This window comes from Rattus norvegicus, chromosome 5, assembly GCF_021556685.1.
Source record: "Rattus norvegicus strain SHRSP/BbbUtx chromosome 5, alternate assembly SHRSP_T2T, whole genome shotgun sequence".
Taxonomy (NCBI): Eukaryota; Metazoa; Chordata; class Mammalia; order Rodentia; family Muridae; genus Rattus; species Rattus norvegicus.
The window spans coordinates 34,671,554-34,815,732 of record NC_141538.1 but is presented as its reverse complement, the minus strand read 5'-3'; the positions used below and the strand labels follow the sequence as shown (position 1 = coordinate 34,815,732).

The 144,179-nt window shown below is 41.5% G+C and overlaps 2 protein-coding genes and 2 pseudogenes across 11 annotated transcripts; 2 read left to right on the top strand and 2 right to left on the bottom strand.

The window, feature by feature from the left end:
• Positions 1-63,714: 63,714 nt before the first annotated feature.
• On the top strand, positions 63,715-83,055 carry Osgin2 (oxidative stress induced growth inhibitor family member 2). 8 transcript variants are annotated; one of them, XM_087548806.1, is made up of 7 exons: positions 64,203-64,367; positions 71,613-71,767; positions 74,108-74,244; positions 75,058-75,249; positions 78,386-78,477; positions 80,724-80,756; positions 81,271-83,055. In XM_087548806.1, exons 1-6 carry the CDS (start codon positions 64,324-64,326, stop codon positions 80,740-80,742), a joined length of 639 nt encoding a protein of 212 aa, XP_087404932.1. In that variant the 5' UTR covers positions 64,203-64,323; the 3' UTR covers positions 80,743-80,756; positions 81,271-83,055.
• On the top strand, positions 68,277-69,831 carry LOC148005690 (tubulin alpha-1A chain-like; annotated as a pseudogene).
• A 6,237-nt stretch (positions 83,056-89,292) lies between the features above and the next one.
• On the bottom strand, positions 89,293-124,108 carry Nbn (nibrin). Of its 3 annotated transcripts, none has more exons than XM_087551447.1 (16): positions 123,839-123,936; positions 119,531-119,664; positions 117,933-118,081; positions 117,442-117,601; positions 116,284-116,387; positions 112,878-112,995; positions 111,510-111,703; positions 110,676-110,773; positions 107,456-107,585; positions 103,643-103,915; positions 98,783-99,224; positions 98,159-98,227; positions 95,245-95,397; positions 92,473-92,586; positions 90,848-90,897; positions 89,293-89,658 (listed from the first exon to the last, which is right to left on the bottom strand). In XM_087551447.1, the coding sequence occupies exons 3-16, from the start codon at positions 118,004-118,006 to the stop codon at positions 89,631-89,633; spliced, it is 2,007 nt and encodes a 668-aa protein (XP_087407573.1). In that variant the 5' UTR covers positions 118,007-118,081; positions 119,531-119,664; positions 123,839-123,936; the 3' UTR covers positions 89,293-89,630.
• Positions 124,109-135,272: 11,164 nt separating this feature from the next.
• Positions 135,273-135,720, bottom strand: Mrpl30-ps6 (mitochondrial ribosomal protein L30, pseudogene 6; annotated as a pseudogene).
• Between the last annotated feature and the right edge of the window lie 8,459 nt (positions 135,721-144,179).

The following is a 144,179-nucleotide window of genomic DNA, read 5'->3' as shown; positions in this document are numbered from 1 at the left end:
GAAAGAACCCAGATGCCCTTCAACAGAGGAATGGATACAGAAAATATGGTACATCTACACAATGGAATATTACTCAGCTATCAAAAACAACGGCTTTATGAAATTCGTAGGCAAATGGTTGGAACTGGAAAATATCATCCTGAGTGAGCTAACCCAAACACAGAAAGACATACATGGTATGCGCTCACTGATAAGTGGCTATTAGCCCAAATGCTTGAATTACCCTAGATGCCTAGAACAAATGAAACTCGAGACGGATGATCAAAATGTGAATGCTTCACTCCTTCTCTAAAAGGGGAACAAGAGTACCCTTGGCAGGGAAGAGAGAGGCAAAGATTAAAACAGAGACTGAAGGAACTCCCATTCAGAGCCTGCCCCACATGTGGCCCATACATACACAGCCACCCAATTAGACAAGATGGATGAAGCAAAGAAGTGCAGACCGACAGGAGCCGGATGTAGATCTCTCCTGAGAGACACAGCCAGAATACAGCAAATACAGAGGCGAATGCCAGCAGCAAACCACTAAACTGAGAATAGGACCCCCGTTGAAGGAATCAGAGAAAGAACTGGAAGATCTTGAAGGGGCTCGAGACCCCATATGTACAACAATGCCAAGCAACCAGAGCTTCCAGGGACTAAGCCACTACCTAAAGACTATACATGGAGTGACCCTAGACTCTGACCTCATAGGTAGCAATGAATATCCTAGTAAGAGCACCAGTGGAAGGGGAAGCCCTGGGTCCTGCTAAGACTGAACCCCCAGTGAACTAGACTGTTGGGGGGAGGGCGGCAATGGGGGGATGGTTGGGAGGGGAACACCCATAAGGAGGGGAGCAGGGAGGGGGATGTTTACCCGGAAACCAAAGAATTATTATTACGTATTAAATAAATTAAAAAAAATTAAAAAAAAAGAAAGAAAGAAAGAAAGAAAAAAAAAGGAAAGAAAAAAGACATCAAAAAAAAAGAAATACTCAAGTTAATAAAAAAAAAAGATGGGTGTTGAACACTACGAGAGATTTCTAAGATTATTTAAGTTTGAAGCCCGGATTAGCTCAGTTATAGGACACTTGCCTAGCTTGTGCTGGGCTCTGGGTTTAGTCCCTAGAATGAAGGGAAGATGTTAAACACTTAAAATAATCCATGGCCTTTTAAAAAGGGGAAGCCATGATCACTGCAAGTCAGCATGAATCCCTGAAGCACAAGTGAGGCCTCAGTTACTTCACTTCCTTCCGTGAGCAGGCTTTGGGCTGGTAGACCCGGCAAGGCCAGCCACATGGCATGCTCGATGTGAGCAAGCCAGTTAATAAATTATTTCATAACATTGTATGATGACAGTTATATCCTACCAGTGACCGACTGGCAGAAAAATAAGCTAAGAGAAACGTATGCCACGTGTACAAATTTTGTGTTTGTCTTTTCCCTATAAACTGTAAGCTTCTTAAAGAATAACCTCTTCTTATTGCCAAAAGCAGCAGAAACTAAGCAATAGATTCTCAACATTTACTAAATGGTAATTAAGCAATGACAATTAACATAAAGCCTGTCTTTAAGAGCATCAGGGAGGGGCTGGAGAGATAGCTCAATGATTAAGAACATTTGCTTTTCTTTCAAAAGACCTGGGCACAGCCATCCATAGGCATAAACAGGTACACATGCATGCAGGTAAGACACTGATACATATAAACATAAAATAAGTAAATCAATAAGGTTTTTTTCAGATTTATTTTATAGATGAGTGCTCTATGTGTACATATACCTGAATGCCAGAAGAGAGCATCAGATTCCATTATAGATGGTTGTGAACCACCATGTGGTTGCTGGGAATTCAACTCAGGACCTCTTGAAAGAACAGCCAATGAGGTGAGCCACCTGAACTGCTGAGCCATCTCTCCAGCCCCTAAAATTATTATTTTTTAATTAAAAATAAAAGGATCTATAAGAAAAAGCTTAATTCACTTAAGAATGATATGGGAGTTTTTCTTGGTTACTAAGTACTGCCAAACTGTGAAAGGATGGTTAGAGACTACAGTGATGGGCAAATGCGGAAAAGCGTAGATTTATGACACACATCATGCTTCCTCTGGCTGGGAGAGTCATTGCCTCGCCTGCACTTAGCTGGATCCCTATATGATTTTCAGAGTTCAAAGAAGTTATAGAAGGGGGAAGGGTTTCTTAGCCAGTCCCTTCTCTAAGGGCCTACCTTGGCTCATATCAGTAGATGTCACACTGCCTTGTAGTTGTCTAAGCTCTTACACTGGCAGATCCCAGCAGGTATCACACTGCTTCAAGGCTGCCTGGTGACTTCCCATCTTTAAAGTCACTCTTGCACATCAGGGTTTCCACAGAACCCACTGCAGTCGCAGCATGCTGAAAACATTCAGTAAAATGTTACTCAAGGAAGTCACTGGTGATCCACAAGAGGTGAAGGAGAGAAAGACTTGTGACTTGAAACTCCGGGAGATTTGTTGTCCAGTTGTGTCATTTGGCAGCTGGGCACCCTGGACCAATTACATAATTGTTTTGGGATCTCAGCTACAATACCTGTAAAGTGAAAATAATTGTCACCTCGTGGGGCAGTTGAGAAGTCTCGGTGATGTCAGGTATAAACAAGTCCCCCCACACAGTGCAGTTTAAGCAACAGTCACTTATGTGCTCGCTCTCATTTGAGGTCTTTCGACGTATTCCCAGCACCACTGATAGATAATACGTGTTCATTGATATCTTCTTGTATCTTCTGAGAGCATTGCTTTTCAAGTATAATTTAACTGTTTTATACCTGGAAACAATTCTCCACTAAATGCTGAAAATAGAGCGTTGGAGAAATCACATCTCTGTCTGACAGGCAATAAAGTACTCATGGGATCATACTCAACTCTGAGACAGCTAATGGTGCATTTAGCATCCCTGCTCCAGTTCCAAGCTTTCTAGTTTACATTTTACCTGGCTATAAATTTTCTCTGTTTGTTCTTATGGCTTTTCTCCACCCCCATACTTTGCGTCCTTGATAATATTTGAATGACAATAATAACCAGAAAAGGTCACAAATGAAGGTGGGAAGACCTTTAACCTCACTTCGAGTTTCTGACATTAGAGTTCTTAGACCACCAAAATGAATGATGATTCACACGCGTCTCCATGACAGATGTCCGGTCTGTAGCTAACTTCCATCTGAAATGGAAAAGTCTAGAAACGGTTCTCTAATTCCCATTCGCGGTCACTTAAGGTCGACTTGAAAAAGAATTCTTTCAGATTTGTGAGAAAGGGGAAACCAAAAGGCAAATATAAATCTTGGTACAAGTCAAAAAAGCAAAAATTGTCACATTAAATTTTAAAGATAAATTTTCTTTGTGTATATTCATCAATAAGAAGTGGCAATTTTTAGCAATCTTAATTTTAAGTGGTAGACTATGCAAGGGTACATTTTAAAAATAATCCTATTCTATTATAATTTTAGAAGTATCTGGGCCCATTAGGGATATTAAAGTCAGAGATTTGTGGAATGTGTGGGCAGCCTGAATATTGAGACAACTCATGGCAAACAGCAATCCAGCATCCGGTCACAAAAGCACCTTCACAAACACTTCTCTACTGGACCTGCACTTTCCTAGCCACAGATGGTTCCACAGACCCTGGACAGCAATCAAACAGCCAGCTCTCCCAGGATTTGAACCAGCATCCCCATCCCAATTTTCTTAGGTTCTCAAAAGACACAACAGTCACCTCAAAGTCAGCAGGTAGTACTTAAAGAACATGATGACCCCATTTCTGCCCCCACCATCCCTTCTTTCTAGTTCCTCTTTTTTAATTAAACCCAAATGGAGGAATATTGGCACTTCATCTAGGCTCTGCCTAACAGTTACCGAGCAAGAGCCAGGTAGGAACCTGGCTCGCTGTAAGAAGGGCTGTTTGGCTTCTCTCTGTGTCTCTGCATCTCTCTCTCTCTCTCTCTCTCTCTCTCTCTCTCTCTCTCTCTCTCTCTCTCTCTCTCCATCTACTGTCTCCAGAGCTCTCTCTGTCTTCCCCACATTCCCACCTGGCCTCCTCCCTTCTTTCTCTCTTCCTCTCTCCTCTTTCTGTCCATCTCTGTCCCCCTCCCTTTTCTGTCTCTATGCCCTCTTCCAGGTCCCAAATAAACTTTCTTTCATATTAGGCCTGTTGCATGGCTTGATTGTTCAGGGTTTCACCTTAGCAGGGCCGGCTGAAGTGCTCCTTCCATTTTATAAAACACAACAGTAACAAATACACAAAATTGTTTCCAGGAGTTAGGGTTCTTGCTGCTGTAAAGCTGTGAGCCCTGGGCCCTGGAACTGGTTTGCAAGAAAAATGTTTGGAGGTGTGGGCTAGAGAAACACTAGCAGACTTTAAGCAGAGCTTAATAGGGAAGCCCAGTGGGGGTTTGGAAGATCAGAATGCTGGTGGGAATATGAAGAGTAAAGAGTGTACTCATGAGGTTTCAGGTGAGAATGGCGACTCTCTGGAACATAAGGACCACTTGTTCTACACACTGAGAAAGAAAGCTATTCATTGGTTTTGGTTTAGGTTTTGGTTTTGGTTTTGTTTTTTTTAATTTTTTTTTATTAAATTTTATTTATATGAGTACAGTATAGCTTGGTTTTGGTTTTGGTTTTGGTGTTTTGTTTTACAGAGCTTTTACAGCTTTTTAGCTTTTACACAGCTAAAAGATCTCTTGAGTCTGATGACAAACATGATTATAAACACGATTTAGTCTTCTGAATCGTGATGACACTGTTAAGAGTACAGGGACTCTTAAAGTTGCACCGAATGTACTTTGCATGAGATGACACAGATCTCCCGGGCACTTGTGGCAGAATGGTACAGGTTTGAGTCATAAATATCTTCTACATGTTCCCAGCATGTGCAATTATTCCAAAGACTGGATCTCAGCTGGTGAAAATGGGAATGAGGCTTTGAAGTTATACCCATTTCTGGTACAGGCTGCTGTCTCTGCTTCTTAGTCGGTTCCAAAAAAAAAAAAAAAAAAAAAAAAACCTTACGACATGCTCCACTAAGCCTTCCCTGCTATTATGTGCAGAGATCCTCTAAAACCATGAGCCAGAGCAACTCCTTCTTCTCTCAAGTTGCTTCTGTCATGTATTTTGTCTCAGTAAAAAAAGAAAAGTAGCTAATACATTGATGGAATGATATTTAAACTGAATCTTAAAAGGTATGATGTGGGTAAGGGGCGCTGGAGAATTGGCTCAGCGGTTAAGAGCACTGACTGCTCTTCCAGAGGTCCTGAGTTCAATTCCCTGCAGCCACATGGTGACTCACAACCATCTGCAATGGGATCTGATAACCTCATCCATTGGATCCGAAGAAAGCAACCATGTACTCACTATATAAAACAAACACAATAAATATTTAAAAAAATCTTTTTTAAAGGTATGACAAGGAGGAAAAGAATAAGGTTACCAATATACATAACATGTAAAAATATGTGCAAATCAAAGCTTTAGGAGCTGGAGAGATGGCTCAGCGGTTAAGAGCACTGATTGCTCTTCCAGAGATTGAGTTTAACTCCCAGCAACCACATGGTGGCTCACAACTATCTGTATTTGGATCTGATGCCCTCTTCTGGTGTGTCTGAAGACAGCAACATTGTACTCTATAACTAAAATAAATAAATCTTTAAAAAAAAATCAAAGCTTTAAAAAATGAGGTAAAAGAAGGTCATTACAAAATGATAAAGGAGTGTGTCAGGAAGAACAATATTATAAATGTATGCGTTCAACATCAGTGCAACTAAGCACATAACATAAATATTAAACTATCAGAAAGGAGGCGTTCATTATATTAAATTAACAATAGGAGACACTGAGAAGACCATCCGGATAGAGAAAGTAAAAGGAAACATCGGACTGAAAGTATACTTTAAAATAAATGGACCTAACAGGCATATACAGACTGCTCCACTCGCCAACAGCAAAATATACAGTCCTAATGCACTTGAAACAGCCTACAGTGTAGACCTTACCAGGGTACAAGACAACTCATTTTACAAGCTTAAATCAACAAACATTAATAAAAGTATCCCTTTACAATCACAAAGCTATTAAACTAGAAATTTAGAGCAGGAGAAAGAAATGTATGAGGTCTCAGTACGTGGTCCTGGAACTCAAGATTTCTGCCTCCATAAAGACCTTCTCTTGTGTAAAACAAAATGAAATAACATTAAAAATAATTGGACGCAAAAGATGTGCAAGCCATACTGCTTTTAAATGTATCCATATTCTTGTCACTAGAGGGTGCTCAATGCTTAATTTGTGTTCTAAAGGCATGCAGGCCACTGCTGATCAAAACTGCAGTTTGTATCCCATTGCAATGTGTATAAAAAGCCTACACACACACACACACACACACACACACACACACACACACACACACACACACACACAATCGTATTTTCCTCAGAAAATAGAAGTGACTGAATTTATGAGTTCACTTGTTTTTTGTTGTATTTAGGACAAGTATAAACGCCTTGATCTCTGTGGCGCCAGTGTCAAAATGACACAAACATGTCTTTGAATGCAGGTTCAAAGAGGTTGGCACTCCTTGCAGCAGTCACAAAATGAACAGAGAATTGGATAAAGATCAAAGCGTCATGCAGAGCAGACAAGGCAGTGACAACAGAGACAAGAGCTGGCCTGGAGCGAGCCTCCATCTTACCTCTGTAATAACTTTATTATGTGAACCATTCATAAACTTGCTACTTAAGAAACATGTGCTAAAAGCCAAGCCACAGAAAACCAAGGGAGACATCTATTCGTCACCACTATTCCTACCCACAAGTTATTGTGGCATATCGGGGCTGTGCTTTTAAAACGATTAGATGAGATATTAAAAAACGACAGCAACAACGACAAATCTTTGTTAATTTGTGGGGAGCTAAGGGATTTTGTAAAGTACAGGGGTATTCTAGATCTCATAAGAACTGAGCTGAAGGAGCCTGTAAATAAAAATTAAGAAAATAAGACAATTGCATATACAACCTTTGAAGCCTCAGGCCTAGGGAAGAAGATACAAAGCACAACAAGAGCGATTTCCCGTGTTACACCTACTTCCGGTGGGGAGAGTCAGGAAACACTGTCGCTAATCTGCGTATCTTAATGGAAATGTGGACACCGATAAAATGGCAGATTCTTGACTCTGGCAGTCACTTGGAAAGGGTTGTCTACCTCTTACCGACACAAATTTGCTTTTGTCCTCTCTGGTCCCTCTGTTTTCCTGGACACTCGTTGGACAAGAGCGTTCACTTACCGTGGTAATAAACGTCTCATGGCCCACAGGGAGTCCTACCACACGTTAAGGCAGCCTCTTCTCTTACTGAATGACTCTGTCAGTGACTTGGATTTTCTGCTTTAGAAATGATTCTTTTATTTTAATTCTTTTCTTTGGCAGAACCTTGAAAACTACTTTCTTCTCAGGAAAGGTGATATCGAAGTTGAGAACAGGCATCATGTCTTCCACAGCTTCCTGCTCCTGTATGACACTCCCTCCTGCAAACACTTTCTATGTAGCCAACATTATATATATATATATATATATATATATATATATATATATATATATGCTTCCTCATATTTTCATTAAAAAATTGTCTGGTATAAAACATTGTAGAAGTTCAGAAATTTCACACGGAATCTTAAGAGACTTTCACGGACTTTAAACAGAGGACTACATTTTAGCGTCAGCATGTTGAACTTTGACCCTTTTAGTTCTGATAACCTTTAACCTTTAGCTACCATGCATATACCACCTTCGTGATTGATCCCCCATAAACCCTTTGTGATTTACTTGGATCTTCTGCAATAGACCTAAGGGTTCTGATTCTTCTCTCACCTTTCTTTTTCTGTTTTGGAAAAATCTAGTCATGTTTGCCTTGGAACGAATTCTTATTTTACCAAACCAAACCCTTCATTATTAAAAAAAGTATTTTATTTTATTTTTAATTTGCCCTACCCAAGATGCACCCGCTTATATCCTTATATTGTCTCCTTATACTTATCTTTCCTACACAGTGATTCCTTTTTTCATTTTATTCCCTCCTTAATGAGATGAGACACAGTAATAAAATAAACAAGTTTATCAACTTATTGAACAAGAGCTGAATCCAAGTCATATTTATGACGCCACGCCAAGAATTGAGGCCACCTTTTCACAAACTGTCAAGTTATAAGGCACTTCTCCATTGTCATCCCAGTCAGGCTTTATTGCTGCTTGGAGGTTTTTAAAACTTTTTATTAATTCTTTATGAATTTCACATCATGCACCCCAACCCCCCTCATCTGCCATTCCCTTCATATCTGTCCTCTGCCCTTGTAACCCTAGCCCAAAGAAAAAACAAAAATAAAGTAAACAAAATAGACTGTCACTGTGGAAGCTGTAATGTGTCACAGTGCTCCCCAGAGTATATACCCTTTTGTCCACACATCTTTACTTGTATATGTTCATTGCAGTGGTCTGGTTCCAGGCTTCTGCTACATTATCAATACTGAAGCATCACTGGGATACCTCTTGGATATTCTGTTATTGCCATCAATCATGGAGATCCTGCAATTTTGGACCCACAGAACGGGCCCCTTTGAATGCTCTAGCAGTTCACAGATGAGGTAAGATGTTGGGGTGGGACAACTCCAAGCCCTGGATCTGATCCTGGGCAGTAGCTAAGTTGGTCAGCCTGGACAGCTCTCCAGCACTGCTCTAGCTAACTCACCAAATGCCACAGCAAGCAAGAGTCAGAGTCCCCTAATTTCATGCCCTTGCAGATCAGCTCACTTGTGCCCAAGCTACCAGAGCCAGCTCTACTGTACTTCCCAGGTGAGATGTGAGCCTGCTCTCCTGAGTGTCGCAGCCTGCATAGGGCAGGTCCAGGTCTCTCACTCTTATGACTTCTGAGTCAGCTCTATTGCCTGCAGCCAACGAATGAGATGGGGAGAGGCATCTGTCCCTCAACCATACGACCAAACAGTAGACTCGTGGTAGGGCCAGCTCTCTTGTGCTCACGATACCAGGGTGAGCTCTACCCTGCTACCTAGGCAAAGTACAGGGCCCATTCTCCTGGTTTCAGCTGATGAAGGGTGGGGCCAGCTCTTCAGAGTGCTACAGCCAGTGAGGGACAGGGCCATCTCTGAACATCTTGGACATCTACATGGTCCCAGACAGCAGCACAGATCAGGAACATCTACAAGGCCTTTAGTGGTAATATGAACCATGATGTCACTACATACCACTGCTACTGCATGGCCACAGAGAGAGACATGGCCTGCCGTGGCAGCACAGGCCAGGATGTCACCATGGCCTCAGATGGCAGGGCAGGCTACTCACAGCAAGCTATTCCTCTTCACCCTCCTCACCTTCTGACTCTCCAGATACTCAACTGTTCTGCTTCTCTTTCTCTGCTGTCTCTGTCACAGAACATGCTTGCACATGGTGTGTGTGGGGGCGGGGGGGGGATCCTACTTTGGGTGGGCCACAAGGCTGGTAGGTATCTGGTGTCTTCTGCCCAACTCCACCACATTCTGTATTGTTTTTGTTTGTTTGTTGTCTTGTTTTTCTTTTTTTATGTAGTTCTGAATGTCCTAGACCTCACCATATAAACCAGGTTGTCCTCAAACTCACAGAGGTCTGTCCTCCCGCCTCTGCCTCCCAAGAGCCCAATTTGCTTAGTTTTTTTTTTCCCTTGGCTTACAGCAGTCTGAAACTTACAGAATGTTACAATCCAGCCAGGGCAGGCCAAAATGACAGAACTATCAGTGACATTAAGCAATGAACCATCTTATATAAGAGAAAAAGAAGAGAAAATACAAAGAGTGAAAAAAAATCTTTATATGTTAATCCATAACCGCCATTTCAAACACAAAATACATGGGGGTAAGAGATACCAAACAGATGAAATTTTTTCCTTATAGAAGTATAATATAATCATACCAATTTTCAGAATATATCCCAAGGGGCTGTCACCAGGAATACGGGCTGTGACACCCATTGCATCAATAAGAGTTATAAAATAAAACAGAGAAAACAGAATAGGCTGGCATCTTTAAAAAAGAGGTCACACAGCCTATAGCCAGGACTGAGAACTACACAGAAAGCACTTTAGGACAGAGGTCAAACAAGCCTTAACCCAGAAACCGAATCAGAGAGTCGGCAATTCAATTTGTTAGATGAGAGTGATAGATGGTGCCAGGAGAGAACCAGGACAGGGAAAATCTCCAAGCAAAATCACATGATGGCTGCAGGGGAGGTTTCCAGCCCAGAACTCCAGGCCCCGGCAAGTCTAGGCAGCAATTGTGACACTGTGACTCCTGGACTCCTTGGCTTCTCCATAATTCAGGAAGTTACTAGCGAGTCCGGAGGCTATCACAGTCAGCAGAACACCAGAGCGCTCATAACGCTTCACTCCTCAAATCACCATTGAGAAGAGACAGAAATTGAGTCTTTAAGCTGTGCTGTATTCAGAGAGCTAGCAGCGAGAAAACAATGGACTAATACCCTAAAAAATCTGCCCTACATTCCGATCCAGCCCTCAGGCTTTATAGGGAATGCATGTGTTTGTGCTGTGGAGAGGGGAGCAAGGGCAATCAGTCCTGCCGGAGCCCAATTTTGTCTCTCTGGTCAAACAGTGAGCCACTTAGTTAAGGCTTCTATTGCTTCCACAAAATACCCTGACCAAAAAGCAAGTTGGAGAGAAAGGGTTTATTCTGTTTACAATTCCACATTGCAGCTTAAAATGGAAGGGAGTCAGGACAGGAACTCAAACAGGGCAGGAACCTGGAAGCAGGAACTGATGCAGAGGCCATGGACCATGCTGCTTCCTGGCTGGCTATCCCTGGCTTGTTCATCCTGCTGTCTTCTAGAACCCCAAGACCACCAGTCCAGGGATGGCATCACCCCGAATGGGCTGGGCCCTACCTCCCCATTAATCACTAATTAAGAAAATGTCTCAGAGCTGGATCTCACGGAGATATTTTCTCAGTTGAGCTTCTCTCCTTTCAGATGACTCTGGCTTACGTCAAGGTGACAAAAAACTGGGGTTGGGGATTTAGCTCAGTGGTAGAGTGCTTGCCTAGCAAGCGCAAGGCCATGGGTTCGATTCTCAGCTCTGAAAAAAAAAGAAAAAAAAAGGTGACAAAAAACTAACCAGCACAGCCACATTTCCAAGGTTTCGGATGTCTGTGCTTGTCCTGTTATCTCTTACGCTTTCTTATTCTGTGCTTGTCTTGGCACAGATACTTCTTGAAATTCTAGAGTCTAGTTACTATTTGCCAGTGTCCACCTGGTACTCCTCCAGGGGCACATGGACTGATCGGAGTCAGGAAGAGGGTGTGAGGTTTGTGGGTGGGGTAAGGAACTAAACAGACTAACAGTCTAAACATTGAAAGTTATTGTAATGGTCAACTTGGCAGAGCCAAGGAAAGAAGCCTTGGAGTGACACTTTACTATGAGGGATTACTTGAGGAAGGACAGCCCACCTATACGGTGGATGGCGTCCACATTGTGGGTGGAAAACAGGTATTCATGTCCTCCACTGAGTAGACACATACAGTACGATTGATTAACATTCCTGGTTTCTCCACCACTTATCTGAGAGCCCCGTGTCCTCTCCAGCCAGCAGTTGCATTGTGTTTTAAAGTGATGACTGCAAAAACAAATGTTACTTGACTGTAGCCAGTGCACTGCTTGTACTCTGCAGCCCATCTAACTACTACTAGCTGACAAATGTAAAAACCCCCGTGTAGTGTAAACAGACCTGGCAAAGTGGCAGCCTCAGAAGGACAACAGGACTCTGGTTAGGGACAGGTAACTGAAACTGTAGAAGGGGACATGGAAATTGAGGAATTTTGGCAATATTACATATAGTGGCGAGCTGGGAGCATGGCATGGCACATTGGAAACACCGCTGTGTCCCACTTGTTGGGAGTTGTGTTCCCAAATTAAATTAACTATTATGCAAAAACTATTCATCAAGGTGACTAATGGTCTAATGCTTTCTTTTCTTCAGACCTAAAACACAGTAAAGATACAGAAAAGAGGCTTTTATTTAGATTAAGCAAAATGCAGTCTAGCAGAGTCAGTTTGCAGGGAGGACGAACATAATTAACAGGTGGATAGAGTTACTCAAGGATAACAGTTGACGTTTTATACAATCGATTTCATCTGCACCTTATCAAGCACGTAACACAGTGTGTGGCTGTAATCAACCTGAGTCTTTGCTAAATTTATTGAAACTTTTCTGTATGAAGGACCTATGCTATGGAGATACAGAAGAGACACTGTCAGGCATTGCAGTTGGGAGGCATGAGAGGATTACTTCGGGAAAGAGGCATTTGGCTGCTACTTCCATAACTCATCATCTACTCTTTGTTTTAGGAGGCAAAAAAGAAAGGAAAGGATTAGAGTACAGAAGACATTTTAGATCATCCTACTAACAGGAAGAAACGTGTGCACGCTTGGTTCCATGCACCTGTTATGGTAAAGACAATGTAGATTGTCAGGGCATTAGCTTTTTGGCCATTGTTTTCAATTCTTAAACAAGTGACTCCCCTATAAAGGGGGAAGTGTGTTGAACTTACTTCCAGAATCCAAACGCTCAGTAAAGTAAAATGGTTACTAGATAGTTTTTCTAACCGTTTTCTAAACTTTTTCTAAATATTTGTTCAGTTGCCCAGGAGAAGACCTACTGTGCACTGGGATGACACAAGCAACGAGTAGCCAGATGTTCAGTCTAACCCTATCGTTGTTCTCTTGTTCTATGCTGGAGAATTTACCACTTCCAAGGTCTTCTTCACCAACCTCTCAGAACAGAAGCACTGTCCTGTCTACATCACGGTAATCAAATGGAGATCTTTCAACACTTTTGCTTTTGAGTGACTCTCACATCTTTCAGGCTGGCCTCAAAACTTCACTATGTAGCTAAAGATGGCCTTGAACTTATCTGCCTTCACCTCCCTAGTGCTGAGATTATAAACATTTATCAGCAATCCTAGCTTACTCAGTGCTGAGATTGGGCTCAGGCTTTATAAAAGCTACAAAGGCACACTACTGGGCTACATACTCAGCCCCCTTTGATATAATTCATCCACGTAATCCTTTCTTATATGAAACAACCTATTGTTGTATACAGCAAGCTAGATTTATATGTAATTGTGTGGAAGCTCTTAAATGAACTGGCCAGACATTATCAAGTGACAAAATCTACAGCAAACTCCCAGATCCTCTGATTCTTACAGCCTTTCCATCCCTTCTTCTGCAACCTTCCCTAAGACTTAGGAGCAGACATGTTTTGTGGATGTATCCCTTGGGACTGGGTTCCACAACTCTGCGTTTCTACTGGCTGTGGCTTTCTGTAGTAGTCTCTCTGTTGTAAAGAGTAGTTTCCTTGTTGAGAGGTGAAGATGGCATTTATCTGTGGGTATAAGGACAAGTGTTTATAGATTGTTCTTAGGGATTACATTGCTAGCAAACTAGTGGTTGTCCAGTGTCAAATGGTAAGCCCTAAAAAACATACATGCAAGCATTCAAATCTACCTTGGCTTGGAAAGGGGTTCCTGAGAGAAGCAGTGAAAACAAACACCTTGAAGTTGAAGGACACCAGGGCCTTTACACCCACCCACCTCTGATCAAGGAAAGGTCAAGTTCCATTCTCCATCCACAGTTCACAGAAGGAGCAGGAACATTCTCGAAAAAAAAAAAAAACACAGGGTATACTGATTGATAGTCGCCTGACCCTCTGGTCCCAGATAGAGTTCAAATGTGTGTCATGATCTTTCCATGCTTGCTAGCTAATAGATTTAAAGGTCAATATGCTTAGCTAATAAGTTTGAACTGTAACCTTGCTGATGTAACCTGTACCTCTAAAAAGTATAAAAACTGTTGTAATAGACATTTGGGACCTCCTACTAGTCACTCACTTTGAGGAATGAACTGAGGGTCCATCCCGATGTGCCCGAAAATAAATCTCTTGCTTTTGCATAGATCTGTGTCTCGGTGTCTCACTTGGAGGTGTCTTGAAGTAAATACCACTGACTGAGGGTCAGGTTGGAGAGATGTTTTACATCTGGGGGCTTGTCCATAATTCAAAGAGGACACCCCCCCCCTTCCCCCAGAGACTACAGACTGATCGGAGGGAAAAGACCAAGCGCAGCGACAGGTGCCTTTTGCTTTCACTTTTGGCACTTGTGCATGATGTCAACTGGAAAGCCTCTAGTCTGGTGTAGTCAATTGCAGCAGGCAGACCTGCCGTGCCTTAATGCCGTGACCATGGGGAGTCTAGAGGATGCTTCAAGCCCCCGGAAGAAGTCGGAAAGACTCCACTCCCTTTGGAAATGGCAAGACACAGTATCGGCAGGAGCTCATGCAGTCTTGCTAAACCTATGGTTCTATGCCTATACAGGGGCAGAGTGTGAGTTGATTCTCTTTCTCTATGTTTTTGGACTTGGACTGGTGTTATTTTTGCACATGGGACAGACTGAATCTACCCTGTTAAACATCCTAGTTAACCACTGGAGGGAAGTTAGGGAAAGAGGAGAAAACTGGTCAGTAGTAATAAAGAAAGGCAAGTTAGTTACTCTGTGCTCCTCCAAGTGATCCACCTTTGGAGTAGGGTGGCCACTGGTAGGGACCTTCGACTTGCAGATGATCAAAGCAGTAAAGGAAACAGTCTTTAGGCCAGGATTCCTCATGCACCCAGACCAAGTGCCCTAGTAGTTACCTGGGAAGATCTAGTGGAGGACCCCACCCTCCTCTTGTGGATAAAAGTCTTTCTTTCCCTGAGACCCACCTCACAGGTTCTGGCTGTCAAGAAAAATGCAACACGGGAGGAGGGATCCGGACCTGAGAAGTCAATCCTCCAAGACCCTTCAACAGCAAATCTGTTGCTCCAAAATTCTTCTTCTCCATATCCCCGTACCCTTGTCCCCACGGCCCCACCAGTGCCAGCACCAGTCCTAGGATCCTCGGCATGTATGGGACTGAGACCAGGACCAGAGCCATTGTACCCCTCCTTTACAAGATGAAAGAGTGTGAGGAGACCTCCAACATCCTGGTTCTTCCATGGGGACCCAAAGTTGGGAAGCTACCTCTCCTGATACCGCAGTGGCTCTCCCACTGAGGGTATGTAGGCCTCTAGATGATGAGGGCAATCAGGCTATGTAATATTGGCCATTCTCATCTGCTGACCTGTACAATTGGAAGTCTCATCATCCCCCTTTCTCAGATAATCCCAAGGGTTTGATTAATCTCTTTAAAATTGTCCTGTTTAGGAGAAGACAAAGAGAGGGGAGAAGCCGTGGCAGGACAAGATGGCAGCTGACAGAAAACACAGTATTTTGCTTGCAAGTAGCATTTTTACTTTATTCTACTTAGTAAGGTTCTTGGTTTTGACTGAGAAGGATCTGTCTTCAGAGCACAGAAGAAGCAGGAACTAGAGATGAATTTACAAATTGTTCTGTCTAACTCTCTGAAGAATTGGATTGGTATTTTGATGGGGATTGCATTGAATCTGTAGACTGCTTTCGGTAAAATGGCCATTTTTACTATATTAATCCTGCCAATCCATGAGCATGAGAGATCTTTCCATCTTCTGAGATCTTCTTCAAAACCAGATACACTCAAACTAATAGAAGAAAAAGTGGGGAAGAATCTTGAACGCATGGGCACTGGAGAAAATTTCCTGAACAAAACACCAATGGCTTACGCTCTAAGATCAAGAATCGACAAATGGGATCTCATAAAACTGCAAAGCTTCTGTAAGGCAAAAGACACTGTTCTTAGGACAAAACGCCAACCAACAGATTGGGAAAAGATCTTTACCAATCCTACAACTGATAGAGGGCTTATATCCAAAATGTACAAAGAACTCAAGAAGTTAGACTGCAGGGAGACAAATAACCCTGTTAAAAAAAATGGGGTTCAGAACTAAACAAAGACTTCACAGCTGAGGAATGCTGAATGGTTGAGAAACACCTAAGGAAATGTTCAACATCTTTAGTCATAAGGGAAATGCAAATCAAAACAACCCTGAGATTTCACCTCACACCAGTGAGAATGGCTAAGATCAAAACATTCTGGAAATCAGTTTGGAGGTTTCTCAGAAAATTGGACATTGAACTACCTGAGGACCCAGCTATACCTCTCTTGGGCATATACCCAAAAGATGCCCCAACATATAACAAAGACACATGCTCCACTATGTTCATAGCAGCCTTATTTATAATAGCCACAAGCTGGAAAGAACCCAGATGCCCTTCAAAACAGGAATGGATACAGAAAATGTGGTACATCTACACAATGGAATATTACTCAAAACAATGGCTTTATGAAATTAATATGCAAACGGATGGAACTGGAAAATATCCTGAGTGAGGTAACCCCATCACAGAAAAACACACATGGTATGCATTCATTGATAAGTGGATATTAGCCCAAATGCTCGAATTACCCCAGATCCACAGAACACATGAAACTCAAGAAGGATGACCAAAATTCGAATGCCTCACTCCTTCTTTAAAAGGGGAGCAAAAATACCCTTGGGAGGGAATAGGGAGGCAAAGTTTAGAACAGAGGCAGAACGAATACCCATTCAGAGCCTGCCCCACATGTGGCCCATACATATACAGCCACCAAATTAGATAAGATGGATGAAGCAAAGAAGTGCAGGCCGACAGGAACCGGATGTAGATGTCTCCTGAGAGACACACCCAGAATACAGCAAATACATAGGTGAATGCCATCATTAAACCAGTGAACTGAGAACGGGACCCCCGTTGCAGGAATCTGAGAAAGGACTGAAAGAGCTTGAAGGGGCTCGAGACCCCATATGAACAACAATGACAAGCAACCAGAGCTTCCAGAGACTAAGCCACTACCCAAAGACTATACATGGACTGACCCTGGACTCTGACCTCATAGGTAGCAATGAATAGCCTAGTAAGAGCACCAGTGGAAGGGGAAGCCCTTGGTCCGGCTAAGACTGAACTCCCAGTGAACATGATTGTTGGGCGGTAATGGGGGGAGGATGGGGAGGGGAACACCCATATAGAAGGGGAGGGGGGGTAGGGGGATGTTGGCCTGGAAACCGGGAAAGGGAATAACAATCGAAATGTAAATAAGAAATACCCAAGTTAAGAAAGATGAAAAAAAATCAGTAGAACCCCCCCCCCCAAAAAAAAACTGTCCTGTTTAACCATCAGTCCTCCTGGGATGATATACAACAGCTTATGAGGGTCCTCTTGACTACTGAGGAGAGAAAAAGAATCCTCAATGAGGCCTGAAAGAATGTGCCCTCGGACATGGGGGTTCCCTTGGAAAACCCAGCATTCACTGATGCAGGATTCCCTTTAACTGAACCTTACTGGGACTTTAATTTAGCCAAAGGTAAGGAGCACCTTTAGGTCTACAGCCAGGTTCAGTAGTCAGGTCTCAAGGCAGCTGCACAGTGGTCCACAAATTTGACCAAGGTACATGAGGTTAGACAGGGATCAGATGAGTCACCTGCTGCCTTTCTAGAGTGGCTCATGGAGGCATTTGCCATATACACCCTGTGACCCCCAGCAGCAAGGAGCACAGATCTACTGTGACTATGACTTTTATAGACCAGACTAGTAGAGATATCAGGAAAAAGCTTCAGAGGCTAGAAGGACTACAGGATAAACTGTTGGGGGGTTTAGTGCAGGTTGCTAAGAAGGTCTATCATAACAGGGAAACAGAGGAGGAGGAGCAGAGAAAGAGAAAGGAAGAAGATAAAAAAGAAAAGCAACAGGAAAGGAATTTACAGAGACTCTTGGCTACAGTAGTTAGGGGAAGCAGAGAGACAGACTCCAACCAAAGAGAGACAGAAAAACCCCTTTAAAAGAACCAGTGCACACATTGCAAGGAGAAGGGCCATTGGGCCCGAGAGTGCCCCAAAAGGCAAAGGTATTAGCAATGGGGGAAGACAGTGACTAGGGAGAATTGAGTTTGGACCCCCTTCCCATGCCCAGAGTAACCTTGAAAGTGGAAGCAAAACTCACCAACACTCAGTCCTCCTACAAGCTGATGGGCCCATCTCCAGAGAGCAAAACAAACAAAACCATGGGTCCAAGGGGCCACTGGGACTAAACAATATTCATGGACTACCAGAAGAATTGTGGACCTGGGCATAGGATGTACCCAACTCCTTCATGGTCATCCCTGACTGCCCCTATCTCTTGCTCAGGAGAGATTTGCTCTCCAAGATGGGGGCTCAGATCCACTTCCTTCCTGAGGGCCCTCAGTTCATGGGGCCCACTGGAAAACATGTCCAGGTACTTACTATTAGGACAGATACAAATTGTTTGAGACCAAAACCCAAAAGACAGAGGATATTGCTTGGTGGCTGACAAAGTTCCCTCTTGCTTGGACTGAAACAACTGGGCTAGGACATGCATGTCTACAGGCCCCTATATATGTGGGGTTTAAGATCCTGACTTGGTGTGCCTGTACCCGATGTCACAGCAGGCATGAGAAGGTATTAAGCCTCACATTGACAGGCTGCTACAACTGGGAGTCCTGTGCAAGTGCCACTCTGCTTGGAACACACCTCTGTTGCCTGTAAAGAAGCCTGGTACTCAGGACTATCATCCTCACCAAGGCATTGGACCTCAGGACTAGAAAGAGGATTAATATCTACACAGACAGAGGTATGCCTTCACAACTGCACACATGCACTGGGTCACTTATCAACAATGGGGACTCCTAACCTCAGAAGGCAAGATCATCAAGAACAAACCAGAGATATTTGCCCTACTACAGGCCCTTTTTAAATTGGCAAAAGTGAGTATCATCCATTGCTCTGGGCATCAGAAGGGTGAGGACCCCATAGCTAGTGGGAACTAACTGCCTGGCAGACCCAGTGGCAAGGGAAGTAGCAATGAAGGAAATAAAGACTATCCTCTTGACAAACCATCCAGATTGGACCTTGAGAAATTGTTGGTCACCACCTGGGTATACTGGTCATGAGCTTAAGCTGATTAAAGTGTGTCCCACTAACTATTTAAACAAGAGAACATTGGAAGACACTGGAGGCAAAAACCACTCTACCAGAACATCAGGCCCTTGAACTGTTTACACAAATACACAGATATACTCACCTTGGAAGTAGAAAACTAGGACAGGTGATCAAGGGGTCTGGTGTAGGTTTTTGGTTTTTTGTTTTTTTGGGGGTGGGGTTGTTTTTTGTTTTCTTAATCTAGGAAAACTAGCAGACATGATAGCTAGAAATTGTGAGGCTTGTCAGAAGGTAAATGCCTATCCTACTAAGGCACCATCAGGAAAAAGGCTAAGGAATAATCACCCTGGAGTATTTTGGGAAGTTGATTTTACTGAAGTCAGACCGGGAAAAATATGGCTGTAAGTATTGCCAGCCTTTGTAGATACTTTTTCTGGATGGGTAGAAGCCCTATCCCACCAAAGAGAGAAACTGCCCGGGTGGTTATGAAGAAGATACTAGATTTGGCATGCCTAAAATCATCAGCTCAGATAACGGGCCAGCCTTCATGTCTCAGGCAAGCCATGGAGTGGCTAAATTTCTGGGAACAGATTGCAAACTCCATTGTGCATACAATCCCCAAAGTTCAGAGCAGGTAGAAAGGATGAATCAGACCCTGAAGAAGACCTTAACCAAATTGTCCTTAGAGACTGGCGCAGACTGGGTGGTGCTTCCTTTCCATGGCATTGCTTATGGTCAGAAATACCCATCATTTTAATATAACTCCCTTCAAGATCCTGTATGGGACACCCCTCCCCACTCCCTTGACTCAGCCACTGGGCATATAGCTTGGTCCACTACAGAGGAACACCTTATCCCTGATCTTTGATCTCTGTAAGTTAGCAGTGTGCCTTGACTCCGGGGATATCCAGACCCTAGAGATACAGGGGGAGGGATTACCCAAATGTGGGGGATGAGGGACTTCTGAATCTAAACCATGTCCCAGAGGTGACTTTGGAGAGTGGGGCTTAGGGTGCAGACACCTGCAAGAAATACCCATATATGTGTGCCCGGAAATGGGAGAAGCCAGCAGCAGGCCTATCAGTGTAGGAGGGTCAATCACTTTTTCTGTGCTACTTGGAGGTGTGAAACATTGGGAAGCACATGTTGGAGACCTATCTCTTCATGGGATCTGATCACAGTGAGAAGGAATCATAGGCTAGACTCACTAAGAGCCAATGGGAGGGATATCAACAACCCTCAGGATTTAGCACCCCACCTTAACACTACCTATTCCTTTTGGATTTGCTATGCTGTGGCCCCACCATATTATGAAGGAATAGCCTTCAATGGTTCCATAACCTCATCAACAAATGCCTCACTGTGCTGATGACAGCAAAAGATCAAGCTGTCAAAAGTTACTGACTGTAACAGGGGCAGGGCTTTGTGTGTAAGGTCCCACCAACCTACCTCCACCAATATTCACAAGTCATAGCCACTAGTGACTCTTTTGTCTACTCCTGCCCCACAATATGGATGGTGGGCTTGTGCCCTAGGATTGGCTCCTTGTGTGCACTCTAACATCCTGAACCAGTCCTCTGATTTCTGTGTACTGGTCCAATTGATCCGAAGGCTTATTTACCACCCCTATGGAGAGCTTCTAGATAGATGGGACAGTACCCTCCATTGAAAAAGAAGGGAACCTTCCATGGTTCTCACAGTGTTGTAGCTCTTGGAGCTGGGAGTGGCTGGCACCTTTTCCTTGGTGCTTCAAGGTCACCAATTCCAGAACCTTAGGGTTGCTATAGATCTGGACATTGAGAGAATCAAAACAGCGATCTCCCACCTACAGAAGTCTCTGTCAGAAGTGGCCCTACAGAATAGAAGAGGGTTAGATTTACTGTTCCTTCAACAGAGAGGACTGTGCGCTGCCCTCAATGAAAAATGTTCTTTTTACATAGACCATTTTGGGTTGGTTTAGGATTCCATGGCCAAGGTTAGTAGGGAAGGGCTAGCCAAATGGAAGGGAGAGAGAAAGACCAGAAACAAAGTTGGTTTGAATCTCGGTTTAATTCCTCCCCGTGGATGACAACACTAATCTATACTTTATTGGGTCCCATTTTTATTTTGCTGCTCGTGCTAACCTTTTATGCCTGCATTTTTAACAAGCTGATCGTCTTTGTAAAAGATAGAATAAGTACTGTGCAGCTGATTTTTTTTTTTTTAGTTCTTTTTTTCGGAGCTGGGGACCGAACCCAGGGCCTTGTGCTTCCTAGGCAAGCGCTCTACCACTGAGCTAAATCCCCAACCCCGCAGCTGATGGTTTTAAGGCAACAATATGAATCCCTAAGATTAGGAAAGGAAGAATATAAGCTAGCAGAGCCTTATTACCAAGAAAGAAGAGGTCGATGATTGGAGCTCACACACACACAAAAAGGTTGGGGAGTGGAATGAAGGACCCTAGGGGCTTTCACCAGCCTTATAACCACCCTCCATTGGTCAAGGCTAGGCCAAGTTCCATTCTTGACCCACAGTTCTGGGAAAGAGCAGGAAAATTCTTAGAAAACCACAGAATGTACCTACTGATAGTCGCCTGACTCTCTGGAAAGTTCCAAATAGAGTTCAAATGCATATCATGATCTGCCCATGCTTGCTAGTCAATAAATTTAAAAGTTAATATGTTTAGCCAATAAGTTTAAACTGTAACCTTGCTGATGCAACAGGTACCCCTAAAAAGTATAAAAATTGCTTGTTATAGCCATTCCCGATCGCCTTCTAGTCATTCACCTTGAGGGACTAATTGAGGGTCAATCCCAGTGCGCTGGAAAATAAACCTCTTGCTTTTGCATTGATCTGCACCTTGGTGTCTCACTGGGGGAGGGGGGTGTCTAAAAGTAAATACCACTGACTGAGGGCCAGGGATCTTACAAAGTCAAATCGTGGTCCAAACTGGTGGCCTATGTTGTGCTGAGATGGCTTTTTAGATTGGTCTCACTCTGTGTTTTTCTCTGCTTTAGACAACTTTTGTTGTTGTTGTTTTTATTGTTATTGTTGTTGTTAAAACTCTCTGATTGAAAGAGCTCTGGCTTTTAACTCATATGTTTTCTGACCAAAGTTAGAAAAGCTGCTATAAAAAATTCTTGGATCTTCCGACCATGTCAAAAATCCTGTTAGAAAAAGTCTGAACGAATTCTTGGGTTCTCCGATCAAAATCAGAAAGCCAGAAGAAACTATAAAGAGCTGCTGTGTTCGCTCTCCAGGCAGCCTTCTCTGGGTAGCTGCTAGAAAGTGTTCTAAAGGAGCTGTGTCAGCTTTCTGAGTCATTCTTGGGATTTCTGACCAAGGTCTTGGTCATTCTTGGAAAAAATTCTGCACTTGATCTTAGCCAAAAGTCAAAGAAGCAATTGGGAAAAAAAATCTAACAGAGCTATGCTTTGCTCTCCATGAATTTCCCAATCAAAGTCAGAAATCCTGTTAGAAAAAATTCTTGAAGAGCTGTTTTGTTCTCCAGAGATTTTCAAACAGCTCAGCTCTCAACAGAGAAAAAAAATTCTCAAAAAGAACTGCTATCACTTTCTCCTAGTTCATCTCATACAAACCAAAAAACCAGGTTTTTTATTAACATGTTGTTGGAATCCAGGAATTGTCTCACAAACCACACAGATGCTGATTGTTATCAGGCAGAGATAATTACTGAACACATGCCCTAGGACTGGTTGACTAGAGCTATGGTCCAGATTCAGGAACTAAACCATGACATTGAGTTAAGATTCTACAGGGTTTTTAAGCCCCAAATTAAAAAACACCTGTGCAAGTTAGTCCACCAATCAGGACATGGGGATAGGTGGATATCTTTAGGAATATGTCTTTGTTGTATTTCTCTTGCTCCCATTGTTTGGGGTATTCACTGTGACAGGGAACTTGCTTTGTCTAATATTCATGTCCTATCTTGTCTACCAGAATGGGACTTGTCTAACATTCATGTCTTAACTTGGCAACCAGAATGTCAGTTACCCACATACATGTCTCTTTCTGCCAAATAGGATGTCAGTTCCCAGGAAGGGAGATCTTGGGAACTTAAACTCTACTTGACCATTACTCAAAATGGAAGTCTTCTTTCAAATAGTTTCTTATATTGGGGCAGATGTCTCTCTTATGTTGGGCAGGGGCAACTTATACCATAAAAGCGTATACCTAGGTATAGGAAGTGCTGTTGGGTGGTTGGTTCAGGTCCAAGCTTACTGTGTGTAACTATACAAACAGTTCTATTGACTTTTATTGTGACTGGTTTCCAAGGCACAGAACATAACAGAATATGTAATCAATTTTGGCATTAGAAAGTTTCCTAGTAACAAAAGAAACATATGAGGAAGTTTCCTTATAATGATAGGCCAGGCAAGTAACTGTTGTCTAGGCCTTAGCATTCCATCTGGGCCCTATGCAGTTCTTTTATGCAGTCATAGGAGCTGACCTGAAGATTCCAGCATTTGCCATTTTCTGAGACATAGTCACACTTTTGTCTTCTACACTCATGCTGTTTCTGATTGTCATGGAGTCATTAATGTTTAACAGGGAGGACATTCCTTGGAAAGACATGGAAAATACGTTTATTATTATACAAATAAGCCTCATACCCACAGCAGCCATCAACACTCATAAAGGCCCATTCCTGTTGGCCCTGTACCAGGGAACGAAAGCAGTCTATCCCTGTCAAGGTCATTCTGGATTCAGCAGATAGATTTGATTCACATTTAGATTAAACAAATCTATTCTTGCTTGTAACAGAAGGACCAAAGCCTTAGAGCCAAACAGTGGCCATGCTGAAGGGAGCTAAAGGAGGGTTTATAAAAGTGGGCATCAAGGTGCACATTACAATTGTCTAGGGGACCCATAGTTGGACAAGAAAATTGTTTTACTCTTTCTGTTACTCTTTCCTGTTGTGTTGTAATATAAAGACCACTTTATTCCAGTCCCACAACAATAAGCAAGTTTTCTAAAGCAGAAAGCAGGAACATCTTTATCTTACTCTTCTCTCACCTGCAGGCCACTAGGCTTTCACAGGCGTTCCAGGGCAACCGGATGCCTGCCCGTCTTCATACGAAGCTTCTTTAGCCATCACTCGAGAGTTATGGGTGAATTATTACACAGGTCCAAGCAGTCTCAGGAAGTGTCATTAATTGACTAGGATACAGCAGGCCATAAGGTTAAGGCTGCCTGTCATGTTTCAATGCAAATAACATCAGATGAACTGAGCAGGTTTAAGAAGATGTATGCACATACACATAGGGCAATGGATACAATAACCATTAAAGGAAAAGAGAACATGAGGCTTGGAGGACAGCTATCAGATCCAAAGTAAATTCCACTCCCCAAAATTCTGGTGATTGTTTCCTTCTACCAAAGCAGCCATTTGTTTATGACTGTCAGAAGGAACATGGCTACAGTAGTGTCTATTAGCATACCAAAGCACTTCCTGGCCTCCAGACCTCCTCAGCCCCTCAAGTACCTGGCTCTCCTCACCTCCTCCCTAACCTCTACTTCTCCAGCTCCCTGCCATTCCTCCCCCAGCTTCTCCTTACTTTATAAAACCTACTATCCCAGCCAGGTGTTCTTTTGCCCTCTTTTTCTTGCCCCTCCTTGGTCTTCCTTGCCGGTATCATCTCTGCCTTTATTTCTTGCTGCTTCCTACCCCTCTCCTCTTCTTGACCAAGTCCGCTCTGTCGTCCATGTTCAGTTTTACTACTTTCTCTTTCTAAACCATAAACCCCACTTGCCCAAGGACAGATGAATCTGCAAGCCTCACTTGACCATGGACAGATAACGTCCCAGAATGCTGGGGGGGCTACGGTGCTTCAGTGACCATCAGATAAATGCCATTTCCCAGATATGAAACAGGGACTCAGAGACATCAGTTCCCATGATTCATTAGCTAGGAGTCATCATGTAAAATCAGATGTTGGTAATTCTAAAGGCTAATAGCTCTTTCCTGTCACTCGGCCTCCCGGAATCAGGCACCACTACTATAATGTCAGAGGGACTGAGAGACTATTCTACACATAAATATGTGTATATGTATATTGTATACATATAAATTATATAGATAGATATAGCAAGTCTTACATGTGTATGTCTCCAAACTTAACAACATCTTGATTCAGAGCCAAACCACTAAAAATATAAATGTTCTAATTTGTTGCATGTGTAGAATATTTCAAACAAAACATGTTTTAAAACATTTTTAGTGAGTTTGTTGTTGTTGTTGCTGTTGTTGTTGTTCATTGACTAAGAATCCTGCTCAAAGGAAAAATATCTCTCTCAAGCTACAGTCTCATAAAATACCAATCTGTGTTTCTTTCCTAAGAGCTGAGGTGTGCTACTTTCTCACAGTCAGAAAGGGACCATGATGAGGGCACTCAATTCCACCCTGCAATGGAATGCTCACTTGTTGCTTGCTCAGGGAACTGATGATGCCAACAATCCTTTGTTGCTGGCATATAACCAGACTCTAAAGTTTGTCCAGCCTCTCAGCCCTGGCTGCCAACATTGGCAGCATCGTTTCCAGATAGTTGACCTTGGTTCTGCTGACATGGAAAGTCAACTCCCAGAGTCAAACAGGACTCCTACTTAGATAGGACTGATGTTATTTAACCTTTGGGAGGTAGGGGTGGGAAAAGGTATTTAGGAAACTAAAGTGAAAGGACTCATGTGAACCCTGAAGGCAATGTTCAGATACCCGAAACAATATTTTAAAAATTAAAGTATTTTGCAAGACCCTATATTTTCCTTTGCTTCTTCGAAAATGCTTTCTCCTGGGAACAACCTAAGGTTAGGCTTTCAGTAGATGATCTAATAGACACAGTACAGTGAGTGTTGATAGTCCTTATAACAAACACATTCATTTATCACTACTTCTATTACAAGCACTAGTCCATTTGGGAGAAGCTTATATTCCCATGAAAAGCAAGCTTAAGGCGAGAGGAAAAGCAATTGAGTTGGTACAACAGTAGCCACTGCAAAAAGCACATGACAATATAACTTTATTTCCATTACCCAAGCTTGAAAGCCGTAACAAATTTGAGTGGAAGTTCGGTTGTTATTTAACTGAAGTTCAGTGGAAAATACTATTATCAAGAGGTTATATTTGCTTCGCATGCACTTCCAGGCAGAAGTGTGCTATGGGTAATAGAACTGCTCTATGTACATGACAGTACACAGTCAAGAGAGTGCACTGGTCACCCACTTTCCCAGTGTTTCTGAGTTTGCCATGCCTGCAACTCAAGACACCACACCCAATGTGCTGTCTTTGAAAAATCAACTTGTAAATTTATCTTCTTCATAAGGGTTTTTGTTTTCTTTTGTAATACAATGCCCTTCAGAACATCTGCAAGACCAAGAAGCCCTGACCCCAGAAGACCACAGCACTGTAAAGTTAGGGTATTTTTTTAACAAGCTGGTGTTGTGTTTTTTTGACAACTGAGAAAGCTGAGTGTTGGAGAATTTTACTAACCACCTCCCGCCCCCATCACCTAACTGAGAATGAGAACACAAACTCAGTCATATGGTTCCATGCTCTACTGAGCATGGCAAGCACACACTTTCTCTATAGCGCATGCGTATCTCAGATCTTGTCACTTTCCCATTCGATGACTTTTAGACTTGAAATGCTTAGGCCTGAATATTTTTATGGTTCTAAAAGAAGAGCTTTAAAGTCTGGACTGTGGGAACTAAGTGGTTACTAATTTTGTAAAATATAATTTGGTAATGTACACAAGAAAGGTGGCATTGTTAATACAGAGACTATTACACATAAGTAATTGCAAATTCCAGAGGGGGTTCAACACAAATTGCTTTTTGGATAAGTCTGTATTCATGCAGTCCCAGGACTAGACAAGGGGCATTTTAGTTACAACATGCCTTGCTAATTCTAGATCACTGGATAAGTGGAAAAAATGCTTGGAACTAGAGAGGCAGCTGAAGTCAACTGCAATCTGCACAGTGCAGACTGAAATGTTAGATCATCACAGTTGGCAAACTATCTTGGAAAGCACAGACATATTAAACATTCTGACAAGTAGTTTCTATCCACAGGGTTTTTAAATCATTAAAACAATGAAAAACCCAAGTAATTAAAGACATTTATATAACACAGGGTTATATAAATGGTTTTTCTTTTATTAAATAACATAAAACATCAAAATATTAAAACATTATGCTGGCAGGAAATTTAAAAATTAATATGCTAAAACTAAACAAAAAACCAAATGTATAACATTTTAATGTATTTTCTTTCCTTTTTCAGTAAAACATGGAGCATTTTTGTCTACATATAATTAAAGTGCTGTATAACCGTTTTGTGTGTCCTGTGTAGATTTATTCTTTGGCTTAACCACCCTCACATAGTCACAAATAGAGAACATTTTAACACTTGTAAATATAAATACTCATTGTGAGCAGTTTTGCACATTTACATTTCTGCATTTACTATTATTTACTCTGGAAAGAATCCTAGGAACTAGATTCCCACTTAAATTTCATCTAAAATATTGTCCATCAGAGACCCCGAAAATAATACAGGATATTAGCCTTGTTCTTTGTTGCCTATCAGAACTTGATAAGTCTGTTGCTAATGATACCACATGCTCTTATCACAGGACAGGGATAGATCAATTTAATACTGACCAAGGAACTTCTTTCTTGGTGGCTAGTGCTCATCATACCAGAAAGTGCCAACTGCTGGGGGTAAGGAGCAAGAAAGCATCATCAACAGTCACACCCAGCAGTGAACTCTTTTTTTTTTTTTTTTGGTTCTTTTTTTTTGGAGCTGGGGACCGAACCCAGGGCCTTGCGCTTCTTAGGCAAGCGCTCTACCGCTGAGCTAAATCCCCAACCCCAGCAGTGAACTCTTATGAACTACAATGATGACTAGCATAAGACAGACCCATAGGTACAACAGTAGCATAAATACTATAGCAGTAACTAACTGCTTTCTGATTGGAATTAAAGCCCGTCTCTCTCTCTCTGTCTCTCTCTGTCTCTCTCTGTCTCTCTCTCTCTCTCTGTCTCTCTCTGTCTGTCTCTCTCTCTCTCTCATACACACACACACACATACATACACACACACACACACACACACACACACACACACACACACACACACACACACAAAAACACTGGTCAGATATTGTAAACTTGGCTAAAACCTCATGGTTGGAGAGCTCATAGACACCAGGGATGAACCTACCTATTGTTTTGCTAAATGGACATCATATCAACCTGACTTCTAAATGTGCATCTCTATATCCACAGACTAATGCAGCTCCTCTCATTGCATCATATGCTTCTTTGTACAGTGGAGGGTAGTTAATGAAGGAAGTCACAAGTCACCAAAGTGTGGAGAATAAATGTCTGCGGAATGCTCAGCCACAAATGGAACATTGTATTACAACCCTTTCCCAGAAGGCTCATGGACCATGACAGAATAGAGAGAATGGAGGAGTCAGAGACTTGTGAGAACCAGAGTGAAAACAGTGCATTTGGGATATGACAGGGTTGCTGAACTCATAAACTCATAACAACTGTGGTTGTCTGTAGGTAGGTTGATGTCATTATGCAGGTGAAGGCAGGTACAGGATAGAATGAGGCCTGTCATTGGACGAGAAGGAAGGATGGGCCGGAGGAAGAGGAGAACACTGGAACAAGAGGAGGAGGAGCTAAGAGAACATGGAGGGGATGTTTAGATTTCTCTCTGCACATTTACAGGTTGTTATGAATATTCTTAAGGGATGGATGTGTACAGGATTTTGTGTATCTAGATGAGCAAACTGTATCTTACCTAGGTGGACAATTATATCTTATCAATTGGATCAGAGGTTACTGTGCTGTGTGTTCTTTCCTGTGGCAATTTAATTGGATTCAAGAGAGTATGTGGTGGCTGGGCACACTGGGCCACCACAGAATTGGGATATGTATGTCCAGCATCATGACAACCTGCCTTGGGAACTAGATGGGTAGAGAGGTCGTTGCCAGGCTTCAAGAGTAGCCATTGGCAGTGTGATATGGGATGGAGCCTAGCCGGTGAGATGCTTTGTTGATTGAGATGAAAATATCCAACAGATACCATGTGGCCTTACAGTGACAGCACCTAGTGTGGGATAAAAAGAAGCCATTTTTTATTTTAACCGCAACAGTTTACTGTACAAGACCTGAACAAAATCAATCTAGTAAACTTCCAGTTTAGAAGTTGAAGAGACTAATGAACTCCCACTTCCCTTTTTCTCTGAGAAGCTATTGATAGTTGATGGCTTCTTAAGAAGGGAGAGTCAATTTTCCTTAAGAGTGGAGCCTCTGATAGGCCAACCATGTTCTAGATAGTGGTCCCACACTCATGAATAAAGGGCTGCACAAGTTGGACTCAGTGGGTTGTTAAAAGAAAAAAGAAGTGAGTGATGCTGGGAGGGAGAGGGGAGTGGGAGGTAGATCTGAGATGAATCAGGAAGAAGAACGGTGGATATAATCAAAATCATGCATATGTGAAGTTCTCAAATAACCATTCATTCTCTGAACACATTTTCACTCTACTGTAAGTCTAGTCATGTGCTCTATACCTAATGAATATGACTTTTCCTTTCTTCTTTTTATTTTTCGTTTTGTTATGTTGGTTTTTGTTGTTGTTGTTTTGAGACAGGGTCTCTATTATGAAGCTCTGGCTGTCCTAAGACTTCTGTGCATACCATACTGGCCTCAAACTTACATAAACCTACCTGTTCGGCCTCCAAAGTACTGGGATTAAAGGCATGTGCTACCATACCTGTACCCTCTCTTTTATTTCTTAAAATGTTTTTAAATTAAAAATGTTTTATAGAATATATTTTGATTATACTATTCCCTCTTACCCAAGCCTCTAGATCCTCCCTACTTCCTTACTCATCTAACTTCATGATCTTTCTCTTAAAAGAACAAACATAAAATAAGAAAAGAAAAGCCAAAAAAAGGCAAGAATCTTTAAACTATAACAAAAGAAAGCAGACAAAAACACAACAAAACAAAACAAAACAAAACAACCCATGGAGTTCATTTTGTGTTGACCTGCCCTGGAGTGTAGTTGCAGGATATTTGATCACATTGTGAACCCCCAAATTGTGAACTGGAAAAAAAGAAAACTTTACTTGTTGTGGTGTGGCCCAGCCCTAGCATATACCTTTAACCTTAACAGGACTAAATAAAGGCAACCATAGGTCAAGAGGTAGAGTAAGCAACCAGTTGACAGGGAGTAACCAAATGAAAACCCAAGAAAAAGATAGGAAGGTCTTTGAATTGAAGGGTATTTAAGACAGTATGGAGAAGGAGAAGAAGCTTTTTCCTTCTGGGACATCAGTGGAGTCCCTCTCTGAGCTAGCTGGCATTCACCACTGCACCTGGCTCCTGCGTATTCATTTGGTAACTTAAACATTTGGGATTTTGTTTTACAAACAACAGTTGATATACCCAGTGAAACTCCATAGGAGAAAATTTGTTTTCTTTCTCCCAGCAGGTATCAGTTGCAAATAGCTTCTTGGTTGGCAATGGGATTTTGTGTCCACTTCCCTTTCTCTGTGCTGGGATTCTGTCTGGCTTAATTTTGACAAGTCCCATATATAGGATACAACTCTAAGTTACCTATTAGAATTCTACTCTTAAAGTAGTCTATACCAGAACAAACCTCTTCAGTACTAGGTCCAGGCCAACTCTTTAAAGTAAGATAAAAAATAAAGATTAGATACTAAAGTCAGCACAGTCAGATTGTAAAAAAGTAAACAATTCTCTGGCATTGTCCCCTGCCTATTTACTCCAAACTCATGGTGCCTGTCAAGCCTCTGTGCTCCAGACTCATGGCTCCATAGTCCCAGTTTCAGATTGCTCCGGGGTCCCTTTTATCCTCGTTACGTTCTAATCTCTGCTGTTCTGCTGCTTTCTCAGTGCCTTCTGCAATGCTTGTTTGCTCTCTTCTCTGCCCCTACACTGTCTGGTCCATCCTAGTTTCTTACAATAAACTGTTAATACCCAGCACAAAAATCTTGGAAATCAGTGGAAAGTAAAGGAAAAAAAAATTTAGAGACTTGTTCCTATCAACTTATGTAGTCCTGTAAAGAACCTTTCCCCTTCCTTCCTGGTAAAAGCTGGTCCTGTTCTGTTCCTACCACCAACTTGTATATTTGGTTTGCTTCGCAATGGTGACGGGGTTTTTGATCAAGCTCCTACTCGAGCAATCTTTAAACTTGAGCTCACATTTCAGAGGCGAATAAAATTATGAACACATAATGTATTGCACTATTTTTCCATAACTACCATGTGTGATTTTACAAATTTGGAAATAGAACTTATTACTTCAAGACATGAGACAGGAAAGGGCAACTATTTTAAGGGAATCGTTTGCTTGAACTTGGTTTTCAACTAATGTAAATCCTTTCCCAAGAGTTCTTTACAAAGGCTTACTTCCTCATTACAAAAGAATGACACATATATTTCTCAATCATTCTAATTTGTACTCTTAATGCTGTAGGTATAAATAGCTCCAGGGTGCAAAGGAAAGCAAAAGCAAAAAAAAAAATAGAGAAGCCGCTGCTAAGAGAGTGGATTATCCTAATGACGGGGTAGCAAATTGATTTTCCAGTTTTTGCTTTCATCCAAATTGAAGACTTAACTTGTCAACTTACATATATTTAAAAATAATGTTTAATAACAATTATGAAGAGATTAGTGTGTAACTAGAAAAGACCTCAAAATGACATTGATACAACAAAGTTTTCATATTTAGATCTCTTTAAGCCGTTTCCCATCGCTTAAAATATACACACTGAAAATATAAAAATGAGAGTAGGGCTGGAGAGATGGCGCAGGGGTTAGGAACACTGACAGCTCTTCTAGAGGATGTGGTACACTTCCCAGAACCCACGTGGTGGCTAATAACCATCTGAGGCTTCAGTTTCAGGAGGGATCTCATTCCTCTTCTGACCATTTGCTAGCTTTCATAAGTACTGCACACACATGGTTCATAGATACACATGCAGAAAAACAGCATCCATACAGATAAAATAAAAATAAATCGCACAAAAAAATCTAATCTGGGACATTGACTCAGCCATTAAGAACACTTGTTGCTTTGCGGAGGACCAAGGTTCAGTTCCCAAACTCAAGTACCAGAGGATCTGATGCCATCCTCTGACCTCCATGGCTCACGGCCTGATGTCAGACACACACACACATGCAGGCAAAGCAATCAAATATTTTTAAAAAAAAAATACTAAAAGTAAAATTAATTAAAGGCAATTTGGTTTTGTCATTGAATTCTTCAAGCATTGTTCACATATTTTGGGGATGTTAATCCTTTCTAAGATGCATAGTTTACAATTACTTTCTCCCTCTTTTTGTGTTACTTTCTCTCACTTTTTAAACTTACCTCTTGTTTAAGAATTTTTAATTTTAAGTTTATATTGGCTCTTTATTTAAAACATATTGTCTTACTTAGCTTATTTGTCTAGAATCATTCTAAAATGCCTCAACTGAGGAATTGCCTAGCTCAGATTGTCCTATAGCCTGTCTGTTAGGATGATATTGATTATTGATTGATGAGGGAGGACCCTGTCCTCTGTGGACATCACCATCCCTAGATAGGCAGTCTTGGGTTGTAAAAGAATGTCACCTAAGCATGAGCCTACGGGTGAGCTCGCCAATGAGCAGTAGTGCTCCTCCATGATTCCAACCACTAGAGCTCTTTATTTGAGGTCCTGATTTCTCTCAGGGATGGACTGAATGGAAGACAAATAAGTACCTCTTCCCCTAAATTGTTTCTGGTCTGAGCGTTTAACATAGCAACATTAAAAAAGTAAAACTAAATCTATTTTTAGAATGTATTCGCTGAGTATTTCTCACATTTACACAATGTCTTTTAACCACACTTTCCCATCTTCCCTCCAACTTTTCCTGTTGCCTCCACCTCATCTCCCTTCTAACTTGAGTGTGTGTGTGTGTGTGTGTGTGTGTGTGTGTGTGTGTGTGTGTGTGTGTTCCACTGAGTCAACTAGTGCTGCCTGTACATGTATATGGGATCATCCACTGGATCAGGGGCAATGCATGTTCTCTCTTTGCTGTTGATTGTTTCTTTTGCTGTAAAGTTTTTCTTCATTTTGATAAAATGTCATTCACCTATTTTTTTTTTTGTTTCCTATGCTTGTGATGTCTTATCCAGAAAAATCCTTGACTGTTCTAATGTAACACTTTTCTTCCATATTTTTTCAACATATTTTATAATGTTATGTTTTACACTGAATTTGCCCAAGTTGGGCTCATTTTTGTAACTGTTGAGATAAGTGATTTTTGCAGATATTCTGCACTTTCAATTTTCTTCCTGCGTCGCTTACCTTGCAGCTGGGGTCTGCTCGGTCAAGTTAATGGAACAGAATATACTATAAAGCAAATGGGCACAGCACTCATGTGCTGAAGACCACACAAGGAGAGCTACTCATCTTGAAAATGACAGAGCTTTTAAATAGAACTCAGCTAACACATGGCAACTTCCCATCCTCAGGAATTAAACTGCTTTTCTCCAAAATAGCACCAAACGCTGAGAGTCACACTTATTATTAGACACGTTTATATCTGGAAACAGCACTGCTGGGTGAAAAATCCAAACTAACTCCACAGTGGGTTCTTAAGTCATTCTGTTTACTTTGAATCTCTGCCTGACTTCATATCCCATAATACCTCTCCCTTTATCCCATACACATAAATGGGGATAGTTATCATTAAGATCTTTTAGAAAAGAGTTTTATAGGAATTTTCTGAAGTACAAATAGGTGTTCCTTATATTTTGATGCTTACATTCTATGTATATAATTCTAAAAACTTATTTCAAGCTAGAGATGTGGCTCAGCAATGAAGAGTATTTACTATTCTTTTTCTTTATTAGATATATTTCTTTACTTACATTTCAAATGTTATTCCCTTGCCCGGTTTCCTGTCCATAAGTCTCCCTCCCCCCTCCCCCATACAGGTATTCCCCCATCCATCCCCCTTACTGCCCTCCCATATTCCCATGCACTGGGGGTCCAACCTTGGCAGAACCAAGGGCTTCCCCTTCCACTGGTGCACAACAAGGCCATCCTCTGCTACATATGCAGTTGGAGCCCTGAGTCAGTCCATGTATAGTCTTTGGGTAGTGGTTTAGTCCCTGGAAGCTCTGGTTGGGTGGCATTGTTGTTCTTAAGGGGTTGCAAGCTACTTCAAATCTTTCAATGCTTCCTCTAATTCCCCCCAAGGGGGGTCCTGTTCTCAGTTTGGTGGTTTGCTGCTAGTGTTGACCTCTGTATTAGACATAATCTGGATGTGTCTCTCAGGAGAGATCTATATCGGGTACCCTTCAGCATGCATTTTTTTAGCTTTATCAATCTTATGTAGTTTTGGTGGCTGTATATATATGGGCCATATGTGGGGCAGGTTCTGAATGGCCATTCCTTCAGTTGCTACTCTAAACTTTGCTTCCATATCCCCTCCTAAGGGAATATTAAGAAGGAGTGGGAGAATCGCATTTTGGTCATTCTTCTTCTTGAGCTTCCTGTAGTCTGTGAATTGCATATTGGGTAATTACAGCTTTTGGGCTAATATCCACTAATCAATGAGTGCATACAAAGTATGTTTTTCTGTGATAGGGTTACCTCACTCAGGATGATATTTTCCAGTTGCCTCCATTTGCCTATGAATTTCATAGTCATTGTTTTTGACAGCTGAGTAATATTCTATTGTGTAGATGTACCACATTTTCTGTATCATTCCTCTGTTGAAGGGCATCTGGGTTCTTTCCAGCTTCCGGTTATTATAAATAATGAACTGCTATGAACATAGTGGAGCATGTGTCTTTGTTGTATTTTGGAGCATCTTTTGGGTATATGCCCAGGAGAGGTATATCTGGGTCCTCAGGTAGATCAATGTCCAATTTTCTGAGGAACTTCCAGACTGATTTCCAGAGTGGTTGTACCAGTTTGCAATCCCACCAACAATGGAGGAGTGTTCCTCTTTCTCCACATTCTCGCCAACAACTGCTGTCACCTGAGTTTTTTTTTTTTCTTAGCCATTCTGACTGGTGTGAGGTAGAATCTCAGAGTTGTTTTTATTTGCATTTACCTGATAACTAAAAATGTTGAACATTTCTTTAGGTGCTTTTTGGTCATTCAATAATCTTCAGCTGAAAATGTTTTGTTTCATTCTGTACCCCATTTTTTAATTGGTTATTTGGCTTTCTGGAGTCTAACATCTTGAGTTCTTTGTATATTTTGGATATTAGCCCTCTATCAGATGTAGGATTGGTAAAGATTTCCCAATCTGTTGGTTGCCATTTTGCCCTAATGACAGTGTCTTTTGCCTTACAGAAGCTTTGCAGTTTTATGAGGTCCCATTTGTTGATTCTTGATCTTAGAGCATAAGCCATTGGTGTTTTGTTCAGGAAATTTTCCCCAGTGCCCATATGTTCGAAACTCTTCCCCACTTTTTCTTCTATTAGTTTGAGTGTATCTGGTTTGATGTGGCGGTCCTTGATCCACTTGGACTTAAGCTTTGTACAGGGTGATAAGAGTGGATTGATGACATCTCAGACGCCAGAGGAAAAAGCCAAAGACCATCTGGAACCCTGGTGCACTGAAGCTCCCGGAAGGGGCGGCACAGGTCTTCCTGGTTGCTGCCTCTGCAGAGAGCCCGTGGGCAGCACCCCACGAGCGAACTTGAGCCTCGGGACCAAAGGTAAGACCAAATTTTCTGCTGCAAGAAAGCTGCCTGGTGAGCTTGGGACACACGGAAGCAGAATTCCTCTAGGACCGGGCACGTCCTGTGTTTACCGGAAGTCCCACACCCGCGGATCCCGGCCCACAGCAGCTCTCTGCTCCCAGACCCCGTGAGAGAGAGAGACCTCACCGCCTGGTCAGGTGGGCACTCCTGAGGCTGCAGAGTGGAAGAGACCACCAACACTGCTCACCCCTGCCCACATCCCTGGCCCAAGAGGAAACTGTATAAGGCCTCTGGGCTCCCATGGGGGAGGGCCCAGGAGCGGCAGGACCCCTGCCTGAGACACCGCCTGAACCTGAAGGAAACAGACCAGATAAACAGTTCTCTGCACCCAAATCCCGTGGGAGGGAGAGCTAAACCTTCAGAGAGACAGACAAGCCTGGGAAACCAGAAGAGACTGCTCCCTGCACACACATCTCGGATGCCAGAGGAAAAAGCCAAAGACCATCTGGAACCCTGGTGTACTGAAGCTCCCGGAAGGGGCGGCACAGGTCTTCCTAGTTGCTGCCGCTGCAGAGAGCCCGTGGGCAGCACCTCACGAGCGAACTTGAGCCTCGGGACCACAGGTAAGACCAAATTTTCTGCTGCAAGAAAGCTGCCTGGTGAACTCAAGACACAGGCCCACAGGAACAGCTGAAGACCTGTAGAGGGGAAAAACTACACGCCCGAAAGCAGAACACTCTGTCCCCATAACTGACTGAAAGAGAGGAAAACAGGTCTACAGCACTCCTGACACACAGGCTTATAGGACAGTCTAGCCACTGTCAGAAATAGCAGAACAAAGTAACACTAGAGATAATCTGATGGCAAGAGGCAAGCACAGGAACCCAAGCAACAGAAACCAAGACTACAGGGCACCATCGGAGCCCAATTCTCCCATCAAAACAAACATGGAATATCCAAACACACCAGAAAAGCAAGATCTAGTTTCAAAATCATTTTTGATCATGATGCTGGAGGACTTCAAGAAAGACGTGAAGAACTCCCTTAGAGAACAAGTAGAAGCCTACAGAGAGGAATCGCAAAAATGCCTGAAAGAATTCCAGGAAAACATAAATAAACAAGTAGAAGCCCATAGAGAGGAGACACAAAAATCCCTGAAAGAATTCCAGGAAAGCATAAATAAACAAGTAGAAGCCCATAGAGAGGAGACACAAAAATCCCTGAAAGAATTCCAGGAAAACATGAATAAACAAGTAGAAGCCCCTAGAGAGGAGACACAAAAATCCCTGAAAGAATTCCAGGAAAACACAATCAAACAGTTGAAGGAATTAAAAATGGAAATAGAAGCAATCAAGAAAGAACACATGGAAACAACCCTGGATATAGAAAACCAAAAGAAGAGACAAGGAGCTGTAGATACAAGCTTCACCAACAGAATACAAGAGATGGAAGAGAGAATCTCAGGAGCAGAAGATTCCATAGAAATCATTGACTCAACTGTCAAAGATAATGTAAAGCAGAAAAAGCTACTGGTCCAAAACATACAGGAAATCCAGGACTCAATGAGAAGATCAAACCTAAGGATAATAGGTATAGAAGAGAGTGAAGACTCCCAGCTCAAAGGACCAGTAAATATCTTCAACAAAATCATAGAAGAAAACTTCCCTAACCTAAAAAAAGAGATACCCATAGGCATACAAGAAGCCTACAGAACTCCAAATAGATTGGACCAGAAAAGAAACACCTCCCGTCACATAATTGTCAAAACACCAAACGCACAAAATAAAGAAAGAATATTAAAAGCAGTAAGGGAAAAAGGTCAAGTAACATATAAAGGCAGACCTATCAGAATCACACCAGACTTCTCGCCAGAAACTATGAAGGCCAGAAGATCCTGGACTGATGTCATACAGACCCTAAGAGAACACAAATGCCAGCCCAGGTTACTGTATCCAGCAAAACTCTCAATTAACATTGATGGAGAAACCAAGATATTCCATGACAAAACCAAATTTACACAATATCTTTCTACAAATCCAGCACTACAAAGGATAATAAATGGTAAAGCCCAACATAAGGAGGCAAGCTATACCCTAGAAGAAGCAAGAAACTAATCGTCTTGGCAACAAAACAAAGAGAATGAAAGCACACAAACATAACCTCACATCCAAATATGAATGTAACAGGAAGCAATAATCACTATTCCTTAATATCTCTCAATATCAATGGCCTCAACTCCCCAATAAAAAGACATAGATTAAGAAACTGGATACGCAACGAGGACCCTGCATTCTGCTGCCTACAGGAAACACACCTCAGAGACAAAGACAGACACTACCTCAGAGTGAAAGGCTGGAAAACAACTTTCCAAGCAAATGGTCAGAAGAAGCAAGCTGGAGTAGCCATTCTAATATCAAATAAAATCAATTTCCAACTAAAAGTCATCAAAAAAGATAAGGAAGGACACTTCATGTTCATCAAAGGAAAAATCCACCAAGATGAACTCTCAATCCTAAATATCTATGCCCCAAATACAAGGGCACCTACATACGTAAAAGAAACCTTACTAAAGCTCAAAACACACATTGCACCTCGCACAATAATAGTGGGAGATTTCAACACCCCACTCTCATCAATGGACAGGTCATGGAAACAGAAATTAAACAGTGATTTCGACAGACTAAAAGAAGTCATGAGCCAAGTGGACTTAACGGATATTTATAGAACATTCTATCCTAAAGCAAAAGGATATACCTTCTTCTCAGCTCCTCATGGTACTTTCTCCAAAATTGACCATATAATTGGTCAAAAAACGGGCCTCAACAGGTACAGAAAGATGGAAATAATCCCATGCGTGCTATCAGACCACCACGGCCTAAAACTGGTCTTCAATAACAATAAGGGAAGAATACCCACATATACGTGGAAATTGAACAATGCTCTACTCAATGATAACCTGGTCAAGGAAGAAATAAAGAAAGAAATTAAAAACTTTTTAGAATTTAATGAAAATGAAGGTACAACATACCCAAACTTATGGGACACAATGAAAGCTGGGCTAAGAGGAAAACTCATAGCGCTGAGTGCCTGCAGAAAGAAACAGGAAAGAGCATATGTCAGCAGCTTGACAGCACACCTAAAAGCTCTAGAACAAAAAGAAGCAAATACACCCAGGAGGAGTAAAAGGCAGGAAATAATCAAACTCAGAGCTGAAATCAACCAAGTAGAAACAAAAAGGACCATAGAAAGAATCAACAGAACCAAAAGTTGGTTCTTTGAGAAAATCAACAAGATAGATAAACCCTTAGCCAGACTAACGAGAGGACACAGAGAGTGTGTCCAAATTAACAAAATCAGAAATGAAAAGGGAGACATAACTACAGATTCAGAGGAAATTCAAAAAATCATCAGATCTTACTACAAAAACCTATATTCAACAAAATTTGAAAATCTTCAGGAAATGGACAATTTCCTAGACAGATACCGGGTATCGAAGTTAAATCAGGAACAGATAAACCAGTTAAACAACCCCATAACTCCTAAGGAAATAGAAGCAGTCATTAAAGGTCTCCCAACCAAAAAGAGCCCAGGTCCAGACGGGTTTAGTGCAGAATTCTATCAAACCTTCATAGAAGACCTCATACCAATATTATCCAAACTATTCCACAAAATTGAAACAGATGGAGCCCTACCGAATTCCTTCTACGAAGCCACAATTACTCTTATACCTAAACCACACAAAGACACAACAAAGAAAGAGAACTTCAGACCAATTTCCCTTATGAATATCGACGCAAAAATACTCAATAAAATTCTGGCAAACTGAATTCAAGAGCACATCAAAACAATCATCCACCATGATCAAGTAGGCTTCATCCCAGGCATGCAGGGATGGTTTAATATAAGGAAAACCATCAACGTGATCCATTATATAAACAAACTGAAAGAACAGAACCACATGATCATTTCATTAGATGCTGAGAAAGCATTTGACAAAATTCAACACCCCTTCATGATAAAAGTCCTGGAAAGAATAGGAATTCAAGGCCCATACCTAAACATAGTAAAAGCCATATACAGCAAACCAGTTGCTAACATTAAACTAAATAGAGAGAAACTTGAAGGTGTGTGGGTTCATTTCTGGGTCTTCAATTCTGTTCCACTGAAGTATCTGCCTGTCTCTGTACCAATACCATACAGTTTTTATGACTATTGCTCTGTAATACTGCTTGAAGTCAGGGATGCTGATTCCCACAGAAGTTCTTTTATTGTTGAGTATAGTTTTCACTTTTCTGGGTTTTTTTTTTTTGTTATTCCAAATGAATTTGAAAATTACTCTTTCTATCTCTATAAAGAATTGAGTAGGAATTTTGATGGAGATTGCATTGAATCTGTAGATTGTTTTTGGCAAAATGGCCATCTTTACTATATTATTCCTACCAATCCATGAGCATGGAAGATCTTTCCATCTTCTGAGATCTTCCTCAATTTCTTTCTTCAGAGACTTGAAATTCTTTTCACACAGATCTTTGACTTGCTTGGTTAAAGTCACACCAAGATATTTTATATTATTTGGGACTATTGTGAAGGATGTCATTTCCCTAATTTCTTTCTCAGCCTGTTTATTTTTTGAGTAAAGGAAGGCTACTGATTTTTTTGGTTAATTTTATACCCCAACACTTTGCTGAAGTTGTTTATCTTAAGTAGTTTTCTGGTGGAACTTTAGGGATCACTTAAGTACACTTTCATATCGGCAAATAGTGATATTTTGATTTCTTCCCTTCCAATATGGATCGTTTTGGCCTCCTTTCGCTGTCTCAATGCTCTAGCTAGGACTTTGAGTACCATATTGAGTAAGTAGGAAGAGAGTGGACAGCCTTGTCTTGCTCTTGACTTTAGTGGGATTGCTTCAAGTTTCTCTCCATTTAGTTTGATGTTAGCTACTGATTTGCTGTATATTGCTTTTACTATGTTTAGATATAGTCCTTGAACTCCTGATCTTTCCAGGACTTTTATCATGGAGGAGTGTTGAATTTTGTCAAATGCTTCCTCAGCATCTAATGAAATCATCATGTGATTCTTATCTTTGAGTTTTTTATATAGTGGATTACATTGGTGGATTTTCATATATTAAACCATCTCTGCATCCCTGGGATGAAGCCTACTTGATCATGGTAAATGATCGTTTTGATGTGTTCTTGGAGTCGGTTTGCAAGAATTTTACTGAGCAATTTTGCATCAATATTCATAATGGAAAGTGGTCTGAAGTTCTCTTTCTTTGTTGGGTCTTTGTGTGGTTTTGGTATAAAAGTAATTGTGGCTTCACAGAAAGAATTTGGGAGTGGTCCATCGGTTTCTATTTTGTGCAATAGTTTGGCAGTATTGGTAGAGCTCTTCTATGAAGGTCTGATAGAATTCTGCACTCAACCCATCTGGTCCTGGGCTCCTTTTGGTTGGGAGGCTTTTAATAACTGCTCCTATTTCTTTTGGGGTTATGGTGCTGTTTAGATGGTTTATTTGTTCCTGATTTAACTTTGGTACCTGGTATATGTCTAGAAAATTGTCCATTTTCTCTGGATTTTCCAGTTTTGTTGAATATAGGCTTTTGTAGTAGGATCTGATGATTTTTTAAATTTCTTCAGATTCTGTTGTTATGTCCCCCTTTTCATTTCTGATTTTGTTTATTTGGATACACTCTCTGTGACCTCTAGTTAGTCTGGCTAAGGGTTTATCTATCTTGTTGATTTTCTCAAAGAACCAGCTCCTGGTTTTGTTGATTCTTCATATAGTCCTTTGTGTTTCTACTTGGTTGATTTCAGCCCTGAGTTTGATTATTTCCTGACTTCTACTCCTCTTGGATTTATTTACTTCTTTTTCTTCTAGAGCGTTTAGGTGTGCTGCCAAGCTGCTGACATATGCTCTCCCCTGTTGCTTTTCTCAGGCACTCAGAGCTATGAGTTTTCCTCTTAGCACAGCTTTCATTGTGTCCCATATGTTTGGGAATGTTGAATCTTCATTTTCATCAAATCCTAAGAAGTCTTTAATTTCTTTCTTTATTTCTCCCTTGACCAAGTTGTCATTGAGTAGGGCAATGTTCAACCTCCATATATATGTGGCCTTTCTGTCATTATTGTTGTTATTAAGGACCAGTTTTAGTGTGTGGTGATTTGATAGGATGCATGGGATTATTTCTATCTTCCTGTATCTGTTGAAGCCTGTTTTGTGACCAATTATATGGTCAATTTTGGAGAAGGGTCCATGAGGTGCTGAGAAGAAGGTATATCTTTTGATTTAGGATGAAATATTCTATAAATATCTGTTAAATCAATTTGGTTCATAACTTCTGTTAGTTTCTCTGTGTCCCTCTTTAATTTCTGTTTCTATTATCCATACATTGATGAGAGTGGAGTGTTGAAATCTCCTACTATTATGGTGTGAGGTGCAATGTGTTCTTTGAGCTTTAGTAAGGTTTCTTTTATGTATGTAGGTGCCCTTGTATTTGGAGCATAGATATTTAGGATTGAGAGTTCATCTTCATTGATTTTTCCTTTGATGAATGAATATGAAGTGTCCTTCCTTATCTTCTTTAATGATTTTTGGTTGAAAGTCAATTTTATTTGATATTAGAATGACAACTCCAGATTGTTTCTTCAGGCCATTTGCTTGGAAAGTTGTTTTCCAGCCATTTACTCTGAGGTAGTGTCTGTCTTTGTCTCTGAGTTGTGTTTCCTTCATGCAACAAAATGCTGGGTCCTCTTTACACATCCATTCTCTTAGTCTATGTCTTTTTATTGGGGAATTGAGTCTGTTGATGTTGAGAGAAATTAAGGAATAGTGATTGTCGCTTCCTGTTATTTTCATTGTTAGAGGTGGAATTACATTTGTGTGTCTCTCTTTTGGTCTCATTGCAAGGAAATTATATTTTTGCTTTCTGTATGGTGTAGTTTATCTCCTTGTGTTGGAGTTTTCCATCTATTATCCTTTGTAGGACTGGGTTTGTAGAAAGATATTGTGTAAATTTGCTTTTGTCATGGAATATCTTGGTTTCTCCATCTATGTTAATTGATAGTTTTGCTGGATGCAGTTACTTGGGCTGTCATTTGTGTTGTCTTAGGGTCGGTATGACTTATGTCCCAGATCCTCATAGTCTTTCATAGTCTCTGGTGAGAAATCCAGTGTAATTCTTATAGGTCTGCCTTTATATGTCACGACATTTTCCCTTACTGCTTTTAATATTCTTTTTCTGTTGATTGCATTCAGTCTTTTAACTATCATGCGACAGGAGGAATTTCTCTTCTGATCCAATCTATTTGGAGTTCTGCAGGCTTCTTGTATGTTTATGGGCATCTCTTTCATTAGGTTAGGGAAGTTTTCTTCTATAATTTTGTTGAAGATATTTACTGGCCCTATTATCCTTAGATTTGATCTTCTCATTGTGTCCTGGATTTCCTGGATGTTTTGGGCTGGGAGCTTTTTTCATTTTACATTATCTTTGACAGTTGTATCAGTGCTTTCTATGGTATCTTCTGCCCCTGAGATTCTCTCTTCTCTCTCTTGTATTCTGTTGGTTATGCTTGTATCTGTGGCTCCTTGACTCTTCTTTGGGTTTTCTATATCCAGGGCTGTCTCCCTTTATGCTTTCTTTATTGTTTTTATTTCCATTTTCAACTCGTTCATCTGTTTGGTTGTGTTTTCCTATAATTCTTTCAGGGATTTTTGTGTTTCCTTCCTAAGGGCTTCTACTTGTTTACTTGTGTTTTCCTGCGTTTCTTTAAGGGAGTTCTTTGTCTTCCTTAAAGTCCTCCATCATTATAAAAAATGTGATTTAAATCTAATTCTTGCTTTTCTGGTGTTCTTGGATATCCAGTATTTTCTTTGGTGGGAGAACTGAGCTTTGATGATGCCACATAGTTTTTTTTTCTGTTGCTTAGATTCCTGTGCTTGCCTCTAGCCATTGGGTTGTCTCTGGTGTTTACTTGTCTTGCTGTTTCTGAGAGTGACTTGACCCTGCTGTAGGCCTCTGTGTCAGCACTCCTGTAGAACTCTTTTCCTGTTTCCTTTCAGCCTTTCCTGAGAACAGGTGCTCTGCTCTCAGGTGTGTATGCACTCCTGGAGACTGTCTTCCAGCTCTAGGTGTGGGCAGAAATCAAAGGGTCCTGTCCCTAATTGTTCCTAGGTCCTTGCACCCAGGGGCACAGTTGGCACTAGGTGATTCCCTCTTGGGTCTGGACTGTGGGCAGAGGGTATTCTCCTCAGACTTCTCAGGAGTATCCACACTTCTGAGGGTTCAGCTCTCTCCCCCATGGGGTTTGGGTGCAGGGGGCTGTTTGGCCAGTTCAGTTCGGTCCTGGGTTCAGACCACCAGCTTACTGTTCCTATATTCCTGTGTCCGGAGGCACTGTGCAATTTCCCCTTGGACCAGGATGTGGGCAGAGGTGTGCAGAAGTGGCAATCTGTCCTGCGGTCTCAGGATGACTGTATTCCTGAGTGTTCAGCTCTTTTCCCCACGGGATTTGTTTACAGGGTATCAGTTCACTTCTGGACAGAGCCAGAGCCAGAAACAGGAAGTGCCCTGACCCAGAGGACTTCTGCCGCTGTGTGTCCTGAATCTACCAGGCAGGTCACTTGGTAGCAGAAAAGTGGGTCTTACTTCTGCTCTCAGGTGTGTCAGTGCTCCTGGAGACTGTCTTCCAGCTCTAGGTGTGGGCAGGAATCAAAGGGTCTTGTCCCTAATTTCTCTTAGGTCCTTGCACCCAGGGGGTACAGTTGGCAGTAGGCAGTTCCCTCTTGGATATGGAATGTTGGCAGAGGGTAGTCTCCTCTGACTTCTCAAGAGTGTTCACCCTTCTGAAGGTCCAACTCTCTCCCCTACAGGGTTTGGGTGCAGGGAACTGAGTATTTACTGTTCTTACAGAGGACCCTGGTTTACTTCTTAGTACTCATGTCCATCTCCAGGGTGATTTGATAACTCTGCCCCTCTGACCTCTGTTGAAACCTGCATACACACACACACACACACACACACACACACACAGAGAGAGAGAGAGAGAGAGAGAGAGAGAGAGAGAGAGAGAGAGAGAGAGAGAGATTTTTTTACAGTCTTAATTGTCAAAGGTAAAATCTAATAGTTTACAAGAGCCAGAGCCATAGAACATGTCAGAAATATCGTGCATGTTGGCCATGCTGTTTGGGTAATATTACTGTGCATTGTGTAAAGATGGTCTTTGTATTATACAAAGGCTGATTTTTGAATCAGCAGAGCTCTGATTACAGGCCAGATTTTGGTATTGTTATCATCCCATCTCAGTCTTCTGTAAACACTCCATCCCTCATCTTCTGATTGGTAAAATAAAAAGCCTGTACCCTATACCAAAGGCTGAATAAGAAGATGGAACTTTCAACAGAGAGAGGAACTCTGAGAAAGAGAGGTGTGGGAGATTTGCCAGCAAGATGCAGAAGAAGCAGGTTGGGATTGAAGGAAAGGTAACAAACGAGCCTCACAGCAGAACTTAGGCTAGAATAAATAGCTTAGTTGAGTTATGACCTAGTTGGGAACAAGCCTAAGTATAAGGCTTAGGCATTCATAATAAAAGATTCCATTTCACTATACAGTACCTGGCAGTCCCAAAGAAGGTTCTGTTTTCATGAACACTTGAATATCTCAGCATTCAGGAGGCTGAGGCAGAGGGATCTTAAATTCACGACCAGATTGAACTATGTAGCAATAAAGACCCAATGTCAAAAGAGCCATCAAAATGGCTCAGCAGGCAAAGGTGCTTGTGACTTAGCCTGACAAGCTGAGTTTCATCCCTGAAAACCACATAGAGGAGGAAGCGAGTCAGTCGTGCCAAACTGTCCTCTCAGCTCCTCACAGGAGCAGTGGAGTCCCACACGTATGCTCATACACATGCACACAAAATAAGCAAACAAAAAACATGTTTTAAAATCACTGAAATAAGCATATTTGAAAATTTGAAATTTAGGTAATCCTATCATTAGAAAAAAAATGTTAACTTTTAAGAACAATGAAAACCATCAACTTACAGCTGATGGTGTAGCTCAGCTGGTTGACTCATTGGCCAGCATTCACAGGTCTGAGTTTGTGATATTTGCTTTTAACTCTTATTTGCCTTGATGTTCAAGTCTAAGATCAGGCAGTACCTTGGGTTTGGTTCGGGTGAAAGCACACATTCTGAGGTTAACACATGTCTGATGAAGGTGTTGTGTCTTAAGCCAGAGAAAGAGAAGGGGAGAGAAAAGTGAGTGGAGAGGTGCAGCAGGAAGGACATATCTACCCCTTCAAGGGTACATTCGCAATGACCTGAAATTCTCCCAGTAGATGTGAGTTCCTATAGCTCCATAGTACCTCTCGGGACTACCACTGCAGGGACTTTATACGTGGGACTTTTGGGGACACTCATCCCAACCATAACAGTAAGAGAAGAAAGGGAGTTTCCTTTCTCTCTGTGCAGCTCAATATTCTGGCTTTTTAAATCAAAATCTATTTCAGAGACAGAGTCTTGCTAGGTAGTCCAGGATGGCTTCAAGTTTGTAGGCTCCAATCTCAGTCTCCTGAGGGGCCACCAGGCCCAACTCTAACTCAAAGTTTCATTCTTGGTTGCTCTCAGGATGTCAATGAGCAGCCTGGTAGCCATCTGAGCTATTCAAATCCCACCCTGTACTGTGGATGAGAGAGGGTTTGTGCGCTGGAAGGTGGGTACCCCATTAGCAGTACCGAGAACTGGTGGAACCTCGAAGGGGTAGTGAGATGGTGACAATGTCACCCTCAGAAGTGACTAATGCTCTTGTCTCAAGTGTTAACCTCTTATAGGACAGGATTGGGTCATTTAAGAGGGGATTTGCGTAAGTGATGGCTACCTTACGTAATTGGCCACACTCTTTTGGATATGCTTCTTGTCATTCTCATGCAAAACAGCATATTTATTATTAATTGAATTTTTAACATTCTTTACATATTAATTAATGCTGAAAATTATTTCTTAATCATCTATTTTCTCCAAATAAATATCGAGACCTTTTTTAAAAAAGGATTTATTTATTTTATTTATATGAGTACACTGTAGCTGTCTTCAGAAACACCAGAAGAGGGCATTGGATCCCATTATAGATGATTGTGAGCCACCATGTGCTTGCTGGGAATTGAACTCAGGACCTCAGGAAGAACAGTTATTGCTCTTAACCACTGAGTCATCTCTTCAGCCCACCAAGAGACCTTTTTGAAAAATGGCATGTTCTCCATTTGTCTCCATTTAAGGACCAGGCCTGATTTCGAAAAGAAGGCCTTAAGGCACTGGCTCCAGGAACAGGCCATAAAATCTAGGAAAGTCATGAAATCCCCTCCCAAAGAACACCCTGGGGATAACCACGAGAATGGGGAAATATCTCAGAATGGGCCAACTGTGCTGGACAGCCTATCTCATCCTGTGGTTAACTGTTCATGGCATAGGAATGCAGACCTCTGACTGTCAGCGACCTCCTAGCACTCACCGATGAAATTATAGATTACCTAATTCCTCTAGAGAGTTCCCCTGGTTCCCTATAAGAAGGCCTGCAAGCCTTTGTCTGGGGGTGGGGGGGGGTCACCATTTTGGAGAATCTTTGATGTGCCCCCCCCACCTCCCCCAAGTCATTTCTGCATAATATATGCTCTTTGTTTTTGCCTACTATCTGAGTATGGGGTCTTCCTTCAGTGATTTTCAGAACCTTACACTTTTAATACCTGAAAGCTTAGGCCTTTCCTACGAAGACTTTCAACAAGCTCATCTAAGCTAACTGGACCACCTACCCCATCCAGTCCCATGGCTAACTATACCTACCAATCTCATAGTCATGTCTGTCTCCCCTCATGTCTCCTGGTGCAAAGACTTCCTCTTTCTTTTTCCCAGGGTTCCTTTCTCCCTCCCAGGAAGTCCCACCAACCTCTCTTTACTGCCCAATCAACAGGCTTTAGCCTTTCATTGACCAATTAACTTTGGAAGCAAGGTTTGCACAACAAAAGCTGTTGTACACGAGAATTGGCTCTTGGGGCAACTAGACCTCGGGGTATAGAACTTATCATTTACATACATAACAACACTAGACCAACCCCAACAAAACGTTGTGTACAGTCATCTACTGTGCTATGACAAAACATGAGAAGTAAGACATTTTTTCATTCCCCATATAAACATTCTCCTCCCCATTTAAGAGTAAATATGTGTTATCTCTACTACCTGGATTTTACACAACAACCACATCCTCCTTGACTTGGCTAATGTACTAGTTTCCTTTTCTGTTATAAATACGTGATAAAACATTCTTACTAAAAGCAACCTGGGGAAGAAAAGGTTTATTTCAGTTTACACTTCTTGGTACCAGTCTATCAGGAGGAACTTAAGTAGGAGCAGAAGCAAAAACCTAGTGGGAAAGCTGTTTACAGAAGACTTGCTTCCTTTAGCTAGTGATCAGACAGTTTCCTTATACAACTCAGGGCCACCTGTCCAGAAGTGGAAACACCATCAGTGAACTGGGCCCTCCCATATCAATCAACAGTTAAAACAATTCTCTACCCACCTGGCCAAGGACAAAGTGGTCTGAGGAATCTCTGAAATGAGACTCCCTTTTTCCAGAGGCTCTTAGCTGTATAAAAGTGATTAAAAACAAACAAACAAACAAACAAACAAACAAACATATCCTAACCAGAACAGCAAATGTGAAGAATTGATTTGTCAAAATTAGAAATGCACTTCAGAATTAAAGTTTTCTTGGTGTTTGGGGTTTACATAGTTTATTGTGTATAACTCTCTTAGTTATATGACTATTCTGTAGGTGTCACTTTTTATTATGCACCGAGCTTATTCTCACCAGCTGGCCCCTTAGATCATGGCAGTCACACAGTTTGCATTTCTGCCTATGACTGCTTTTAACAAATTAGCATAATGCGCAAAGGCCAAAACCCAAAGATGTGAAGCCAGTGCCACTGGTCTAACTTTTACACTATTCCAGATCTCATTAAAGTTTCCTTTAGTTAGTACAGAGGTCAGAGGTCAACAGTGGGTGCCTTCTGTAATTACTCTCCAGTGTCTTGTTTGTTTTTGAAGTTCTTGCTGCATCTGGAGCTTGCCAATACATCTCAACTTCTGGCAGGCAAACTCCAGGGATCCTCCTGTTTCTACTTGCCTGACCTATGCTGAGATTTAAGGCATGAACCCCCACACTCACATTCTCCTGCACACATGGCAAGCATTTTGCTGGCTAAGCCATCACTACAGCTCCCAGATGGGGAAACCTTCAGAGAGAATCTTAGTCCTACAACAGGTAGGCTTGGATCTGGGGCATTTGTTGTGGAGCAAACCTAGTTTGCTGTCCTATGGGACAGCCCTCCTCCAGTTTCTGTGGGGAGTGAAGAGGACTGTTGAGTATTTGGGAAAGTTTTGAATCTTCTAAATCCTCCTTCCATCACATGCAGCCCTTCACATTTTTCATATAACTCTAACCTAATTTATAGGTAGCTGTTAAACCTGTCTTATCACAATTATGAGATAGCTTTATAGCTTTATCAAAAATAATACAGCTGCTAAATATTTAAATATTTTAGTCTTTGTCACTCGAGATTTTTCTTAATATATCCTCTACAGAAAACAGGATGGCATATTCTTTTCCAGTTCTCAGTTCATTTCTGTAGTCTGTGATTACAGATAAAGAACTTGGTGTTCTGGGAAGGAACCATTCACCTACCATAAAATCCTTATTTTAGAAGCAACAAGCCAAAATGCCATAGCATTTGTGGAAGTGTGGCACATGTAAGAACATAACATGATTTTCTGTAAAGTATAGAAAAGTATGTGGCCCATATACTTACATAGGTACATATATGTATCATAAAACGAAAATGAAAAAATGTTAAAAATGGTTGTATCTCTTCTTGTGATCATCACAATTGATTTTTAAGCACTGGTATCATGGCTTCACAGAATATGATACCACCTTCATAGCAACAATGTATACTAAGAAAAATTAGTTGAATGGGCGTTGTGGTGGTTTAATATGCTTGGCCTAGGAATTGGCACTATTAGGAGGTGTGGCCTTGTTAGGGTAGCTGTGGCCTTGATAGAGGAAATGTGTCATGTCAGGTGGGCTTTGAGACCCTCTTCCTAGCTGCCTGGAGACAATCTTCTTACTGAGTGCCTTCAGATCAAGATGTAGAACTCTCAACTCCTTCTCCAACACCATTTCTACCTGGATGCTGCCACGCATCCCATCTTGATGATAAATGAACTGAACCTCTGAACCTGCAAGCCAGCTTCAATTAAACGTTGTCCTTTAAAAGAGTTGCCTTGGTCATGGTGTCTCTTCACAGCCATGGAGAACCTAACTAAGACAGAAGTTCGTACCAGGGACTGTGGTGTTGCTGTTTTAGACCTGACTATGTTTTTGTACAGAAGGATGTAGATTTGGGGACTTTGGATTAGAAAGTCATGGAATGCTTCAAGTGTGACTTAACGGACCTTCCTAGTAGGGAAATGGAAGACATTGGTGCTGAGGATGATTTGAACTCTGGAGATTATTCTTGTGATGTTTTGTCTGAAGAGTCTGCTAGAGACTAAGGTAAAGATGTTTCGATAAATTTCGTTGACAAAGGAAGTCTCAGAAAAGCCCAGCATTGGCTTTGTTCTCTGGTTTATTTTCAAAAGGAACATTTTGATCAATTGTAGCATGCTTAGAAAGAAAAAATATAAAAATGTATGGTTCAATATTAAAGGGGCACCAGGAAGTAGAATGGAGCTGAATCCTATGTTCAAGGAGATAAATAAATAAAGGAAGTGGAATGTGGTGGTTTGATTATGCTTGGCCTAGGGTATGGCAGTATTAGGAGGTAAGGCCCTGTTGAAGTAGGTGCAGCCTTGGCGGAGGAAGTGTGTCGCTGTTGGGGAATAAACTTTGAGACCCTCCTCCTAGCTGCCTGGAGATAGTGTTCTCCTAGATGTCTTCTGACCAAGATGTCAGCTCTTTCCGTGCCTGGATGCTTAATGATAATGGACTGAACCCCTGAATCTGTAAGCCAGCCCCAATTAAATATTGCCATTTATAAGAGTTACCTTGGTCACATTGTGTCTTCACTGCTATAAAACCCCAAGACAAACATTTACATAGAAAGTCTCTGATAAAGATTTTACATTATAAATTTAAAAAGCTGTTTCAACTCAATAAGAAAGGCTAGAGACAGTTCAGCAGTCCTGAGTCCTGGCAGCTTATCCAGAACACCCAAGTTGCACTCAGTACATACTTGGCATCTCCTAACTGTCTGTAACCCCAGTATTAGGGGGTCCAATGCACAACTCTGGACTCAGGCAGCAGGCAGCAGGCAGGCATATGGTGCACAAATGTGGATGAAGCAGTCATACACAAAAAATTTAAATTAGTGTTTAAACAGATAACCTCAATAAAATAATAGGCAAAAGGTACCAACCAGCACTTTAGCAAAGAAAGCAGGTGAGGGCTGCCAAAATTATGCAATGGGTAAAGACGTTTGCTGCCAAGTCTGACCATCTGCATTTGATCTCCAGGCCCACGCTGTAGAAGGCAGAGAAAGATCTCCCAACGCTGTCCTCCGACCTCCATACACAGCATGGTGGAAGAAAAGAACCTACTCCAACAACTTAAGCATACATTAACATGCATTAAAATATTCTAGGATACAGGCACAGGATAGATGAGTTCACAAATGTGTTTTGTGTAACTCTGTGTGCTTGCATGAGATCTAGTTTCTCCTTCAGTGTTCTGAACATGCTATTGAAGTAATGTTTTTAAAGTGTGTTTAGGGGACATTTTTAGAAGATGCAGGACTGTATTGTTAATCATTACTACCAGCTTGATTGGTGTATCCATGAGGGGGCTCCTAGAGACAATTGACTAAGGAAGGAAGACCACCCAACATGTGGTTGGCAGCACCGTCTCAAGAGATGGAGACCTGGACTCAACAAAGAGGGAAAGGAAGAAAGCCTGATGAGCACTAGTATTCATCCCTCTCTAGTCATCCCTCTCTGTTATACTGATTGAGGACACCATGTGGCCACCTACTTCCCAGTCCTTCTGCCAAAGGAAAGAAACAGCCATCGGGCAATTCTCAGAAGCCTAGGTTACATCAGTGGTTGATAGTTGCCAACTGGATGCCTTTCCACCAAGCTTACTGTGCCCTTCCTGTCTCCCACTTCCGGTGGTGGTCCTCAGAGCTATATGGCTCTGAGCATCTCTAGCAGGCAATGCAAGGAAGGAAAGGGGCATGAATAAAACTACCAACAGCAAACAGGGAGTACAGAATATGTGCAGGACAATGAATCACACCAGTAAGGTAGAACTTCTTCTCCCCATGCTTACAACCCACTTGGTCTCATCCCCTTTGTGTCTGTGCTGTGTGTCGACACTTGGTACACGTGGATGTGCTTTCTGATTTGCTCAGCCTGTCCACTTTGTATCTTTAGTCTGGCGCTAGGGCTCTGTTGCAGGAAACTCTAGTGTCCAGTTGGCCTTAATTTAGATTGTAAAAGAGGGCCCCTTTGTTCTCTGTGTTAATGTCATTTCCTAGAAGTCTTTCTGGTCTTCAGTCTATTGGGGATCATCTCAGCTTTTGCTTGTCTCCCAGCACCTACGTTAAGTAAAAAACATTACAATGTATATTATGCCAAAGTAGTTTTACTAGGTATAATTAGACAACAAAGAATAATAATGTACTAAGTATTGTGTGTTTCAGTAGGGAATTCCAAAAAGAATTGTACCTTAGGAACATGAGCATTCAGAAAGTATATATCATAGATTCGATCTGTCAATTCTTTCAAGGTGAAAAAGAAAAAAAAATGCCAATTTACTCTCTTTGTATCTGATACAAGTAGATATAAGTATAATGTTTATAAGGAAATCCATTACTTTGTATGGTAACATAAAATCAATAAAAAGCTAAATATCTTTTTTAAAAAAACAGCTAATTAGTAGATCTAACTAGAATTCACAAGAATCAATAGAAAAGTAAAAGTTTATGAAGACTTTTATATATTAAAGAAACCTACATATTTTTAGGTTGACATCAAATATAAGCTGATAATAGAAATACAAATACAAATACTGCGACTGTGTGGTCAACATGAATAAAAATGGAAGAGCCGATGCACTGTTAAGCTAGAAACTAAGAGGAACATTTCTAGATGTTAGAAATAAAGACTGAGTAGAAAACGGAAGGCAGAGCCTGTGAGGTGGAATGAAATTAAAAACCCTGCTAACAACCTCAGAATTGAGAAGGCAGATGCAGACAGTTATGTACAAGTTCTATGCTAGCTTGTTGGTCTACATATTGTGTTCTAGGCCAGCCAGAACAACAACAACCAAACAAACAAAACAAATCCTGTAACACTGCAGTGCCCATAGATGTGACAGTTTAGGCCTAAGTCTTTTTCATATCTGCTTCTCCAGAGTAATTAATATTAACATACTTTCCTATTTCCAAAGTGCTATGACGTAGGTGATTAGCTATCAGCTCTTGTTAGCTAAACAGATATTTTGAAAGTTAATATCATGCTTATGAGTGTGATGTTGGGATACAGACAAACCTGTCCTCAGAGCATCACGACCAACATGTGACTAAGTTGATTGCACAGACAGAGGAGTTTCGTGGAAACGAGCAGTTTGTGATATGGGAAAATCGCTGACCTTGACCACGCCTCTGAATCAGCAAGAAAATTTATCTTCTATTGAGTCTCTGACGTAAAAGAAAGCCAGCCATAACTTCAGCCTGTGGTTAGCTGTGGAGTTCAAATTTATTCTGTGTGCTTGGCTCAAATGATCCTAAGCAAATGTCTGCCTGCATGGTGACTGGTCAGGATATCACAAAATCCACCCAAGTTAGGTGAATGCAAAACTGCTTATGGTTGAGACTCAATGTCCTAAGCACACGGCAGCCAGCCGAGATCTGCTGGAGATGATTTACAATGTGAAGAAGTGAGTAACTCCCATGAAGCGTCCGTAGACACAACAAGAGTTTGTACAGCAAGGACTGGAAAAGGAGCACAGTCTTCTTACAAAGGCACTTTGACATCAAGGAAGAAGAATGCAGCCCTCGAAAAAGAACAAGAGAGTGGTTTAAATGAGAGCAGGAGGATCTGTAAGGAAGCTAAACAGAATCCCCTCGCAAAGAAAAACGCATAACCAAAAGAAAACAATTAAAAGTGAGAACAGTAGACAGGAAGTTCGAATTGCTTTTCTTTCGTGAATTTATCTAAAGCACTGGAGTTTTGTGGTATTTAAGTCTGGAAATTGACTCTCGTATGCATACGATCTCAGATTAGTTTTCCCCCATTGAAATTGTATGTGAAAGGTAGGCCTGGTTCTCATTGCAGTTGCTGTTTGTTTCAATTTACCTCAAACGCTAATTTTAAGTTCAGGAGACCGCACTAAATTGCACATTTGTCAGTTTTCAATGATTTCTCTATAATACATAAACAAATGTAAAAATGCACTTTGCCAAACACTGTAGTCTAACGGGCTATTAGTTAATCTGATGATTCCTTTAATTGTGAATGGTACATACCCCAAAGCAAAATACTAGTTATGTTTGAAGATTAAGCGTTTAGGATTTGCAAAGATCTATTGTTAGACTGAGAACAAAGATGAGGATATAGTTATTCTATACCGTTAATAGTAATACTCAACATCTCATAGCATCACCATAAGTGAAATGATTTTTAATATTAAAGCTTAATATTTTAAGTTAGGTTTTAAAGCACTGAACATATTAGCAATTCCTACCTTCGTATAAAACATGTTAAAAATAAATTATGTAATGATGAGAATTGTAAAAATATCTGCTTTACCATAAAACATATTAAAATAAATTAAATAATGGTGCAGGTCAGAGTAATCTGTTCTCTGGGTATTTGACATGATACTGCGTGTCTCAGGGTTTTTTCCCCCCTGTAATGGCTATTCCTGGTTGTCAACTTGACTATATCTGGAATGAACTACAATCCAGAATTGGAAGGCTCACCTTTGATCTTGATCTTGAGGCTGGGAGATACAAGTTTCTAACCTAGACCTTGGTGTGGAGATCTTGAGGCCAAATGGCTATGAATCCCAGGAGCCTAAAGCAAGGAGATCTCTGAGTTCAAGGTCATCTGGGACAAAGCAAGTCCCAGATCCAGGCGTGGTGGTACACATCGTTAATCTGGGCCACACCTTCTGCTGGAGACTTGCATAGGGACACTGGAAGAAGGAAGATTCTTCTTCACTTGCCTGCCTCGTGGGACTGAGCCACCGCTAGATCCGTGGACTTCCATTCACAGCTGCTGCTGATCATTGTTGGTGAGCTGGACTACAGACTAAGTCATCAACCAATTCTCTTACTATATAGAGACTACCCATAAGTTCTGGGACTCTAGAGAACCCTGACTAAGACACCCTCTTAGGAAATAAATACAAAATAGTGGTGAGTAAACTGGGCCTATTGGTACATGCCAATAATCACAGCTACTTGGGAAGCTGGTATAGTAAGATAGCAAATTTAAGGCCTGTTGGAGAAGCTTAGTTAGACCTTATGTGAATTAAAAACTAAACAATTTCTGGGGCTTGGGAGATAGCTTAGTCAATAAAGTGCCTGCTGTCTAAGCATGAAGGCCAGGGCTCACACAAAATCTGGGTGTGGTGATCTACATTTGCAATACTAGAGCTACCGGAGTGGAGATACTGGATCTTGACCTCACAGGCCAGCCAGTCTAGCTCCAGATGCAATAAGAGACTCAGACACATGAAAATAACATCTGACCTGCAAACGTGTGTGCAAACATGTGCATACATATCCACATGCCTACACTCATATAAGAACGCATACAATTATACACACACACAAACACAACACATGCACGTGCATACACATAATCTCTTAAGTTTCTCTCAGCATAGGGTAGCATGCTTACTTGTGAACTCTCTATGTAGCCAAGGTAGGCTTTGAACTCCAGACCCTTCCTGCTTCTACTTCTGGAGTTGTGAGATTATATACAGTTCCAACTAAATCTGTTAGATATGGCTGAGATGTAGCTCATTGGTAGGTTTCTGGCTTAGCAGGCAGGAAGCCTTGGGTTTAGTCACAGTAAAACACCTTCTCTGTCTTTTCCCAGAGGCAGCAGAAGTTCAAAAGGAGTCTTTGTTAGGTGTTCCATAGTCTAAGATCACAGAAGAACATTACAGGTACCAATGCATGACTGGGCTATAAAATCCTTGCATGGGGGCTTGGGATTTAGCTCAGTGGTAGAGCGCTTACCTAGGAAGCGCAAGGCCCTGGGTTCGGTCCCCAGCTCCAAAAAAAAGAATCAAAAAAAAAAAATCCTTGAATGAATTGGGGAGATTGGTTTTTTTAAAAGATAAACGGGAAGAGCAGAATGGCAACAATACAGATAAAAGGGGGAAAAGGCATATATACTTGGTGGCATATATTTGAATTCTGAAGTTTATATATTGGAATGTAGGAGAGGGATCCCTTTCTTAAAATACCTTGCTATGTAGGACGATGCTGAGTTCGTACTCACCCTGAACTACCTAGGAAGATCCTGTCTCAAAACCGAAAACAACCCATAAAAAAAGAAAATACAATATTAACTGCTTGTTTCAAGCTCATAACTTAATAGAAAAACAAATCACCATTGGTTTTTGTTAATTTCTTTCTTTTATACATTACATAACTAAAGTTCACAGAGATAAAATAACTTGACCAACCCTTTATAGACACTTCACAGAAAGATACAGAAAGACTTCAGGTCAGGACTTCTGACTACCAGCCCAGCCCCACAGGAGATAGAACATTTGCCTGGGGAGAGCTGGATTCCTACAAAGACTTTATGCAACCATGTAATGCTAGCACATTCTAAACACACATAGTATAATGTGGCTAAACACATTTTTTTTCTGGGAAGAAAGTGAGCCAAATGCCATTGAAGAGGACACTGATGTTCAACAAATATTTACTGAGGGTTCATTGGTGTTGAGTGTTTCAGACACTTAAGGCTTACTAATGAATAAAATGAGAGACATTTATCATGTTACTGTTTATACTCTGGGGGGGTATAAACAAACATTATTATAGTAGACGTAAGTATGGAAATTATATTAGAAATGTTATGATAAACAATGTGCAAAATGACTGAGATTGGGGGTTCCAGAGAAGAGGATTGGTTCTGTATTTGAGACAGGGTCTCTTATGCAGCTCTGGCTATCCTTGAAATTGGTGTATAGATCATTCAACTGACCTTGAACTCATAAAGATCCTCCTGCTTCTGCCTCCTGGGGCTTAGTTTAAAGGTGAGCACTACCACACCCAGCACGTACCATTGACAGGTACTATTTTTAACAGTGAGGGAAGGATGTACTTTTAGCCAGGATCATGGGCTCAGCCAGGAGTAAGAGATTTCGCTGTGTGCATACGGTGTGTCAGGCAGAGGAAACAGGCAGTACAAAAGTCTAAGAGCTTACTTAGTGGAAACTGGTGGATGTGAGAGAGGAAGAGAGAATGTGGACAACAGTTGATGTTTGCTACAGGAAATCGGAGAAAGGCATGCTGGGAGGGGTGGCTTTGAGCAGGATTAACTTTGTCAATAAAACAGAAGATACATGTTTTCTATATACGTTGTACTTATAAAAAGCCAAAACTGTGTGCATAGGTGCTGAGCATATAGCTTGTCAAGTGCTTGCCTGGCATGGAAGATATGAAGGGTTGGATCACCAACACTTCATTTTTATTTTTTTTGGGGGGGGGGGATTGAGATTTTTTTTTTACTTAAGAATAGTTACATACATATAAGGTATTTGGGGGATGGGACTCAAGTCTATGCATGAAAATCACTTATGTTTTATACATACCTTGAGAGTTTATCATAATATAATTTTTTCCATCTTTATTAACTTGAGTATTTCTTATTTACATTTCGATTGTTATTCCCCTTCCTGGTTTATGGGCCAACATCCCTCTAACCCCTCCCCCTCCCCTTCTCTATGGGTGCTCCCCTCCTCATCCTTCCCCCATTACCGCCCTCCCCCCAACAATCACGCCAATCACGTTCAGTCTTAGCAGGACCCAGGGCTTCCCCTTCCACTGGTGCTCTTACTAGGATATTCATTGCTACCTATGAGGTCAGAGTCCAGGGTCAGTCCATGTATAGTCTTTAGGTAGTGGCTTAGTCCCTGGAAGCTCTGGTTGGTTGGCATTGTTGTTCATATTCACCAACACTTCATAAACCTTAAGTGGTGGCAAGTATGTATAAATCCAGCACTGGGGAGGTAGAGGCAGGATGTTCAGATATCTAGCATCTTCTTTAGCTCTATAGTAAGTTTAGTGAGTTTAGGGCCAACCTGGGACACATAAAACCCTGTTGAATGGAAGGAAGGAAGGAAGGAAGGAAGGAAGGAAGGAAGGAAGGAAGGAAGGAAGGAAGGAAGAGGGTGGGTGAGGGGAGGTGGGAGGGGAGGGGAGAGAGAGCACAAGAGCTCGAGAGCTCGAGAGGGAGAGAGGGAGAGGGAGACAGAGAGAGAAAGAGAGAAAGAGAGAGCTTTTCATCCCAGTACTCAAGGGCTGAAGCAGTGGATCTTTGAGTTGATGGCCAACCTGGTTTACAGTGAGTTCGAGGACAGCCAGAGCCACCCAGAAACTCTGTCTCGAAAACAACAACAGCAACAACAACAACAACAACAAACAACACAAGGCTTTGGGAGAAAAGAGTGAGTATAATTTTTCCTTTTCAGACTTTCAACTTTATTACAAATATCAAAATGAAAATGTTTGGGAAAAGGGGAGTTGAGATGGGAATGTAGGTCATATCTGTAATCCCAGCACTCCGAAGGCAGAGGAAGGAAGTTTACTGTAAATCTCAGGCCAGCCTGGTCAACATGGCAATTTTCAGGCTAGTCAGGACAGCTTAGCAATATTCATCCTCCATTCCCCTTAAAAGATGGGGGTCAGTTTTGTCAGCTTGGTGGCTGACAGTTCAGGAATGGCATGACTTAAATGATTTTAATGCTGTTAAGGACAAAGCTGGCCAGTACTCAGTCATACATTTTCAAATTGTCATGATAGAAAATATTCTGTCTCAGTCCTCACAAAAGCCAATTTCATACATGTGAGCCTGGCATAAATGTGGAACATGGATGAAGTGGGCTGAATGGAAAAACAAGAGGTCCTAACTCATCCTTCCCTAAGCCTTCCAGTCTTTTTCTTCCTTTCCTTCTTTCTTTTCCTTCCTTCCTTCCTTCCTTCCTTCCTTCCTTCCTTCCGCCCCCTCCTCCTCCTCCTTCTTCTTCCTCTCTCTCTCTCTCTCTCTCTCTCTCTCTCTCTCTCTCTCTCTCTCTCTCTCTCTCGATTCTTTGTGAGTTTCACAACCATGCACCCCAACCCTATTCATCTCCCTGTCCCTTCATATCAGCCCTCTGCCCTTGCAACTTCTTTCACCTGAAAAGAAAAAAAAATCTCATTGTGGAAGCTGCAGTGTGTCACTGTGTGTCATACAGGATACCCTTTTGTCCACGTCTTTATTTGCAAATGTTCATTGCAATGATCACTGGTCTGCTTTGACGCCTCTGGCTTCTGCTGCTCTCTCTACTCTGGATCCTCCATGACCCCTCTCGGATATTCTGCTGTTGCCCTGTGTCATGGAGAGCCTGCACAACCCTTCCACTCTTGTTACCTAGAGATGTGCTACATCCAGTACCCTCTTATATGTAAGAAATATGCCTATGATGGTAGTCTTTTTAAAGGCTTATTTATCTATTATTTACTTTATGTATATGCATACACTGTAGCTGGATTCAGATATATCAGAAAATGGCACTGGATCCCATTACAGATGAGTGTGAGCCACCATTGTAGTTGCTGGAAAAATTGAACTCAGGACCTATGGAAGAGCTTAGTGCATTTAACTGCTGAGCCGTCTCTCCAGCTCCTAATGATGCTGATTCTTGATTCTTGTTAGATCTTACCTAAGCTTCCTAACAGACACAATGTAACACATTAAACGATCCCAGAATTTCTCTACCCACAACACCTAATTATATCACTACCGTTATTTTTAATCTCCCATGTTTCTTTACATCACTGCATTCAACATTTGCAAACAGCTTGGTGAGGATAATGAAGAGCTTCTTACCTTTACAGGATGTAAATCTGAAAATGGCTTGGTGTTTATTTTGTCTTTATATAAACAACATTCCCCATCCAGGCAAGGTTCATTCTGGGACATCTTTTTGCCACAAAGCCATCTTAATTGGATTACAGAGTGCAATTTTACTTTTGCCAATAAAGTCTACATGTATGGCAGCATCATTTGCATAGGTCCTTAAGATATTCTCAGGATACTGTCATAACTAGGAACTCCTTTTTTTCTACAGGCAGTTATTCCTTATATCCCTGTAGTCCTTTAGTGTAGACAACAGGCTCCAGGCTCAAGGCCTGGAAACCTGGAGCTTTCAAAGTTTACCTTGTAAGACTCAGTCCTGTTGGTGACAAGCCGATGCTAGTCAAAGTCTAATTCCTTTATAGAGCTTTTAGACTCTCGCTTCTTCTGCTCTTCTAACGTATTCCACAATATACGTTCAAGCCTTTTTTTCTGCATATGCAGAGTCCTTCTTTCTTCTTCTTCCTCCTCCGTCTGCTTTCTCTTCTTCTGTAACTGGCATTAGCTCCATTGTGGGTTCTTCCTTCCACCCTTCTCTACCCCTTTTCTACCCTTTGAACTCCCTAACACCAGGAGATGAAAAGAGAGAGAGGGGAAAGAGAGTGATGTTATCATTAAACTATTTCCTGCTGATTAGCGGTGTCGAGTTCCTTGCTGGGGTCTGGATATCTAATTTCTTCTTGTTTCTTCTTTGAACGTGACTACTTAACAAACTTAAGAAACCGTGACCAACAGCAATCAATGGCAACCAACCAACAGCTCACTATCGCCACCGGCAACCATATTGGGGCTGTCACATTTATTTACCCTCTGAAAAGTCCCCAGAATCCCAAAGATTACATACTCTAAGAAACTATTTGCATGTGGCAAAACCACACCCCTGCTAAAGCAAGAGGCAAATCACAGTCAACTGTTGTGAACTGTTGTGGACAGTCTGAAGCAGCCCCATATCCCACACCCGGGACTAAAATGAAAACACATTCCTATAACATTTTTGTGTTTTTCAAAGAAACCAAAATTCTCACTACTTCCTCCCTTGTTGTTTTTCAAGGTAGTGTCTCTCTATACTCCTGACTGTCCTGGAACTCCGTGTGTAAACCAGGCTGGCCTTGAACTCTGAGACCTGCCTGTCTCTGCCTCCTGAGTGCTGGGATTAGAGGTGTGCACCAGCAACCCTGCTTCTTTTACTTCGTAAAACTTTTCTTGCTATGCATTTCTTCCAACATCTTCTACTCTCATTTTCTGAAGCTTATTTTAAAAATCTGGTACATTTTGTCCCATGAGATGCCACATTTTTTTTTCTTTCCCCTAATCTTATAATAATGCAAATGGTGCCCACATATTGAGTTAATAAGCTGTAAAACATGTAAACGTCTCTCCAAACTGCACTCATTCCTTCTGTTTAGTTCAAGACACTCCGACTTCAGCCCTGCTGAGTTTACTTGGGTGCTACCTGTGTGTTCCACCACAAGCCACATTCTGCTATGTAACAGTGAACAAAGAAACAAAGTTCTGACCTCCTAAGCTAACTTTGTAGCAGAGAAGGGAAACACGCAGCACCTTAAGGTCCTGCATGTCAGACATAGCTGTAGCTTGAGTGTACAGTGATGGAATACTATTGTGTGACTTGGCAATTCTCTGAATCCCACCCCTCACTAGGCTTCTTCTGCCCTCTTATTCTATAAAATAACCCTTATAAAAATATCATGTATGAAGTTATTTTGATCTTTTTTTTCTGCAAATTCTCTGCAGCTGAACTGGATTGTGGTATTATTAACAAAAACTTTAAAAAGGTGTATTTAAGAGGAAAGCCTCCTTGTTAGATTTGTCCCTTGAACGAACCTCATCTGTAGTCTTTAATACAGCTTCCATTCCCAGTTTTGTATGCAATCATTGAAGTATTCTCAGTAATTCCTTTCTAGGGCAAAAAACTGAAGGGATGAGAAATCCAGCTTTATCAGAGATAGACACAGATGCTCATGGTATCAAAAGAATCAATGGTCTTGATGATTAACAAATCTGAAAGGGTCTTTAGCTTCAAACTAATGTTACCATCTCTAGACTCTTCCCTGGAAAATCTTGAGTGTTAACAAGACCAAATTATTGGCTTTTATAACATGGCCCATTACCAGGTTTGCCCAATGATATAAAATGCAACTGTTTGTTTTGAATGATTTGCTTGTAGAAAATGCAAAAACATACTATCTTGGCTTAGGCTGCTGTACTGTGTAATACTACAGATCATAAGGCTCAAACGCTAGGAATTTGTTTTCTCACAGCTCTGACACATTGGGGAGATAGCTCAAGTTTAAGAATATAACTGCTTTGCAGAAGTTGGGTTCTGGGAACAGAGATTAGGCAGCTCCCAAATGCCTGTAACTTCTCCAGGGTTCTCCCATAACTTCTTGTGGTTTCTGTATGCATCTGCACTCAAATACTCATTCCTGCCCTACACACCTTGTACACAAGCGACCAAAAATATTTGTTAAAAATACGTTAAATTCAAACCAATATAAACTTGAAATCTGATGGTTTTTATTTGTTCTGCAACCATTGGGGAAAAAAAAAACCCTACAAATTAAAACAAAGGCCTAAGGGGAAAATGTACAAAATGATAGTGGTATGAATATTAGAAAAATGCATAGTCTTATAAAAAAAAAAAACCCAAGAAAACAACAACAAAAACCACAGTGTTCCTCTTAAACAGAATTAAGAGGGAAGTATTATGGAGTCATTTTGAGTGCCTTTAGCCCAGATTTATAGTATCCCAAATTTATAACACAGATTTAAACTACCTCAAATTCCATGTTCAAACTGGAAGCAGTTTTGTGAAGTATCATAGAACAAAGAAACCAAGGCAAGTGTAAAAGCCATTGTTCTAACTTTATTAAAGTACGCCAGAGAGACAGGTACAGATGAGGGAAGCTTTTCTATAGTCTCAGGATGCTATCTTATTATTGCAATCTTAACTTTTGGTTAGTGGAAGCTAGTGGTCTATTAAGTCAATAGATTTCTAAAAGTTTTTATCTACTAGTCACAAGATGTTAGTTCACAGAGTTGGGCAAGGAACTGCTGTTCTGCAGTGCTAGATCTAACCTACATAAGGTAATTAGCTTCTGGACTTGCAGCATTCTAAGTTTTCGACTACACTGCAGTTCTAGTCTATGTCTCTGCAGACACAGCTTCTTTCTCCTTCACAACTGTTAACACATTAAAAGCAAAATGAACTGTCATACTGCTACTACTTCAAAGAGATGAAGTACATTTCTTATAAACTGGTAAATACACCTTTAGATATGAAGTCCTGAAGGCAGGCTGAGTTCGTTCTTTTTGAGACAGGGTCTCTCTATAAAGCCCTGACTGTTCTATGTAGATCAGGCTGGACTTGGAACTCATGGATATCCACCTGCCTCTGTCTCCCCAGTGCTAAAGATAAGGCATGGACCATAATGTTCTGCCAGGATGAGTTCTCTTTAAAAAATGCAAAGACTCCACCATTCTTAAAGAGAACTTCTTTTAAAGACATAAACTTACACGTGTGTTAATGGCCCCCCAATAATCATGGCTTACTGGGAAGGGGGCGTTGTCCTTGTATAAGAGCAGGTGATCACTCGCTCCTAAGGAGTCCGCCCTCACTTTCTAAGTTTGCACAAATATCAAATAGGATGCACTTCCTATTCAGAATTTTCCTGACTGCCAATGGAATCACAGACACCTGAAGAGAATCAAAACACCTTCTGGCCCTGCCCCTTTCCCACACGTCTCTGCAGGGCTGAGGCCTTCCCCCCTCTGGGGAATGTTGGATCTGCGCTCTTTAAGAAGGGAGGCTGAACCCGGCCCGGAGAAGCGCCGTGCGTGCGGCCGGAGCACCTATGGTTTGCGGGATTCTCTGGGTGACCGCGATGCGGGGGCCGAAGCCAAACGCACCCGAGACAGTGCGAGGTCGTGAGCTCAGGTAGGTTCTCGTGGCCGGACTTCCTGACACCCGCAGGCCGGAGGTAGAAACCCCTTCTCTTTTGCTTCCCAACGCAAGTGCGGGTACCGAGCACGCACCACAGGCCCCGAGTGTAGGCCTCGTGAGGACCCCGACCGCAGCTCCATGGCCTTGCGCATCTCCATGGCCTTGCGCATCTCCCTCCGTGGGCCCGCCCCTCGCTGCGACTCCACCAATTGGCGGCCTCGTCCACGTGCCGCTCCTGGTGGGCGGAGCCGCGCGTCGCCGTCGCAGCGCCCGGTCACGCCCCCAGCGCGGTGCTCATCACTCGCTGCGCCGCCCTGCCGCCGGCGGGGAGGAGCGGAAGCCACTGTCCGGGGATAGACTCCCGCGCCTGTGAGCCGCGGTGCAGGCTAGGCGCGCGCCGGGACGAGCCTGCGGTCGGCCCTCCCGGAGGACAGCAGCCGCTCTCCATGCCTGTGTGGTGCTGCCGCTGCTCCCTGGCCGGTCATTTCAGGTGACTTTCCTCTCGGGATGGGTCGGAGCTGGCTCTGCCGCGTGTGCTCCTCGGCCGCCGCCCGCTGGGCCGGCGCTGCTTGGAGCTCCGGGGACCCTGCTCTTTTCTTGTCCCCTCTTCTTGTTCCTGGACCGCGCGGGTCACAGGACGGCGAGAGTGGCTAGGCCGGCGGTGAGTCGGTTACATGTAAATGTACATTTGAAAATCCGTGAAGAGCCTCCTTTAAATTTTTGATCTTTTAAAGCTCTAGGAACATAAGTTACTGGCTTGAAGGGAAGTGAAGAAGATTGTGTCATGTAGTGACAGTGGGTTGGGACTTACTAAGGTATTAGTGACTTAAAGCCATGTTAGGATGGAGAAATTTGGAAAGTGGCGGTTTTATACTCAAATTATGATGAAAGTTTGTTAAGATGAGAAAAAGAATAGTTTTAAAATATGAATGAACATGTGTTCTAGATCCAGTACAATTGACCAGCACTTCGGGGAATTACAGAAAAGGTCAAAAGTACTAGAACTGGGTGGAGTGAAGTGTTAAATTTAGTAGGGACTCCAGAGCCTGGCTTTACATATATGAATGTTAGAGGATAAAGTAATAAAGAGTTGTTTAATAGAAGCTCATAGAATTTAATTGAAATATTAACTTGGGTGGAAAGGATATTAATATCACTTCTAAAAAATACTAACATTTCTTTCATTACTAATGTCACAGTATTTGTAACTGTCATCAATACAAACCACAGAGCTTATTTTATTTAATATAGATAAGTGTTGTGTGTATTAAATATTCACAGAAGAGGTTAGAAGGGGATGTGAGGTGTAGAGAAAGCAGACTCCTGCTGTAATAGCAACAAGCTAGGTCTGCCCAACCTCTTGAGTTTGTAATGAAACTTCAAATTCTAGATCCTAAAAGAGTTTTATGCCACAGACTGCTGGATACTACCTTCTAGACAGATCGCTGTATACTTCACAAACTATCCACTATGAGTATTGTAAAAAGCAGGTTTTAGTGAAAATTTGAAGCCTCTTGGGAAGCTACATTTCTTTTAGAAAATAACTCTCCTGGCACCTTTGGTGTATGTTTGAACGGTGAGGGGAGAGCTTGGAATTCCTACTCTGAGGCTATGTGGTAAATACCACCCTCTTATCTCTGTGCAGAGAAATTTAGGGGAGGGAGTGAAAAGTATTTGCTACAGTTTCAGGTTGAGAGAGAAGAAAGCATGTCTACTGGATTATTATAATTAAATGTATCATTGTTAAATAAAATATTTCTGTTAGGTCTGGGATTCTTCTTTTTAAAAGATTTCCAGCTCCTTCAGGAACATTTCTAGTCTAGTGATGTTTTCGTTCATTGATTTTTGTGTTGCCGGGAATGAAATGCAGGGGCCACGCTAATGAAGTCAGTGCTCCACCATTGCGTTGCCAACCTCAGCTGCGGATGCTGTCCTTTGCACAGCTTTAGTAGAGACTTATTTTAAAGCAGTTTGTGATAACAACTACATTTTGGGGTTTCTCCAAAATCTGCATTAATAGGCACCATGACAGAATGTTTCAAGGGAGAAGACTTCACACATTCTATTCTGGAAAATAAAATGTGAGACTGCCTTTATTTGGTACCTCAGAGCCTTTTAGTGTGGGAGTGTCCATTTGAGAAAACCTAAAATTGTGGTTCCAGTTCCCTTAAAATTGAGATGCAGATTTGTATTATTTGATTATTTAAAAAGGTGTTGCTATAATTGAGTAGAAGCTTTTTATTGCCAAAAGTTATGTCTATACTACCTGTTTAGTAACTTTGGGCCGTAGTGTTTCCAAAGCAAAATGTGCAAGGCTTCCAACATCGTAGCAAATGGTCTTGACTTTATTGTCTGACAGGGTGCTAACATTTCTTCATGCATGTTCTTTACTAGTTCTGATGTGTTATTTTATAATTTTTGCAATTTTATTCGTGCCCTGATTAAAGAAACAGTGGATTAAAAAAACAAAAAACAAAACACCTGAAAATAGTTTGTCTTATATAGACTGTTTATCAAGCTGGAAACCCAAGTACAAATGAACACTATTCATAGCCCTGAACTATAATAGCATAAATATATTGTAAGAACATAACCACAACTACAGCTTCCTAATTCAGGTGGTACATAGTTACTGATGCACATATATTTTATTAATGCTTTAGGCAAAACCAGTTAACCAGAGTTTGGAAATGTGGCAATGGTTTGCCACACTAAAAGATTATACTAATGACTTAGAAATCAGGAGTTGCCTTTACTGTGGAATTCAGGTAGGCTAATGTACAAAGAATTTAGAGCTGCTAAACTTCGATTCTTTTTATCCTCAAGTCGTAGGAAATGTTTGATTCAAACTTTCTTGAGACCTATACCAAATTCAGCAATATTTCAGAATACAAGATTGGTCGTGCAAGAGTGAATTATACTTGTGTACAGCAGTAATGGATAACCAGAAAGGGACATTAACAAAATAGTTCCACTTAGTGTAAAAAATGAAACACTAAATTTTTCATTTAAAAAAGTAAAAGAAATTTAACAAAAAGTATAAGGCAGGAAAGGCAGGAAGCCTTAGAAGAAATTAGGGTCTAAGTGTGCTACCTGAAGTTGCAGGCAGGAAGTGACAGACTAAATACAGGCGTGGCTTCCCATAAATTTCAATTTGTGTATCATACACTCAGTGTCAACATAGGGATGGAAATAGCTGTGCGTTTCTCAGAACATCTTTACTGAAAACATGACTGTATGGAAAATTATTTTATGTTCACAGACTAAAAATTTGATTGGTGGCTGGTAGCATAGCCCCAAAGTATACATTGTAGCTTCAGCAAGACTAAATAGAGAATACCAGTACTCCTCCCACTCCCACTGCCTCTGTGCACCCCTCCACCAACACACATTTTAAAGAGTTTAAAATAGCACTGCCCTATGTGCGTAAATAAGGTTGCTCCCAGAACCCATAGGTTGTTAAATGAAAATCCCAATGCCCAGACGTTGGCCATCTCCCTACACGCTATTAGTCAGGGAGACTCCAGAGGCCCCCAAAATAATCTAAGTAATTAACACTGCTGTTGGCAGTGCAAGAGAACTAGGTGGTAAAACCTTACTGTAGGAGCAATCATTGGTCTTTAAGGTAAGGATGGCTGGAATACAGTAAAGGAAGGTTGGCAGGTCCCAAGACAGAATTGTGACCTTTACAACAGCAATACTATAAATGGGGTTTGTGTAGGCAAAATGACTGGATAGAAGCCTGCAAAAGAAACAGGGCTTCTCCTTCATACCCACTGGCATAAAACACTCAGGTTAGAGATGGCTACTCACATGGTTAGATTCCTGCTACTCACATGCACATAGAGAATAGACTCCCACAGGCTGTCCTCTGACCCCTGCACAAGTGCCTTGGCACACTTACAACACCCCCTTCCCCTTTTCCCCCAGCAGAGTAAATAAATGTGATAATATAAGAAGTTCAAGTTAGGCTGAACTGAGTATTGCACACCTGTCATTCCAGCACCTGAATAGTACAGGCAAGCGGATCAGTAGTTCATGGCCAGCCTCTGCTACATCCTGTGATTGAGACTAGTCAGAGTTATATTAAACGTTAGAAAAATATCTCCACAAGGGGGAAAAACCACTCCGGTTTACTGTAATTTCCAAGAAGCAGAAGTAGAGAAGCAGCAGATATATCTGCATCGAATCCTAGAGGTGTAGGTGGAATGATTCTGAATGGGGTGGGCTGAGCATCAACACCCTTCTAGGGACAGGCTTGCATGTGAGGATGGATAACAGCCATGCCAACAAGGTATGTGCTTTCTGCATAAGAGAACTGTAAGTGGCAGGTTCGATCACATGGACTACTTAAGAGTTGTGCTGTGAGAAGTAGTACTGCTTCCCTGTTTCCCCCATTCACTTGGCAACCTCAAAGTAGTAACCGTGTGTGCATGTGTCTCCATCCACATTAGCCAGGCTAGTGTCCAGATGGGCAGTATGTACTGGGAGCTCTTCTGCCTGGAAAATGGTATCCAGCCTGATGGCCACATGCCAAGTAACTTGAGCATTAGGGGAGAAGATGACTCTTTCAACACCTCCTTCAGTGACACAGGCACTAGCTCTCATGTGCCTTGGGCAGTGGTCATAGACCTGGAACCCACAGCTATTGATGAATTGTGCACTGGTACCTACTGCCAGCTTTTCTACCCTGAGCAGCTCAGCTCATCACAGGCAAGGAAGATGCTGCCTTCAACTATGCCCCTGGCAACTCCACCACTGGCAAAGAGATGATTGATCTTGTCTTGGAAAGAACTCTTAAACTGGCTAACTAGTGCACAGATCTTCAGGGCTTCTTGCTTTTCCATGGCTTTTGTGGGGGATCTGGCTTTGAATTCATCTCCCTGCTGATGGAGTGGGTCTCTCTTGGTTATGGGAAGGAATTGAAGCTGGAGTTCTCCATTTACTCAATACCCCCAGGTTTTCACTGCTGTGGTTGAGCCCTACAATTCCAGCCTCACCACCTGCACCACCCTGGAGCACTCTGATTGTGTCTTCATGGAAGATAATGGGGCCATCTATGACATCTGTTATAGAAATCTTGACATTGAACACCCAACTTAAACTAACGTAAATATGATGATAGGTCAAACTGTATCTTCTGTCACCAATTGTCTCAGATTTGGTGCCCTGTCCTTGAATCCACTTCCCTCTGGCCACTGTGTTCCCATCATGTCTGCTGGGAAAGTTACCATAAGCAGCTTTCTGTAGCAGAAATGACCAATGGCTGCTTCAGCCAGCCAAGCAGGTAGTGATTTGTGACCATTAGTATGCTAAATACACGGCTTGCTGCCTACTGTACAGCAGAGATGCGGTCCCCAAAGATGTCAATGCTGTCATTACCACCATCAAGATCAAGTGTACAATCCAGTTTGTTGACTGGTGCCCCACTCGCTTTAAGATTGGCATTAGTTGGGCTGGAGAGATGGCTCAGTGGTTAAGAGCACTCACTGCTCTTCCAGAGGTCCTGAGTTCAATTCCCAGCAACCACATGGCTCACAACCATCCATCCGTCCGTCCGTCCGTCCGTCCGTCTGTCTGTCTGTCTGTCTGTCTGTCTAAGATTGGCATTAGTTACCAGCCTCTAACTGTGTATCTGGTGGAGACCTGGCAAAGAGAGCTGTGTGCATGCTAAGCAACATAGCTATTACTATGGCCTGGGCTGGCCTAGATCACGTTTGGTCTTATGTATTTAAGTGTGACTTCATGTACTGGTATGTGGGTGAGGGCATAGAGGAGGAGGACTTCTCTGAGGCTGTGAGGACCTAGCTGCTCTAGGTAAGGATTATGAGGAAATTGGATGGATTCTGTTGAGGAGAGAGGGTGAGGAAGAAGCTGAATACTAAATTAAATTTCACAAAGACACAAACAACTTTTAGAAAGAGTTTATTCTGTTTCAACAAGAAAGTTGTGGTCTGGCCATACAGTTACTGACTTAGACTTGAAACATGAATTATTTGTCACAGACCCAAGCTGTACATTTCACTGGTGGGTTTTTAAATAAAATATTCCCTGTCTTTAAAACAAAGCAATACAAAACATAGGAATCTAATAATACTGGTTGCTATTAAGTTGCCTTAAGAGCCAGGAAAGGTTAGTGTCTCTTAACTAACCTTTGTACTATTCCGTGTAGTGTATTGTATACTAATGTAACTTTGTATTATCTTAGGGTAGAGTATTAAGTAGTGTAACTTTGTACTATCCTGGGTAGTGTATTGGATAGTTAATGAAACTTTGTATTCTCCTGGGCTACTGTATTGGGTACTTAGTATAACTTTGTACTACCTGGGGTAGTGTATTATGTTCTCTAAATGAACGGAACTGATGGAATGGTTATTAAGGAAATTTAGTAAATTGGCTTACATGGTCCAGGTAGTCCAAAAATGGCTGTTTGAGGCTGGGTAAGCAGAGAACCTGATAGTTGCTCAGTCCATGAAGCTGGATGTCTGAGTCCCAGACTGGGACTGAAGTGCTGGAAGATTCCTGGAGAGCTGCTGGTTTGTAGTCTATGGTGGAACCTAAAGAGGCTGGTTCTAAGACCAGTGAAGGAACGCTTCCACACAGGATAGTAGAGAAGCTTGCCAGGAGGTTGAGGGCAAACAGGCTAGAAAGCAAATGTCCTTCCTTCCCTGTTCTTTTATTGGGCCTCCTAGTAGGAGGTGTGGCCCACATTTCTGGTATGTGTTCATACTTCAAATAATCAGATCTAGAAAATTCCTCATACTCAGTCAAATTGACAGTAGAGATTAGCCATCAAAAGCAGGATAGAGCCTCTCAAGGTTCCAATTATCAACCCTCTGGGATTAACAGTTTTACCTTAGTCCTGTGAAATAACATCTGTCGTTCAGAAAGTTCTAATAACCACAGCTAACATGTACTGCGTTAACCATTCCAGACACTGAAATTGTTGACTAGAGATGAAAAGTAATTTGAGGATTTTGTTTTGAAGTAATCTAAAAAAAATGACAGCATTAATTGAGTTCAGAGAATGCTATGCTACTGTTATTGAGTGAATGCCAAGAAACTGAAACTAGATTTATTTATTTATTTATTTATTTATTTATTTATTTATTTATTTATTTATTTATTTATTTATTTGAACAGGGTTTCTCTGTGTAGCCCTGGCTTTCCTGGAACTCAGTCTGTAGACCAGGCTGGCCTAGAGATTCACCTGTCTCTGGCACCTGCCTGAGGATAAAAAAAGTAGAGAGGAAACCAGCTCTTTCTAGGCATCCCAAAAAAAGAGTTACAGAATCTCACCTATAATTACCTTTGGTTGACGGAAGCTGTGAGTGCACACCTTAGGAACTGTCCACCTATATTTTGTAGACGGAATCATTCACTGACCTGGAGCTTGCGAAGTGTACTGGACTGGCTGGCCATTGAGCCCCAGGGAGCGGATACAGTTATCAGACTCTCTGTGTGGTTTGTGGTGACTGAACTCAGGTCCTGATGCAGGCAGGTACTCTACCAACTGAGCTCCTTCCCTAGCCCAGAAACAAGCTTACTCGGTAGTTAAGTGCTTTAAGATGTTAATATGAGATAAATGGCTACTTCAGACTTGTGGACTTGCGTGACATACCATTGAAAGCATTATGTAACTCATGGGTATTTTATTTTGCCTAAATACAATATGAGAATGAATTGGATTTTATAAAGCCTATATTAACTATTACTTTTTTTTTCTTTTTTAAAGAAACTACAGTGACACTGAAACTGAAGGAGAGATTTTTAATTCTTTAGTGCAATATCTTGGTGACAATTTGGGGCCAAAAGTTAAAGGGATGCCATTAGTTGAAGAAACTTCTTTACTTGAAGATTCATCAGTGACTTTGCCTATGGTAATAATTGGTAAGTTATTATTTTTTGTTTCTTAAAGCTAGTTACTGAAGAACAACGATATTAACCAACGAGACCCTCCAAAACTCCCAGGGACTAAACCACCAACCAAAGAGTACACATGGAGGGCCCTATGGCTCCAGCCACATATGTAGCAGAGGACGGCCTTGTCTGGCATCAGTGGGAGGAGAGGCCCTTGGTCCTGTGAAGGCTCGTTTCCCCAGTGCAGGGGAATGCCAGGGTGTTGAGGTGGGAGTGGGAACATCTTCATAGAAGCAGTGGGAGTGAGGGAAGGGGGAGTGAGGGGGGGAAAGGGGATAACATTTGAAATGTAAATACATAAACTATCCAATAAAAAAAGACACGAGCTAACATGCCAGCTTAAAAAAAAGCTAGTTACTGCCCTTGTTGCTTTGGTAATTCTAAGGCATTATATGTTCTTCCACGGTATGGAAAACGCTCCACTCATTGAATGTAGCAGTTTGAATGTTCCCAGCTCAAATAATTGGTATGTATCTAAAGTCATGTGTATGTTCTCTTGATCTGATCATTACAGTGTGTATATGCATTAAAATGCTGCACTTTGCCTAACAAATATGTACAGCTACCATGTAATTAATAAGTATCTTAAAAGAACAAAAATGAAAGGAGCTGCTTCAGTGAATAGAGGCAGGTAATAAAGGAGAGAGTTGTAATGAAGTATTAACTTGTTAGACATGTTAATAACCATTACCAGGTCTTTGGAGAAGGATTGGCTTATATGATTACAGTGTCAATTTGGGGTACAATAGCTTTTCACTGAATTGGTGACGATAGCTGTTAATGAGGACCAGTGTTGCTAGAGTTCTGTGCAGGTCATTCTGTGTTTGCTATTATTGTATTTCAGCCCTCCCGCTCTGTCGTATTGGCTAGGCTCCTGTAGACAGACTTATAAACTGAATGACACTGTAAGTCAGTCATTCATGCCATCTGACATTATAGTGCTATGCAGTAATATTTATAATTACCTAAATTATAATAGCCACTCATATCCTTTGTATCACCTCAACAGATAGGATGTACAGCTTTTAAAATTCAATAATTGGGATTTTTAAAACTTGATAATTATATTTAACTACCTGCTGTTTATATTTTCCATCTAATACTCAAGCTCAGGAAGTCAGGCCAGACCTATCTGAAGATAGCATTGTGGTAGCTGTTTGTCTTTCTGATCGCCTATCCTGATTGTTTATTGGAGGTGCATTAAGTCTACAGGTCAGGTCAAGAACAACTAACAATAATTTTGAGCCTTCCTATCTATGAAGATGGCGTCTCTTCCCATCTATGTGGGCCTTTTAAAATTTAGTTCTTGAGTCATAATCGGGCTTCTTTATGTAACTCATAACACATTTTGTTAAAATTATTCTAAAATATTTCTTCGAATGATAGTGTGATTTTTGTTTCAAATTTCCCCTTTTTCATTTTTGCTGTAAGAAAGTAGTTGGCTTTTGCGCACTGACTTGTATCTGACCATCCTGTAACTGCCGATGCCGAGATCTTGAGGCTCACTTCTTGGGTGTTACTATGTAGATAACCATGGCCCCGGCAAATGGTGTTTCTCTCCTTTCTCAAATTGTGCATCTCCTATTTCATTCCTTCAGGCTGTATATCATGCTGCTCTTTTGTTTTTGTTTTTGTTTTTGTTGTTGTTGTGTTTTTTTTAACATGTTCTTAGTCATGTTGAAGAAGTTTTCCTCTTTCAAATGCTATATATTTTTAAATCCTGGATGGATGCTGGCTTTGTCAAATGGTTTTCCTTGCATTTGTGGATATAACCATAGGAATTGGTTTTTAAAATATCTTTTTTAAGATTTGTTTTGTATATTTATTTTTGTTAGTTTATTGATTTAATGTGTGTGAGTGTGTGTGTGTGTGTGTGTGTGTGTGTGTGTGTGTGTGTGTGTGCCAGAGTACATGTGTGGAGGTCAAAGGGCAACTTGCAAAAAGTTTTTTTTTCCACTGTGAGTTCCAGAGATTTTACTCAGATTGCTAAGAAGGGTGACAAGTGCATTTACCTGCTGAGCCATCTCTCCTGCTGTTGGCTAATTTGTTTTTGATTCCACATCAATCGTAATAAGGAAGTAGCTTATGAAAATATGTATTTCTCAGGAACAGGTCATCCTAGACAGCTGACTTTGGAAGTCAGTAGCATAGAGTAGAAGCGTTAAGTAGATGAGATCCTGAAACGCTGAGAGAGAACGGAGAGGTCAACCTAGGAGTGCCAGGTCTTAGTCGATTGGAGGAAGAAGAACAGGGAAGGGGACCCAGCCAAGAAGAGGACCAACTACATCACTGTGCTTTTTTTTTAAATAGGAAATGGCCCTTCTGGAATATGCCTTTCGTATATGCTGTCGGGCTACAGACCATATTTATCATCTGAAGCAATACATCCAAATGCAATCTTACATAGTAAGCTAGAAGAAGCACGGCATCTCTCCATTGTGGATCAGGTATTATATCTTACATGCTTTCTAAAACATTTTAATGCTGAAACTACTAGCTTTATTTATGCATTTCTTTGTTGTAAATCCTTCATTCTTAATTTAGTTTTATAAATACATTCTGATGCCTTTAAATTATGTTGAATATTTGAGCAAACATTTCTAATTTCCTGGAGGAGCTTTAACAAATTTTATATGGCTTTGGGTGCATGTTCATATGAAAGCGTGAGTGTGTGCAATCCGCGTGTTTATCCTGTTTCTCAGGAACTGTCCAGAATGGCTTTTGAAATGAGGTTTCTTGTAGGCCTGAATCTCACCTAGGCTAGGCCGCCTAGACAGTGAGCTGGAGAAACCCTCCCCTCTCTACCTCCACACTGCTGGGATCGTAGGCATGGGCCACATGCCTGGTTTTTAAACTGTGGGTTCTAGGGATCAGACTCAGGTCTCATGCTTGTGAGGAAAGCATGTTCCTGACTGAGCTGACTTTGCAGCCTCTGGTGAGGGTTTAAACTGTTCTGGATGCTGAAGTTCATTTGGGAAGTGCTCCCTTTACATCTAGTTGACATTTATATGCCAGAGGCTTCTTCAGCTCTTACAAGATGATTAATTACAATAAACCAACCAAAATAAAGCAAAACCCTTTGTTTTAAATCCACACATTGCCTACATTATCCCACCAAGGAATATATGGAGTACGAGAGAATTCAAGGAAAGTGCATGCTCTCTAACTCACTCTTAGAAGCTACCGACTTGGTGTGTCTTTCATCAACATAGTTGTCTTGATTCTTTTCAAACTCACTTATTTTTTTTCCTTTGGTTCAGGACTTAGAATACCTGTCCGAGGGTCTTGAGGGACGGTCGTCCAATCCAGTGGCAGTACTTTTTGACACCCTTCTTCACCCAGATGCTGACTTTGGGTATGACTCCCCGTCCATTCTGCACTGGAAACTGGAACAGCACCATTCTATCCCTCATTTAGTTCTTGGTAAGGGCCCGCCTGGTGGGGCATGGCATGTAAGTATGTTGTTCACATTTTAGTGTGTGTTAGATATTGCCCTAAGAAAACCAACTTGAGTTTTGTTTTGTTTTGTTTCAAGACAGGACTTCTCTGCATAGCCCAGGCTGTCCTAGATCTCACTTTATAGTTAGACCAGGCTGGCCTCAAACTCAAGAGTTCCACCTGCCTCTGCTCCTAAGTGCTGAGATTAAAGGCATGTGCTACCATGCCAGCTTCTAACTTGATTCTACCCTTTTGGGGGGATGGGGATGTTTTGTTTGTTTGTTTTTCAAGACAGTGCTTCTCTGTGTACCTCTGACTGTCCTAGAAACTCACTTTGTAGACCAGTCTGGCCTTGATCTCAGAGAGCCGTCTGCCTCTGCCTTAAGTGCTGGTGCTAAAGGTGTGCATCAACGTGCCCATTTTATTTTTGTTGTTTTGTATTGCATACATTATAGGTAGTTAAGCCAGATTTTTATTAATGATGGTAGTCTTTGAATAAGCCTATCTCTACTAACCTATACAAATTGTGTAGAAAAAGAAGAATACTTTTCATAGTAAATTAAATTTCAATAATTTAAAGCTTAGAACAATCTCACAGTGTATTTTGAAAACCAGTATCTTTTATTTCCATGTATTTTGTTTCTTATTTTTTAAGGATACATTATTTTATGTGTATAAGTGTTTTGTCTGCACACATGTCTATGCACTATGTGGGTGCTTGGTGCCCACAGAAATTAGAAGAGGACTTCACATGCCTTGAACTAGTATTATTAATTGTTGTGAGCTGCCGTGTAGGTGCCGGGAATCAAACCCTGGTCCTCTAGAATAAGAGCCTGTGCTCTGAACCCCTGAGCCATGTCTCCAGGCTGTCTTTCCATGTATTTTTAAGATTTTAAAGAAAAAATATTGTAAGTGAAAGGTTTGATTTCAACAAAAGACATTTCTCCCTATTTCAGAGCCTGGAAAGCTCCTGTTTGGACCCCATTTAATGACTGTCGTAGTGTTCTGTTGCTGCAAAGAGACACACTTCCAGTGCAGTCTTACAAAAGAAGGCATTTAACTAGGGGTTTGCTTACAGTTTCAGAGGACTCATGCATTATCATTATGGTGGGGAGCATGGTGGCATTCAGGGAGGCAAAGTGCCGGAGAAATAGCTGAGATCTACATCCTGGTTCACAGGTAGCAGGAAAGAGAACAGTGGCCCAGCAAGGGCATTTAAAACCCAGCTACGTACCTCCTCATATCCCAATCCTTCCTAGTAGTTAAAACAACTGTTGACTAAGGAGGCAATAAATGAGCACACATGCACACATGCACACATGCACACACACACACACACACACACACACAGAGTAGGTTTTGAGTCCTGGCTGTCCTGGAACTCCCTCTGTAGACTAGGCTGGCTTTGATAGATATATTTTTAATCTCCTAGGCTGGCCCTAAACTCTTGAGTGTAGCAAATATGACTTTGAACTTCTGCTCTTCCTACCTTTACTTCCCAAATAGTGGAATTTCAGTTTCCTTTCAGATGTGCTATAGCTAGTTTATGAGACCCTGGGGACAAAGCACAGAGCTATGTATGCTAAGCAAGTGTTCTATCAACCAGACCAAAGCCCCAATCCCTTCAGAGATTGTGTGTATAAAAGCAAGCGGGCAGGGGTGTGTGTGTGTGTGTGTGTGTGTGTGTGTGTGTGTGTGTGTGTAAAAGCAAGCAGCCACACACATACTGGTGTCTCAAGAGCACTAGTGTTCACCATCAATCACATCCTTAGGGTAAAACTTGTGAAGTCACAGAAGCACAGCATTGCCTAAGGATCGGGCATGCAAATACAAACTGATTCAGAAGATTCTGAAGGTTTGAGATAGTCTAAGAAGCTGTAGGAGACTGGCCATTTTTAGAAATGTGAAACCTTGGAGTAGCCCAGGCTTGCAGAGTACATTGTTTCTTACTCGGTTTAGTTTCTTTTAATTCCCAAATGACACTGATGATGTTGTTCATTATTAATTTGTCACGTCAGTTTTTATTTTGCCTGGAATAGTTTCCCTTCCTAATGACACACTCCTCAAAACCCACTTGCATCTTTGAAGACGTACCGTTTCACGTACACTTGGACAATACTTGAGTCACATCTGCCCCTTTCTGAACACTGCTATCCCAGTGGCAGCAGGCATTCATGCTTTGTGTATCACAGAGCTAAGAGCCCAGCCAGACTGGCACATATGAGATCATGTGCTAGAAAATTACGTCAGTAAATGTACTCATCTCTTACTCAGAGATGCATGAGACCCTGTCAGAATTATGTCAGTGAATGAATAAAAATTGCCCATTCTCAGTGCTGGGCTGTGTAGAAACAGGGCAGGTTGTGAGAGGAGAGCGTTGTCTACAGAGCTGAATGGGATGGTTGGTGATTGGGTAGGCCCCTTGGCACTTAGCTTTTCTGCTTTGTTTTGAGGGAAGCAGAAGTAGCTTGAGAAGTAGCTTTCTTTCTTAAGAGAGGCTTATTTCTTTGATGGTAACATTAACCCCAATGCTGAGTCTGTTTCTCGGGCAACCACTGCTTATTTTTCTATTTTTAGAAAGTGATTATGTTGTATCTAGCCTAGTCCAGATTTCAGAATTATAATTGATAGAGAAAAGTTGTTTTCCAATTTAAAAAAAAAACCCTGTAAAAAAGTACCATAGTGAAAAAACAAAATTTTGGGAATTGGTGAACATTTTTCTTTAAGAAATAAAAATGCTGATGTGTTTGTTAACGTGTATATCTTAATTATAGATCATAGGCCAAAACTAGTGCTATGTTTGCCTCAAAATGTATGACTATAGGTCATTCCAAATGTTAAAATACAGGAAAGTTTTACTAGGATGGAATTTCAGAGGAAATGTACTACAATGAGAAAACGTAAGATGCTTGTGGTTCTGAAAATGCGGTAATTCACTTAATAGGATTACCTCCCATTTCATCTTTTCCTATTGAGTGATTGTTATTCTTCAGGCTGAAGCTAAAATCCACCGTTTGTATACCACTGCTTCTTTTGGACTCTTGTGAATGTGTTTTATATGATCTACATATCTATGTAAATAAGATGTGCTTGCTTGCACAAGGTAATAAATACTGCTTCATTGCATTTTCTTTGACTATTTTAACCTAGAATATGGAAGGCTCTATGTTGACAATCAGCTTTGGAAATTGGATGGAGCTACCTGGACTTAAATTTAAAGATTGGATATCTAGCAAGCGAAGGTAAAGACCTAACTGTATTAAAATTCTCTGGTGTATGAATAAAGGGACTGTCAATGAATGTTCACAATATCTGTGATCTTGTATAACATGAATAGAAATACACTTGCTAAGTAAACTTTTGTGAAGCAGTGATTATGAGCTCGTTTCCATTTAGGATGCTGTAAAGCTGTGTACATAAGCACTGTGTACAGGGGCCTTCCTGTTTATACTAACCTGTTAAATCAGTTACATTCTCACCTACCCATGCATTATTTCCCAAATGTGTCAGTTTTTCAATGAGTATGTGACTTTATTTATTTACACTATATATACTAGGTGTATACATGCCTAAGGTGGGTTTTTTGTTTGTTTGGTTTAGTTTTGGACTTTTTTTTGACAGACTCTGTACATAGCCTTGGCAGTTCTAAAACTCATTCTGAAGATCAGGCTGGCCTAGAATTCAGACATCTGTCTGCCTCTGCCCAGGCTATTAAATCTGCTAGAATTAAAGCACCACACCCAGCACAGTGTTTGTTTCTGAAAGGTAAAGATTTTGTTTTGAAGGGTAATAATACACTTATTATGATTTGTCATTTATAATTATAAGAAAATCAATATTTAATTATGAGTACTTTAAGTAGGACTAACAGAATTTTCTCCTTGGAAGAATACAGTTCTTATTCATTTTGTGGAAAAGAATATAAAATTCAAAAGGAGAAATGTAAGAATTCATGTCATTTTCAGGTTCATGTACAAACTAGATTTGAATTTCTAATACAGAGAAACTAATTTTACTACTAATGGAAGTAAGTTAAAGCAGGAACTTAACCTTTGTTAGAATAGAGATGTAAAGTTTGAGTAATGACACCCTGCTAGGTAGCAACCATGTTTAATTCATATAAATTTTCCTTAATTTTAAAAGATTTAAGAACGTCAGTCGTAGATCTAGATCATCCTGGTGGTGTGTCTTTAATCCAGCATTTGAGAGATAGAGGCAGGTGGATATCTTGAGTTCAAGGCTTTTAATGATTTATTTTTGTTTTATGTGCATTGGTGTTTTACCTGCATGTATGTATGTCTGTATGAGGGTGTCATCCTGGAACTGGAGTTACGGACACTTGTGAACTGCCATGTGCGTGCAGGGTCCTTTGGAAGAGCAGTCAGTACTCAGCTGCTAAGCCATCTCTTCAGCCCAAATCTTCCTTCCTTCCATTCATTTCTGTCTCTCTGTTTCTCTTCTCTCTCTCTTCTCTCTGTCTTCTCTCTGTCTCTGTCTCTCTGTCTCTCTCTCTGTCTTGTCTCTGTCTCTGTCTCTCTCTGTCTCTGTCTCTCTCTGTCTTGTCTCTCTCTCTCTCTCTCTCTCTCTCTCTCTCTCTCTCTCTCTCTCTCTCTCCCTCTCCGTCTCTGTCTCTGTCTCTGTTTCTACCATTTTGTTTTGTTTGAGACAGGGTTTCACTGTGTGGTCCTAGCTGACCTGGAACTCAATGCACAGAACAGGCTGTCCTCATACTCACCTGCCCCTGCCTCCTAATCAGGATTAAAGCCATGCACTCCCACCACGTTGCATTTGCTGCTTTTATAGAGGACCTAGGTGCAGTTCCCAACACATGGTGACCCACAACCAATCATTACTCCAGTAACAGAGGATCCAAAGTGTTTGATGCTCATATGCACCAGATATGTATGTGCTGCACATAGGTATACCAGGAAAAACACTCAGACATATGCAATAAGTAAATGGAACAAAAAGTTAAATCGTGAAACGTTAACTTTAAACTTTTTAAAACTGAGATATGTAGAGGTTGAAAATTAAAATTGCAAAATGAGTCAAGTTGTTTGAATTCATTTGGTAAACAAACGAAATGGTTCAGCATATTCTTGGATTTGTTAAAATGAGTATCAAAAGGAAAAGGGTTTGCTTGTTTTTTCTACCAGAAGCATTTATCTTTCTAAATTAGCCAGAGGATTAAAGATATGGGCCTTAACCTGGTGCTGCTGATTGTTGAGTCATCTGTCCGGCCCTTAAATGGGAATTTGTTAGTGATGTCATTTAAGGAGTTACAGGCGTAAGATAAAATAGTCCGGTTTTCAAATGTCTACATTTTAATTCATTTATTAATTGAAGGTTTATCAAGCAGCCCCCTTCTCACTTGCCTTTTTTAATCCCCTAAGGAGTGTTGTTTGTTATTTTGTCATTTATTTTATGAACTTATGTACTCATGTAAAATCTAGCTGCTATAAATGAGAGAAACATTTGTTCTTTTCAGATTGGTCAGATTCACTTAATATGGTTATCTCTGGTACATCCATTTTCCTGTTGCATGACTTTACTCATGTCTGGGGAGGGGAGCCAATGTTTTTCTATGCTATGTTTTCTTTACCTCTTTTCTGTGCTAGACACTGCTTGGTTCCATAGCTTGGCTGGCGTGACCAGTAAAAATATTGATGTGCTAATACCCGTGATATGTTGACTTGCAACCCTTGTGTGTAAATGCCCGTGTGTGGTAAAACAGTGTCATAAAAGATCTGATGTTCAGTTTTGGAGAACTCTCCACACATATGACTAGATGTTACCATACTAGTCTGAATTCTTTACCAGCAATGCTTCCTTTACCCACAGCCCTACTAGCGTCTGTGGCTGCGTTTACTAATGACTGCCGGTCTGACTAGGATAACAAAGCATGAGAATAATTTTTATAAAAATGATAATTTTTAACTAACACAGTCATGAAAGAACTAAAATATAAAAGCTTGCTAGATAGAAAAGTGATCAAGTACTCTCCTCATACGGTATTTTTCCTTTTCATCCGACAGGAACTTAAAGGGGGACCGTGTTATGCCAGAGGAAATAGCTCGCTACTACAAGCACTATGTAAAGGTCATGGGACTTCAGAAGAATTTCCGGGAGAATACTTACATAACCTCTGTATCAAGACTCTATAGAGATCAAGGTGACAATGGTAGTCAAGACAGAGATATTTCAGCAAAGCATTTACAGAACCAGAAGTCAAAATTCATCAAGAGAAACTGGGAAATCAGAGGCTATCAGCGAGTAGCCGGTGGCTCTCACGTTCCCTTCTGCCTCTTTGCAGAGAATGTAGCTCTTGCAACTGGAACGTTGGATTCTCCCGCCCATCTGGAAGTCGAAGGGGAAGAGTTTCCTTTTGTATTTCACTCAATGCCTGAGTTTGGAGCTGCTATAAACAGCGGAAAGCTTTGTGGCAGAGTGGATCCAGTGCTAATTGTAGGTTCCGGCCTTACTGCAGCTGACGCAGTGCTCTGTGCTTATAACAATAATATACCTGTGATCCACGTGTTTCGCCGACGAGTAACTGATCCAAGCTTAATTTTCAAACAGCTTCCCAAAAAGCTGTATCCTGAGTATCACAAAGTCTATCATATGATGTGTACTCAATCATACTCTGCAGACTCAGATCATTTATCTGATTATACCAGTTTTCCTGAGCACCGTGTGCTTTCCTTTAAGTCAGACATGAAATGCATTCTTCAAAGTGTCTCTGGATTGAAGAAAATATTTAAGCTGTCCGCAGCTGTAATCTTGATAGGTTCTCATCCTAACCTGTCTTTTCTGAAGGAACAAGGGTGTTACCTAGGCCGTAACTCAAGCCAGCCAATATCATGCAAGGGTAACCCTGTGGAGATTGATGCATACACCTATGAATGTGTTAAAGAAGCCAATCTTTTTGCTTTGGGCCCTTTGGTTGGAGATAATTTCGTTCGATTTTTAAAGGGAGGGGCATTGGGTGTTACTCGCTGTTTGGTGACAAGACAGAAGAAAAAGCAGCATTTGTTTGTTCAAAGAGGAGGAGGAGATGGGGTAGCTTAAAGTTCACAAGTAATTTAAATGGACACTTAACCATTAAAGATTTTTTTAACAGTGGTTTGCAGTGTATTGGCCTGAATTAACTGGAAGAGCCTCCAGCTGTCTCTCTTCGAAAGTTAACGAAGCTTGGTGTCCCAAGTTGTATTCAAGTGTGTCAAAGGTGTCGCTGCTCTCAGACAAACTCAAACACTGCCAACCTGGTGTACTCATGCTTTCATTTAACTAGAACATTCTTTTCTACCGTGGCATTTAGAAAGCCAGGCATTCAAACAGAAATCACACTTAATTCACATTGGGTCACCTTAGTGCTCGAGATGGTCCAAGAGACAGCAGCATCAGCTTCCTCAGCAGCTCATTAGGCATTCAGACTTATACACCTTCATAAGAACGCCAAGGATTAGATGTGTATTCATTGACGCTTGAAGTACACTGGTCTAAATGAAAATGGGCTATAAATATGTGTGCTGAGGTAGGATAGGAGGAAGCATTTGCAACTCAGGTTTTATTTATTTCTAAATTATCAGTTATATAAACTTAATTTATTATCAAATATGATGATCTTTAAAAATATTTTTACAAGTTGAAATTGTGACAGATAGGTACCTGACATCTTTAACTTCTCATAATTTAATATTTCAATAATGCTGACGTGCAAGAACCCACCAAGATACTTTTTAGAGATTTATTCTGTTTAGCCGTCATAACAACTAATGAATCTGATTTGTAATTCAATAAATTGTGGATGGAACTACTTACCCTTGTGTGAACACTGAGTTAATTTCTATTAATGAAACAGGATTTGGGGCACGGTAAGTTGTAAAATTAGGGTATTGTTTGGGTATTGGCAGAATTATTACAGGTTAATGTGGAAAATCAGACTGTGCCCTTTTCCATTCTCAAAGTGGTTACTCTGAGATCTGTAACAGTGTTCATTTGTAGGAAATGATGCAGCAGCCCATAGTGGTTATTAGAGTTATCTCCTCTAAGAGTCTTAATTGCATTTTCACATAAATTGTAAAATGTGTTGCTGCTAAACAAAGCCAGAGTTCTTGGGAAATTGAGTCTTTCAAAGTTTTTTTCCTTTGGGGGATATAATTTTACCTAGAATGTGCTCACTGAATTTCTGTCTCCAGTTCTTAAATGGACGACCTACCATTGAGTGTCGTGTTAACTGCGGTGCTGTGTGCTCATGACTCTGCCTCAGTGTTATTTAGTTTGCTTCTCACAACTGTGTCAGAAGCTAACACTCCTCCTGGAAACCATCAACTGTGCTACAACCCTCAAGTCTACTTCTAGCTCCTTATTAAAAAATGTAACTATCTTCAGAGCAACTCTACCCCTTTTTAAAATGATACATTTCTGATTATATACTTCAGTAGTCTCTTCCTTGCCTGTGCTGGAGCTCTGGGTTGGGTTGGATATTTTTCTTTAATGTCTTTTGTAAATTGAAAATAACAGTATTATTAATGTAATTTCTGGGGTAAAATAAGACTGGTTGGCATTCCTTTCCATTTCAGGAGATTGTTTTACACTTCATTGCAATTGTTGGGAAGGCAATGAACTTACACATTTTAAGAATAAGATGCCATAGAAATTCAGTAAGTCCTAAAATAAACCTGGCATATGAACCCCTCTCAAACTATAGCTTCCCACAACTCCGTCAGTACTGGCTGTCTGCATAGAACATCACATTTAAGCGTTAGGTCTCATGTACACCTGCCAGTCAACTCTGTGCCATGATTTCATTTCCTTTTTAGTATTAGATATATTTTAAATGAGCTAAGCACCTAACCTCTAGCATGTAAGCACCACCTAATATCATGTGAGAAAAGACCATACTTAAAGTTGTTGAAAGAATGCTCAAAAGTATCTGACGGGGATTAAAAACAAACAACAGAATGAATACACAAGGCCACCACCCCCAGGAACCCCTAAGACGCACACATGTAGGACTTTAGTATGAATAGATGTGAAAGACTAGTATGGTGAAAAAGATTTTAAGATATAAATGTCTTAGTTTCGTTATTATTACTGTGAGAAAACAATTGTGACCAAGGAAATTTACAGAATCGAGAATGTATTTGGGTTGCAGTTACAGAGGAACGAGTCTACCACTATCCCTGGTGGGGGACATGACAGCAGGCAGGCACACAGGCATGACACTGGTGCAGCAGCTCAGGGTGCACGTCTCGATCTACAAACAGGAAACGACTCACTCTAGAGTGGTGCAGACTTTAAAACATCAGTCTTATGATAGACAGAACCACACCTAACTCTCCCAAACAGCCTCGAACTGGAGACAAGCATTCAAATATCCAAGCCGTGGATGGTGGGGAAGAATCTCATTCAAACCACCATGATGGAGTAATTCATAGGAAGTGACAAAACCTGCTAAATTTATTTTCAAAAAGGAAGTTCTGGTAACTCCTTGTTGTGAAATAGAAGAGAGTTTTTTTATGTTATTACAGTATACATTGAATGTTTACTAGTTTAAACTAGTATACATTGAATGTTTACTAGTTTAAACTAGTATACATTGAATGTTTACTAGTTTAAACTAGTTTAAAGTGGGCTGTTATACATTCTAAGATTAGCTAAAAACTAGTAAAGCCACAAAACCAGTTCAGGAGCTAAAATGAGTAAGAAAAGGCTGAAAGGTCGAGGAAAAACTGAATACTGAGACACAGCTGTCACTGATGTCACAGCAATGCAGACTGACAATTTCTGGTACTAACATTAAAACATGGCGAAGGGAATAAGGAAAATCACAGAGTACAAAACCAATGAAATGGCCTTTAAAATCTTAATAGACTTGATATGTTCCCAGCCAGCCAGACGAGAGGAACAAAGCTGGTAATGAGAAAGGAGAAGGAGATACCAGAAGAACATAGAAATGGAGAACTTACTATGAAAGTATAAGAGAATGGATAAAGCCCTTGAAAGAAACAAACTAACAAACCTAAAACAAGAAAGTGTGAATAGCTATGTTCAGGTATAATGTGGGTTGAGCAGTTGCCCCACAAACCATGTGACCACCGGTCTCAGTCAGACAGGGATAGTTTACTGAATGCACACCCCAAGATTAGGGATGTAGTTCAGATTTGGAGAGTTGACTCTACGACCCTGAACATTTCCCAGGGCCAGCTTATCAAGGCTAAACCCACAAAAACCACAGTGAGCTCATAGGAAGGGCTGCCCATTGGTCAGCTCTGACTCAAGCTATTTTAGACACAACAGTTCATATTGGCCTTTAATTGGATGGGTACTAAGTGACACTTAATGGTTGTGGAATTTCTGAAGACAAACCTCATAACATACAGAACATAATAGGGTATGCAGTCAGCATGGCCCTCCTCTGAGTCTTCAACATAACACTCAACATTTTAATGGTCATCCAATTTAATAAGGTGAGAGAAAAGGCAAACCCACTGGAAAGCAAAATTTATTCACAAATGATGTGCATGTAAGACCCCAAAAAATTCTACCAGAAAACCCTAGAAAAATTTATATTAAGGTGAATTTAGCTACTTAAAGGGTTCCACAATCATTATACCAAAAGTTCCCTATACAAGCAATAAATCATTGTAGGATGAACTTTTTGAAAGATCATCTACTGCTGGGAACAGCATACCATGACAGGGACTGCCAGCAGTAGGCCAGGATGGAGAAGTCTCAGTAGCTCAAGGCAGCTCTTTGTAAAAACCGGTTGTTTCCATTTCTCCTAAACTTAGCCCTGGACAATGGCTGTATAGATTTCATTTGTGTGTGACTGCTTTTCAGTTGGCCTTGGTGTGCATAATTATTCTATTATATCTGACTTTTTTATTTCTTTCTGGTGAACTCTGAGATACTAGATGTTCCTCGATGTAGTGATTCCTAAACAATTGGAAATGGAGGCATGGGCCACAGCACAGCACAGCCCTAATGGCCCAGCTGCAGGCTGTGTGTTCTCATCTTGGAAACAATGTAATAACTGCACAATGGTAACTCCAGATTAATGCTTGACTTGCAAAGAAAGTTTGAAGAAATTATTAGTGAATTAGAGCCAACATTGGGACCCCAAGAAAGGAAAAAAGTTATTGAAGTTAGGAAATAAGTTTTTCACAACATTTGAGAGTGGTTCCTGGGTAAGAAAGTATAGAATGCATAAAATTATATACTAGTAAAACTAAGTAAAAATACTGGGACTCTGAGGAGAGTCATTGTGTGCAATGTGCAGAAGCAGGAAGCCAATGGAACTGCTGAGTTAAGGGTTAACTTGATTCTTTCTGGCCACTGCCTGGCAGCTTTGCCCATGTCATTTATCATTAGAGCTTCACAGGAAAATGCAAGTAGCTGACCTCGGAGCTCTGAGCTCTGAAGTATAATAAGTCAAAAGTTAAAGTTTAAATAATGATAAGTTTGCAATTATTATTTTGGCCACAGGCCTGGGTATAGGGAAAGACTGGAACTTTGGGGAACAATTGTAATTCTTAATTCTTTATGGGATGTGGTTATTCTTTTGAATTTGATTTGGCAATGATTATACAATGTCTTTTTTTCTACCTGCTTTTGGATTATCAATGAAAGACTGGGGCAAGAGAAAGGCTAGAGAACATGCGAGGTGAATGTGGAGAGAGTGGGGTGTGTGTGTGTGAAAGGTGAGTGAAGAGAGAATGTGAGATATGTATAGCCAGTGTGAGAGTGAAAGAGTGCATGTGGTGTGTATGAGGTGTGTGTGTAGAGTGTGTGTGAGTGAAGCGAACGCACAGGTGTGTAGGAGTGTAGGAGTTCGAGAAAAGAAAAGCACACAGGAGAAAAGCAGAGTGAGAAAGAGAATGCAGAGTGTGTACAGTTGAGGGGGGGAGGGGAGAGGGGAGCAGAAACTTTGAAAAATTGCCTGTCAGTTTGTACCTGAGAAGTAGTCTGTGTTTATTTATTATGCGCCTTCCAGATATCCCTGCTTCCAGTTGAGAACTCTGATCCTGTGTTGAGGCTAGCCCCCCCCCCCCCCCCACACAACTTACAATGCCAAACTACTAAGGACATTAGGGTTTAATTTAAAACATGCAAGCTCACAATGTAAAAGTACAAAAATATTGATATGGGGCATTTAATTGACAAAATATATAGATTGGCTATTTTAAAGATATGAGTTCTTAGCCTGGTGTGGTGGCACAGTCCTTTAATCCCATCCACCATTAGAGAGGCAGAGGCAGGAATCTCACTTAAACAGTTCCAGGATAGCCAGAGGTACACAGAGACTTGTCTTAAACTCTCTCTCCCCTGAAAAGGCTATCAGTTCTCTTAGCTAACTTCTAGTACAACTTCAATTAAAATCCTAACAGGAACTGGCTTGCTAGGAGGACTAAGTGTTGGGCCTCAGGACTGGGGAGACAGCTCAGTGATTAAAGCACGTGCATCACAAACTGAGCACTGAAATTCAGACCCCCAGAAGGCAGAGATGGGATGGCTAAAACACATTGGCTAGCCATATCTGAGCTGCGATATGAGACAATCCCTACTGAAGTGAGTAAGGTAGACCAGGGTATTTCAACATCAGCTTTGAGCCTGCACATACATATGTGTTTTCAAAGCTTGCATGCCATTATAGTAATTCGAGAAAGAATAGTCTGGTGAAAGGGAGAGTAAACATAATAATTCAAAATGAATGTGCGATGAAGTTGCCAGGATAATTTAATGCAGAAGACTTCTTCCAATAAATAGTGTTTGATGTTCATAGGGGGAAAACCTGCCTCTGACCCATGTATTACATCATACTCGAGATTTACATTAGTATTTATGGAAATACTAAAATGTAACCTTATGAACTAACCCTGAGTCTTAGATTTAAATACTATTTTAGTGAATGTGTATGATAGGAAAATATCAAAGGAAATAGATAAATTTGACTTTTTCAAAATTTAAAGTTTGGGCAGGGGATGTAGTTCATCTGGAAGTGCTTGCCTAGCACGCAGTCTTAGATTCTTCTCAGCACCACAGCAAATGCTCTCCAGTCCATAAACAGAATTTTAACAAAGGCCCTGGATCTAAAACTAGAGACCTTTAGTGCCTACTCCTGCGTTGTGCTGACAAGAGCAATGCTTTAGACATGTGCTTACTATTTCACAAATGGAGAATTTGAAAGTGGAATGAAGGATGAGAACAGAGCAAAAGCCCGTATTTATGACTTGTCTCACAAAGTGAAGTCCTATGTTCTGAGGTCTGGTCAAAGGTAACTGATCCAGACACTTACATATAACTGTAAAGGGATACACAGTGTTCCATAAAGGTGAGGTTGCTAGGGAGACAGAGTTTACACGGACCAGAAAGCTTTCAGTTCCTAAAAGGTTTCTTACACTTTCTAGAATATAATATATAATACACAGCTAGAGTTGCGATCCACTTCTCTATATTGAAATATTTGAGAAAGAATTCATTTCCAGTTATTTTCCTTTTTTGGTAGAGGACAACCTTTCTGCCTTTACTTTATAGACAGACATACTTGGATATTTAAGAAGCCAAGACAGAGTCACTGTGCTCAGTAAAACCTCCCAAAGGGGGTCCATCTTTCTCTTTGGTATGATGTAGTCAGTGTGAAGGCTGCATCCTATTTCAGTCTCTGAAAGACATGGGACATATTCTCACCGACGCCAGTGGAATTGGGTCACATAAGTTTAGGGAAGCCACAGAAATAATGGGAAAGAAAAATTTACACTGATATGCCTCTCCTCCAATCTAAAGTGAAAATGAACAAGGTACAGAGTAAATTCCTGAAAAGGAATGCATAGGAATTTGAATGAGTCAGGGAGAACTGGAGAGATGGCTCAGAGGCTAAGAGCACTGACTGCTCTGCCAGAGGTCCGGAGTTCAATTCCCAGCAACCACGTGGTAGCTCACAACAATCTTGGATCTGGTGCCCTCTTCTGGTGTGTAAGCATGCATACACATAGAGAACTGTATATATAATAATAAAGAAATAAATTGAAAAAAAAAAGACTGAGTCACAGAAGTAAGTACATCTATATCTGTATTTATTATTTGTATATAGATATAACTCCCCAACCCACGGTGGAAATCAATCAGCTAGTGGATAAGAGACTTTGGTCTTACCCTTAATGTAGTTTCAGGATTTTGGACACTAAGATTGTGGTAATTACTTAGTAAGAAACACATTTAAAGTGAGGGGGGAAATTATTTATTACCCCAGAGACCACACAAAAGGAATGGAATTTGCTTTATTTAATAAACTGAAGCCTTAAAGCATTGGTAATTTCTATGTACTACATTCACGTATCCCAGTTGGTCTGAAGTAGAAATGTGTTTCTCTAGCTTTCTTTATAAGGTTCAATTATCTTCTTTTTACATTAGGATTATATCTGCAAAGAAAAAAAATCGTTAAAGGACATTTCAGTAGGGATTCCACTAATGGGCTGTCAGGCAGCAGATGTCTCATGGACTCTTCTTGTACTTGTGAAAAGTCAGTATTGTCACCATTCTTACCATTTACTTACACTGTCAACTATCGAGTCAATGAAATTGTAAAACTGGTTGCAAGGAGAAGTGGGGGTGGCAAGATGGCTCAGCAGTTAAAGTTCTTGCTGCTGAGCCCGGAGCCCTGAGGTCAGCCCCATGACCACGTGGCAGGAGAAAGCTGGCTCCTGAGAGTTGTTCTCTGAACTCCACACACTCACTGTGTGCATGCTTCAACACACGTGTGCACAAACGCAGCTATGGATAAATGTGTGCACATGCACACAGTAAGTGTGTTTAAGAAAGATTAATGCACCCTGTACTTTAGGTTGAGAAAGAATGTCACTCTGCCGCAGCCGGCGTCTGCCTGATATGGTAGCTCATTAGTATTCGAGAGATAACCACTGCAAAGTTGTTTGGGTTTCTAGAAATCTCTGAATATATTAAATTATAAATTCTTCACAACTCTCTAAAACCTGACATAAAGCAAACACAACCAGTTTTGGATCTCTCATCCAATCTTTCATTTTTATGCATTTTCAAATTAAAACTAGACAAATGGTCTGGACTCTTAATTGTCTGATTTCAAAATCTGTTCCTTTCATTCTCCTGTAACAAAAACCTCACACAGACTGATGATTGAAATACTTTTGGAATCTTCCTTTGCCTGAAAGATAACATGCAAAATTTAAACACCTTATGATAAAACTGAATCAACCTTAAGTCTTTAGCCAGGAAATTTAATCAATGTGTTCAAATAATTAAAATACACGAGTTAAAAGTCAAACATCCTTTACATTGCATACCTCTTATAAGGTCAGAAGAAACAAATATTTAATTGTCACGAACATAACTGAATGAAAGATTTATTTATTCATTATATATGAGTACACTGTAGCTGTCCTCAGACACACCAGATGAGGGCATCAAATCTCATTACAGATGGTTGTGAGCCACCATGTGGTTGCTGGGAATTGAACTCAGGACCTCTGAAGTGCAGTCAGTGGTCTTAACCACTGAGCCATCTCTCCAGCCCACATAACTGAATTATATCTACATATCTCAAATGGCCGTGGGAGAAAAGTAAAATCTTACCTAAACAGATCATCAGCAAGAGAGTCTTCTTTCGCTTGTTGTTTCTGTACCTGTCAGAGTTAACACAATGACTCATTAACTCAGCAGCAAACGCGTAACTACTGATCACTCCCTCTGCCTAGAAAGACACCCTCCATTTGTTTTTCTACATCCAGTCACTTTCAAGGTCAGTTTCTTCACTATTTACTTGGTGTTTAAGGAAACTTTAGGAAAATTAAGATGGGTTTGCAGCACGAGAGAAAGGGTAAAGAACAAGAGTCCCCATGATAGACGAGGTGGTGAGGGTAAACCTGGGGCACGATGTCACCATGTGGTGTGCCCAGGTGTGTGTGTGCAGCAGCTGGATGAGCGCCGAAACCACTGCGGCAACAAACCAGGCGTTTGACGGTGCACAGACAACACACATGCAGCCCCTCTCTAATGCCTAGGGAGACCAACAGAAGATGGGAAAGGCCAGCAGCTGTCTCATCGTTTAACTCCCCCAAGCATCTGGGAACACGCTGGGGGGCCATGCGGCTCCCTTCTCCTTGGTCTTTCCCTTGCTCTCATTCTGCCTCTGCCTCTCACCCTCCTCAACAAAGAGAAGCTGGATTTAGGTTTTACCTTCCTCATTATTTTATGCACTGCCAGCAAAGAATGTGCATTCATAAAACATTTGTACACGTAAGACAAACAATAAAAAATAGATAAGGTATTGGATTCATTGGCAAACTATATGCAGAAAATAGGAAGAGTTGAGGAAAACAAAAGAGGCTCAGCAGTGAAAAGACCCACGTCTTTAGAACTCCACGCTGGATGTGGACGGTCAGTGTTGAAGACAGAAACAGTAAACTGCGACAACCCAGAGAAACTACCAAAATTATAGTAAGACTGATAAAATCTTATGGGGGTTGCAGAAGGACACGACAGAGAAAACAGGAAAATGACAGAGCTCAGGAAACAGAAGAGGGATTCAGAACCGCTGGACGGCAGCCCCAGTTGGACGGTTTACACACATGCCCTGCGGCCATCTCTCTCAGCGCCACGCTTTCTTCCATTTTCCTTGGCTTCAGTCTTTCTTTTCCGTTTACATCAGGAATTACGATTAATCTACTCAGATCCCACTTGCTTTTAACTAACAAAAATGTGTAATTCTCTTAAAATAAATATGGAAAAATAGAGAGTAATCTAAATGCTCTGTAATGGGATGATTTTCATAAACGGATGAACTAATGTCACACTTGAGTTTGTTTGTAAGATATTTACAGGGAGATGCCTCTGTGGATGAAGGGCTTGCTGTGCAAGTATGACAGCCTGAGTTCAGAGCCCTGGCACCCACGTAAGAGCTGGGTACACACCAGGAACCTTTGCACCAGAGGAAAGACCCAGGCAGGAGATGGCTGAGCAGCCAGCACTCCCGGTTCAGTGAGAGACCCTGTCTCAGAAATAAACAAAACATACAAAACAAGGTAGGGAATAATACAATGCTTGAAATCAACCTCTGGCTGCCACATGTGCACAGCCTCCCATCCCCGCCCCACCCCCGCCCTACACATATTTACACATGCATCTGTATCACCCACACAAAAAGAGTCACAAAAGGCTAAAATGCGAGCCCAAGCGCGAGGGCCTCACTTCCCACTCACCTCCATTTCATGTTTCAACCACTCTTCTAATTCAGTATTCTTTCGAGCATGGTGACCTATTAAATCTGATCCTCCAATAATGTGTGGAAGCTTTCCTGCTCCAGGACACGTAGCCTGCAAAAGAGTAAGCAGTGAGGTAAACACATTCGTAAAGTAAGATAACTAGTTTTTAAAAAAAAAAAAAAAAGAAAATACAATCAGCGTAAGTTGTGCATAACCATCTAAGGTGCAAATCTCTTAGTGAAAATGAGACAGAGATATACACCTGCGCAGATCCATGTGTTTCCACCCTTTTCTGCTGTTACTGTGCAGCCAGATAGGCCGCTAGGATTGCTTTAATTCGTTACCTAGTAATCAAAGCAACCCAAGGAAAGCAAACTATAGTTTAAAACACTGTATCTTATTCTAAGTATTTCAAAATTTAACCTATAATTCCAGCACTTGAAAGGCTGGGGCAAGAAGATTACACAGTTCAAAGCAGTCTGAGTACACATCAAGTTGCAGGCAAGCTCATACTTCATGTAATACTCTATCACAAAAAGCAAAAATGGGGCTGGCTCTGGGGATAAAGGTGCCTGCCACCGAGCCTGTCAACCTGAGTTCAATTCCCATGGCTTATCTAGTGGAAGAAGAGACATAACCCGCATGTTGTCCTGTGACCTCCAGACATATATGCTGTGGTATGTGCATACCCTTACACACAAAATAAGTAAACAAACAAGCAAAAAAACCTCGCATAAATGTTTTAAAATAAAATGAGTAACAGTATCAGAACTACAGCTCAGGAGCAGAGTGTTTGCTTAGCATGGGTGAAGGGCTGAGTAGATGCCAGCACTGGATGATACACTCTTGGAACCTCAATACACAGGACTGGGTGGGGACAGGAGGATTAGAAGTTCCAAGTATAAGTGTGTAAATGTGTCTAAGCATGTGCGCACACATGTGCACATGTTCATGTATTTTTTTTAAAATGAAATTACTCTACTTAGGGTAAAAAAATGTTCCCTCCAAGAGCCATACACTAACGAAAACCCCAGTACCAGATATGAGAAACCTCCTTGTAAGTTGTTGGTCAGAGGAACCCAAGCAATTCCCAAAATAATATGGACCGTCGCCATCGCCATAGCCCTGCTTGCTTCCAGAAGCTGCATAAATTCCCACTGCTGAAGACCCCATGAGCTTAGACTCAAGAGTTAGAAAAACGGAATTGGATTTATCTGGAAGCCTCCTTTCTAAAGACTAGTGTTCACAGTCCCAAGGAGTGCCACTAAATGGACTCAGTAGGTTGTACTTATTCATTTGTGTGTGGAGAACAATGGAAGAAAAAGAGGCTCTGAGTGTGACAAGGAGTGGGAAGAATTGGGAGGACTTGGGGAGTAAAGGGAAGGGTAAGTGATGTAATACAGTGCACACACCAGGTCTGACGGTGACAGAGGGCAGTGATGTAATACAGTGCACACACCAGGTCTGACGGTGACAGAGGGCAGTGATGTAATACAGTGCACACATCAGGTCTGACAGTAACAGAGAGGGCAGTGATGTAATACAGTGCACACACCAGGTCTGACGGTGACAGAGGGCAGTGATGTAATACAGTGCACACACCAGGTCTGACGGTGACAGAGGGCAGTGATGTAATACAGTGCACACACCAGGTCTGACGGTGACAGAGGGCAGTGATGTAATACAGTGCACACATCAGGTCTGACAGTAACAGAGAGGGCAGTGATGTAAAGCAGTGCACACATCAGGTCTGACGGTGACAGAAGGCAGTGATGTAATACAGTGCACACATCAGGTCTGATGGTGACAGAGGAAAGTGATGTAATACAGTGCACACACCAGGTCTGATGGTGACAGAGGGCAGTGATGTAAAGCAGTGCACACATCAGGTCTGACAGTAACAGAGAGGGCAGTGATGTAAAGCAGTGCACACATCAGGTCTGACGGTGACAGAGAGGGCAGTGATGTAAAGCAGTGCACACATCAGGTCTGACAGTGACAGAGAGGGCAGTGATGTAATACAGTGCACACATCAGGTCTGACAGTAACAGAGAGGGCAGTGATGTAAAGCAGTGCACACATCAGGTCTGACAGTGACAGAGAGGGCAGTGATGTAAAGCAGTGCACACATCAGGTCTGACGGTGACAGAAGGCAGTGATGTAAAGCAGTGCACACATCAGGTCTGACAGTAACAGAGAGGGCAGTGATGTAATACAGTGCACACATATCAGATCTGATAGTGACAGAGTACACAGTTCTACCTATATTATCCCTTAACTCTCTTATCTTCATCAAGTCCTGAGGTGAAGAAGGCTGTTTTCAAGTAGTCACGGATCAACATTAGAACCAGGATGATCCTGTCCTAAGAGATAAAGCCTACTTAATCCTTAAATTGGATAAACACCAACCTCAGAACTAAATTATCATTAAGTACATTTATTTCTAAATGTCCCATGTTTATTAATAGTTTGTGTTGTGTTTTAGCAACTCTTTTCATTAACTTTGAAACAGAAGATAAAGAATAGGTTTTCAAACTTGACAATCAAGACTTCATACTCTAGAACCTACACTGTGGAAGGAAAGAGATGATTCCTGTAAGCTGTCTTCTAACCTCCACATAACATACAACAAAAAATAAATTAACTTAAAATGCAAAACAAAAAACCACAATAATCCATTAAATAGTCCTTTTATTTGTATTTAGTACCAGTGGTGTTTCAACAATCCAAACACTGACCTTTGAAGACAGAGTTAATAAAGACACTTACCTTCTTGAATTTCTTGAAATTCTTCAGTTCACCACGACCATTTAGTGGGCACAGATTTCTGGAAGAGTTATTATGGACAACCAGTGACCTAAATTCAGTCAGCAGCAGTTTTCTTGGAAGTTCCTCACTGCTGTCCTGAAGCTCATCAGTATTCTTAAGTGGAGATTAAATGGTTAGATACGATCAGAAGGGAAGGGAAATTTACTTGTCATTTAGAAATCTACAGAAAAACGCCCAAACACCCAAGGGAAAACAGAGTTGTTTCTGGCATCTAAACTTTGTGTTTGGGATCAGCCATATCTCTTTCAAAATCGGAAAATTACTCAGGAGCTCGACAGTTCTGAAAACGTCCAATAGCATGTCCACCTAGAAGACTGTAATTTGCACGGTATTTTATACCTAGAGGGTTGGGCAGTACTTCAGCAAGCTGCCTTCTTATAGATAGTCTCCTGACATGTGTCATCATACTGCTTCTTTCCCATAAGTACTGTGTGCCATGCCATTAAATACTCCATTGAATAGACCCCCAACTACTATATTTATCGTTTTAACACATCTAGAAAGCAATTTGAACACACGTGGTCATTAACTGATATCTGTTCAATGAGGTTCAGTGCTTATGTACTTTACGACTGTCACATTGGAAGTAAGTGCAGCTTTACACTGTTAAAATCTGCTGTCTGCGATTGAAACACATTCTTAAGAAAGGTGATTACCGAATATAGAATTGTGATGCATATTTCCTGCTTTGTATTTTTTCATGCTTGCCTGTAATTTATTAGTGTTTCAGCATTTTACAAACACTCACACCAAGAAAGCATTCTTTCTGACTTCAAATTTAAAGGGTTTTCTATTTTCAGAAGTACTCCTTATGTTTTCATAGTGGGGCTATATGTAGGTACATTTTCCTTTTCCTATTTTATACATTTTTTTCTAGAGTGGAATTTTTATGGCTTATATAACAACAAGAAGAACAACAAAAACCACGTCATATATCTCAGTTTGAAAATGAGATTTCTTTTTGAAAAATTTTTAGAATTCTAAATTTAAAAAGTTGTTTTTATTTGGCGATTTTCAAAGCATCATTTGTCACTTTCGAGAGGGGTCAATTGGGTTTCTCACTGTACCCCGATAATTCCCAGGCATGTGCCAGCCATTGGCTTGTGTATTCTTATCATGGTTCCAAGATGCTGACAGTTACACTTAGGACAGAGTTCTGTGGTGGTACATGTAGGTTTACTGCTTTGTATTTTTAATAAAGACTTTCTATTTTCTGCTCATTTTATATTATAAAAAAGAATGTCAGACAAAAAGCAAATCTGAGTGAGTTTGTTGAGTTCAAAATGGCTCATCAGGCAGCAGAGAGTACATGCAACACACTTGACCCAGGGACACATAAACATACAGTGAACATATAATGCAGTGATGCTTTAAGAGGTTTAGCAAAAGAGGCGGGGGCTTGAAAAGAAGGAGTGTGGTGGCAGCCATTAGAAAGCATGGCCAAGGAGGTTATACAACTACACGAAAAGTTACTGAAGTTACTCAACTACTGTTTAGCATCTGGAGCAAACTGGAAAGGTGAAACGGGGGTGGGTGCCTTGTGAGCTTGTGAGTATAGCAATGATGATGATAGTAATAAGTAAACAATATATCAACTTGAATATCATCCTCTCTTACCCTATACACGCCATTTCAATCAGACTCTGATATGCATCACAATGTACATTGTACATGACAATCAGTGATGATTGTCTCACTGGATGGACTGAGACTCTCCAGGGCACATCATTCACCAAAGCCAAACTTGCACCCGAAACCGTGCCACTGGCCGGATGCTCCTGGCCTGACCCAGTACAGCTTCTCAATTAATTCCTAGTGAAACCATCGCATAAGAGAAGTATGCGCAGCAAACTGATGAGATGCGCCCAAAGCTACAGTGGTTATAAAAGGGTCCCGATTTTCCATGACAACATCTAACTGCACGTCACACACTCAACACTTCCAAAGTTGAAACAAATCAGGCTGGAAGTTTTGCCCCATCCACCATGCTCTTGCCAGCTTCAGGCACCTTGCCACCATTTTACAGGGAAACACTGTAATGCTCACCAGCAGATAATGCTTTCCAAGAGTTCCTTGAGTCTGGTTTTTATGCTCTTTTCTCACTGACAAAAAGGTATTGATTATAGTAGTTCCTATTCTGATTAACAAGGATGTGTCTGAGCTTAGTTATAACTATAATGTGTTAAAATGACAGCCTGGATCTGCAATTCTTTTTACTTCTAATCTAATCCTTACCTGATCTAATTCATCCTGATACTTATACATCAAGACTGACCATCCTAATTCTTTTTTTCTTTTTTGGAGAAAATGCCACAATGAAAATGTGGCTAACCTGAAATTTACTACATAGACCAGGCTTGCCTAGCACTGAGAGATCCACCTGCTTCTGCCTTACTAGGATTAAAGGCATAGGCCACACCCAGCTATTCATTCTTTCAATTGATGAACTGTATAATTTATATGTTAGATAAGTGCAGATAGAAGGAACGAAAATGAAAAGCCCCCATAAAGGCCCATCTGACAATAATGGAATTGTAACCAGAACCTTACTTAAGTAAAACTGGCCTAGTCCTTTTGGAACTTACAGGTACCACATATCCATTACCGAATTTGATTTTGATAAACAACTTTCCTTAAGAAAACCATTTGCTCAAGACTGTGTCCATGCAGTACAGAAGAAGGGGCTAAACCTAAGATTCTCTATACTCTTCAATGTCTCATGGCTCTAGCAGAATCTATTTCCAGAAGAGGCACACCCCCAAATGGGGCAGAATTATAAAAGGAAAATGTAAAGTGACAGAAAAGTATATGATGACTTACGTCAAATGTAAGAATAAAATAAGAATTTCCTTACAGATACTTCACGTTTTGTTGACCATGCTTCTATCTGAAGCTCATCTTTCTTTTCTGTTTCATCTTCTTGCTAAAAAGTAAAAAACACTGTTCATAGGAGTTATAAATAAACAATCTCTTTAAAAACCTCAAAGACAATTCTGCTAGGACCCTGGAAGTAAAAGGAAATTATATCCAACAAAATGTAAATACAACATAAGGTCATAAAATCATAGCCAGAAAATTACATTAATAGTTAATCTATATCGTAAAAAAACTATGAAGACACTATATCTGGCTGGGATGGTAGAATATCAACGAAGTGCTGGTCAACCTTTCTTTATAAACATTTACAAATATAAATCCTCAAAATGGTTTAAGAAGAGCAAATGAAGAATAAGCGTAACACTGAGCAAGGTTGGTTAACCACACCATTCCTGTAAGTGACGCCATAGCGTATCATGCTGCTCATGTAACTAGGAAAACCGACTGCAGGGCTCATCGATCTTCTCAACACCGTTTCTTCCACATACAAGAGAATCAGCTATTACCTCAAAATTAGAAGGTGGAGTCTTCGTTCTGTTTTTGTTTTTTGTTTTGGGAACATGCGATCTCGTCCCATAAAATAAAATAAACCGTTACTTACAAGTGCGCTGTTGCTTTCTGGCACTGGGCCACCGTTCAGGTGCTGATTCCTCTCTGCATCCATCCTGGGCTTCTTTCTGATGCTGACATCTGCCTCCTGCTTTTCAACCTTCACTTGAACTGCCAGCTCTGGCTTTGTGCTCCTGAGTAACTCTTCCAACACTTCCTCTTCTGTAGACAAATCCACTTCTTTTCTTTTTCTTGCTCTAAGATCTTCTGTGGAAAATGACTTACTGTCAGGACTCTTCCCATTGGGTTTTATGTCTATTCCACCCACAGATGAGGCATTGGATGCCCTGCCCAGAGTCTCACTCTGAGACTCATGGTCTTTGCTTTTCCACAGTGAGGGTCCTGCAGGTTGCGTTTGTTCTAAAAGAGAACAAGACAGTTCCACTCTTGACGATTTGCATGAGGACTGTTCTGGATTTTCTTCATCCCTTTCCCTTAGGTTTAAAAAGGAAAATAAAGTTGGAATGAGGGATTTTGTTTAATCTGTCATTATTTAATACTCAGTCCATGTAATGTACAACTTTCTCCTGACTTTATTAACAATATTACAGAAAACCAGCTTTCCCAATGGGATGTGCTTCATACTCTTTCTACTGTGTTGACAGAACTAATGGATCCTGTGGTTAAAGCAATTGAAGAGCCCTGTCCTCTCTGCTAATGTAGAATCATCCAATAAATCAATGTGAGGGAAAAGAGAAATTACATAAAAATACACAGGGCCCACTGGCAGAAGGCAGCACCTTATCCAGTAGTACTCGGAATCCATTGGTAATTAAAACCTTTATACCTGGGACTATAACCTGATGAGTTAATGAGAGCTGGAGTCAAGAAATCAAGCCAAACAGGCTAAAATTAGAACACACATCAACTGAATACTATGAGACCATGTCGCTAACAGTATTCTATGCAACAGTGCATCATTCGCTCAAGAAGTACTAAACATTTTGGTTAACACAAGTTGTACAACAGTTGGGAGGAGTAACACTTAACTCTGCCTTCTAGGTTGTCAAAGATCTAAGTATGAATGTTCTTAAGGGATGGATGTGTACAGGGCTTTGTGTGTCTAGGTGGGCAATTATATCTTATCAACTGGATCAGAGGTTATTGTGTTGTGTGTTCTTTCATGTGGCGATTTAAGTTTAAGAGTATATGGTGGTGGTCAGAGACACTAAGTCGCCACAGAATTGGGATGTATATTTCTAGCATGGTGGCAACCTGCCTTGGGAACTAGGTAGGTAGAGAGATTGCTGCCAGGCTCAGAGAGAAGCCTTCGGCAGTGTGATATGGGATGGAGCAAAGCCGGTGAAAGGCTTTGCTGACTGAGATGAAGATGTCTACCAGGTATCTTGGGGCACTTCAGTGCCAGATCTAGTGCAGGGTAAAAGACAGCCTTTTTTTTAATAATTTTACAGCAAGAGATGGCGAATCAACATGCTGGGCGAGAATCCACTAGTAATTCTAAGAGTTGAGAGAAAGTTTTAATTTCTAAGTAAGAGGGGGCCAGCGCCATGTTGAATCACATGATGTCTCAAGTGTGAGAACTTTAAACAAAGAAATAGAAACAGCCTGGGCTAGCAGGCTATAGGTCCTCTGCTGTGAGATAAGTAGTGACAGCTCAGAGTTAGAGATTAAAACTGCTTTTTAAAGAAAGTTATTTAGAAAGTCTTTCAGGATACTCATATTCCTTCTAATGTGGGCTCCACGGGAATTTTGGGTTGAAATCCTAGTTAGACAAGCTACTTCTTAATGACAGGTATTAATAGAAGGTGAACAAGTTTGTTTTTAAGAAGAAAGTAGAGATTACCTGAATCGTGTGGGGATTTTAATCCATGGTTTGGAACTTAGATAGGGAGAATTAGTCACTGACTCTAAGTAGAGAATTGTGATATTTACAAGTTATTAAGGTTAAATAAAGATCTGAGGCTCCAGGTAGAGAGCTTAACAGATGGATATATTTTGGGTATTAAGGTTAAATAAAAATCTGAGGCTCGGGTAGAGAGCTTGACAGATTGATATATTTTGGGCTAAAGTCCTGGTTTGATAAGTTGCTTATTGGTATTAGAATTGATAGAAAGTGTTTAATTTGTTTTATGATGTACCTGCTAAAGGCCATATGGCTCGTTGACGCCAGTTAGCGAGGGTTTGTGGTTATTTTTGATATTTTCCACAATAAGAAGGTCAGATTCTCTTAACGTGAGCTCCATAGGAATTTTGGGTTAATTTCCTGATATGACAGATTAGAAAAGCCTATCAGGCTAATTGTTTAACACTATTGTTTAGCTTACTTCCTTTTTTAAATTGTTTAATCTTCATAATGGTTTTATGAGTTATATGATTACTTTATATGAATTTTATGGTTATATTATTACTCTGGGAGAGAGTGCAAGATACAAGCTTTCCTGGTTACAGACTAGGGAACACAATATTGTGGGGGAAAGTTTTTGTTTTTATGTTTTTAAAAACAGTGATTGGGCTCTGGAAACCTCATCAGATTTGAGAGAGGGAGACTACCTTAAAAACTAGATTCAAGAGAATCAAACAAAAAGATATTATTATTCTAAACTTTTGTCTTGAGAATTATATTTTACAGAATGTACCTACTAGGATCCCTGGTCTCAAGGACTTTCAGCTGGGTCCAGTCAAGATACAAATCCAGCTACAATATTTGCTTCATTCTTCCTACCCCCTACCCCCAAGGCTATCTCAACGCCCATGTACAGCTTGAAGAAGTTATGGAAGAGTCGTCGCCACAATTCCCTGAACTTTTGGGGGGCTGAAAGTGGTTGTTCTAAGGCTGTTTTCATGAGGAATTTAGGAATGGCTGTAATTTAACAGGGAGGAATTAGCTAGATTGAGTTGTACAGCCATAATCTCATTTGGCAATTAAGCTAAATCATACCTTTACTTTGGTATAGAATTTATTTGTTAAAAAATTTAAAAGTACAAGGTTTAGAGCCAGTCCTTCTATTGATGGCATTACAAACTTCTGAGTTGATTATACATGTGAGTTAAGGCACAAATAGCAAATTCATGGCTCTGAGCTTGTTAGAATACTTTCAAGGTAATAAGATAGTTAACGGACAACTTTACCAGATTACCTTATATAGATTTTATGATGCTTTCAAAAACGTCAGAAATCCACAAAATATGAGATTTAAAGCTATTTATCTTTGGTTGAGACATATCTGCTCCCAACGGCTCCCCTTTGGCAGATTTAATGAAGAAATTGAGTATCTCTACCTCCAGGTGAGGGAATACTTTGTGGCTAGGTAGCCATTGGGTAGAAACTTCCTGATTCATCTGCAGACTAATACTGTCCAAAAAAGGACACCTTATGCAGAATAGTTGTTGGCTGATAATCTCTACCGAGCCAGAATTATCAGCCCTTCGAGGTTTCTGCATTTCAAGAGTCTGTCAGATGATTTTGGGCCAGAAAGCTGAAAACTTGCGCTCACATGTTGCTAACAGAGGACTGTGCTACTGGAGATTTGTCTCTACAACCTCTAAGTTCTGGAAGCCGTGTTCGGCTTCCCATGTGTATAGATATTTGATCATTCTCAGATTTCTAACGGAGTTGTAGACTGATTATAGTTTCACAGCCTATCAGGCTTTTTTATCAGAGTTATCAGATAGTATACAAACTAGCCAGGATATAACATACATTTTAAGCCTTTCTTAAGCTAGAATGAATAACTAAATATTCTGTTTAACTGATAAAATATTGGACTGGGTGTTAGGTATATTTTATGCTTTTAATTACAAAATGATAATGGTTGTACTCAGCTTATATTTGAGGAAGTTTTATTTTTTTTTAATTAGATAAAAAGAGTGAAATGTGGGATGATGTCATTACGCAGGTGAAGGCAGGTACAAGAAAGAACGAGGCCTGTCATTGGACGAGAAGGAAGGATGGGTGGGAGAAAAGTTTGAGGGACGAGAAGGAGACTGGAATGGGAAAAGGAGGGAAGCCTCGGAGAGAACATGGAGGCTGATGTTAAGATTCCTCTCTGTATATTTACAGGTTGTTATGAATGTTCTTAAGGGATGGATGATGGATGTGTACATGGCTTTGTATGTTTAGGTGGGCAACTATATCTTATCAGATGGATCAAAAAGAGAAAAAAAAAAAAAAAAAAAAAAAGCAGGCTGAGCAAGCCAAAGGAAACAATCCATTAAGCAGCATTCTTTCCATGGTCTCTGCATCAGCTCCTGCCTCCAGGTTCCAGCCCTGCTTGAGTTCCTGTTCTAATTTCTTCCAATGATGAATTATTACCTGAAGTATAAGCCAAACAAACCTTTTACACCCCAATGTGCCTTTTCGGTCATGGCGTTTTGCTGAAGTGATAGAAACCCTTACTAAGACACTGACAATCTACAGTGGATCCAAGGATTCACATGGTGAAAAGAGAGAACTGACACCTACAAGTTATCTTCTGATCTCCAAAAACATTCTAACACACACACACACACACACACACACACACACACACACACACACACGGGGGGGGGTGGAGAGAGAGAGCGAGAAGGAGAGAGAAAGAGAGAGAGGGAGGGGGAGAGAGAGGGAGGGAGGGAGAGAGGGAGGGAGGGGGAGAGAGAGAGAGAGAGGGAGGGGGAGAGAGAGGGAGGGAGGGAGAGAGGGAGGGAGGGGGAGAGAGAGAGAGAGAGAGAGAGAGAGAGAGGGAGGGAGAGAGAGAGGGAGAGAATAATTTCTAACATAAATACAAACCTTCTATAGATACATTCTGTTTCTTTTTCAATAGAACTGGCTAAAGAAAATGCTGCTCTACACTTATCTATCAATCTAACCATCATTTTCAGAGACACAGTAGAGGAATTATTGACAACATACCTTTTTCTGGAGCATGGCTGGAAGTAGTTTTTGATGGAGTTCAGCTGCTGCTGAGAAGACCAATCTTTATTTTTACTTGCAGCAGGACATTTCATTGGTGAAAGCTGATAGTTCGGGGCCTTTCCCCTAACCAGTGTATTTGATGCTGCATTGTTAGAATTGGAGCTTTGATTAGAGGTCTCCTTTATATTGCATGTTCCTTGTAAAAGCTTTCTAGAGTTTTGATCGAGTCCAAAGATCTTTACTTCTTCTGGTCTTTCACTCAGAGACATACTAGAGGAGCAGGACAGAGAGGCAAACAATTAGAACAACTTTTATTTACAGACAAAGTTCTCCAAATGTTCTGATAAATACAACTTCAGAAGAGTAGAGAATAATTCAGCTAACATAGTTTCCCACTCCAAAAGAGCAGCATCCTGCTGTCTAGTGCCTGGAGGATGGCATCACACTCTTGGCACACAGCCCAGCAGGCTCCCCACAGCACACACCTTCACACTCTCCTAGAAACACTGCCAGATACACTCGTGACCCTAACCTAGTCTCCTACTGTATAATAAACTAGGTAGTAGGCCGGTGTCATTTTTATTTAAACATTTACAGTATCTTCATGAAAGAGAGTGTTCCAATAAACTACAGGAAATCAAGTAAACAATATCATTCCAGAGTCACTCATAGACTGCTATGTGTGCATTTAAATCACCCTGGACAGACTGATATCTGACTAACCAGATGCTACCACAGCAGATGCTGTGCTACAGAACTTCAGACTACTAGAAAATACTTTAAAGACGTACACTGTTTTATGCAATATGATTGAATGGACCAAAAATCAAATAAAGCTCTTTCAAGCAACTACTACAAGTTAACAGTTTCCTTTACAAGTTCTGCACACAATATAATAGTAAAAATGTATTCACGATCTTACATAGTTTATTAAATGTCTTAATAGAAGAATGCTTTAAGACGTAAATAAAAATTATCATAGAATACAAAAACAGTAACCCTTTCTGTTAAACAACAAAAACAAAAAACCAGAATTTTTCAATAAGAACATTGAAAAATGAAATATATGGACGAATATTAACTATTTGGATATCCAAGTTGACCTAATAACATGAGCTCCCAAATTATAAGTAATATTGAATTATAGGTATTATGTAACAGAGCAAAACAGTGCAGAAGTTCCTCTATCCTGCATTCAGGTTTAACTAGAATTTGATCTCCTTGGTGGAGAATCACATGGCAAATTACCCAGCTCTACTCCAGGACCCAAGGCCAAGATGCTGCAGCTAATTCAGTTTAGCTTCTGTTAAACTGTCTGTCTGTGCAGCACTCCCTGCCCCACAGCTGCTGAGCAAGATAACAGGATATGGGCTGTGCCTTTAAAAGCCTCCTGGTCTAAATGCTTAGGGCTACACTTAGGTCCAAATACTTCAATGTAGTCCAGGGGGCCTGGAAAAACCTTCCAGTTATCTACACAATGTGCCTGTGTGGTCATCTCTGGAGGAATATCTGTAGCAATTATACAGACTGACATGTTTATAGTAATATATCCAAACTCATGAGGAATACATTCTAAGACTATAGATTAGTGTCTTTATGTAGGTGAGGGCTGGCAAAGGATGGGGCGAGGCCCATGACTGGACAGTAAAAAGTAGGTCTGGGACAGAGTTTTGGTAAGGGGAGAGAGAGGAGAAAGAAGAGGAGAACCAAGATGGAGGCAGAGAAGGACGACCCAGATCCGTGCGGCCTTGAACAGCCACAGGTAGTCTTGAATATTTCTTAAAGGATGGATTTCTATAGGTCAATTCATCCTACCTACGTGGAATCATCATCAATTCCATCTAGTTTATATCATCAATTGGCCCTGAGTTTACTGTGTGCTCATTCTGTGGAGTATGAATTTACTGAGATGAATTACCTAGCTAACTTATATCTTATTGTTAAGTTACACGCATCTGGAGTTTTGATTTGAACGGGTTGCTGGGAGTTGATACTATAACCATTAGGCAGCGGCTGCCGGGAACATAAACAGCAGGAGCAGAGCGCTGTGACAGGGGAGCTGCTGCTTGGAGCAGGGTGTGGTTAGCTGGGATGCTGGGAAAGTGAGCAGAGTCCGCAGTAAGAAAGCTGTGAGATGTGAGATAGGCAGTCTCTGTATGAAACTGGTGTGGCAGTGACCCGCCCTGGGGACTGTCTGCTGGGCTCAGACAATAGCTGGCAGCAGCGTGGGATAGAGACTGGGAGCTTAGCGGGGAGACACTTTGCTGATTGAGATGAAAACACCTCGCTAATGCCATATGGCTCGACGAGGCCAACTAGCGAGGGTCTGAGGGCGTTTTTAATATTAACTGCAACGTAACACCACTGGGCACTTGAGGCCTGAAAACAAATTCTATAAATACATATTTTTATGTATACAGCCATTAATTTATAAAGTAGGCATAAATGAGAGGTTAACAGTAGAAACTAAAAAAAAAAAACCATTAGTAATTACCATGTACTATAATAAAAGTTACATGAATGTGGAGTCTTCCAAACTACTTTATTGCACTATACTCACCCTTCTTGTGATAAGACATAAGACATTTAATCACTATGTGATTAAAGAGATGAATGGTTTAGGCACTGTGAAATAGTAGCATCAGGCCACTATGTAAAAATTACATGAATGTAAGACAGTCACTCCAAACCACAGCAGCTAGTAGTGCCAATGGCTGGGTAGCATATACAGTATGGACCCGCTGCACAAAGGAAAAATGTACATGTAGGCAAGATAACCTGACAGTGGTTCTCAATCTGTGGGCCGCAACCCCTTTGGGGGTTGAATGATCCTTTTACTGGGGTCGCTGAAGGCCATCAGAAAATATAGATATTCATAACAGTAGCAATGTTACAGTTAGGAAGTAGCAGCAAAAATACTTTTATGGTTTGGGGTAGCCACAGTGTAAGGAACTGTATTAAAGTGTCACCGCATCAGGAAAGTTGAGAACTGCTGTGCTATGATATTTCATCATGGTCTTCAGAAGTGTAAGTTAAAACTTAGAAATTTCTAGTTTCAGCAATTTTCCGTTCCATAAGTTTAGACAATGATATGACTATGGGTAATTAAAAATACATATGTATGGGCTACTATATTTCAAATTTATTTCATTAGTCACAAATACTTTTTCTCTTTAAGACACATTTAAAGAACTAATAAAAATTACCCAACAGCAGTGAAAGAGTAGCTTGTAGCCTACCTCAGCTCTGCCACCCCCACCCCCACCCCCACCACCGCGTGCCGCCTACAGCTACTGTGATTCTACATCAGCAGAGCTAGGTAATGACAGCAAAGATCCAAATGTCACAGGTCAAGAAAATTTCCTCGTTGAAAGTACTACATCCAACAGAGGAGTGTTGAGTCGGAGAAAGTCTCCCCGTGAAACGAAGAGCACACCAGTTGGTTATCCAACACCAAATGGTCAGCTGTGAAAACACACATACAGGTGACACTGTACAGACGGACCGGCTTGTAGGTATGCATTTAGGAGGACACATAGGCACGCATCATAAAGAAAAGAGGTTATGAATTTGGGGTAGTGATACAGGAATATTTGGAGGAAGGAATGGAAATAAGGAAATGATATAATTATCTCAAAAAAAAAAAAAAGAAAGAAAAGAAAAAGAAAAAAAATTGCTGATCCCTATGAGATATCATTTTCCCTGGCAGCCCCGTCTTCCATGCTTTGTCTTGATAAAGACAGCAACTTTTTCTTGAATATGCTCTTAATTGATAAAACAATTACAACAGCAAGCTAAGAGATGCTTTACCATGTATCTGCTGGCTCTGATTCTGTGTCAGCTACGTATGTGGTCATATTCATTGGCGCACTGGGGATGACTTTTCCATTGGCTGACAGGCCCTGGGAAAGGCTTGGTCCTGGAGTCGTCGTCTTTACCTCTGTACATCATGCAAGAAACAAAATCACAACTATTACACATAAGACAGAAGCAATTATACAAAGTTATGTTTTGGGGGCAGCATAAACAGATATATGGACGGCAATAAGGACTCGCTGAGAAGCCAGCGGGACTGTCTCACTGTTAGCTGTCATCCTGAACATAAAAGCCAGTGGCTCTTGAGTACTGTGCAAAACATGCACTTACAACCAAATAAAGCACCCAGCTGTCTGGGCTACTTCCTAGAATATTCTGAACTAAAGAATCCCAATTTAAAGTAAAAACTGTTTCTGCAGTGTGTGTGTGTGTGTGTATATATATATATATATATATAGTTGGGCTACTTATATATATATATAGTCTGGGCTACTTCCTAGAATATTCTGAACTAAAGAATCCCAATTTAAAGTAAAAACTGTTTCTGCAGTGTGTGTGTGTGTGTGTGTGTGTGTGTGTGTGTGTGTGTGTGTGTGTGTGTGTGTGTATACATATACATATACATATATAGTTGGGAATTAAAAAGAAACAGAAAGCAGATGCCACAAAGGGGGTACTGACACAGGACCAGCAGCTATTTTCATGTTTATGGTTTATGCCTTAAATGATTGATACTTCTGGCTCCCACCCCCATAATAACCACAAAACAAACAGCACATGCCACTTCTAAAAGTCGGACAGATTTGTAACAGACTGGAAGGGATGGCCTCTCCAAGAATGTGGTGATCTGCAGGGAGCTATGTTAGTTTTCTCGTTAAAGGGTAAAGAGTTCATCTTTAGCTTCTAATCTAAGGATCAATTCTGGGAATTTTATTCATGAACTTTGGGAAAATATTAATCATGACACAACTCCAGCAGAAGAAGTTACATTACATGTTTGAAACAACCCAAGCACTTCAAACTCTATGTCTGTAGGACTTGGTCAGCAGGAGAAGAAACGAGTGTGCTTCAGCGAGCACATCAGACTACAAGTGTGCAATGCAGCACGATGTCACAACGGCTGCAATGCAGCACGATGTCACAACAGCTGGGAGGTGAGAATTGGCTGAGTGGACTGGCTGGTTTATGAACTCCCATTACTCTGCTACCTTCTCTCTACAATGTTTCCTTACCTATACAATGTATAAAACACCCTTAAAAAGATTCTTGTTTCAAGCTGAGTTGTACTGATGCATGTAAAATGTTTCTGATGGCTTCTGTACATGCAAAGGCAGCAGTGACTACTGCTAATCAGTACCACAGTCTCTCTATACCTGAACCCTAGTCACTAAGCCTTCAGTGGCTCACTCCTTCCAAACTCTAATTTCAAATATTCCCTATCCATTTAAACCAAGGTTGCAGAACATACTAAATTAGAGTGTCCAACTGCACGGGTACAGGTCAACACACTACAGCAGCCCCAAGTATAAGTAGGAACCATGTCCTCTAGCTGAAGTCCAAAAACTGTTCATGAAAGCAGGCAAAGAAAAGCTATCAGGAGAAATACACATAAACCTCTCTGAAATCCCGTCCTGTGGGACATAGCAACTCCTGTACCTAAGGCTCGAGGACACTGCAGAAAAGGAGGCAGAGCCAAAGCCAAGACCCAAAGGATCAGGGGTTTGCTAAGAGATTGCGCTTCCTAGAAATGCCAGACAAACGCCCATAGCCTCACCAACACGACTGTTGAAATGTGACCTAAATAAGGTCAACAATAATAGACATGCCACAGTGGTCAGGGGAAAGCCTAGGAGGCCGCAACCCTACATAAAGAACTGCAGGCAACTGAGTGGGAGAGATTGTCTTTTCTAGAGAAGAGCACACCAACTGGTTATCCAGTACCAAGTGGTCATTCCTACAAACATACAAATAAAACTAGACACACACACACACACACACACACACAAACACAAACACACCACACCACCACCACTACCACTACCACCACCACCACCAATTAATGAAAAAGGAGGCCATGAATTTGAAAGAGTGCAAGGAGGGATCTATGGGAGGGTTTGGAGGGAAGATAGGAAAGAGGAAAGATGTAATTATATTACAGTCTCGAAAGTAAAATGAAAAAAATCAAACTCTTTAAAAATAATAATTATAAATGAATCAACTTAGTTCCAAAAAGACCGATATAGGAATATATTGTTTTCCTCAGCTGTTCTGTATTCTAAGACACTGTTCCTCATAGCAGGTATTACCAAGTCCCTTGTGTTAAAAATGGCACAGTATGTGTATAGCAGACCTTGATTACTTACATTGTAAATGCTAAGTCAATTATTGTCCTATTGGTTGGGGAAATATGTCAGAAAAAAATAAGTTGATATAAATAGATGCAAAACTCTTCTCCAAAAACGAACATTATTTTTATATTTTTCAAATAGGGTCTTGCTGTATAGTCTAGGCTAGCCTGGAACTCATATGAATCCAAACACCTTAGGTTTATGATTCCCCTGCCTTTATACTAAGTATCTTTAGTAATTCTGACTGGATTGGTAACTTGGTGGAACTGTAGACACAGAGACCCAAACGTAGCAGAGCAATCTTTGAGGCCATCTCTGAGTAGCTCCACAGTAGTCTTCAGTCTGCATTTCCATTCTGGACCCCCAGGATCCATTTGCTACACCAGAGCCATGCGATCGCTCTGCCTGGAATTCTGTCAGGCCCTGTGCAGCCGCCTTGCCTAAGCACTTCAGGCTGCAGAGACTCAAGTGCCTCGTCCTCCATGCAGTCTGAGCCTGCACACTTCCAGTCAGGGTTACGAAGCCTCGCCAGCTCCCTCTTCACACTTGGCTCTCCTGAACTGAGGTGTGTGCTCTGCCTGTGCACTGTCTGCATCCTGACCTTTAGAACAGAGAGTTCAGAAGGGCAGGGGCCCTGCTTATTCCACTCACTAATGAACCCTCAGCAACCAGAGCAGCGTCAGCATTACAGCAGAACCAGGTACCGAGTGAGTAAATTAATGGACGTATAAATAGATGGGCTTTAAAAGAAGGGTAATACAGTCACACTTTGCCAAGTATGACCAGAGTAAAGTGTGTATACACACACACACACACACACACACACACACACACTTTGTAAAGATTTAATAAAATGTTTGATTTACCTGTACAAGGCTGGCCCTGCGGATTACAGTAACTCTCTGTAGTCATAAAAATAACAGCCAATCCAATCTCTGCTTCAGGAATAGGTCTGAGATCATGCCTATGAGAAGAAAATAGTTTAAATATAGTCGTATATTAAAACTAACAACTTTCATTAATTTAATATTGAGTTTCAAAAATGTATTTTTCTTCCCAAAGAGATGCTAAAATTTTATGATATAAACAGAAAAGTAAGGTCATCCTTGGCTACATAGCAAGTTTGAAACCAGCTCTGTCTCAAAAAGTAAAATAAAATAAAAATCCAAAAACAAAACAATACCCTCCAAATTTTATATATTATCAAATATATAAGTACGAGTGGTTATGAAGGGCAAACTTTTCAATTGTACATACTTTTAGAAAATATTCTTCTGAGTTTTAACCCCAGCTGCAATATACAGCACTTAAAAACTACTAGTCGATTACGTTTAACAAACCACGGCGTGTGGTGGCACATGCCTTTCATTTCACACTCAGACAAGGCAGAGGCAGGCAGATCCAGACCAGCTGGATCCACACTGTGAACTGTAGGACTGCCAGAGCGACACAGTAAGGTCCTGTCTCAGTAAAACAAAACAAAACAAAACAAAACAACCAAAAGAAGCAAATTCTATAGATTTTATTAGAGAAGCAAAAGACAGAAAGTACCTAGATAAAATTATACAGATATTCCACTACCTAGCCCCTCAAATCACAGTTCTCGAGAACATGGCATGATAAGCCCTTGTTTATTCTTTTGTATTAACCGGGCTGATGTAAAACCTACTTTCACTTGTAATTAGTGAAGAGCTGTGTACCTTTGAAGTATATCCATTATCAAATGAATCCACTTCCTCTGGGAGTCCGTAATTATGAGCTGTGTGTTTGTTATTCCTACGTCAACAACACAGGTTCCGGGAGCTGAGAAGAAGCTCTGTTCCTCTTCACCTCCTTCTGCCATCAGCCTGGCTTCCCCACCTCCGAAAACAACTGCCGAGCCGAGTTTCTTATGCTGGAAACCGGAAGAAGCGTTTTAAAAGGCAAAGAGCCAGCTGCAGTGAGGGTTCTAAATACACTCTCATTCTGCACACATTTAACTTGGCAAGGAAAACAGAAGTGTCATCCCCTTCCCAGTTGGGAACTTGGGCGTCCATTTGAAAGCCCCTGGGTCAGCAGCCCCGTCTGTAGCCCACATGTCTACACTGTTTTCTCATCACCCCCCGACGGTTCTCCTGGGATAGGTGAACTCCATAGTTCATAACATCAACTTCTGAAATCCACATTTTTGGAACACAAAAGACAAACACAAATGTTCTGTTAGGAAACCAGTTAGGACTTGAATTATTTTCTGTCTTCCCCACTAAGGTGTTCACGTAAATGAAATAGGTCCATTAGCCAGTGTTATGAAGTACCAGAGTCAGACACATAATCACTGGGCAGGGTCTAGCACAGGTAGCTTTTTATCTTCCTTCACACATCTATAGGAAAACCCCAAGTGGGAAGCACTACCAGCTGTCGATAAGAGCAGTACTGTATCGGTAGGACAGATGTGTCAGGGATTAAGAGCACTGGGTGGTCTTCCAGAGGACCGGAGATGGTAATAACTCACAACCATCTGTAACTCTAGTCCCAGGGGATCTCACTCCCTCCGCTGACCTGCAAGAGTTCTAGGCATGCATGTGCTGGACATGCAGAAAAACCACCCATACACGTCTTTTCACATCTTGGTACTTTGGCTGGGAATAGGACTTCTAAAAGGCAAATATGTCTGAAAGGCTGTGGTACAAGGCCATTTCTGCTGGCTACAGGCAAGGTTTCCAGAGCCAAAGAGAACACAGGGCTCATCTTAAAACTGAAGATATTTATGCCCAAGATGAATCTGAGTTCTATTTAGACAAGAGATGTGCTTATGTGTATAAAGCAAAAAACAATACGGTGACTCCTGGAGGCAAACCAAAAGAGTGATTTGGCGAAAAGGAATTCAGGTCTATGGAAACGGTGGCATGGTCCCGCAAAGGCCATGGACACAGAATCTGTGTGATGCTGTACCCTTCCTGGATTTCAACTAAAAGCAAGTAAATAAATAAAAGTGAAAAACAAAGCAAACCCCACACCCATACACAGATAGATAGATAAACAAAATTTTTTTAAAAAGCAATACTAATGTATGCTAGCTTTAAAGTCACCTGCTTGGCATTTAAAAACACGAATGTTTTTCCTTTGAAGATTTGTTTTCTTTCACGTCGTCCGGACAGATCGACACTTTTATTTCCAATAGCTGGTTCATCGATGGGTGGGTAAAAACTGTAAAGATAATCAAAACGTACTCTAATTATGCACCATTCTCTCTGATCACTATTAAGTGGGCAAACAGAGTGACTACGTGATACCACAAAGGCTGATTTCAGTATTACTTGAGCCAGGCTCACTGACACAGGTCTGTACCCCCCAGGAGGTAGAAACAAAAGCTAGTACTTTGAAGGGTTTGTTTTGGGCAAAGAGTTTTTATCTGGAACAAAATAACCAAAATGACTTTTCCTAAAATACGATACCAGTTCCGCATATAATGCCTGTATTTTCTTAAAATGAATACACTAGGAAAGATGATTACACAAGACACATGTTTAAGGAGAAATAAAGGTGAGTTGTTAGTGGCACATCTCTTCTCAGCCAAGTTCCTTGGTAAATGTATAGAAGGCACAGTCATAGCCTGGGCTACAGAGTTAAGAGCACTGCGTTTACAAATCCGACTGCTGTTAGCAAGCACACTATTTCAGGAAACACCACTTCATCTCCCAAGATTCCCCACTACGAACATCATTCAGAAATGGCTGTGCAAAGGGCTGGCAGAATTTGTAGTCTTCACATAGCCAGCAAGCTATACATGCATGCTAGAGACCTGTGGACTCTCCCGACAGTGAGTGGCTTGTCTGACATAACTGAGAGAACATGCCACAACATGAGAGTTCTGTACTAACTGAATGGGAACATCCTCCCTACATACACAATGTAGACGTTGCTCTCAGAATATACATGATACAATTTAACAGTCTTTTACGAGTCTTCTAAAGGTGACAGAAACAAGGAATCACAAATCACATCAGGAACACACACTGGGGACTGTCTTACTGTTTTTTCTTGATGACCTGCAGAATGCAGACATAACTGTACTAAGCAGGACAGCACTTGCTGCATACTAACACTGTATCACGGCCCTGATTTAAATTCAGACCTAGTCAACACCTTTTCAGAACTAAAACAGTAGTGATATTAAGAGTTACTATAGCTTATTTGCTATCCCTTTTATATTTGTTTCTATTATTATTGTTTTCAATCTTATGAGTGTTTACCTACATACATGTGGGTGTGCTATGTGTAGGCCTCAACTAGAGTTACAGACAATTGTGAGTTTACCATTTCCAGGCTGGGAAAGAAACCTAGGGTCCTCTCAAAGAATAGCTGGACTATATACTATTTCAAAAAAAACCAAAAAAACAAAAAACAAAAAAACAGATACAAATATAAGGATCTACTACTGGGTGAATGACTACATATGTTTTAATTTTGTTTGGTATTTTTAGAGACAGTGTCTTGCTACAGAGCATAGGCTAGCCTCATCTTGCCATATTGAACGCTAGGATTCCAGAGTGCACCACCATGCCAGCTCTTAATAAGAAACATGATTGTCAATTGCCAGTAGAAAACTGACTCCTATAGTAGGCGGTGAGTTAGGAGTTATTCAAAGTTCTCCTAGAGTAAAGCTATTTCACTATGGTCATGTGTTAATTTTGGATAGAAATCTGAATAGAAGGATGATTCAATGGCTAATTCTAAAAGTCCAACAACAGGACATACATACATCCAGTAGTAAACATTTACCAGGCTCTCTTACCTAAGGCAGCCTGAAATCAACAATGGCTTCTGATTTGTAGTCAGAGTTGCTATTGACAGGACTTAATAGACTCCCCAGAGACAGAGAGACAGACTTCTGAAGGACAGTATGTTTTGTTTAAACACAAGCCAAATTAAAATATGTAAGGGATGCTTCCTGAAGCTGTTTTGAGAAGGCTGTAAGACTCAAGGTTAAGAATCACTGTTGATCAGAATCCAAAATACTGTGTTATTTGATAAACAGATTATAAAATAAACCTCCTAGATAAAAATTATGTACATATAAAAATCCAAATCAATCATCCCAACCAATCAACCAACCAACCAACCAACCAACCAACCAAAAAATCAGAAGGATCTAATTTTTGGCTAAGTTAAACAAAGACACCTATGATCAACAGGGCCATGAGCAGTTCCTAAAACAAGCAGTGGAGCCAAAAATACACTCAGGAAGCAAAGATCTCTGTGAGTTCAAGGCTAGCCTGGTCTACATACTAGGCTACAACCCAGGCCAGCCAGGGTTATTAAAAAAAAAATCTGTATTGGAAAAAAAATTACTTGAATTAGGTAGTTTAAAATTGATAATAAAATTAACTTGCAAAACATTTTAATTAAAATTTTTTCTTTAAGGCTGATGACGTAGTTCAATTGGTAGAGTGTTTGCCTGGTACGCAAGAAAGTTTTGGGTTCACTTCCAGCCCCACAGAAACTGGGAACTGTGGAACTCCACCTGTAATCCTGCTAGCCAGGAGGAGGAGGAAAGATGGTCACAAGTTCAAAGTCATCTTTTGAAACACATGAGTTTCAGGCCAGCCTGGGACATATGAGACCCTGAATCAAAGACAACATCGGGGCAGGAGGGATGGTTCTGTGTGTAATTCACTGGCCACTAAACTTGATGCTCTGAGCTCAATCTCTGGCACCCATGTGGTGGAAGGATATCCTCTCGTCTACCGTGGCACACGTACCATACATTACATAGTAACCTATAAAGATAAGCTCACCAACAGTCAGCTTTACCATGGAACCTATGAAAAGCGTCAGGTTTCTTCCTATCTAATCACAATGTGTATTACTTCAAAGTATATATATATAAATTTCCTAAGACGGTTGGTCAATATTTGACAGAATAGCAAAAGCAAGTAAGAGCACAAACCTATTCAGATATTTTTAGTTAGCAGCAGCAAGCACTTGTATCAGACAACATACTCAGACTTTACACACTGCATACTACTATCATATCGAAAATAGCTCAGCTAGGAAGTATTTGTCACCCATGACACACAGGTGTGCTTCGTTTGGTTGAGAAAGGGTTTCACCAAGCAGTTCGAGCTAGTTGTGAATTCACCATCCTTCTGACTAAGCCTCCTGCTGAGTTTGGAGCAGGAGTGTGGAGGCTAAGCCTCTATATCAGCCTAGCCACATTTTTGGATGAGGAAACAGACAGCAGAGTTTTGACTTCAAGAGTCTTGCTGTACAGCACAGTTTTGGGCATCCTCTCGGATGATACCAGGTACTGTCATGCATGCTCTTCTGACCACACATGAGGATCATTCATTGTCCTTACATTGTGCTATTTAAATATTGACACTTATTTAAGATTTGTTCCATAGCAACAAGAAATATTTAACATGGGATTAATATGAGTAAAACCAATGCCTACTCATTTCTAGGCTATTAAATTTAACCTGAGTTACATACCTTTCAATTTCTGGAGGTTGTGTCTTGGACTCAACTGCTTTGAGAAATTCAGAAAAGTATTCTGGCTTTACAATTGGACGTCCACAAATGAGTGCACATATAGTCTAAAATGGAAAATCAAATGTAATTATAAATACATACATTCAAATAAATAATATTTAAATATACATACATTTATTTAAAAGACAGTTATGTTATAAATTAATTATATATAAATTATGTAATAAAAAAAATTTACACTATTTCTCCTTTCCAATTCCTTAATGCACAAAGGAGACACATTCTAAAATAAGTCAGTCCTTGGTCATAGCTTAGGTTTATAAAACCATTACACAAAGACTTAAATTAGAGATCCCTCAATCACTATTGGAAAAGCACACACACATATCTACAGATCCAGGTTGGTGAGACTTACTGAGGTAATACTAAACTACAAGGACTCCACAGTCCTCATGAATAGAACCTTCAATGCAAAAGAGGAGTGTGGTATCATGAAATGAATAGTAGGTGAAATGAATGGTATGAGGACAGGAGAGACAACTTGACACAGGAGAAATAAGATGCCAACCTTCAAGAGCGGCAAGCCCACTAATTGTAGTCTCTGCCTTAGACTGAAACATGATCTATACAATCAAATACATTTCATAGTAGAGGACCACATAAAACCCTTTTTAAAATGTCAAATAGAAATCTGAAATATAATTTGTTATGCTTCTGCTTCTCTGAGATAATAAACTATGAAAGCCATTCATGGCTCCAGCCGCATATGTAGCAGAGGAAGGCCTTGTCGAGCATCAATGGGAGGAGAGGCCCTTGGTCCTGTCAAGGCTCGATGCCCCAGTGTAGGGGAATGTCAGAGTGGGGAGGCAGGTGGGTGGGAGAAGCACCCTTATAGAAGCAGGTGGAGGGCAAATGGGATAGCAGGTTTCTGGAGGGGAAACTGGGAAAAGGAATAACATTTGAAATATAAATAAAAAATACAGAATGAAAGAAAAAAAGAAAAGCCATTCAAGCCCAAATACAAACATGGGATAGCCATGCATAAATCTACAGCCATTTTGGTGGTTTCAAAGTAAATGACTGTAAGTCTGTGCATATTAAGTAACTGAGGGTAAACTGACAGAACTTGATCCCGACACACACAGACTTCCAACCTACTTTAATGGTGACTTTGACTGATGACATGGCAAGGTGAGTACACTCTTCTGTCCAGCTGTTTGCAGTGAGTCCTCCAAGCTGTAATATAGCTTGGTTTAAAACAGTTTTCCCAGAGACATCTAAACAAGAAGAGCAAACAACCAAAGGCTCGTATTCTACTCTGCAAAGGAAAATGAGTTACATCCAGTCAGATTGTGGCGCTTGGGACAGCAGCGTATAGGATTTTAAAATCTCAGGCATCGTAATTTTAATCTATTTTTCCTAAGAAATTATCATTTCTTCAGTCTTGAGTCCTATTGAAGTAAAAGCAATGACCCAAATTAACATTAACATGTAACCCATGAGGACCCAAACAAGTGAGTTCCCTGTTACAACTGTCAGGGCCCATACAAACCCATTCAGTTACACAGTGACAACTCATTATCCAAAGTCTCTTCCTTTACAGTTTCACACACAGCTGTGGATTTCACATTAACTCTGAAACTTCTTACCTGAATTTACTTTCAAACACCCCAAAGGTAACTCTATCTCCTGTCTTCAAAGTGGAAGAAAGGCCATTCTGCATTTTTTCTTCGTTAATAAAGGTTCCATACTTAGAATTATCTTTTATTATTAATGTAGGAATTTCATCCGTTTGACTCTGAAAAAAAAATCAAATGATTTAAAGTCATTTAGTACTTACTAATTACAGTAGATCTCACAAGATGAATAACTTTCTAAGGAAGCAGAAACTAAGTAGTTGATGCTTCCACTTAGGCCCCCTTCAGCGAAGTCACTCACCTGGCATTTTTCCCTAAGGTCATTTCGTAAAGTAAAGCCTTACCCTGAGAACAGATCTCACTGCTAAGGCTGTGGGCATTTCCCGAGAACTTCAACCAGTTCTTCTGAGGCTTTTCCTTTGGTAGAGGCTGCTTTGTGTTTAACATGCCAGGTGTATTCTCTCCTGCACACTGTTTACACTATCAACACCATATCAGTAAAAACTAACCCCATGAGAATACGAGGAGGTTAAAAGGCTAGAGTTTCTGACTGAATGCAACTGTTTTCTTCATCTAGATGAATTTCAAGAATAAATATTTTCTCCATCCCTAAAAGAACAGAATTAAAACCTGAATTTCTCCAAGCACATCCAGCATTTATACATGTGCACTCTGTGCACAAAAAATAGCTGTTCTTGCACCACAAATACTGACAGAAGCACAGGTATTTAAAAATACTTAACCACCTTTACAACCTATGGTTGTGATAAAACATACTCAGATCCGGCCTAGTAACATATATAAATTCCTACTCTGAAAATATGCTACACAGGAAAAGCCAGTGTCAATATAGCACATGAAGTCCTTTAAGGCAGTGGGTTATAAAGGTAATTCACTGTTGTATTCCTGGAAGTGGTGCAAACCATTCACTGCCTAACAGTTTGGATCTGAGTGTCTTCCAGAGAATCATGGGTCAAAGGCTTAGCTGTCAGCCTTGGGGCCAGTGGACAGAAGTAAGCTCTGGAAGGGTAACCTGGAAGAAGTTCTGGGGCCTCCACTCTTTGCTGTGTTTCTTAGTTGTCAGGATGAAAGTAACTTCCTGTTAAGTGTTCCATGATTTATGGCACGGGACACAGATCCAATTTAGTGGGCAAAAAGACCACAGGTTGAAATCTTGAGCCACAGTCTGTATGTCCCTCTTTAATCTGTTTTTTCTTAGGTAGTCTATCATGATGGCAAAAAAACTAACATGGGATGTTTTCTAACAGTTTTTCTGATGTCAAAATCACACCCCCCACGCAATTAACTATTCAAATGGAAGCTTTCTATTCTTTTTTTCCGTTGTTGTTTCTTGTTTTGCTTTGTCTTATCTGCTAACAAAACAGTAAAATAGGGGCTGGAGAGATGGCTCAGTGGTTAAGAGCACTGACTGCTCTTCCAGAGGTCCTGAGTTCAATTCCCAGCAACCACATAGTTGCTTACAACTATCTACATGATCTGATGCTCTCTTCTGGCATTCAGGTGTCCATGCAGATACAACACTCATATGCATAAAATTATAAATTTTAAAACAAGCAAAAAAAGACAGTAAAATAGAGTTAGCAGCATACCAAACTGGTTACAGGAAAGTTTACTCTTAATACAGCATGATTTCGACTGATTGACTGATCATTTTCGATTAGAATGGCACAGTTTTTCCTCCCAACAATGTACTCTACGCCAGCCAAAAGTCGACATGGTTCTCCTAAGGGAAAACAGAAGTAAATGAATGTAAGGTACACATACACGTATGTGCATGCACACACATATACATACACATACACACACACACACACACACACACACACACACACACATCTATGATACAGGACATACTATATATGTATTACAAATAACTCATACTTCTGCCACTTAAATACTAAGCAACTTGACATTATGCATGTGTATATTTATATAAATTATATATATCCAATGTGAGTTTTTCCTATCAAAAAATTTGCTAGCTTTATGTGTTTTGTCTACATCTACATATGTGCATCGTGTGTGGGGGTCCCTGCCAGTGCTACAGCAGAACAATTCACAGAGAGGCAAAGATGAACCTCGGTTCAGTTTGACTTAGTTAGCCTGTCCTGGTCCAAACTTCTGGCATCTGACACCAGGCAGTTGACATTAGCCATATTTAAGGGCAGCACAACTTTGAAAAAGTTCCTGATGACAATTAACTCAGTTCTACTTGTACAACAAAGCTTAAGACCTGTTTACACTGAAACTCTTTATAAAGTACACATGGCTTCTTCCATAAAGATGGGCTGTGTTGACTCAGAGACATTGCTTAAGATAAGGGTCTAGGGAGAATGACGAGGTAACACAATGTCTGTGGGAGTCAGGATTGGCCTGGCCCTACGACAACATAGAAGTCACTTAGGCTGTTGAAAAGTACAAGTGACATTGCTCATAAGGATGGGTTTAATGGACCAAGAAGCAATGCTCAAGATTTAGGGAAGGATGCCGGATAAACAAACATTAGTCTGGGAGATGTGGGTGAGGTCTGGCCCTACAGAGAGGAAAGAGCACCAGGTTTTGAAGGTGAACTACATCTTTCCCCAGCATTCCAAGTGGAAAATGGATATGGACAAACATCTCCTTCCTTTGAAGAGATAAGCTTCATGTTTTACTTTCCTGGTTTTCCTAGTGCTTATTTGTATGCACAAGGATTTTTGTGTCCTCTACGATCATGTGTTTGATGCCCCTGTAAGTCATAAGAGGGCATTGGATTCCCCAGGAATTGGTTATAGATGGTTGTGAGTCACCATGTGGAACTGAACCTGGGTTCTTTGCAAGAGTAACAAGTGATCTTAACTGCTGAGCCATCTCTCTAGCTCCATGTCCTCGTTCCTAATAAAGCCTCCCTGAAGAATATGAAAGGTTATCTAAATACATGGGTACCTTTATCATTTTACAGAGGGAATACTGAATCAATACCCCCTCCAACACAACATAAATTTAATATATGATAAAACAAAATCACACTACTGATTTTGGAGTTGATTAAATGATTGTAAAATGTAAGAGGGAACATATATTAAAAATAAAGCAAGCAAGCTGGACCTAAAAAGCACATGCCTTTCAAGCCAGTACTCAGGAGGCATAGCCAGGCAGATCTCTGTGAGTTCAAGGCCAGTCAGGTTGATATAGTTGAGACCCTCTCAAAAAAAAAAAAAGGTTGGCAAGAAAATAATTATCAAAAAAATAATTTACTTATATGTATGAGCATTTGCCTGAATGAATGTCTGTGTAGCACACTCATGCAGTGCTCAGAATCCAGAGGATTCAGATTATAGCTGACTTGAACCCAGATCCTCAGGAAGGGTAGCCAGTGCTCTTATGATGCTGAAATTTATAATCATATTAAAGGAATTTGCCTTATTAGATTGCAAAATTTGCCAAAACGCTACAGTCTAAAGATATTTCAATGGATCAGGAAAAAAAAAACTAAATTAATACAATTAAAATCAGGTTAGATGCAACTATACCTTTGGAAGACTTATGCTCTACTATTAACAGTTGCACTTCAAATTAGTGAGAAAATTATTTTTAAAAAAAGTTGTGTTGACCCCCTACCCAGTGCCTAGACGAATGGTGGGGCAGAGAGCACTTCAGAGATGACCTCTGTCAAGGACCACTAAGAAGACACCCAGAGGCCCTGGTACAAGTAAGATGCAAGTAGGGAGATAGAGAAAAAGAGAAGCAGAAGGATGTGCTACAATGAAGAAAGGCAGAGCTGGAGACTGGAAAGTAGTGAGAAACAGCCTGAAGTGAGTGCCTGTGATACCACATGAGGCCCATGTCTGGGTCCATGGCCCTGCAGCAGTGGGTGTCTGTGCTGATGTCCATAGCCCATGGGGACATCCCTAGTCTGGGCTACCAGCTAGGGCCATGTTGATGTCCAAGGGCTGTAAAAGCTGGCCCCGCCCCTCACTAGCTGTGGTACTCTGAAGAGCTGTCAGGCTGACCAACTCAGCTACAACGTAGACCCAGACCCAGGGCTTTGAGTTGGCTTACCCTACATCTAGCCCATTGATGTAGAAGCATAGTAAGGGGCTGGTCCCCCAGAACCAAAATTGCAGGATCTCCACAGCAAACAGCAACAACAGAATATCCAAGTGGAGTCCTGGTAAGGATCCAGTATTGATAGTGTAGCAGAAGACAGAGGACTCGAACCAAACAGCAATGAACATCTGAAAGAATAGCTGTTTGGGTAAAGGGCTATACTGTGTGACACACTGAAGCTTCCAGAGTGAGATTTTGTTTTGTTTGTTTTGTTTTGTTTTTGTGAGGGGGAGGGTGGAGAGTGGATATAGAGGGATGAAGAGATGAGTTACTGAAGTGCAGGCTATGAAATTCACAAAGAGTCAATAAAATATTAAAGTTGTAAATCAGCAACTGCTGGACTAACAGCAGTCATGCTAGAGACCTGTGGCATTTGGAGGCGTGGGCTTCGATTCCAGTTGGTAATTATCACAACTTGATAAATAGCAAGAGTCCAGCAGAACCCTGGCATCCTTCTAAACAGTTTGAGTTAAGTCCTGTCAATGAGATTTCCATTTGTTTTATTTCATTTTTGAGAGGAAGTCTCACTATGCTGCCCAGGTTGTCCTCAAACTCAAGATCCCCCAGCCTCAGCTTCCCTGGAGCTGGGATTACAGGCAGGAACTGTCACTCTCAGTTTACCAGAGATGAACTTGAAAGGTTTCAAGGAAGGCAAATAAATATTCTGTTAGTTTCTGCTGTAACACAAAGGTGACCAACTAACTTGAAAACTAATGCCTTGGGTTGGGGATTTAGCTCAGTGGTAGAGCGCTTGCCTAGCAAGCGCAAGGCCCTGGGTTCGGTCCCCAGCTCCGGAAAAAAGAAAGAAAAGAAAAAAAAAGAAAAAAAAAGAAAACTAATCCCTTAGCTTCTATCAGATTCTGAAATGCATCTGTGATATTGGTTCTAAAAGCATATTTATTCTGTTCTCATGTTAACAAAGGGTTAAGGATACCTTCTAACAGCCAGGTATCAGCCAGTCCAGACTATGAAAGGAACAGATAGAATCCTTATACTGTAAATGCCTCTTTAAACACCCCTCAAGTGGGGTGGCTGAAGTAAAATTGAATCTAGGTGTTTTTCTAAGTTATTTCCTTTTCTGTCTATAAAATATTGCCTGACCATGGTGTCGTGTGGAACTCTGTGAAACTCTACTCGTTCAAGATGACAAGCAATTCGAATATCCTCCCTTTACCCAATTTGGCAGGTTTTTATCTGTTATGAGACAGGCTCTCTTGTAGCTCACAGGCCTCAAACTTATGTAGCTGATAACCTCTAACTCCGGGTCCTCCTTCCTCAACCTCCCAAGTGCTGGGCGCCTGCACCACCATTTCTAGAATGTTTCTATTTTACAGACACCCACAGAGCTAGCTAAGCTCAAGGCTAATTATTCAGAGTCCTACTTGTTCAGCAACACAAATTTGCGTTCTACCTATGCAGTGGCCCAACCCACATGGACAATCTTTCAGACTTCATCCTTCCCTTTAAGCTATTAGTAAACTGCATCTTCATTAAGTTCCCTACGAACAAGATACAGTCGCAGGCAAGTACTTAATCTTCCATCAATATTGACTATATAAGGGGACAACCACTTAACACGTGATAACTTTTTCACTGCGGAAAACTGTGTGGGGTGGAAGGCGAAATTGTGAAAACTTTAAAGTGAGCCTATGGGGTCACGTGATTTCTCACAACTATGCTGTGGTCTGTGTCAGTCCCCACCCTTGGCTGGGCGCCTGGGCTAACTCCGCGTAGTGTTTCCATTAAGGGTTTAAGTTCTGTCCCCTCAGTTCGCAGCCTAGCTGGAGCCGTCCAACCCGGGCACGCACAGCTCACCGCCCGAATTACGGTGGGCTCCTATCTCTGCTCCCACCACCCAGCTTCCGTGTTCAGTCAGCTTCGGCCGCCTAGGGGTCCGCCGGAAGGCTAGGAGGACGGACCGGAAGCGCATCCACTGCTTCCCCACCCCCACCTCCCCTCAGCAGTTCCCGGGCAAGAACTCCCCGCCGTCTCCTTTAGGCGCCTACCTGGAGCCGCACTTGCGGCCGGGAGCAGCTTCCACATGAGTCCGGCGTCTCAGAACACTGCGACATGCGACGCCAACCGCGGCTGCCCAGCGTGCGCGGCCACCGAGCTGCACTGGCGCGGGCTCAGGGACGTGCGCGTTCCCAGGACTCCGCCAAGTTCGTCGGAAACGCGGGAATGGGGCCAGAGCGCGCCGCCAGCGCGGGCGCCACCTGGTGCTGAAGATGCAGCGGTGCAGTGCAGAAAGTGTCCTGGGAGGAAGGTGATGGCCCAAACTCACTTCACGCTTTTATCAACGAACTGTAATAGTCTTTTAAAATCTCGGAAATGATGTGGATTTTAAATTAAATGCATCAAAGTGCTGGTTGAGTATGTTATTTGCTGTATTTAAAATGCCTTAATTTATATCATTTGTGGTAGTATCAGTCAAAATGAACATTTCATGTCAGAGCCAACAGTATGTTTAATCTTCTCCACTCTTTCCTGAGTGTATTATACCAGAACCGTGTTTACGTCTTTACACAATGTCAGAATTTACTGAATAGCATTAAATTCACAAGCTGCATTGTTATCTTTGACTGCAATTTGCCAAGTAGTCCCAACTTGCCCTAATAGTTGATCACTGGCAAGCAGGTTTTAGTCCAGTTGTAATATTAATACATCACACAGCAAGAGTGTGTGTCCATTAAAGAGTGACTGCAACTGCTGGGCATGGTGATGCACACCTTTAATCCCAGCACTCAGAAGTCAGAGGCAGGTGGATCTCTGTGAGTTCCAAACCAGCCTGGTCTACCCAGAGAAATCCTATCCAAAAAATGAATAACTACAGCAGAGACACAGGGAGAGACATAAAGGGATTTGGGAAGCTAAAGTATAGAGCTGAAACAGATACAAGCAGGGTACATGCAGCATTTACCTAGCATGCATGGATGGTTGGTTTTGATTGTCAGCGCCAACAAACAGCACAGAAATCTTCCTGCATGGCAGTAATTGACTAGTAGCTTACATATGATATTGAAAGGTAAAAGTTTTAAAGTTGCCCCCCTAGACACAAAGTTTAGAGGAGAAGGAGAAAAAAAAAACAGGTTAGGCCCCAGAATTATATGTTCCAAGAAGCCTCTCCTAGGGCTATAGAATGGGTAATTACATTGGCCGGCTCAACAGCTTTCTCCCAGAAACTAGCAGACCATAAATCTTAGAGAACAATCTTGAGAAGAAGGAAACAACTTCTCCTAGGAACTAGCGGACCATGAAGTTAAACAATCTGAGAAGTAGGAGAGAGCTTCTCCTAGGAAACAATCTTGGGGGACAGAAAGTTTTTCCTTGTGATTTTTCACTGTTATTCTACGACGCCATCCCTACCCCCTTGGGTTGTGGTTTCTCCCTTTAAATACCCTTTCTCCCAGCCTCTCGGGGTCGGACTCCACTGTCCCTGCGTGGGATATGAGTCTCGACCCCAGTGCACTGGTTGCTATCGATAAACCTCATGTGATTACAACAAGGACGGTCTTGTGTGAGTTCTTGGGGGGTCACGTCATCCCAAGACTTGAGTGAGGGTCTCCCCACTCCGGGGGTCTTTCAATATACAATAAAATGTAAATGATATTTAAACAGCCGTCCGGTTCTATTGCTTAAAGAAAAATAAACAATCTGTACATGTTCGGCAGAATACTTTTTTAAAAATAGTATTTTAGGTCTGTGTTGTTAGAATCTGGAAACCCAGAACCCTGAGAATCTAAGACTTAGCAGATAATCAACTATTTACACTAAGAGACCTCTTCCTTTTTTTTACAAGACCGAAAACTGAACTTGAAAATTAAGCTTACTATTCTTTTCTTTTTTTGTTGAAAGAGTCTCATTACTTGCCTGGAACTCTCAATGTAGACCAGGCTGACCTTGAGCTAACAGAGCTGTGCCTGCCTCTGCCTCCCAAGCACTAGGACTAAAGGTGTGTGCCACCGTGCCCAGCTCAGTTGCTAAGCTTTTTTTTTTTTTTTTTAATTGTGCCCATACTGCAAAGCTGCAAGGGACTGACTCCAAGTACTTTCCTCACCCCAGAAGCTATGAGCCTTGATTTAATCCAAATGACCTGTCATAAATGTATACAAGTGGGGGCCTTCACGCTGAAGGCTTTCCACAGAGATCTTGGTCCAGCTAGGAGTGCGGGTTAAGGTGAAGGGGAGAGGACTCAGGCAGGAAGGGGGAGACTGCTTCCGGTGCTGGTGCTGCTGGTGCTGCTCTGCCTCCATTTCAGCCGCTGCTCGTTTCTTGGGCCAGGCTGAACCAACAAGAGACTGACTTGCTGGCGAGGGGTCCAGGAGAGCAGATCTCTTCTCCAAGCTGCAGTGTTACAGAATAATTCCTTCACACCTTTAATCCTTCTGAATAGGATTCTTAAATACGTTTTGGGGATGGGTCAGTGTCTGATAGCAGGTACTTCTTATTGGTTTGGCCTGAGAGCGTGGGAGGACCTCATCTACATATTTGGGGGCGTGGTCTGATCTGTCATGACTAATCTGTCTTGAGCCTATGTGACCTGTGGTCTAGTCCTCACCAGTGGAGGAGGGGCTTGGAGCATTTGCCCTACATGGCTGATCTGTCTCAAACCTCTCAACAGAGGGTTGTGGGGGGGCTATAGCTACTTGAGAGGGGACTGGGAATGCTCCTGACGTCCCTTAGAGTCCCCGGGGATTTGACCTATCTGGACCCTGGTACTTTTCAAAGCCCACTGCTCCACACACAAGGTACTGCATACTGGGTTTTTATAAAGCTAACATAAATTTTAACCAGTACTTCAGTAACTTCTAGACAGCACTTAATCAGGACAGTTGAATTTCTGCCTCAACTCGGCTCAAAAATACCAAAACAAAAAACCTGAAGTCGTTTGTTTCGCTTTCTTGCTCAATTTACTAATGGATTAGAACGTGGGAAACCATGAAAAAAGGACTTGTTACAACCTCAGTGTCAGTTCCTGTCCTATCATTCTGGCCTAGCAACCATTCTCCACAGGCAGGGAAACAGTGAACATTTCCTGTCTATTACTAGGCTAAGGCCTGTTTGAAGTACTTTAGACTTCTTGGGGTGGGGGAGGGTAAAGGAAATGAGGTAAGTTCTACTCACAGAAGCAGGTAACTAACATGTATGTTCTCACCTCAAAAAGATACTATATTCTTAGGCCAAATATGAGTGGTCATCACCCCAGTATTCATTCAGGTTGTTCTAAATTCCCTGTTCCAACATGGGCATAGCTTCCTGAAGATTTTATAGTTACAAAAAAGTCTTGAATCAGTATACCTTGGTGAAAACATCAGGTAAGCAGGTTACAGCAAAGGAGAGAAAATACCATAGGTCTTAGCCCTTTTGTTACTGGAAGCAGGTTGTCTGCTAATACATGTTAAAAGGATTTAGCTGGTACAAAGCTGTTAAGTCAGACACAGAAGTAGGTGCAATAAATGGCTATTGAGGACGTTAAAGGTAGCCTAAGGTAGTCTAGCTTTGAATTTATCACATTTCAACTTTTCACAGTCACAGAGTTTTAATCAGTTACTCTGTCAGCAGAGAAGCAGAATGAAGTAACCCAGATCTGGTGCCAGCAGCTTGTGTACTGCCTAATCTTTTAGGTTCTAAGGAAGGGACAGCACAGAGTTGGGAAGTGTAGGGCTGAGGGTGGCAAGTGCATGGGCCAGCTAGCAAGCAAGCTGCAGGCTGTGCATGGGCAGTGGTGCAGCTCAGGCCAAGCCCAGCGCAAGAGGAGTTTCAAGGTGATGGTGCCACCGGCTGGGGATGATGCTTTGACAGCAAAAAGATAGCACAGAGTTAGTGATTGTTTTAAAGACTTTTATGAGACCTTTGGCCCTGAAAAAATTCCAGTTGCTGCTTTCAGTGGCCAGACCTTCAACACTTGCTCACGGAAGGAGAGCATTCATTAAGAGAACTTTCTTTGAGGGAGCCTGCCTCCCTACCCTTATCCGCTGGCCCTATTCCAAGAGAGGAGTCAGTCTCCAACATTAAGTCACCTTCCCCGTTAGTCATCACTGACATAGAGAGTGCCTCTGATCCTATCCCCACAGCAGCCAGTTCCTGCCCCTGTGGTCAAAATGTCCCAGGTTGGGAGGCAAGGAAGCCCCTAAAGTAGTTTCAGAGAGAATCTGCAGCAAACTGTGAGGAACTTTGTTTTGCCAGTCAGAATTTGGAAAAGGCTTTGGCTGTGTTTACCCTACGATATCAGGAGAAAGTCTTGGCATGGGCTCTTCAGCCTACTCCAACTGAGGGCTGTGGCCAAGGTCAGGATCAATGTTTTCTTTTCCATGGGCCTTTAACCCAGTGAGACAGCTTGGTGAGGGGCTGGGGGAACTGCTACTGAAATCTGGATTTCAGAGGCATGAGGAGGGCTGTAGTTCTATTAAAAGTCAGTACTCCAGTCTTTATTGGATGTAAAAGTCAGGAAACCCAGCTCAACCTTGACTTCTGCCCCAGGAATGGCAGCAGAAAGAGTCCTTATAGCCATTTATCTCTGACTGTAGCTTGCTCTCTGATACCCGAGGCTTCAATCGAATAACACCCCTCCCCCCAAATCTGGCTTTTCTTCTGTGTCCACCAAGGTGCTCCAGGGAGCAGATGAGCCATACAATTCTTTTGTCAGCTGCTTGGCATCTAGCACCTAGGTCCTAACCATCTCTCCATCCTTTTGTTATATCTTACTGGAAGCGTAATGTTGTCTGGAGGCTGGGTCTCTTGAGAGACGAAGCCCCCGAGCTGACACTGAAGGGAGGTACTCCTTAAGGGAAAATCTAAGTCCAGAGAGACAGCCGGTAACAGACCAGCTGCCCCTCTGCTCACCTTTCTGTTTCACAGGCACAAGGCTTGTGCATATTTTTGCATTGGCCTTTTCATCCTAAGAAAGCCTCCTCGTTTAGCTGTGTGACTGAATGCTAGTTGTCCTCTTTGGCGGACCTCTATTTTCTAGACTCTCTTCTTTTTCTCATCTGGCCACTTGAGATGCTTGTTAGTAGCTGCTGCAGGTCCTCTTTACCACCGAGGAAATACAGAATCTTATTAGAGGCCAGAAAGAATGTTCCAGACCCAGATGGAAGGCCCTCACTCCTGCCTGTTGACTTCAATAGCCCTGAAGGTAGGGAGTGCCAGGTCTATCGCCAGACTCCAATAGTGGGTCTCTGATGGACTGGAAAATGTCCCACCAATTTGGCTAAGGTAAAGGAAATGTTCCAGGGGCATACAGAATCCCCCTCAGCATTCTGGGAATATTTGATGGAGGCTTTCTGTCAGTTCATGCTCTACAACCCTATAGCAGAAGAACACAAAGCCACTGAAGAGAAAGTTGCAGAAACTTGAGGGGTTAAGCTAAATTGCTGAGAGAATTAGTGTAAGTTGCAGAGAAAGTAAGGTTGAAGTGTGGTTCAGGGTCTATGCACATAAGTGGACAACATTTAATAGCTGTAGAGGAAGATGCAGAAGATATAACAGAGAGACTGAGGAAGAGAAAGAGGAAAGAAGGCAAAAAGAGCAGGAAGCTAGGGAAGAAAAGAGACAGAAAGAAGAGGAAGCTAGAGAGCTAAAGAGAGAGAAAAGACAGGAGAGGAACTTACATTGGCCACAGTAGTTAGGAACCTAGGAAGACAGTACCTGGCAACAGAAGAGATTCCTGGCTAAAGATCAGTGTGCCTATTGTAAGGAAAAAGGGCACTGGGCCAGGGACTGCCCCAGGAAAAACAAGACGGGCCTCTCCAGTGGGCCCGAAGGCAAGCCTCTCGGTCCTAGAGAGCTGGCTATACGCAAAGATGGAAGGAAAGCCCACCCAGTTGTTTTGTGAATACGGGGTCCCAACACTCTGTGCTCCTACGCCCAAATGGGCTAGTGTCCAGCAAAAGACCTTGGGTACAGGGGACTACCGGCAACAAACAATACTCATGGACTACCCGAAGAATGGTGGACCTTGGCATGGGCTGGGTATCCCACTTGTTCCTTGTGATCCCAGATTGCCTTTACGAGTTTGAACCCTGCAACCCTGCTCCTAGACCCCGACCTAGACCCCCCTTCATGACTGTCAGCAGGTGCTCACTGAAGCACAGGGGTGGCATAAAGATCTGACTGACCAGCCACCAGAGGGGGCAGATGCCATCTGGTTCATGGATGGGACCAGCTTCTTAGAGGAAGGAAAAAGACGGGCTGGAGCGGCAGTGATACATGGAAACAGAGTCATCTGGGCTCAGGCCCGACCAGAAGGCACCTCTGTTCAGAGGGCAGAACTCATTGTCCTCACTAAAGCCCTTGAGCTGGGAAAGAGACTTAATATGTATATGGACAGCAGGTATGCCTTTGCCACAGCCCACCAGCAGAGGGGCCTGCTGACATCTGAAGGCAAGGAGATTAAAAACAAAGAAGAGATTCTGGCTCTATTAAGGGCCCTCCACGACCCAGCCAAGCCAGGGAAGAACTCTGGTACACCTCAACAACGGGAAAGAAGGTCCTGCTACAAAAACAGGCAGAGGCCATGATAAAACAAATGCATCAATGGACTCACTTAGGGGTAAGCAAACTCATCCAGACATTTTCAAAAAGTAAATATTATGGCCCAGGTCTCAGGTATCTCGTGGAGCAGATAGTGCACCGATGTGTACCATGCCAAAAGGTAAATGTTTGCAGGAATAAAATTGACTCTGGCAGGAGACTCTGTGGGGATCAGCCTGGGGCCTACTGGGAAGTGGACTTCACTAAGATAAAACCAGGAAAATATGGTAACAAATATCTCCTAGTGTTTATAGATACTTTCTCATGATGGGTAGAAGCTTTCCACACCAAGCAAGAGATCACTTTGGTAGTCATCAAGAAGATACTGGAAGAAATCTTCCCACAGTTTGGGGTGCCCAAGGTGATCACCCAGGTAAGCCAGGGTGTGGCTAGGTACTTAGAGGTCGATTGGAAATTACATTGCATCTACAGACCTCAAAGATTGGGACAGGTAGAGAGAATGAATAGAACTCTAAAAGAGACCCTGGCCAAATTGACCATGGAGACTGGTGCAGACTGGGTGGCACTCCTTCCTCTTGCTCTCTTCAGAGCAAGAAATACCCTTTCCAAATTCAGCCTTACCCTCCCCCCTACTTTGAGCCTCAGCTCCTCTGATTGTATTAGATGATATTATTGAACCAACATGTCATAGTAATAATGATTTGTATGCCAGACTAAAAGGCCTACAGATAATACAGAAAGAAGTCTCACCAGTTCCAGGTCAGAGACTCCGTCTATGTATGACAACACCGGGCCCAGACACTTGAGTCTCACTGGAAAGGACCATACTGGTGCTACTGACCACTCTGATATCCGTTGTGTCAGCCCTCACCAGTCACGTACTAGCTGTTGGGACTAGGGGGCTGGGACACTCAGATCTTAAAAAAGCTCCCTAGACTTGCATGTCAGATAAATGGATACATCCGAGATGTGACTGGGGGTTGCTGTGATGGGGTTGCTGTAATGCTCACTTGAGGAGTGTGCTTTGGAAACAAGACTTTCATGTTTGCCCTGGGTTCCATCGAGATAGGCCCCTCAAACGTAGGTGTGGAGATAGGTTTGATTTCTATTGCAAACGATGTAACATCCCCTTACTATGAAGGCATTGCACATGTTAGTACTCCTAACACTTCTTGGGCCTATGCCTCAGGAATCACAACCTGTATAAGTTTAGAAGTTCTAAAAAGCAATCGTGACTTTTGTGTGTTAGTTCAGATAGTGCCTAGAGTGTTATGCCATCCTTATGAAGATGTACTGAACTACTAGGATCCTGATGCTAAAGTCTTAGTAAGACACAAAAGAGAGTTGGGGATTACTCTGGCAATTATCTTAGGGCTTAGTTTAGGTGCTTCAGGGCCAGCTATGGGGACATCTGCTATTGCCCTACAACACAAGGCTTATGAAGAATTGAGGGCTGCTATTGACTTAGATATAGAAAGAATAGAAAAGACTTTAACTGACCACCAAGAATCCCTGACCTCCCTCTCAGAGATAGTCCTTCAGAATGAGAAGATTGGATCTACTGTTATTCCTTAAAGAAGGAGGCCTGTGTGCTGCATTAAAAGAAGAATGTTGTTTTTATATAGATCACTCAGGAAGAGTTAAAGACAACTTAGCTAAGATTAGAGAAGGATTAGAATAAAGTTTTTAAAACAAGAGAGAGCTCAAGACAAAAGTTGGTTTGAAACCTGGTTCAATTCTTCCCCTTGGTTCACAACTCTGGTTTATTGCTTATTAGAGAACATGTTGTTAAAGTAACAATATGAGACCATCACTAGTGATGAGATTGAGATATGATTCTAAGATTAAAACCATGATAAAAGAAAAAGGGAGGAATGAAGAAATAAAGTTTCATAGATGTGAAAAACAAAGTTATAAAAACAAAGTTTTGAGAAATACATTTGGTGGCCAAGATGCCTATGACAAAGTTGTGACCTTTCTGAGAGATACATCTGATGATAGGATGCCCAGTGAGATGATAAAGTTTTGGTAATCAAGATTCTGACTAAGCTAATTAAGCAATAACAACTGTTCTTGTAAAGACCCCCACCCCTCTTTGTGGTAAATTTCAAGAACAACCGAAAGATGTCATCCTGACCTTGCCCGACCACCCATTTCACCCCCCTCTAAGGGATGTGCCAACTTAGCCCTTTCCCAGTGATTCTCCAAGGTCAGGTGTAGGGCTGTATGAGGAAAGTGACCAACTGAGCCAAGAACAGACCATTGAGCAGGCCAGCCAATATCTGACCAGATCCTTTGTCCTGTGCACCACCAATGGGAATGGGTCAGCAAACCCTGTTGCTGAAGTCTGCCCTCTGTAACAAATAAGAGCTGTGTGCTTTTTGGGTTTGGGTTGCCTCTCCCTGTGTGGATGAGCAACCCCATGTACATGGATTAAAAAACCTTTTGCTATTGCAGTGGTCACTTTGTCAATCTGTGCTCTGTGGGTGGCGCTCCTGATGTAGGGCCATTTTGGGGTCTTATAACAGTTAACTCAGAGAAAGGTTAGGTCATACCGGAAAGTATGGGTGCGGGCTTCTAAGAAGAGGAAGGCACCTCTGAAGTGTCTTGGGGTGATCATGTGATGATTACATGCATGTATATGATCTTCAGCTACATCTCAAAGGCTACTAAGAAACTTTCTTCCCAGTAGGGTATGCTAGCACACTCTTTTAATCCCAGCAGTCATGATACAGAGACAAGCATATCTCTGTGGGATCAAGGCTAGTCAGTATACATAGTGAATTCCAGGACACCTTGCACTACATCATAGACACTGTCTAGAAGAAGAAAAGAAAAAAGAAAGAGAAAGAAAGAAAGGAAGAAAGAAAGAAAATCTTTTAATCTTTTCCCATTTTTTTGGTGTGATTGTGTGTGTGTGTGTGTGTGTGTGTGTGTGTGTGTGTGTGTGTGTGTATCCCCTCACATCTTTTGCCCTCTGTTGTGTTTTAAATGAGAATGGTCCCCAGGGTCGTGTATTTGAATACTTAGTCCTCAATGCATGAACCTTTGAGGAATAACCTTGAGGTGTAACCTTGTTAGAGTTGGTGTCTCAGGAAGTGGGCTTTAAAGTTTCTCTCTTCTTGCCAACTGCAGATTGTTAAGGCCTAGGTAAACTATTAAGATCTAGATGGAATGTTGAGGCCTAAGAAAAATGTTAAGTCCTTAGGTAACTGTCACCTGGCTGGCCTACCATTATAAGGAAACCTTCTCATATGTTTCTGCTGTTACTAGGAAACTTTCTAATGCCAAGTTGACTACCTGTTCTGTTATGATTTGTGCCCTCAGAAACTAGCCATGCTAGAGGTCAGTAGTATTGCCTTGTAAACTTACCACAATAAACTTGGACCAGAACCAACCATCCACCAGCACTTCCTATACCTGTGTATAAGCTTTTATGTTATTTGCTTTTATAAGCTGCCAATGGGATGGACCCCAGCATAAGAGATATATATATACAAGAAACGATTTAAAATAAGACTTCCATTTTGAGTAGTGGTCAAGTAAAGTTTAAGTTCCCAAGACCTACCTGGGAACTAACATCCTACATGGCAGAAAGAGGCATGTACATGGGTAGTTGACATCCTGGTTGGCAAGTTAATGCATGAATATTAGACAAGGCAAATCCCTTGCCACAGTTGAATTTTCTAACCAAGGGTAACAGGATAAATGTACAACATACATTCCTGAGGAAATCTCCTATCCCTAAATCCTGATTGACGGAATAACGTCACACAGATGATTGTAGATCTCAGGCTTTAAAAAGTCCTGTAGGACCTTAAATCAGGGTCATGGTTCAGCTCCTGAGCCTGATTAGTCTTAGGGTGTGGTGTTCAAGACACCATTCCTATTTGACTGAGATCGGTGTCTGAATGGTTTGTGTGGCAGTTCCCAGACCCCAGCAGGATCAGGATATAAAGCTCTCAGCTATTGCTTATTGCCATGCCTGTCTGCTTCCAACTATGATGATCTCAGACTAGCCCTCTGTATTAGTCATGGATCTTTAGAGTAGCAGAATATATATATATATATATACCAAGGCTGGATAATCTTCGGTAGAAGCTGGAATCTTTTTTTTTTTTTTAAGATTTATTTATTATGTATGAGTACACTGTGGCTGTCTTTAGACACACCAGAAGAGGGCATCAGATCTCACCACAGATGGTTGTGAACCACCATGTGGTTGCTGAGATTTGAACTCAGGACCTCTGGAAGAGCAGTCAGTGCTCTGAACTGCTGAGCCATCTCTCCAGCCGGATACTGGAATGTTGAAGTGAGGTATAATGCCTGTGAAGGAAGGAATGTACTTGCTAACAAAGACGAGGGCCAGCACACAAATAGCAAATGCTTCTTTCTTCCATGTTTTTATATAGACTTCCAGAAGATGGTGTGGCTCAGAATAAACGTGTATCCCCCTGATTCAAGATCCGGATCAAAGGCATGTATCTTTCTACCTCAAAGGTTGGGGCTAGAAGTGGAGTCACCCACTTCAAACCAAGCAAAATATTTCTTGTTTCTAGATTGTAGTTCATTCCAGATATAGCCAAGTTGACAACCAAGAATAACCTTCACACTCTAAAACTGTAAGTAAGACCCCAGTTAAATGCCTTCTGTTCTTTTTCTTTTTTTTTTTTTTTTGGACTGGATTAACACACTTTAATGAGAACAGTTTCCTCAGGAAGTGCATCTGTGAGCTGAAGCCATGCTGCATCAGGACTTTGCTTCCTGCTCCACAGGATTCAGATGCTACTGACGAAGTCCCCAGGGCTGGACACGGTCTCTTCTGTGGGAAGTCCCTGTGGCAGCTTCAGGGGCTGGATGTTTATCAAGTGTTTAACCAGGTTCAGTTTTGCATTCACAGACGAGATGGTCTTGTGAATTTGAGGGCTGTATGTCTTCTGCAGTCCAAGAATCTTGATTGTATCTTTTTCTCAGTATGGACACCTCTTTGTACTTCTTATTCTTGTAACAATGGGCAATTTACAAGGGTTCTGGTGGTCATGATCTTTAGGTCTAGACTGAAACACTTTATCTGAAATTCTTGATCTGGTAAATTTGTGACGAATCCACTCTGTACTGAATCCACTCTGTCACCTTTCTTCACAGTCTGTATTCTGCTTGGAGGCCTCTGAAATACCAAGCATAGAATCCCAGCCATAGGTGTGGTAATTCTCTTCAGAGGCAGCCACTGCTGTGTTCACCCCGAATGTCCCCATAGATGAAAGGAGAAGAACGGAAGCCAAATGCCTTCTTTTCTAAGAGTTTCCTTGATCATGTGTCTTTTCACGGATATAGAACAGTAAGGAAGACACTCTTCTTTTTTCAACTCTTCCCTTCTAATTGGTTCCAGTTTTACTTCTACTTTCAAGTCTCATGCATACACACCCCACATGCACATATCTACACACACAATGCATAAGTACACATAAACACAAAACATGCACATATGTACAATATGTACACCTCTCTTCCTGCCACCCCCCCCCACACACACAGTTGAGCATTCTTTCCTGCCAATCCCTTGACACACTCAAGGTGGTCTGATGACAGTTTGGTGAGTCTCTCAACTTCAGATTGTCAGGCGCTCTCTTTGGTAGGGTTTACAGCCAGGGTATTGCACATTTTCGTGAGCTTGTTGCATTGGAAAGTTCTTGGGTATGGTTTTCTCAGTATGATGTTGTTGTTGTTGTTGTTGTTGTTGTTGTTGTTGTTGTTGTTGTTTTTGTGGGGATGGGGTGGAATGGTAGAGAAAGAAAGGGTGTGTGCAAAGAGAGAAGAGGAGAAGGAAAGAAGGAAGGAGTGAGCCCTCAGTATGGTTTCAATGTGCCCCTATGACCATATGGTCCCAATTTACTTTGAACACTTTGTAGGCTTGTACCCTCTTTACCTTTACAAATAACATATTTTTCTGTATGTGCCTTGTGGGTATTACCAGCACAAATGTGGTCCTCCCACTCCCTGTTTGCACTCAAAATGGAGTCACAATGGAATCTCTCAGGACATTCAACATTCTGAAAAAATAAAAAAACCACTGTCTCACACAGTGTGGAAAAGTAGAGTAGTGTTAATTCAATTTTATAGGTACCAGTTTCTTTATCCTGGCTAGCTTCCTGATAAATGAGACAGAGACTATGGGATTTATTTGATAAGCTTTGCAGCACAATGTCTGAGCAGTTATTAAGCTATTCTAATCCTCTAAACTAATCTGCCTACCTCACAGCCAAAATCTCTGAGATTCTTGAATTTTAGCATTGATCTGGCGTTTCCTGCTTCATGTGTTTTCTCTGGGACCCTCCCACCATGGTGAATCTTCTTCTGCTCTCTCCTCCCCTCTCCAGAATCAGAAGTCCAGCCCCTGCTTAGCCATTGGCTGATCAGCTTTAATGACAAATAAGAATAAATAGGGAACAAATGTCCACACAAACTTGAAACAGGAGATTCTTAGAATAAGCACTACAAACCAAGTCTGTGATACGGGGGCAGAGAAAGCAGCATGTGAATAATACAGGGATAATCCTTACACAATGCACAAAAACATTATGCCTATGGAGTACAGAATAGCCTGATGTCATCACGATTACACCTCTGGGAATGTTCCCAAGTACAGCCTGTTTAGCTCATGGATTTGTCATAGTGATGCAAAACTAACTCATATACTTTGTAGGTGCTTATGAGGATTAGAGATGTATATATAAGGAGTGCTGACCCTGGTCTCGCTCTTACACACACACACACACACACACACACACACACACACACACACACACACACACACCCCAACATTGATAAATGATAGCTTTCAAGAGAAATATGTACCCGGACACTGAATTAATCCCCAGTTCTTAGATTCTTGATCAAATCAACTCAGAGGACACAGAGAGGACAATGAAGAATACAGAGTTTACTACAGAACAATATCAAATGAGAATTAGCAATGGTCTGTTCACTTAAAATGCCAGCTCTCATCTCAAAGTATCACAGTTCTCGTCGACCTAACACAAACCAGCACATATCTGGGAAATTTGGGTCTTAACTGAGGAATTACCTTCATCAGATACGCCTGTGTGTAAGGCACTGTTGCTGACTGATGTGGGACAGCTCACTGTGTGAGGCATCAGTTGGACAGGTGGCCCATGGAGGAGCTGAGGAAGCCACAGGAAGCAAGCCAGGGAGAAGTGTTCCTACATGATCTCTGCTTCAGTTCTTGGTAATCATTCGGTTCCTGCCTTGACTTCCTGACTTGACTTCCTGCGAGATGGATTGCAACCTGTAAGCCAAATAAACCCCTTCCTCTACATGTTGCTTGTGGTTATGGTGTTTACTACAGCAACAGAAAACAAAATACGACACCAGAGAAATATTAGTGACCAATGTGGTTCCACTTCAGCCTCATCTGTTGGGGTGGTGTTCAGGAGTCACTGAGTGGGTGAGTCAGTGTCCTAGTCCTGTAGAGAGTGCTGGGGGTGGATGTGTGTGTTGGGGAAGATCTTCTCTGAGGATTTCAGTGTTACAGCTCTCTTAAATGATATTCAGTGACACAGCTTGTATACAAATACTTTATTCTGGGTAAACAAGGGCCATGTGAACCTTGGAGAGTGGGAAGGACGTATACATTCATGGTGGATGTAAATTATTGGCTGGAGCTTAAAGGATTAGGAATGCCTCAACTGCATGGAGAGGTTCTTATCTGGAGAGAGGAAGTTGAACCTGTACTATTGCCCAGGAGTATGTGACATTCCTCAGGTAGAAAATGGGGTTGGGCTCCCCAGATCAGGTAGGGAAGAGGAAGTCCTGCTAAGAAAAGGGAGTCCTTCATTTTGCACCAAGCTCAGGGAAGCTGTCTGGACGTGGTAGACAGCAACCTTAGTATTGGAATCCAAAAAACATGACCCAGAAATACAGATTCAGGTTCCTCCAAATACATGGTCTAACATGGTCACAGGACCTGGTTCAGCAGGTCTTCCTTCATTGTCCGACCTTAGAAAGAAGACCGGGAGATCCAAAGACAGAGAGGATAGTAAATAATGGGATTTGGAGGATTTATAGAAGCTACATCTTACGCCAAGCAAATCTATTAAGTACAGAATCTTATACTATTTCTAGGGGGGAAATGAGGCAAAGTCAGCAGACTCTACCACACAATAGGACAAAATCAGCAGGAGGCGAATCAAGCCTTACAAACTCACAAGAGCATTGCACACTGTCTATACAATGGCCTTGGTACTGATGACATAACCCTTTAGCACGGTAGAGTTGGGTTCCCAGGATCTGAGGCCATAGATCCCCAAAGGTCCTGGTACCAGGCTGTCACTGGCTCTGTGAAGCATATTCCCTGTTTTAGAGAAGGAGCTGGGTTTGTTGTTGTGGTGGTTGGGTTTTGCTTTTGTTTTTGTTCTTTTTCTATATGTCAGGGCCTCAGAGAAAGACCCCCAAGGCCCTGGCCTATTAACAGCTCTTCCATGCACATTCCTGATTTTGAAAGAGCTCTGCTACTTATCCATACCACCAGGGCCTCAGAGATCAGTCCGTCCTTTCATAGTCAAACTTCATGAAATTTGTCAACACCCGTAATACAAGAATGGTACAAACTAAGGTACTTTTCAAGTGCATTGGCAGAAATATCAGGCAGTACTAGCAAAGCAGGAAACCTGCTGCTGTTGGTGTCAGAGGCTACTTGATAACAACGGTCTTGGCTTTCGGGTTGGTGGCGGTAGGCTGTTAATATGCCCAACAAAGTTTCACGTGCTCATCACGAGGAGGCTTGAAGAGGGGCAGAGATAGTTTCTTGTTTCTGTCCTGCTTCATCCTCCAAGCGAGCTGGACCTAATCTTCCAAGGGACTGTCCCCGTCTTTGTTGTTTCTCACCTCGCCACAGACATGCTTGGAATAAAGATGCAGAGTTTACATCCAGCGTTTTGTATGCATCTGAGGGACTGAATGAATTCTTATGCCTTTGCACTAGCTACTTTTACTTGATCAGCCTTTTTTGCTGGTCCCCAATTAATTTTTTAGGAAGGCAAAACATCATAACTGACTAGAATTTAAAATCTGATAGGAAAGAGAGAAAGTGAAGGTGCAGGGCTGGATGGGTGTTGAAGTCCCTTGGGGGCAAAGCAGCTCCTTTCTGATGAAGCATTTTAAATGTTTGTATGGGTATGCACACATGGATTCTGGTGCTAGAGAGGATGGTGGATTCCCTGGAGCCAGAGGTACAGGAGGTTATGAGCCAACAGGAGTGTTGTGAACCAAAATCTGCCGTTTGTAATCGTAGCACATGATCTTAAGTCCTGAGCCATCTCTCTACCCCAAACCTCTGCATTCTGATACTCTGAGTGGGTGAGGACTAATGCTCTAAACTTCCTGGAAGATAAAGACACTATTATCTAATGGAGAGTTTCTGCTGAAAAAATAAAAAACTGTCCCTTCCATTTAGAATTATTCTAAATGTGACTGTCAGTTACCTGGTCAGGGCCGCCCTTCTCCTGACAGCTGTTTTAGAGCCCTTAAAAAGTAGTATACAGCCTACCTAAAATGTATGCCTGCACAGTGGTCTTTTTACCACTGCTATCTCTTCAGTCATGAGAGTGTTCTCTTCAGAAATGAGGAATAAAAGCTAAGATAGCAACTGATAACAGAAGTGTGTCGTTGAGACACACCTGACTGTATCGCTCTTAGCATGTTTTGTGGCTGGAATGTGGAAGAACTTGCACCTTGTGGTTAGAAGAAGCCTTGGATGCATACCGTTATGATGGGATCTTGGATGGCATGAATGTTTGAGAGAAGTGTGGATAGTGAGGGCCAGCTCATGAGATTTCAGAGGTGAACAGTGGCTCTATAAATAACCGGAGAAGGAACATTTGTTTGATATTTTTTTGGTCAAAAAATATGGGTTCATTCTACCCCAGGCCCTTAGATCTGTGAAGAGTGAAGTTGTGTTTAAGAATAATGGAGGAATTTGTTTTAGAGAGCATTCAGGCTGGTGCTGAGAAGACAGCTGTGGTGGTTAAAGAGATCAGCATTGCTGAAGAGAAATGGCCTGGGCTGAAATGGGACAAGAGAAAAGATGTTCTGAAGGCACAAAACAAAGCAAAACAAAACAAACAAACCTGTCCCTTAAAGGCGCCATAATATGCAGATCTGAATCATTTAAAGGAAGCCTGGGCTGAAGGTGCAATGACCTAAGAACGAATTTCCTTGGGGTCAGCGTGCAATGCCCACATGGAACTGATCCTTGGAGGCACGAAAGAGGCGAGATCGAGAGAGGGATCGTGAAGAACAGCTGAGGCCAGACAATGTGTTAGCATCCATGTCAGGAGGCCCTGACAGGACATTCTATAAACCTGTGAAGGTAAGGCACAGGCTTCAGTGGAGACCCCAGGGGGTTGGAGATGCTAAGACAATGGGGTCTGCATCCAAGGAGTGTTGTGGGCATGGATTGGAGCCAACCTAGCAGAGAATCTACTGGCTGGGAGCAGGAGGGCTGCAGGGGTGAAACTCCCCAAGCCTTTGGAAGCACAACTGATGCATGAGTTACTTTTCCGTTGCTGTTGTAAAATTCATGACCAAAACTAATACAGGGAAGAAAGGGTTTATTTTAGCCGATGGTTCCAGAAGGCCAGAGTATGCATAATAGCAGGAAAGTACTGGCATGGTTGGCAGGAATGGAGGAAAGAAAAGGATGGGGGAGAGGGGGAGGGTGCGGGGGGGGGGGGAGGGAGGGAGAGGGAGAGAGAGAGAGAGAGAGGGGAGAGAGAGAGAGAGAGAGAGAGAGAGAGAGAGAGAGAGAGAGAGAGAGAGAGAGAGAGAGAGAGAGAGATATCACAACAGTTAATTACTCACAAAAGTTGATGCTGGCAACCAGGCAGTCAGCATCCCAGGTACCTGATACCTGAAACAGCATCCTGGCTCCTTCCAACACTTTCCGACCCATTCCTACCATAAACCTCTCTAGTCCTTGAGCTTCTCTTTCCTTGCTCCAGCTTCTCTTTCCAATATAACCCAGCCATTTTGGCCATGTGCTCTCTTTGGCCTCAAACTCCCATTTTTCTTCTGGACATCCTACTCTCTCTCGCCCCTCCCACTTTCCTTCCTCCCTAGCTCCCCACTGTGCTCCTTTCATGGCCTTGTCTATTCTGCTGGCCATGTTCAGTCTGGACCCTTTCAGATGCCCCTGCCTGTTCTGTTTCTCACATCTGCAATAAGAACCTTCTCCTCAAATATACCTAGGAGTGGTTATGTCTCTATTATATCCTGGGTCTTCCATTTTTGAATAGGAATTCTTATTCTGTATCATTATGTGTTGAGAGTATGTAACTTGTTTATGGCCTAAGTCTTTGGAATTTTAATGTGTTATAATCGTAAAAGATTATGGAGATGTTTAAAGTTAGACTGAATACATTTTACATTATAACACGGTCATGAGCCTATAGGGACAAAGGTGGAAGTTTATTGCCTAAAATTAATGAGGTTGGGTGTCAGGCTGATAAACAGCAGAGCTGCAATGATTGTGTTTTTAACTGTGAACTTGAAAGAGTCATGTGGCAGACTGGCCTTTGTGACCTGTTATCTTGACTGTATTATTTGAGGTGGAAAGAGCCATCTTCGTTTTGGGCAGGACCATTCCCCAGGAAGGGGATCCTGGACTGTACAAAGGAGAACCAGGCCTGATTGCTCACAGGTACGGTCATCGCTTCCTCCTGTCTTCCAAAATAGTGTGAGCACGTCTTCAAGCTCCTGCTCTTTCGACTTTCCAGCATGGTGGACCTGGAGCTGGGAGCCAAAGTAAATGCTTGCTACCATTCTTTCAAAGCGTTTAAAATTTTAAAATAGATTTATTATTTTGTGCCCAGATGCTCTTGTGCTGAGGTCAGAAGACAGCTTGCTGGAGTTGGTTGTCTCCTCTTCTACCTTGTGATTCCCAGAGATGGAACTCAGGCTTGGAGGCAAGTTACTGTACTGGGTGAGTTACCTCACCGTCCCCAGTCAGGTTCAGACTATTGCATTTTATCACTCATGCACGAAAACAAATCAAGACACATACCTTTAAGGATTTTTCTTTCCTGGTAGCGATAGGCTTGCATTTATTTATTTATTTATTTATTTATTTATTTATTTATTTATTTATTTATTTATATTTTCTTTTTTTTTAATTTTTTTTAATTTATTTAATACGTAATAATAATTCTTTGGTTTCCGGGTAAACATCCCCCTCCCCCCTCCCCTTCCTTATGGGTGTTCCCCTCCCAACCATTCCCCCCATTGCCGCCCTCCCCCCAACAGTCTAGTTCACTGGGGGTTCAGTCTTAGCAGGACCCAGGGCTTCCCCTTCCACTGGTGCTCTTACTAGGCCATTTATTGCTACCTATGAGGTCAGAGTCCAGGATCAGTCCATGTATAGTCTTTAGGTAGTGGCTTAGTCCCTGGAAGCTCTGGTTGCTTGGCATTGTACATATGGGGTCTCGAGCCCCTTCAAGCTCTTCCAGTTCTTTCTCTGATTCCTTCAACGGGGGGTCCTATTCTCAGTTTAGTGGTTTGCTGCTGGCATTCGCCTCTGTATTTGCTGTATTCTGGCTGTGTCTCTCAGGAGAGATCTACATCCGGCTCCTGTCGGTCTGCACTTCTTTGCTTCATCCATCTTGTCTAATTGGGTGGCTGTATATGTATGGGCCACATGTGGGGCAGGCTATGAATGGGAGTTCCTTCAGTCTCTGTTTTAATCTTTGCCTCTCTCTTCCCTGCCAAGGGTATTCTTGTTCCCCTTTTAGAGAAGGAGTGAAGCATTCACATTTTGATCATCCGTCTCGAGTTTCATTTGTTCTAGGCATCTAGGGTAATTCAAGCATTTGGGCTAATAGCCACTTATCAGTGAGTGCATACCATGTATGTCTTTCTGTGTTTGGGTTAGCTCACTCAGGATGATATTTTCCAGTTCCAACCATTTGCCTACGAATTTCATAAAGCCGTTGTTTTTGATAGCTGAGTAATATTCCATTGTGTAGATGTACCACATTTTCTGTATCCATTCCTCTGTTGAAGGGCATCTGGGTTCTTTCCAGCTTCTGGCTATTATAAATAAGGCTGCGATGAACATAGTGGAGCACGTGCCTTTTGTATATGTTGGGGCATCTTTTGGGTATATGCCCAAGAGAGGTATAGCTGGATCCTCAGGCAGTTCAATGTCCAATTTTCTGAGGAACCTCCAGACTGATTTCCAGAATGGTTGTACCAGTCTGCAATCCCACCAACAATGGAGGAGTGTTCCTCTTTCTCCCCATCCTCGCCAGCATCTGCTGTCACCTGTTATTTATTTATTTATTTATTTATTTATTTATTTATTTATTTATTTATTTATTTATTTATTTATATTTTCAAGCCAGACTGTAGAGATGGCTCCAGATGGTTAAGAACACTGACTGCTCTTCCAGAGGTCCTGAGTTCAATTCTCAGCAACCACATGGTGGCTCACAACCATCTGTAATGGGATCCGATGCCCTCTACTGGTGTGTCTGAAGATAGCAACAGTGTAGTCATCTACGCAAAGTAAATAAATATATGTTCTTTAAGTCTGAGAAATTATAATCTTTTATGATGCCCTGAGCTTTTCAAACCTAGTTATCC

What these genes read in the sequence shown, in the direction of transcription:
- Nbn (XM_087551447.1), bottom strand. Translation starts at nt 118,006, where the DNA reads ATGCAGAATGGCCTTTCTTCCACTTTGAAGACAGGAGATAGAGTTACC. An exon ending in CAGTCAAAGTCACCATTAAA is followed by an intron (nt 116,388 to 117,441) that starts GTAGGTTGGAAG and finishes TTTCCATTTTAG; the next exon opens with ACTATATGTGCACTCATTTG. An exon ending in CAGAAAGCAACAGCGCACTT is followed by an intron (nt 98,228 to 98,782) that starts GTAAGTAACGGT and finishes TTTACTTTTTAG; the next exon opens with CAAGAAGATGAAACAGAAAA.
- Osgin2 (XM_087548807.1), top strand. Translation starts at nt 63,789, where the DNA reads ATGGTTTGCGGGATTCTCTGGGTGACCGCGATGCGGGGGCCGAAGCCA. An exon ending in TTTGCCTATGGTAATAATTG is followed by an intron (nt 71,768 to 74,107) that starts GTAAGTTATTAT and finishes TTTTTTAAATAG; the next exon opens with GAAATGGCCCTTCTGGAATA. An exon ending in CGCCTGGTGGGGCATGGCAT is followed by an intron (nt 75,250 to 78,385) that starts GTAAGTATGTTG and finishes ATTTTAACCTAG; the next exon opens with AATATGGAAGGCTCTATGTT.